Raw genomic sequence first — 144179 nt, 5'->3', positions numbered from 1 at the left:
ATCTCAATAATTAAACTGAATTCACAGGTTGTACCATTCCTTTGATATGCTTGAGATCTGAAACAAATAAATATGTATAATTATGTGACACATCAAAAAAACCTCGAGTATGGTTTATAGGAGGAAAAAATTAAAAGTTGATGCCGTTGAAGGGCTCTAAAATCTCAACAGAAATTGGCTATGAACTTTTTATCTTAGTCTTTAAGTTAACACAAGAATTATTTTTCATAAGAAATAATTATGGTGTTTATATGCCTTTAAAAAAAAAATAAGCAGGATTCAAAAACAATTGCTAACAAAGCAAATTTACATTTTTGAGTAGTATGCTCCACTTATTATATTTTTAATTCTTACCTAATTTGGTTGTAAACAACTGCCTGGGTTAAATTCTTAAAAGAGGTCTTACAAGAGACAGATATTATACCTCACTCACAAAACTGCATCATCTGCACTTTGGAAGATTCCTGATTTGGGTTATCTGATCCTTTCTCTAAAATGATAGATACAATTTAAAAATCTAAAACGATAATTTTAATAAATCAAATTCAGTTTGGATTCGTAATACATATTTAACATTTTTAATAAACTTTGGAATATCTAATAATTGAATCACTCTCTGCCAAATTAAAGTAGCCAGTGCCATAACTTGTTTATTTACAGCTCAATTAAAATATTTTTTGTTATAAAGTTGATAAGATATTTTTTTTTAAATAATGTTCATCTTCATTACTGAATATTTTACGACATTAATTTGGCCTACAGTGTAGGTACGTTCTTTATTTAACTAAATGCATATACTTACCCATATGAACTGGTGTATATAAAAACTTTAGAATTAACTTCTAAACCTCTTTTTATTCCATGTACGATCTTGATTACAAAAATGTAAATCACAAACTCTATAAATCTTTTAAATATCTTGCTGTGTTGTATTTTCCATTTTAAGGTTTCGCACTTGATATCAGTTTTGAAATAATGTAGGACCGTTCTTCGAGAATGTATGTCTTTTGGAAAAAGACATCGGAACAACATAATTATGAAAGGGTTTACGGCCTGATTCCATCATTGTTTTTAATAAAAAGTTTAAATAATCACTAAAATTCCAGTAAAACTTTTTTCGATTTTTGACGGTACATATTATTTGATTAGAACTGACTTGATTTGATTTGAACTGCCTAAATATTTTCGCCTTAAGCGCGACCGGTGGTTCGTCACAGAACTAATAAATTTGTATATAACTGGTTGCGGTAAAATTGTCCTTTCAAAGATCTCAATTTCAGTTTCCCATATATTTTAGTTTGTATATGATTAAAACACATATAACAAAATGACAACAAATTATAATTTGAAAAACGTTTTGATAATCATTTGATAATATTATGATTGGCGCTATGACAACGACACTATTTTTTGAGAATTTGACAATAGTATGACAATGGCCGTTGGTAACTATGGAAACTACAAAAAAATTCTGATTTAACGCCATCTGGCAATAACTAGTAGCAACTTCTTAACCTAAAAATTAATTGCACTACCACCTAGCGCCTGAGGCTGGAACTATTTTATTTGAAATTTCCGTGGAAACGGTGGAACCGCTTTTGCTATTTCACTTTCCCACCCCTGGGTTAGATTAAATTTGTCAAAAAAGTGCCAAAACGTCCGTTATCGTATGAACGGCATCGATGGCATTCCAACGGGCTGAAGTAAAATATTTACGGATGAAAAGTGGCGCGAAAACGCTATGAGCAATCAAAGAACCGTCGGACCAATGTATCAACGTATAACGGATGCATGAAAATCAAGCTTTATCCGAATTATTTCTGTATTTTTTCTGTTTAAAAATTAAATATTAATTTTTATTTCTAGAAAAAAAACAGATACAAAACAATGATTCCACCTAATGGACACGTTTTTTTTTGTAAAAGAACGCTTTAAACATTTGTTAAAACAATTTTTTCGTAACAACCTTTTTGAGATAAGACGGGTTTTGCCATTTGATGCCTCAAATACATTTATAGTTATTTTGGTTTTGTTCAAATGTTTGAAATTTTGATTTTAAATTATTAGAAAAATGAAGTTCTGAATAGAAATAGTTTCTAACTGCATTTTAAATGTGATTTTGTCAAAAAGAGATCTACATATCCAAATAAAGTGAAACATATTTTAATAGAATAACGCGCTCTTTTTTAAAAGTATAATTTTTAATTTTAAATATTATTCTAAAAGATGTAGTCTAGATAATTGTGCAATCTACTATGTTGCCTAACTTGTAATTATTAAGAGTAAAATTGAAGTTAAATTTGAATAACATCATCATCGTCATCATCATCAAGCAGCCCGCTTTCACGTCCATAGTTGAACATAGGCCTCCTCCAAACGTCTCCAATTCTCGCGGTTTTTAGCTGTTGCAAGCCAGTTAGTTGTTATTCGTTTCAGATCGTCGGTCCATCGGGTGGGAGGTCTGCCTTGGCTACGCTTGTCGGCTCTTGGTCTCCACTCTATAAGTCTCTTGGTCCATCTCCCGTCTGCCATTCTAGCAATGTGTCCAGCTCATCTCCACTTTTGTTTTGTGATTCGCTGGATAATGTCATCCACTTCCGTACGTCGGCGTATATCTTCATTTCTTACTCGATCTCTCAAAGTCAGGCCAATCATAGACCTCTCCATCCGCCTCTGTGTCACTCTCAATTTTTCTGCGGTTGCTTTTGTTAGAGCGAGTGTCTCTGCGCCATAGGTCAAAACCGGGCGGATATATTGGTTAAATGCCTTTCTTTTCAGGTGTATTGGGATATTTGCTCTAAAGATGTCCCTCATTTTTCCGTAAGGCGCCGATCCCAAGGTAATTCGTCTAGCCAGTTCACAGGTTTGGTTATCTCTGCTTATTTTGATCTCATGGCCCATGTATACATATTTGTGGACTAATTCTATTCTGTTGTTGTGAATTTGTATGTGTTCGCTGGGCACCATATTAGTCATTATCTTAGTCTTGTCAAAATTTATTGTTAGTCCAATCTCGTGTAATGCATCGTTAAGTTCTTGAAGCATGTCTTTGATCTCTCCCAGACTATATCGGACACTATAACGATATCATCTGCAAAGCGGAGGTGGTTGAGTTTCTTACCATCGATAACTATTCCTTTTTGTTGCCAAGCCAGCATTTTAAATGCATGCTGAAGAACAGTAATAAACAATTTTGGCGACATGGTATCGCCCTGCCTAACTCCCCTTTTTACTTTTATCTGCTTAGTTGTGGAATTAGTAGATTTACAGTTGTTGTAGCATTGTCATATATGTTTTTTATTATGTTACAATATCGATTGTCGATTCTACATTCTTGTAGCGCTGTTAGGATGGCCGGTAATTCTACCGTATCGAACGCTTTTTTAAAATCGACAAATATCAGTGCTAGGGGACGATTGTATTCGATGGTTTTTTCTATTAAGGTTTTTAAACACTGCAGATGATCGTTGGTACCAAATTCGGAACGGAAACCAGCTTGCTCTTTAGGTTGATAGAAGTCCAATTTTGCCTCTAGTCTATTTGTTATAATTCGGTTTATAAAGATGGTTAAGAAGGCTAATTGGTCTGTAATTTTCCAGGTCTGCTATGTCTCCTTTTTTATGTAAGAGGATAATTATTGAGTTATTCTACTTTGTAGGGATATTTTGATTTTCCAGACAGAGATTGAACAGCCGTTGAATATTGGTCATTAATACTGTTCCTCCCATCTTTATCGCTTCTGTGACGACACCATCGTCCCCCGGAGCTTTATTGTTCTTCATCTTTTTTAGAGCATTATAAATTTCACTTACAGCGATTTCCGGAACATCTTCAGAACCCTGATTCTGAACCTTTCCTTGTAGGTACTTCCTCGAGTCTAGAGTAGAATGCTTGGTGTATAGTGTTTCATAGAATGGTTCCATTATCTGTAATAAATGTTCTCTATTAGATGTTATATTACCATTTTTGTCCTTGAGTTTGACAATTTCTTTTTTTCCATTAGTGAGCTTGCGTCTCATTATTTTCATGCTCTTATTATCCTCGATAGTTTTAACTTAATGATGCTTAAAACTATTGAGGAAATTTGAATAACAGCATATCAATAAAAATCATCTTCAAAAAAGTCTCAATATTTATATATTATACCATTATCCAGAACCCATTTTTCTGCATGGTATTGTCGATAATGATATTGAAGATACAACATGCCCATGTCTATATTTCATTAGTATCCCCATTAGTGCCCCATGTCTATATTTCATTAGTATCTTCTAAATGAGTTGACTGATGCTATCTTTAACTTATTGGAATTTCTTTAGGGCTTGTAACAGATTGACGAAGAGATGCTTCTTGAACGTCTTCTGTTGAAAGTCCTGTGTTTTTTTAGGGTTGTCGATATTCAAAATAAAAAAATTGAGGAAAGGAAACGAAATAAAACGTTATTAAAATTTATAACATTCACGTTTAGTGCTACCTACAGCACATTTCAATAAAAAATAATGATATATGTATATTATAAAGATAATTATAAAAAACTTTAAAACTATGCATTTCCGCTCCCATGTTTATAGGAAATTTTTTTCATATTTTTTGATGAGGTACCAATGAGTATCTGTCGGCGCGGCGCGCGGCGTGTTAATGAGTGTCTGTTATTAGTGAATATGTCTTCAGTTTTTTAGCATTACAATATGTCCCACTTATAGTAACTTTTGCCTTCAAATTTTCATTCAAATCGCTAAAAGCACTTGGAAGAAAATTATAATAAATCTAAAAAATAAAGTTATAGCTACGAAACAAAGCAGAATCTGCCCTATGTTGATACAAAAGAAAAATCTTCTTTTTACGTGAGGAAATCTCCCCACGAAATATGGCATATGTTTTTTAAAACACCCTGTATATCTAATTATATACAATGCCATGCTATCGAAAAAAGCGTCATAGTTGGCTCGAAAATGAGGATTGATGTCAAGTTATATGTGTATGGTTTTTCCATTATACGGCATTTTTATATAATAATAATAATAATAATAATAATAGCTCCCGTATATAGTGTTTAACGCCTTGGGAGTAGCAAGGTACAGCTTGCCATACTAGAGCCGTTCGGTATACAAGGAAGGTAATGTGGCTAGCACTACGCTTCAACCGTCTATTATTACCTCAGGATTGTGAATCCCAAGTACTCATTTAAGGCTGAGTCGACCTACCTAGGTACCTACCCAAACTATTTTTATTTTAATAAAAATAGTCGGCTGATGAAATGCCGGGTGTGGGATTCGAACCCGCTACCTTGAGATTGGTAGACGAGAGCCTGTACCTCTACGCCACCGGGCACCCATATTATAATATACCATTACCATACACCATTTTTGTAATATTGGTATTATTTTACAGGTATATACTTATAGCTTGGCCACAACTATACTCCAAGATTTATACGAAAACGAAAGTAATATTATACATCGCCGCTATTTGGTTGTTTAGTTATGGTTTACAAGTACCTACTCTTATGGGCAAATGGGGCGAATATGGAATGGATGAAAAATTAGGAACGTGTTCAATTAAGCGGGATAAAAATGGTAAAGTAAAATTTTGTTAAATATCCTTATTGTTACTAATGCCTATAGTTTTCTTTGGTTAATATTTTCTATAGATATTTTTGGTCATTATTAGATGTTCTAAAGAACATGGCTCTAAACCAAAATAAATAATACTCTTTTAAGAAATATAAATAATGTGCAGTGATTTTTGAAATTGTATACAGATGATAAAAAAAATTGTACCAAATTTCAGTTAGGTGATAATACAGATAAAGATAAAAAAGTTCCTGTGAATAAATATGCCGTAAGATGCTTCCCGAGGACGTTACAAATCTTGAAATTTTTTAAGGTTTTTAATTAAAACGTATCTTTTTTTAGATCAGATCTGGACTGAAACTACCTTAATTCATCATCATTCAACGTTAATGTTTTTAATACAAATTGATGAAATATGGTACCTACTACTCGTATATCATTGATTCGTGAATTTTTCTCAGTGCTCTAACATTTGACTTTCACAAAATTAAAAAAAAGGACGGGAAGCGTGAAAACTACCCCCACCCCTACATACATTTTAGTATAAATATTTTCCAACTTCAATGACAACAGATTTTCTCTTCGTAAAATGGCCCCTCTAGTATTTACTACATTTTCTGTCTTTTGTAGAAAAGGGCTACATCGCATAGTTTTTGTGAAAAAAAATTTGAAGTATTTACTTTTCCAAAGTAGACCTACAAAATATACAGGGAGTTTCAATATTTCGTGGACATAGAACAACGTATTTTTTGGATCAAAATACCAACAAGTTAATTGCACATAATTTACCTTTATACAAAATTGCTTCGTTTGTCCGTTAGAGGGCATCAATCAAAGATATACCCGAACGTTAATTAATTAAAAATTATTATAGTTATTAATGATACAAGTTCGATACGAATATCATAATGAAACGCGTGGAACGTTAAGTTTCTCCTGGCATATTTGGAACATCTTTCAAAACATAGGAAGGCCTCATCACTTTGGGTATATTATTCCCTTATTATTCCATGCTACGTTCAGTTATATCAGTGAAGAAAAATACAGATATTAGTAAGTACGTCCATTTAATTGCATTTCTAAAAAGAAAATTTTAAGTAATTTAATTTTTTTAAGTAATTTCCCAATTTCGGTCAAAAAAATCGAGAATTTTAAGAAAAGAAGACATAACTCGTTTTTTGTTGGAAGCCGATGATAAAACTTATTTCCTGACAAAAGTTTCATTGATAGTGGGACTTGCGGGAGCCTGCCGGCGTATCGAGTTGACAAATCTGCAGCTGCAAAATGTTAAAGATGAAGGACAATGCTTTCATATCATTATTCCATTTACGAAAACAAAGATATCACGAGATTTTTTTATAACGAAAGGGAATGTTGAGGGAATAAATATGGTGGAAATGGTTCGAAGATATTTAGGTATGCGGCCAAGCAACACAGAGCATATTTGATTTTGGTGGGGTACAGAAATGGAAGATGTATTAAGCAACCCGTTGGCATTAATACTTTAGGGAAAATGTCGTATAAAATAGCATTGTTCCTAAGTCTTCCAAATTCACAACAATACACTGGACATTGTTCCCGTACATCGTCTGCGTCGTTACTTGCAGATTCAGGAGTGGATTTATTAACTGTTAAAAGACATGGTGGTTGGCGCTCTAACACAGTGGCAGAGAGCTATATAGCAAATTCCAAAGAAAATAAGAAAAAAGTGTCATGTAATATTTTGGGTAACATTTCTGGCAATGATGGGTCTTCAACAAGTTCAAGCAATCAGGAAATAAATTTACTTTCTAAAAATTCAACTCACCTGTCATCGTCTGGAATTAATTTAACCAATTGTACTGATATTATAATTAATGTTTACAATAAATAAACGTATTTAGGTACCTTTTTTCCCTTGTTTCTTATTTTAAAATTTGCGTGTTATTATGAATTCATAATAGCACTAGTATTCTCTGGCACTAGTGCTATTATGAAAGCCATAATGACATCCAAATGACAATGTTGCAATGTGTCATAATGACATTGTCGTATATTAATTTTTTTAAGCTTTTTATGAAGCTTATCGTCAAATATAATTTGCTATACTAACATAAGATTCCATATTTTCACCAACTAGATTATTATACCATAATAGATTTTATGCGCCTTCATAACTGAATGTGACAAAAACATTTTTGGAAGTTTATTTTGCAAGAGTCTTTGAAAAAATAAATGTTTTCCTCAAAAAGTATGCACAGCGACGATTTTTTACAAGAGACAAAAAATGTAGTAATTACTAGAGGGACCATTAAAATCGGCCGCCGGTGGAGTTGCTTGTACTTTTTATAGAATTTTATGAAAGTTAAATATCAGAGCACTTAGCAAAATATAGAGCTGCACCCAAAATCTCATTCAAATCTGAATAACGGTTCTTATAATATTTGAAAAAATGTGATTATTTTTTTAAAGTTTGATGCCCTCTGGCGGACAAACGATGCATTTTTGTATAGAGGTAAATTGTGCCCAATGAACTTATTTTGATTCCAAAAATACGTAGTAGTTATGTCCACAGAATATTGGGACACCGTGCATATCTTTGTACCTTTTTTGGCATTTGGCCATTGAAACGTGAGGCATTCTTTTCCGTTAGTAAAAATTGTTTTGGTAGTAAAAAAACACTGGCAGGCGGGTTTCCATTTGGATTAAACGCACTAGGTCTTTTTATTTTGTTTTTTTTTCTATTGGTGAAAAAATATAATTCTTTTTCACGATATTTTTTTATTAGTTCAAGAGCCTTTTGATTTGAAATTGGTCTGTATAATACTGTTCTTCATGAAATGTTAATTTTATATGAAATACATAATATATTAAAAGGATTATTTTACAATTGACTTTATACCACCTTTTTTACTTTAAGGAACCTCAAGTTGAATGTGGCTCAATTTATTTATCTAATACGTTTTCCAAGCTTCTAAAATTACTCTAAAGTTAGTAATTTATTTCCTAATAGTTTATTCATACTTTCACACTCAAAATTTATGGCGACATTTAGTCAAAATATTCCCAGTTTTTAATTAATTTTTAGTACTATAATAATGTATTATATGTAAATATAGGTATAGTTACTACTACATACATAATGTTACTATTGTTAATTTTTTTTGTAATCAAACGGCCATGAGAACGTAGGATAGTTTATATTATAATTCGGTTTACATTTAAAGAAATAAATTCAGATGATTAAAACATATCAATATGGTTTTGTGACGAAAATGGAACTATTTATATATCAGGAAATGTAAATGCGATAAGAGGATTTTAAAAAGCTTGTTTGGAAAAGGGGTTTTATTTTATTTTAATGTTAACTAATAAAACATTTAAAATAATTAAACTACTTATTTTATTTATTCATATTTGTGAAATGGCTAAATTACAATGGCTATAATTTTTAAACCAAAAAATCTCTCAGTTTTCGGATTCTCAACGCTCCAGTATTTGCAGTTCTGCTTATTCACATTTACGTTTAAAAAAAATGAGCACTCATCCCTAAAACAAATATTTTAGAACTGAATCCTTCTATCTGGATCGTCGTCGCCAAGTTCCTGCAGAATCTTCATTTTGTAGGGATGGAATTTGTGCATTTTCAATACTCTTTTGACAGATGTTTGAGGTATTTGAGGATTGATGCCAACTGGCGTGTTGATGTTTCTGGATTGACCAATACCTGACCAATAACTTCCATCTGCATTTCTTCATTCAGTACCCTGGGCCCTGTCCTTTTTTTACTTTTGACCGATCCAGTTTTTTGAAACTTTAGAATCAAATCTCTAACATAAACGTGACTTACGTTTTTCTCCGGATTTCCCTCATTGAAAGCACGGGTCGTTCTCAAATAGCACATACCTTCAGCACCATAAAGAAAAACTATTTGAATTCTTTCTGCCACAGTATAAACCATTTTTCTTTCAAAGAAGCGAATCAAATAAAGGTTTAAAATACCCCCAAATTTGCAAACGATTGAAAATCGATAGAAAACAGTACAAACACGCAAAGATATGCCGTTTTAAGATTCCTGTTTGTTGAAAGAAAATGTATTTTCAATACAAACTGTCGTTCTCCTTGGAGCCTCCGCGACGTATGGGAGGCGCCACCCTTTACAAGCCCTGAGAATAGTGGTACTAAAAACTGGAGTTTCTCACTTATTTAGAAAACACCCCCCTTTTTGTAAAATTAGTTTTACGAAATTTACAACGCTATATAACTTTTTTTTTGGTTTTAGGTAATTCCTCCAAAACAGCTCTCTTTATAATCGGCTTCGCCTTACCCTCTGTGATCATTGTTGTTTGTTACTCGAATATATTTTGGGTGGTGCGAAAGTCCCACAAGAGATTGGCTCAACACTGTACCAACGATGGAAAATTCAAGAGAAGCGAAATGAAGATAACCAAAATGGTCTTGGTTATATTTGTCTGTTTCGTCGTGTGTTACTTGCCTATAACCATCAGTAAAGTGTTTGACCCGGAAGTGAAACACGCACCTCTTCACGTTTTGGGATACCTGTTGATATACTTGGGTAGTTGCGTTAATCCAGTTGTTTATGTTACCATGAACAAACAGTATAGGTGAATATAATTTATGTTAAGTTTTTGTTAAAATACAGTTATACGGGACGAATAACATTAATTTAAATGTATTTAAATTAGTGATGAGCAAATGCAAGACCAAGACCAAGAGTCTTGCAAGTCTTGAACTTTTTAATGGATTTTTACTAAAGATATTTTCATTCTTCTAGAGTATGTCTCCGGATTGTCTTTACAAGAGGAAATACTTTTTTATTATCGTCATTTTTAGAAAAATGCATTCTTCATAAAAATGTTTGCTTGTTTTAAAATGGTTAATAATCCTGTTTATACTTTTCCAAATTTCGATACCGTTTTAGAGAAAATTAAAAAAGAACATAAAAACATAGTTGAATTTTTTCCTAAAAATCAAAAGGTATCTATGGTAATATCATTTCGATTTCATTTTTGACAGATTGTTATAAATAGAATTTTAATTAACGTCATATTTTTTACTGTTTTAAAATGTTAAAGAGGTACAAAATTGACTTAGTTCATTTCTACGGAAAGGGTGATAATTGTTATCGGAAAATGTGATACTTTAACAACAGTAAAAAATATGACGTACATAAATAGAAATTAATAATAACCATCTATCAAATCTAAGTGATTTTACCATAGAAAAAAATCAAATAATCAAATTTAAGTGATATTACCATAGAAACGCCTTAAGATTTTTAGGAAGAAAATCAACTATATTTTCATTTGCTTTAATTTTCTCTAAAACGGTATGGAAATTTGGAAAAGTATTTTTCAAAATGTCAATAATAAAAAGGTTTTTCCTATTGTAAAGACAATCCGAGGACATACTGTATATACAGGATGGTTTGAATGGTAATCAGGAAACTTCGGCAATATACAGTAATTCCATCCGTTCTGTATCTAGCTACGGAAATGTATATTTTTCTCGTAGTAGTGTAATGCTTGTATTACACACCTAAGAGAAATATACACTTCCGTCGTTTTTAGTAATAACTTTGTCGGACAAAAAGTTATTACTCTTCAAAATAATACAAAAACATGTAGGCGGCGCCTCCTACAAGTGGGAGTCTTATAATTTCTCATGTAAAAAATATTAAGGTACCAATTTTCATCCAAATATCGACATTGGTTACGACAAAAATAACAGGCTTACTAGGCTCGTGTATACGGTCGAGGAAGCGTAAGCCTGTTAGTAAGCCCGTTATTTTTGTCGATCTTTTGCATCTCGTAACTGGAGTCGCGTTTTGAGACTCGGCTATAAATACGGGCGTAAGTCTCGCTCATCACTAATTGAAATAATTGGAAATACTGTGTTAAAGGATTATAAGATTAGTGATTGGTGTTGTGATTAGGAAAAGAACTCGAAAGAGAGTTGAAATAAGGTTCCTATATAAACTTCAATTCGGATATCTTCGAACAGTAAAGTAGACATTTAAAATGTTTCGCGCTTTTATAATAGTATGGAAAAATCACATGAAATAAAGATGCCCCATTTTAACGCACATCCTGGTGCTTGTAATGCAAAACTAATTTTGGAAAATAATGTTAGTGTTAGCTGGTTTTAGTATGATAACGACCAGAAAGATGCATTTTTCGAAATCAAGATTTTTCTCAATCTTAAGTTTTGTTCTTTATATTTCAGGAATGCCTATTTAGAAACACTGAGATGTAAATACAACAGCAATTTAGATTCCCAGTCTCCAGGTAACACGCCTACGAAGACACAGGGCATGTCAGTGGCCTATCTTAAGAAGAACCCGAATCCTAACGTTTATTAAGAACGTTATTAACAAATCGTTACATTACCACAAAAGCCAAAGAATATGGAAATATGCATTTACCTAACGTTATTTTTTAAATGAAATCAGTCAGATTACTGTCTATTCAAGGTCATATCGTTATTGTTAATTTGTACAAGCTAGTTTTATAGTATCTTCGAAACATCTACTAGTTATAGAGAACCATGTGATATTATAATTTTGGTTTGGTTATATTTTGAAACTACATAGATGTTATTTTTTTGTCTTAAACTTTGAATCTACAATAATGATTTATTGTAGAATATGACCAAAGTAGTACTTTTAACAAAATATATTTCGTATTTTCCGAGTGCTAACTATTTCAAAAAATATATATTTTTCTCAACACAGGTTGCTATAAATTCGAGGTACGAGCACTGGTATCTCGGAAACCGTAATAGACACGAACATGGTTAAATTGGGTCAATTTTGCGCCTTGGGATGTTTGCAAATGTTATAAAAAAGTTTCAAAATGTTCAAGTATTGCAGAGTTTTTTGAAAACAACTTTTTTTTGGGAAATACATTTTAATTATTTTCTGTCGTTACATTCGAGAAAATCGAAAAACTAATTGCACATTCTCATAGTCGCTTTATCAGGGCTATCTGATCGTATTTTTGAATTTTCAGATGAGCTAATAGTTTTTGAGATATACAGACCAACTTATTTTGTTAAATACAGACCTGCGTTTTTTATTTCAGATTTTGAAAGAATTCAGTCTCTTGAGTACAACGATATATAGTGGCAGGTCGCAGTGTTTCCGACAGAGGACGGCCCCTTGATATTGGAAAAAAATAACGATATACATACATATAGTATATGCCACACTTAATATTTTTTTTCTTTTAAACTAATTTCAAGTCCGGCTCCAGTTTTTTAAATGATTTAACTTTATTATAATAATATAATAATCGTAACAATATTAGGGAGCGTTAATTAACATTGAATAAGCAAAATCGCGCGCGCGCGCGAGCCAAATGGAAGATTCAGATAAGTAATATCCAGGTCAGTATTTTAAAGAGATTATCTTTACCTTTTTGTATTATGAATTTGAAATCTGAATGTAACGATCTACAAACCAGTTTCTAATGTTATACATGTTCGAAAGGATTACCACCCTGCAGTGTACAAATTTATTTTTCGTTCAATTTTATGTATAGCCCTTTCAACAGAGTTTATACTTCCGAATGCATTTTGTACCGGTTTTTTAAATGTTAATGTGTATATATTTCACTTTTACAAATGATGTCAAGTAATGCCACCCAAAGGAAAATATCCTTCGGCGACAGGTCCCGGAACCTCGCTGTCCATTATACTGCTCCACCATTTCCAATCCAGGGAAATCTTCTAGGGAAATGATTTGATTGTTTATATTATATTTATATTATTTATTTCTTATTAGTTTTTATTATTTTACAGTATTTAATTTTCCGTATTCAATCTTTTACAACACATCATTCTTAAGTTTTAAAGTTTATCAGTATTGTTACGACGAATAGATTAAATATTTAAAAAAAACAGAGCCGGACTTAAAATTACTTTAAATTAATTGTGATAAATTGCCCGAAACAAAATGTTAAGTGTAGCATATCGTTGACTCAGGAGACCTAATTGTATGAAATAAAAAATGCAGGTCCGTATTTAAAAAAATTAAGTTGGATCTCAAAAATTATCAGCTTCAATTTAAAAATCCTATCAGGTAGCCTTGATAAAGTTTGGCCATGAGAAGGTGAGATTAGTTTTAGAATTATAATATATAAAAAATAGACAGAAAAAATAAAATTGATTTTCAAAAAATCGTTTTTTTTTAAATAACTCGGCAATCCTTGACATTTTTGAAACTTTTTTGATGGCATCTTGGTGAACATCTCAAGGCGAAACTTTGTCCCAATTTAATGATGTTCGTATCTATCAGGGTTTCCGGTTCTATCAGGGTTCAGGGTACCAATGTTCATCCCGAATTTGTAGCACCCTGTTTACTAAACCGCTCTGTCTGTGGTATTAATATAAACTTACGGGTTAAAATTATTATTTGATCTACTTATAAAAAATACACGATTATATTATATATTTATTTATATCATATCTATCATCATCAATATGGAATTAAATATAAAAAATTATTTTTAAATCCGAAAATAGATTGAAAATAATGTTCTTGTGTCAGCCTTTATCAGGTATAATGGTATTGTCTAAAATAGTATTGACAGATCTCTTTTAGGTGAATGAAATATACCTAATTTATGTATTAGTTGCCATTTTTGTGATATAGAAAATTTAATTTTAAGTGTACAGGATATGCATTTATTGTTTATAGAATTCATATTATCAGTGTAAATAATATAGTTTTTGTTGGAACCTATGGTGTTAACACTGTAAATTTAAAGTCGGAGATCGACTTGACCAGAGCGCTGTAATGGAATGTAATGTAACACGAGCATTCGCTAATTAATGCCGTAAAATAATGGGCGAACGGAGCGGCTCGCGAACACCAACGGATCCAGCGGTGCTCCACGCGACTTACGGTTTTTTAGCGCATCTCATTTATTATTATATTACATGTCAGTATAGATTCGGCGACTGTCCGAATTCCAATCATAAATGGTTTTCATTTAGGTTAGACGTGCTTCTGTTGATTGGCGGTCTAAGAAAATATAATTAATGGAGTTGCCTGAAAACAAAATTTTATTATTCACTGAGTAATATCATTAGTAACTTTACTCCTTGTCATATCCTTTGTTCTTTTTCTGCCACTTTATGACCTTGTTCTCGCGTCCTGTGACTACTGACGTAGCCATAGTTTCACAGAGATGTATTTAGGAAAATATTATGAGTTCACGCACGTATGATATTCACATACGTTTAACGAACCGGTATTTCCAGTTTTTTTTCAGTACTTCCGGTACTAGCAAATTTTTGTTTAATAATGGTAGAGTTCGTTAAACAGCAAGCCAGGGATGGTTGTCAAAAGTAAAATCGATAAAAAATTGAGGTTTAAATGAAAATAATATCAAATTATTAAGTAGTAATAAGTCATGAGAAAATTAACCTGAACAGAAACATGATGACAAATGACTCTCCAAAAAAAATCAAAGCACAATTGTTTGAATTATTATTACAACCAATAGCAGCACGCAGTAAGGCACTCATTTTTTGTCAGTCCGTCTCTGTGCTGGGACGCAACGCTCGAACCTCGCAGGTCGACGGACGAAACTCAACTGAAACGCTCTGCAATCTGCCGATATTCGACAGATTGTAAAAACTGGCAGAAAATATTTGGGAGAGTGCAACTACTCTTTTCTTTCTACTATGGTAATATGGCTGAAAAAACTGGAGTAATGCGAGCCAAGCATTCGTTACATTACAACGATCGGCTCAAAGTATTTTTAAGACTCTTTCCTCAACTCCCCTTAACTATATTATCATCAAATTAATATAATTAGAGTTTAATTATGTGCTAATTAATGCTAACATGGTTAGCAATTGTTTTCTACAGAGCTATAAAAAGTGTAATTTTTATTATTAATGTATTTTGTTTGTTTCTCTACCTGTGAGAATTAATGTAAAACCAGAAATCTGTAAAAAATATAGTAGTTTTACACTGCCATATTTCTTTTAAATTAGAACAATTTGACAATAATTATAAATGTTACCTAGAGATAGGCCATATCGTTTCATTATTGTAAATTGAAAGTATTTTATACATATAGATGTATTATAAGAGTACAAAAACTAATTATAATTCAATTTCACTAGCCGCTCAAATGCCTTACATTAAGGTTAGTTTGTAAATTTTTGTAAATATTTATTTGTTATACATTATAAATTGTTATACCTTTTTATACATATCAAATAAAAATATAAACTTTTTTGTAGTTTTCTCGTTTTTGTACAAAATATATAAGTATACCATATTTTTACTAGTAATACCACTAGAGGTCAAATTTTTTCGATTTTTGGTCGACTAGTTTCGGTAATGGCTTCTCAGCCTGCCCTATGAGATATTGATTTTTACTTTTCATAGTTACACGATAATGCAGTTTTTTAATGAAACATATTACATTCTTTGATTTTTTATTTACTCTGGGCTACTACAAGTGGTAGAAAATAAAAATTTTATTAGTTCTATAGATACATACATGAAACATGAACAGATTCAGATTCACCAATGGATTCTTAGCCTATAAACTGTTGATTTCTACTGATAGTAGTAGCTCAAAAGGGTCATTTTAGGACCTAAAATATTATATTCTTTCATTTTATAGTTACTTGGGCTTACTACAAGTGGTAGAAAATCATAATTTAAAATGTTTTTCGGAACGCTGCATGAACAGATTTACAGCGCGTCACAGTTTTGGCAGCAATTTAGACCTTTAAATTGTTGACTTCTACTCGTTGTAGTTGCACGAAAATACCATCTCAAGACACAACACAATATATTCTTTAATTTTACATAAGTTTTGAGTAATTACAAGTGGTAGAATATTGTTTTTTTGCATTTTTATTAACTTTTCATAAACGCTTTATTGGTATGGAATTCATAATCAGCGCGCAGCGTCAGCCAGCGTCAATCATAAAAGGCTGTGATCATCGTATTTTGACAGTTCAAAATATCAGAAACACTCGCCTTTTGTTGTAATAAAGAATATTGTGCAGCTTGAAAAACCAACAAAATTCTTTGTTTTAAAAATGAATCGGCTTGAAAATCATACTACATGCAAAATATGCGTGAAATTGTCTGATGTAATGATCAATCATCGTGCGATGACTTATTTACCCGCATTAATAGAGGATTGTGGCTTCTACTTGAAGAAAGAAAATTTGTTTCGAATTGTTTACGAATATTTGCATCTAAACTACTCAAAATTCAAAGTACTAAATGGAAAAAAGGTGAATAAAATAGTGTCTAAATATTATATATATTTCATTAGACAGAATATAGAAAACATCTCAGCTTTGTAATTGAAATGTATCAAAATTATCATGCAAACAAATAAAAACCAGACTCTCAAAATGATATTCGTCATTATAAACGTCAAAAAATTTCCAGTATAAACCACAAGGAAAAAAATTTCACTTATAATATCACAAGAGCTTAAATTATTTTCGGAAATTTTTTTGAGGGCACGAATATTTTGAAAATTATCCCGAGTCGAAGACGAGGGATAATTTTCCTAAAATATTCGTGCCCGAAAGAAAATTTCCAGGAATAATTTAAGCTTGCGTGGTATTCGGTAAGAAAATTTCACACCTAAATTTGAAAAAAAAAATATTAATCCAACATGACATTTTAAAATAATTTCAATTTGTTAAGTTCAACCTTTTCAACTGTCAAAAAATTTCCACTAAAGTTTCGTGGCGCCTCGAAAAAATTTCCGGAAATTTTTTCAGTTGCCATGGTAACTAGTCAACATTAAAGCATGTTATTGGTTGAAAAGTAGAGGTGTGAAATTTTCACTAAAATTTATCCGTTGCCATGGTGATTTGTCAAAAAACACGTTTTGATTGGTTAAAAATTACAGGTGTGGAATTTTCGAAAAAACACGGTACCAAAGTTGGTATGGAAATTAAGATTCGTCTCATTCAGAATATTATGGTGAACGTCACCAATCATCATTTCCAAATTAACTTGACGCTGTGTTTTCAATAATTTACAGCATTTGATTTAAACTATACTGTAGTGATGACAATATGATGACAAATCAAGTATCGTATATTTTAGTATTATTTGTATATTATATTTGTATATTTTGTTATATCAAGATATCTCATGATATTTGATATCAATCTCTATGTGATATCAAAAAATACTAAATATTGAGATTGATATTGATGTTTAATTTGGTGTAGGAATTGGTATCCACATTAACTGAAACACATGCATCCTTGTTAGGCGGATGCACAATTTCTAAAGCACAGGCAATCTAATTTAGAATGCGATACAAAGTCTCTCAGATTGACAATATGACCGAGCACTAGCACATACACGAAGAACCATCATGTTCCTGTTTACATCCCTTGCAAGTGTGTCATACTTATCTTTATTTTGGGAAGGTATTCCAAAAGTTGACGTTATCCTGTTAATATTCCGTACTAGGGTACGGTATTAGAACTACCTTCCATATAAGATCTTTATAAAACGTATTCTGATTCAGCACGCCAAAACTTGCTGCGTGTACCTTTACCCAATCTGCGTTCTTAGTACATCTTTAGCTCCCCATACACCAGAAGGCTCGGCCTGAGTGTCCGAACTTCGGACCCGGCCTTTGGACCCGGCCTGCTGACTTGATCATTCACTCGAAATACTAGAGTTTTGGGTAAAAGGCCGGGTCCGCGGACTTAGCCCGCCTATTAGATATTTCATCGTTTTATAGCAGTTGTAGCTTGGTTCGCGAATTTTTAAAATTTCTGAAAGTTTTTAATCACTCATACTTAATATATCCGGCGTTCGTCTGTGTTTTTTAAGAATGAACGACAAACCGAAAACACGTTATATCTTGTGCTATGTCGTATGTATTTGTTATCAATAAAGAAAAATATAAAAAAACGGCGCAAGTGGGTATAAAAAATATTAAATTAAATAATATAATATATTTTTATAGCATTTGTTGCTTTGTGGGACAAACTGTATATAAATAAGAGTTGATTTTATATTCATTGTTAATGATTAATATAATAATTATTTACTAAGTAGATAAATTATTAAATGTTTCGCGACTAGATACTATTTGTACTTTATAGATACTATTGTACTATTAGTACTTTATTAAATTTAATATAAATAATTAATGTTGGCGTAAATAGTTCAATATTTCTCCAAAATTGTTGTATTCCGTCTTGATATTTAAGTAAATAGTTCTTATACCGGGTGCGTCTCAAAAGTGGCTCACCCCTATAACTTTTTTTATTTTTTCAGACAAAGAAACGAGATTTGGTATGTCAGTATATGAAATAAATTGGGATTAATTGACGTATTCAATTGTTTTTGGTCACTTCCTGTTTCACCGGAAATGGCTACAACTTTTGATTTTTAAATGACACCCCCTTTAATTTTTTACTTTATTGGATATAAAATGACACATTGAATAGAATATAATAAAATTATATAAGAGTTTCTTGCCTTGAACTGCTAATATAGAAATTAATTCCACGTGTTCGACATAATGTGGATCAACCTGCTCTCACTACCGGTTTCGGGGCCCTACCCCATCATCAGGTGAGCTTGGGTCTTTCCACAATATGTCGAGCACAGCGCAGAGTATATACACACGACTTGTCGGAAAGTAGCAGTTCAAGGCAAGAAACTCTTATATAATTTTATTATATACCTAAAAACTGCAAGAAATTTATTTTCCATTATATAATTTGGGCTGGCCGAAAAAAGCCTTTATTTACTATCGATAGTTGTGCCTCGGTGGTACGAAAAGTACTACCATTGCACGCAGGCCGCTATCTCGCGATGCGGGACTTAATATCTTACCGCTACTTTGTAGCGTTTTATTTTTCTTTTTATAAAATTCCAAATTTTAATATTGCTGGCGCCATCTATTCGCTAGATGTTAAACTTCATTCAGTACAGGTAGCGGTTCCTTTCCATAAAAACAAATTTCATTCAGTATAGACGATAGAGTTCACTTAATTGCCTTTGGTCATATGACCTGTCTATTCTATTCAAAGTGTCATTTTCTATCGAATGAAGTAAAAAATTACCGAGAGTGCTAATTAAAAATCAAAAGTTGTAGTCATTTCCGGTAAAACAGGAAGTGACCAAAAACAATTGAATACGTCAATCAATCCTAATTTATGTCATTATACTAACATACCAAATCTCGTTTTTTTTTATCTGAAAAAAAAGTTATAGGGGTGAGCTACTTTTGAGACTCACTCGATATAGATAAATCTAATCTCACAGACCAAGTCCGCGGATTTGTCTTTGGACAGGCTTAGTTCGCCAAAGGCTTCACCTGCCAAAGACTTTTGGTCTGGCCCACAAACGGAAATATTTCATCCGAAGGCCGGATCCATAGGCCGGGCCTTCTGGTGTATGGGGAGCTATTTGCCAATTTTTTCATTCTGAATTGGGTTGTGTTTGGTTTGGTTCTTTGATCTTCTAGTGTTTTTTCACACGGTCGTACTGGCCGTGTTAATGTTGAGAGTTCTGTGTCGCGGCTTTAAAATGTCAACGTTTTCACAGTAACTTTCAACATGTCTATTATTTTTTACCAAACCAAACTCAATATCAATGTGCTCAAATCCATTCAATATTATCGAATCAATATTGATATACATAAAAATTATGTTATCTTTTAGTTTTAAAATTTCTATTTAATTGAATATTGATCTGAACTAAAGAAATATTTCTTATTATGCATGAATTGCCATCTAGGATATGGCAACTGCCCCACTTTGTTCCACTGTAGGGTGTCTTCCATATTTTTTTAAATGCCTCTGATAATGACAAGAACACTGAATTGTTGGACATAGGATTGGCCTACAAGGACATGAGGAAGTAAGTGCCTTGTTTCTTGATCTCAAAACGGCATGTGGATCTCAAAACAGTGGCTGTATTGTCATTAATCTAGGTTTATACCGCGGTTATATTATTATAAACGCGCCCATTTTAATGCAGTAACACAAGTTTATGTTAGTTGGAGCAGCATATTCAAATATAAAAAATATTGTGAATATTAGCAGGTTTATTGCAGTTTATTCTTATTATGCCACATGCCACTAAAACTACTTCCGTATGATCGAAAAAAAAACGGCGTGCAGTTGGCTTGGAAATGATGATCGATGACATTCCCGATATAATTTCACATTTAAAATGACAGCTATCTTCATTTCGTAGCCATCGCTGACGCCGTATTTGTTCGATAATATTGTATGAAAATAATGGCTTAGATAAAACAGGTTAATTAAATGTGCTTGTTTTTTTAAATACGCTGTTAAATATCTAATTAAATTAACTTCGGCGGTATTGGCACTAGTGGTCTCTCAAACACTTTAAACGTTGGGGGTGGCGCCCGAGGAACCGAACCAAGGCAACTCGGCGTCCGTGAGCTTTCTCAAAAACGGGGGAACCTCACACGATGCACATGTTTCTGCCCTCTAGTTATAATTATAATAATTCGCTGTATTTAAGATTCTCATTAAAAAATTATTTATTTTTAAATTGTGACAAAATGGTGTTAGATAGGAGAAAGTTGCAAGAGACCTTCTTTCTTGGAAATAAACCGAGTAAATAAAAAAACCCGAAATTTGTATTTTTATCAGTGGCGTACTATTTTTTTTTTAATTACCCGATGCGTATCACATCTACGCCACTGGTTGAAACTAAAACCTGTTCTTTTTACATTTAAAGTGTCTCTGTTAGGTAGATTCCTATAGTGAATAAATATAAAAGAATTAATAAAAAAAATAATTGAAAATAGTTCGTTCGTATTGGTCTTGGTCTTATGTTTTATGCGTTCGTATTGGTCTTGGTCTTATGTATTTGTATTGGTCTTATGTTTTATGCTAAGCTTTTATTTATTAGAAGCTTAAATAATACAAAAAATTATTTAACAAAAATACTTTTATTTAAACAGTCTTTTGAATATAGGATAAAAAAATGACTTATTCGAAAACAATCTTAAACCGATAGTACTTAAAATACAATTATTGAATTTCCTAAAACGTCATTAGTTGTGAATAGGAAATGAAACGGATGGCGCCGAGTTAGCGGGTACTGCTCCTTTCCTCCACAAGGACGTAATGGTTTTGGTTTCGGTGTAGAAGTTCAATCCCTGTTTGCCATAGAAGTGCAAATCACCGTGGAAACTGCCCCTGGATCCCGTAAAACTGAACATGGGTAGCGGAACAGGTATGGGAACGTTAACTCCTACTTGGCCAGCGTCTACTTCGTGTACGAATTGTCGCGCGTAGTTTCCACTCGTCGTAAAGATGGCGGTACCGTTACCGTACGGATTCGAGTTGATGATGGAGATAGCTTCCTCGAGAGTGTCGGCCGATATAACGGATAATACGGGGCCGAAGATTTCTTGTGTGTAGCAGTCGTACGAGGTTTTTACGTCGGTGAGGATGGTAGGTCCGACAAAATTTCCGTTAGGGTACTTTTCCACTTTTATGTTGCGTCCATCTAAGGGACATTTGGCACCCTAGAAAATAAGAAAATCTATTTTAGATATCGGTTTATATTAAGGTAGATATCCAAAAATAAAATAGAATTATACTCAGATACAAAAAAAAACGCAACGGAGATTTTTTTCGTCAAATTTAAGGTGTTATATTTTTTTTATTTTTAGTCATTTTTTTAGAAAACTGTATATAAATATATCAACTTTAATTCGTAAACTCGGTTTTTTTATAAACTTTAATATTTGGCATATTATACAGGGTTAATCAAGGGGTTTTTACCCTAACTTTAAAACACCCTTTGTAATAATTGTGTGTGTAAATTTTCCTAAAATACCGTGTGATAAAAAAAATGGCGTTAGCGTAGGGTTGCGAACTTTCAAAATAAAAAATAGAGTGTAAAAAAGAGGCATAATCGAAACATTTTCTGAAATCCTGTCCAAATGTCTAGGGTTTACTAAAATGTAATGTAAACGGTATGCGATGCGATTGATGGTCATTCTTACTTTCTTAAAAACAATTTTCAACAAAACTTTTTTCAAAGCATAAGCTAACAGTAAGTAAACATAAAATAGTTAAACATGTTTATCGCTTCCATAAATATTTCTTGTATGTAAATATTTCTTCTTTTTCTTTTCTGTACAAACGAGTGGGAGTAGCGAAAGACAGAGATTAAAATTTTTTTAAAGCATTGTGGCGATAGACAAATATTTTTTTAAATTCTGAGTTTGGTATGTAAAAAGAGGACCTTTTCAATGAGCGAGAGAAAAGAGGACAGTGAGATCAAAAAAATCCTCTGGAATAGCAACCTGGAATAGCAAACTGGTTGGCAACCCTACATTAGCGATGGCTATGAAATGAAGATCGCCCTCATTTTATATGTAAATTTATATGGGAAATGCCATCAATCGTCATTTTTCAGCCAACCGGACGACGTTTTTTTCGATCATACGGTAATATTTTTGTACGGCCAGAACTATAAATCCTGAGCATTTTATTTTTTGATTCATGTCAACACAAGCTTTGGTTAATTCTTAAAAGCGAAATGAAACTCCATCATATTCCTTAAAGAAAGTTATCAGATTTTGAGTCAACCAATAAAGGACCAAGGCGGGGCAAGTCAAAAATAGCGGACACAATTTTCTAGAATAGTAGAGACGCATAATGTAGTTTTTATATAAAGAAGCTAATGAACTTGGGTTAAACTTAAAAAATAACTTGTGTTAAATATTATGCCGGGACTACACATGCGGCATTTGATGATTTCCGAGCGCTCGTTAACGAAACTTCATCGTTTTCTCTGATCAGTGTGGACGGGGAAGTTGGAGTTCGGCGACTCTATCGGCGGCGAGAACGAGCGCTCGTCATTATGTCGTTATGGACTCTTTCTATCAGAGCTCGGCGATGCCCATATGTGTGGACGGAAAGGCGACGATGACGAGTGCGCGGAAATCGTCGACTGCCGCATGTGCTTTCGCGGCTTTACTTGAACTAAGCTTAACAAATATACCAATTTTTTTGAGTAAAAAAACAGAAACTTTAAAATACGTAATAGAAACTATAAAATATTCTTTCTGCCGAAAAGTACGCATTTTTAATGATTGTAAACCAATTTCTAATAATTGTAAAAAGGTTTTAGATCAAGCTGGTATATAACATTGAGTCTTTAATTAGATTTAATTTAATTTTCTTAATAACAGTATTGTAAAAAGAGTAACGAATTATTTATGATTTCCAACCTGTTTTATTCCAGCTTCAATTAAGGTATGTATTCTTTCTTTTGATTGAGGTGATATAACTGGTCCAACATCTGTACCAGGTTCGTGTCCTGCATTAACTCGCAATTTCTTGGCCTTTTCGACTAGATCAGGTATCCATTTTTGAGCTTCTCCAACTAGGATCGCAACACTTATTGCCATACATCTATAACAAAATATACTCAATAAGTATGGTTTATAATATATATTTTTTAATTTCACTATATACTATAAGACTGAATAATGATATTGGTTAAATTATTATTACTGTATTTTTTATTTATATTATTGCGATATATAGGCCCCTACAGATAGACGTTTTTGCACGCGTTTATGTACGTGCGTTCAAAAACGTGCATACAAAAACGTCAATGTGTATGCACAGAAACGTCACGTTTTTGAATGCACATTCGTTTGGAACGACGCTCATGATTTCTGTCGACGACAGAAATTTTGTACGTGCACGCAGGATTTTCTTGCAAGTCTCAACGTGTGGATGTGAACTGTACGTCGCACAACAGTAGCGTCGATTTGTCCCACAAGCTGCAGCGTTCTGTTGATTTGACTTTGCTAATAATTTCTTAGTAGAAATGTCTGATTGTAGAATACTATCTCGTGAATTCCTGCGGGAATTTATTGAATTGTACAGAGAAATGCCCTGCTTTGGCAAGTAAAATCCAAACAATATTTAGATAAAGCTAAAAAAACGAGGCTTACGCAAAGGTGGTTAGAAGCTACAAGTTGTTCAGCCAAAGGCTTCAGTTATAACTAAACTTAACAGTTTTCGGGGAAGATTTGGGAGGACTTGGAAGAAGGGAACATAAAATGGTTGTTGACTCCAAGAGATCTGGGTCGGGAGCGGATAAAGTGTATGTTCCTTCACTTTGGTACTATTACAAACCATTGGCGTTGATGAAGTCACTCTTTACACCACATACGGCGCGGTTAGGAAGTTTATTTATTTAGATTAGGTTATTTTTTTTAACTTTCGTTTGAAGCACAGCAGTGCACGCCACTGCTGCCAATACTAACTTAACCACTTCCTTGGACATCGCTCTAAAACACTGTGGATTTTCAGATTTTGTATGTGCATCTGTATGCAGTGCTAGTGCACGATTTTGTGTGCACGTTTTTGAACGCGCGTGCATAAACGCGTACAAAAACGTCCGTCTGTAGGGGCCTTATAAGTTTTATAAGTCACTAATATGTTTGCTTCAGGTTAGTAGAAACTTTTTCATTTGAATTAAATCCATTCATTTCATTAATTTAGAATATAATTATTACAATCACAGTTGGAACCTTTGGCGTTACAACCGCAAAATAAAACTAATTCACCACAATACACCAAAATATTTTACTTTTAAACACTAAACGTGCGTTTCACTAGCCATGTTAGCCATTATCAGCAGATGATTAGATCAGTTTTAATTATCTGCCGATGATGATAACTTCGCGAGTCCAGTGATGTTAACGCGCCTCCAGTATTTAAAAGTAAATTGTTTTGAATTGTGGTGAATTAGTCTTTTATTTTACTAGAATATAATTAGTGGAGCAATGGCAAAACGCCAAGAAGAACATATGAAATATCGTTGTAGATGGCATTCTTGCCTCTGAAATTTCCTTATGTAAATGCTATAAACAGCTTAGAAAACTTCTCCAAAGGAATCTAGAATGAGTGGGATTAATCACCGCGACCTTACAGGTCTATTGTGTCCCCCTTTCTTGAGTTATAAATCATCATACAGTCCCACGTCTTTGACAAAAGCCAGTATCTGAGACCAAAGAAAACCAATGCTAAATTCCTGTGGGACAATTTCAGTTAGTTTTTCACCGTTTAATATCTACTTGATAAAGGAGAAAAATCAGAAAATAGAGATACTTGAGGGACCTTCTTGAAAAACGGTGAAGAGAAAATGTGTTTCTATTATCGAGATCTACCAGCATTGAAAATATTATAGCTAAACATTTTTTTTATTGGGCGAATCCCTTGTAGTACTTTCGCTAGGTCTAAGGAGCATCTAGCTGTTTTGTCCCTGGTTGTAGTGTCGTGGCCAGGAAATAGCACCAAGACGTATAACGATGCCAGATGGGACTACCCCGAGGGGTGTCTCACTCGGGTAAAAAATGTACACGTACTGCCAAAATATCTTTCCACTGCTAAGCGACTGCCAATGACTATGAAGAAGACTGCCTGTGACTGCCATGTAATTATTAAAGGCGACTGCCATAAGACCGCCAATGACTGCCAGCAACTGCCAAGAAAATGTACATGTAATTCCAATAGTGAGACACCCCTCGGACTACCCTGTCCATCATACCAGGTACCCTCTATTGTCTGGTATCTCACGGGCAGAGGGCATAGGAGGAGGGTCTTGGTTTAATCGTTTGGAGTACCAGACGGAACTCCATTGTATCCGTTACTTCTACGTGCGGGCCTCAATCTTCCTCAAAGGAAACAAAAGCAGAAACACTTCTTGAAAAAAGTAATAACTCAAGCAAGGGGGACACAATAGATCTTTTAGATCGTGGTGATTTATCCATCTCGAATTTATTCTACATTCTACATTGGAAGAAATAGGATACTTTTATACAAAAACATGAGAATATTTTTAGCACATAAAGCATTGAAGTACCAACAGCTTAGAAAACTTTTTCAAAAGAAACTAATGCTGAATTCTTGTAGCACAATTTCAAATGTGATTGATTTTTCCTCCGTTGGGAATATCTACTTGATGACGGAGAAAAATCAGAAAACAGAGTTACCTGAAGTTAGAAACAATTCATAAAATTATTGTTACCTTTGTCCAGCTGCTCCACAAGAAGCTCCAATCAGAGCATCTAGAGCTGCATTTTTGTCAGCGTCTGGCAGAACAACCGCATGGTTCTTGGCACCCATGTTAGATTGAATTCGTTTTCCGTTTTTGGCGCCTCTTTCATAAATGTGCTTTCCTGCCCGATCGCCACCCACAAAACTGATTGCCTTAATGTCCGGATGATCACAGATAAAATTGACCGCGTCATGGGTACCGTGAATTACCTATAAGATATACAGATTATTTAGGCTGCTGCTTCAACCGTGGCACAGATAAAATCCGCATCATAAAGGAACTACTTCTTCGTTTTTCTTAGCAATAAATACTTATTCATTAAACTATTGTAGATCTTTTAAATAAAAGTAAGCTACTATAAACTTAAATAAAGTCCATAAACTAATTTCGATTTCGAAAATAGCTATTAACTGTCACTGGAAAATTGCCATGGCCACACCAGCTATCTTGATTGCCATTTTATTGAAAAATCGCCTTTTATTCAGAATCTGAGCCAGATAGGTATAAGAAACCATAATATAGTTTGAAAGAGCATTTAAATATGCTTCGAATTATTTTAAAAAATACAGAGAGTTGCATTTGATATAACAAAGTTTTTATGTAAAATAAATATTTAAAATAGACAAGCAGTTTTTGATACCTCTGTATACATTGAAGAAAGTAATCATTTTTTTAGTAAAGTTTATTTCTCTGGCTTAAAAGTTATCACAAGAATTAATTCTGAAAAGTAATGTACAGGGTCTTAACAACCTTTTTTTATTATAGCACGCATATTTAAATACAAGAAATATTAGCTGATTTAGTATCACCTAAAATATCTTGAGAAAGTTATCTGTGGATTCCGATAAAAAAACAAATAAAAAGTAAAATAATTTTATTTATACTTTCACACAGAGACATTGAGATCGATACATTTGTAATTTAAAAATAAGAATAATCGGTATTTTATTTAATTCCTCTAACCAATCTAAAAAAATGGCTACGGATGATTTTCTACTTCAAACTGAATAATAGAAAAACAGTTGACAAGATGTGATTAATCTGTTAAAGGACCTATAAATCAAATATCGGAGAAATGCAAAGGAAAGTGAAAGGAGTTAAACGTGCCCTAAATTCAAACAGTTTATTTTAAACTAGATGAGAAAGTTAAAATTCCGGTTCACACAAATTTCCACAATATGCAACATGTTTTAAATTTAATACTAAATTATTATCATCAATTTAAATGCAGGCAAATAGAAGATAATTTGAGAGATTGGGTATTATTAAATTAGTTAATATTAGACTCGTATTATGTCTGTTTATACATTAAATTAATGGAATTTCTCGGAATACCTATTATAATTATTCATCGATTATATCGATATAACTTCTAATATGCTTTAATTTTTTAGCTAGAATATTTATTTTGCCAAAAAGGAAGACAAACTATTAGGTATCCAAATCTTCAAAGGGCGTTATTAAAAGCAATGTGAGGAAACGAATGGATGTTTGTAGGATGCAATTTTTAACCCAAAATTTTATATTTAACACAATTTAGAGATTTTAGGGGGGGGGCGGCCCCCTCTGTATCTGCCACTGTTTTCAATATATAAACGCGGATTGTTCATCCAAAGATGTTTTCGTCAAAAAAAAAACGTATTATAGATATTACACATTTTAATATAGCAACACTGTCGCTTTTAGTTCCACACTGTTTTCGATATGCCTTCGCTGGCCGCGTTAGAGAAAATAAGTGTTTTATGCGTTGGCCGCAGAACGATTGGTGTTTCCACCGTACAGCACTTTAGACGCAAAGGGAAACCATATCAGCCTTGTCACGAATTCGCTCATTATAGGTTGCGTATCTTCCAAATTCTTTCAATCAATGTTATAAGTAGCGACGCATAGCGAGGCGAACCTGGCAACTACCGACTGCTCCACTATGTTTTTACCCCTCGTTTTTACCCTTAAGTAAGACAATTTATGAGCGGTACGTAAGAGAATCTATTACAAAATGCCAAAGTTAGACGAAATAACATTCTTTACTATTTAACCTTGATCTACTTCGGCTTACTTTGCGAGCAGTGCAGAGGTCGTTTCACAGAATTCAGAGGTTTCCGATGTTGTTATGGAACGCTTTGTGTATGCGGCATATCACGATTGTAAGGTTCTTAATCGATATTGGCCCTCCAGTCATGGCCTTCCGCTCTTAATGGTGGTTTGGTGCTGTATTTTTGTGATTAATACCTACAATAAGTCATAAATTCTTACATTAACTACGCCGGGTGGACATCCGACTTCATTTAGCAACTCCATTAATAGCATCGTAGCACCTGGGTCACGTTCCGATGGCTTCATTACCATTGTGTTACCGGCTATCAGAGCTAGAGGAAACATCCATAGAGGAACCATAGCAGGGAAGTTAAATGGACAAATTCCAGCAGTTACTCCTTGAAATGACGTAAAAATATTACTTGTTTCGGTTGAATCAACGTAAAATCGGATCAATAGACCTAAACTTAGTATAATATGGTAACACTAATAGAATAATAGAGGAAGAATTTTGAAAAAGTATAAATATCCGTGTCCGGCGTCTAAAAAAACTGATATTATTTTTTTTGTTCGACTAGAAATGTGACACTGACTAAAAAGAAATGGTTATACTTAATTTATTAGGATTTAGTTTTATATCCAGGTGACACATTATAGAATATTGAAAAAAATAAACGGATACATAGGAAAAAAATATTATAGGTAAAAAAACAGCAGTACCGCATTCGGATATAAAGAAGTAAAGTAGTGGAGTTAAAAATATAGAAATGTATTCAATTTTACTAATTGATCCTTACCTTTTTATAGATTATCAAATATATTAATAAATGGGAGTGTATTATAATGTATAACATGTATAAAATTTATTTCTATATGACTCACCTAATGGAACTTTGTACGAAGTAACGTCCATATCCTTTGAAATTCCTTGAAGGCTTTCCCCTTGGAGTAAGGTACCTGCTGCGCAAGCATGTTCTACCACCTCTAAAGATATTAAATTCATAAGCATATTCACTTTGTCAATTTTAAAACTTCCCACCCTTAATATCTTTCTTATTTTTATCTTTAGATATATTACTACAACCCCCTAGAGGGGGGTGGATGTCACCCTTACAATCTTAAATAGGAATGGGGGTCAAGTGGCACATCGTTTTAATGGGCGTTTAATTCTCTTTTCAGTAGTATATAACTTTGTTGCATTTTGTCCAGATGTTTCCGAATAATCGCGTTTCAAAGTTGCAGAAACAATTAAACATGCGGGCATTGAGATTTTGGGTTTCAGGATTATATTTGCTGCACATGCTTTTTTTGTTAAGGCAACTTATTTTTAGAATTTGTTGATAGAATAGCAAATCCTTTTGTGGAATTTCAGCGATAAGACATCGAATAAATGCATAGGTAGGTAGATACTGGTAATTTTTTTAGGATACTTTTTGATGTAAATTTTTGATGTTACTTTGCCAATCCCTAAACACATTTTCAAACGGTGCCACCCATGGCCGTAGCGAAGAAGAGGCAGGGGAGGGCCATGCCCCCCTGGAAGTTGCCTCTCATTCGAATTTGAGAAAAGAAACGTAAATGTTTCTGATGTTTTTTGTTTATTAGTATTTCGACCCCCTAGAAAAATGTAATGACTACGTCTATGTTGCCACCTAATCTTCTAATCATTTTACATGGAGACCAATAATTGCGATAATTTTTGTGTAAACACTAGCCTGAAAACCAAAATCTCAATGCGGGCATGTTTAATTATTTCTGCAACTTTGAAACGCGATTATTCGAAAACCTCTGGACAAAAAGCTACAAAGTAGGATACCACTGAAAAGAAGCTACGTCCTTTAAAACGATGAGCGACTTGACTCCTATTCCCATTTAAGATTGTAAGGGTGACATCTACCCCTTCTAGGGGGTTGAAAAAAAGGCTAAAAATATTCATTTAAAATGTCCCCCTTACAAATAAAATTGACGTGTCTTTCCGATTTTTCATATTTTTAACTGCAAGAAAGATATTAAAGGTGGGAATTTTAACATTGACACAGTGTAAAAATGGTTAGGTTAATGGTGTTGATCAAAATTTACCTCAAAATTTACAATATAAAATAAAAGTGAGTTATTAAGCTTTGTGTTGAAATTGATTTAAGGTTTAAGTCATTTTTATTTAATAAATGACTTAAGACCTAATATTTAAGTCTTTTTGAAACTGATTTGTTGCAGCTCTGATCCGGGGACACACTGTATACTTAATATACTTACGAATTCCTCGTAAAACATCACCGTCGGCATCAGGAAGCGTTTTGCCTTGTTCAAGAGTTATATTAGCCGCAATCTTCTTCATATCCCTTCTAAGTGCCGCTTGCAGTTTTAACATTATTTGTTGCCTAGTAAGAACTGACGTATTCTTCCAAGAGTCGTATGCGTTTTTACTAGATTCAACTGCTGCTTCCATTTCTAAAAATAATTGCGATATTTTTTAATTTTTCTTTATAGCAAGTGAATTAAATTTTGTTTTTAACCATCTACTTAAATTTATTCTAATATAGGTAATACACTCACCGGTACGAAAAACGGGTACCTTAAAGTTTTGATGTATTTTAAAGTTTAATATATTTTGTTCTAGTGGGTTCATGTTGATACTTTTTTAACCAATATGTAGCTAAATTAGGTGCCCGGTGGCGTAGAGGTACAGGCACTCGTCTACCAATCTCAAGGTAGTGTGTTCGAATCCCACACCCGGCATTTCATCAGCCGACTATTTTATTAAAATAAAAATAGTTTGGGTACCTATTTTTGGTCGACTCAGCCTTAAATGAGTATTTAGGATTCACAATCCTGAGGTAATAATAGGCAGTTGAAAGGTAGTGCTCGCCACATTACCTTCCTTGTATACCGAACGGCTCTAGTATGGCAAGCTGTACCTTGCTACTCCCAAGGCGTGAAACGCTATATACGGGAGCTATTATTATTATTATTATTATGTAGCTAAATTATTTATTTTTTTCGCAATCTTTTTCATGTCCCTTCTGGTTCATATCCCTTCTGAATCTCTTTCTAAATTAAAAATGAAAGTTCCCATCTGTCAATTATACCAGGGAAACCAAAATGTTGATATTTTGGTAAAAGTTTCACAACACCCTGTGACTGTGGAACATGTTAAGACAGTAAGGAATTTAAAAAAGCGATCGGTTCTACAGTCCAGATATGACATTCCATATCCGCTGACCCGGTTGTTCAGAGTACAGATATTACAGAGTACATAATAATCGGGACTGCGACATATCCGATATTTCTCTGCGGTAGTCCACTAACGTACAAATATTAATGAAAAGTAAAGATCACGGCGGAACAAATCTTTTAAAAATTTCTTGCGTGTATCGGCGGATAATGGCCTATCATTGCCTATTATCGAGAACCGCATATTTTTCAGGCTGTCGCGTCGCACCGACATAAAATATGTTCTGTCGTTTCTTATCAGATTGGATGATTTCTTATCATAGGGCTTCGTCCGTCAGTCCCATTAGCCTTAGATGCATATTCAACTTACAATAGCCGCCCATAAATGCAAGGAATTTTTAAGCGATAACTTCCGCAGTTCATATATGACATTCCATATCCGCTGACTCGGAAGTTTACCATCTATATGTACATCCTTTCTCGATAGTTTGTTTTTTGGTTCATCTCAATAGCTTTATTTTTCTTAGAGATATTCGCTCTTGAATAAGATACTAACATTTTTTCGTAATTTTTACATTAAAACCATGTGTTTGCTTTTGGCACGGCCTTAATGTAAAAATTACAAAAAATATTAGTGTCTTCTTCAAAAGCGAATATCTCAAAAAAAAAAAACTATTGAGATGAACCATAGATACCTCTTTGAGATGAACCATAAACTATCGAGAGAAGATGCACCCAGATGTTAACATTATTTTCTAATTCCTTGATTTTTAAGATATTGTACAGGGTTTTTAAACTTCCATCAAAATAACAACATTTTGTGTCCCCTCGTATAATTAGCACATGGGATCTTTCATTTTTAATTTAGAAAGAGATACTAAAAAGTAAAATAATTTACTTATAAATGGCTTAAAATATCATCAAAATTGGTTCATTACATCAGAATATCTAAAACTTCAAAATACATAAAAAATTTAAGGTGCTTGATTTTGGTACTTGTGAGTGTGATGCCTATAAATTTATAACAGTAATTTTTATGTTTCGTTGTTTTCTCTCTCTTTCCAATTGTTCCTCATAGCTGAGGGTCGTGATAAGTTCTTATATGAAAATACTTTTTGTTTTATAAGATCTTTCCAGGCAAATCTGTATTCAGCTCGAGTGTAGGGGTAGACCCGTTGTTTGTCTTATTTGATAGATCCATCTTGTTGGGGATCGACCTCTACATCCTTTTCCTTATCACCATTATTATCGACACACACATCACCAGTTATAATAATTATATTAGACATCACCAGTTATAATAATTTTTTTTCCATGTTGTTGGCAGGTCTTCGAGCAATGTGTCCAAAATACTCGAGGATGCGTTTCAGACAGATTGCAGACTGTCGGGTGGTATACAATAAGTGAGTATGCGACAAATGATGAGAGACTGGAAGCATTCAGGGGTCGCAGTAACTTCAAGCAATTTATTCCTTCAAAACCAAATAAATACGGAATTAAAATATTTGCTTTGGTAGATGCGAAAATGTATTATTCGTACAATTTGGAAGTTTATGTAGGTCGGCAACCAGAAGGTAGATTTCAAAAAAGTAATGACCCAAAAAGTGCTGTTTTACGTATGATTGAGCCAATAACAAAAACAAGCAGGAACATTACTGTAGACAACTGGTTTACATCTTACGAATTAATGAACGAACTCCTTCAAAATCACAAGCTAACTCTTGTTGGAACATTGCGAAAAAACAAAAGAGAGTTGCCCCCAGAATTTGTGAATACAAAACATCGTCCAGTCAACTCAAGTATGTTTGCTTTCCAAAAAGATAAGACTCTGGTATCATACGTCCCACGAAAAGGAAAAAACGTAATACTGTTATCCAGCATGCATTTCGATTACGAAATTGACCCTGGTACTGGCGACAGCTTTAAGCCTAGTATTATTACATTTTACAATAAAACGAAGGGTGGCGTTGATATTGTTGATGGGTTATCAGCAAATTATAATTGTGCCAGAAATACAAAATGTTGGCCAATGGTTGTTCTGTATTCATTACTAAATATAGCCGGGATAAATTCTCACATACTATTTACATCAAACAACCCTAATGTAGATTTGAAACGTAGAAGATACTTGATGAAGTTGGTCCGTGAACTGATAAGTGAATACCAAAAATATAGGGCAACCCCCACCAATTTACCACGTCAGGTTAGATATCGTAGACAAGAGGCTGCAGGAATGTCTCAGGAACAAAGACAGCGTCCAGAAGCTGGAAAACGTAAAAGATGTGAAGAATGTGTTAAAAAAGATAGTAAAACTAGTTACTATTGTAAAAAGTGTTACAAATATTTATGCCTAAGTCATGCTAATATCTATTGTAAGGTATGCGAAGAAGGTAATATTGATATTGATGATCAGAGTATTTAAATATTATTTTTATAATTACTAATAAAATATTTGCTAAGAAATAACTTTTTTGCTTTTAAACCTCAACTAATATAAATAAATGTGTACCCTAGATGTTCTATATATGTCCTGGATGTTATGTTTTATGTGTAAAATAAACAAGCGCGACTACCGCCGGGTTAATCCTTGGTCGACGCTTCCACATATCTATTGAGTTACTCAGGACTACATTTAAGTATTTAAAACCCTTCGTCAGGTTTCATAAAAGACAAAATAATTTTTTTATGGTTTTTCTTATTTCATTACCTAATGTAAGTAAATTTTCAATTTTGCAAAATGCACAATTCTGCATTGAATTTTTTGATTTTAATTTCCGTGCATTGTACAGGATAAATAATTTTAACAACGACAATCCGCTAAATAAAATCACGTTTTTCTGCAATATAATTTTAACGCGATTGTTTTAATTTACCTGCCTGTGTACTTTGTGGCACTCTGGTAATCAGGTTATTCGTAGCCGGGTCATGCAAGTCAACCCATTGTGTTGCTTTCGAGTCGACAAACTGACCGTTAATGAATAGTTTCGTCGTTGGAGCTACATTGGAGTAATTCCGTTTAAGTGCGTTGAATACTGGCGAAGTCTGAAACAACCACAAATTAAATTAATACATTGTATGAATACTAGGGTGCACCAAAAAATATATTTTTTTAATTCCCGTCAAAATATCGTTCACGACGATGAAAAGAAATTCTGGTAAAGTTTGAGATCTTAATATTAATTTTAATAGGAGTCTCATGGTGATTATTTCCCATTGAATAACACAGGATTTTTTTTAAATTTTATTTTGTTTTAACAAATAAGCGTATTGTAAAAATCAATACGTATTCTTGTAGGAAACTGAACGGTCTTCAAAAAAGGTCTGATATGATTTTTCATTTAATAGACTCGTTTGAAAGTTATTGAAGGTTAAATTTCAACTTCGTTTATGACAACTTCCACAATTTTTATATTTTATTGCGAAATAATGGCTCAAAAACACAAAATATCCCATTTTTCGTAAAGTTCGTCAGTGTTCTTCTGGTAAAACATTGAAATTACCATCATTATTAATTATCGTTAATTACAAAAGTTACGCATCTTCCTGATTCAATATAGTCATTTATTTTTAACTACGACTGTGTTTTTTTGTATCTTGCCTGGCGTCCAACATTTTTAGATTTAGCAGTTTTAGTGTAATTTGGTTTCCTCCAGTGAAATACAAACGAATCATGACTGCTCTATTGATGAAAAGCGCAAGGGGCAATATAACTTTTTATATAATAATTTTAAGGGGCAATACAGCCATCTCATCCGATAGTCAAACAACCTTAAGCGCGGCGATCAACTCAATAACCATTAATTCGAAGTTGGTCAAAGAATGTCTGGGGGAGCTGAACATATTAGGTAGAGAAAATAAAGTCCTCTAAAAAACCAAGAATCGTCCAACGGTCTAAGACTCTCGATGGAAATTCTCAAGAAAAATCAAAGATTTGTCTAACAATCTTCGATAGTTATACCAGTTCGATAACAATAACTAGTAAGAACAATCTTCGGATCGTCACGGGGTTTTTAGAGTCCGCTAAGACGACAACCATTGGTGCCATGAAATTTGATACGGCTGATATCGGAGATGGAGATTCAACCTCTGTAATTCCTAGATACTGAACTAGAGTAGATTCTGGCTTTTGTCACAGCGCTGAGACCATATGATGAGAGACTCAAGAAAGGGGGACAAACTAGATCTATAAGGTTGCGGTAACTTCCTCACTCCCATACCATCTACAAAAAAGCTACAGTGACATTGGATTTATGTAAAAAACTATTTGTCAACCACTTGTTTTAGCTACTCGTTGAAGGATAACAGAGATATGAGGAGTGTTCCGAAGTACAACCTTTTCATTCATTCCCTGTATTTAGACGAAATAAAATGGCTTTTGAAATAGGATCGTAATTTTCTCGAAGAAGTAGACAACTTCTTTAACAACAATACCCGATAGAAATACAGAGAAATGGAAGACTTTGTATACATCTACCAGTGTATATTCTCCAAGCTAAGGTCATCATAAAAACTGAGCTATATGCTCCTGCGTGTACTTGCTGATAGAACAGCATTGCACCAGAAAAATATTAAACATAATTTCGGATACTGGACAATCCGCTTTAAAAGAGTTTGAAGCAACGAAATGCACATCCATGATAATTATTTACTGTAAAAATTAATCAATTCACTAGGAGATAGGAACAATATGTCGTCGTTATGGATACCAGGACATGCCGGCTTAGAGGGAAACGAACTTTTCGAGAGAGTGAGACTGCAGGTAGTAGATAGTCACGGAATGAAACATGCTAGGAAAATATTGATGGAGTCGTTCAAAAGCAGAATCGGAGAACTCTTAAAAACTGACAGAAATAGCGCGCCTATGTTTCCTGCAGTATAGAAAAGTCACTGCAGGCCGAGAGTACATCTGCTGCAGAGGATGGATCTGGTGGAAGAAGGTGAATAACTCCTCTGCGTGAAAAGTGACGAAACTATGAAATACGTTATGTGTACCTGCTCAGCTGGATCTGGTGACCTAATCATGCATCAGGTTTGAGTTGTTTGTCAAATCAATGGAGACATACTCGTATAACTCTCCGATATGGGTAGGGGTGGATGGGGAAGTGGAAACCGGTCCGGGAAAAACAGGCAACCGGCTCAAATTCACAAAAACAAAATGACCATAACGAAGAAACATATTTCATTTATTAATATATAGGTAAGTAAAGGTGTTTTTCGCTCGTGCGAAAAAGCTCTTTTGCCTCCGGTTTAAAAAAAATAAAACTGTCTCGATCAAAATTTTCGTAAAGATCAATATTAGATCGGACATCTGAATTTTTACTACAAAATGGCTCAGTTTTACAGGGTCCTTATATACTGCTTTATTTCCATTATCGATAACGGTAATTTGATCTGAAATAGGCTACGATTTTGAGTCACGATTTTGAGAAACTTTAGACTTCCTGATTCATTCAGTTCAGCTGACCCAATCCTCTGTGAAATACATTACTTTTAGCTTTTCGGTTAGGTTTTACTTTTTTACACATTGTAGAAAGAAATTCTCTCTTTTCTGCTACAACAACAGCCTCTTCGTGTACACGTGTTTTTAACAGAATGATCTCGGCGGTCGCCATTAAAACTGCAGCATTTTTTAGGTTATTATATAGTTCTTATCACGAATTTTCCCCTATACTTTTCTACATTTGGCATCTTGTATGGTAATGCCATGACTCAAACGAAAAAAACCTAGGCAATACCTAGGCAGTGGATATAAATGTGTTTTGATGTAATGCTATGTTACAGTCCATAATAAGAATATTTGGATTTTCGAGACATCTTAATATTTTATTATCTAATCTAGTTTAAACCTTATTTAACTCTTCTCTACTGTCTCAGTAATTTTTAGCAAATTCATTTTAGCAACATTATAAACAACAATTTAGACTTGACTTTTAGTTCTCAGACTTGGCTATTAGTCCGTCCTCAATTCAAACCAAACATAGATATGTTTTCTCCATCAACCGCAGAGTTCGCGTCAAATTCGTCTACCTTTTTACAAAGGGGTGCTCGAAAAAGATTGCACCGAGGCCCCCAGTTGTCAATCTACGCTACCGTATTCTTAGTATACATTTAGATCGAGACTATTCAAATTTACCAAATGCTATTCATTCTTTTTTTCTGCTGCCTGTCAGTCATTTATTACTTATTAATAAAAGAATAGTGGGTAAAACTATACAGGGTGAGTCTTAAATAAGTGTAAATATTTTCAGGAGTGGTATATTTCGACCCCAGGAACAGGTCTATGAGTTTTTTTTGCAAAAAAGATGTTAAAAATCGAGCATTTTCTTTTAAATATTCCTGTATATTTTAGAAAACTTTTTAGAACTTCCTGTTCACCGCAAATTTTCCCACGGTATAGTTTCTTAATCTCTGATATTACGGCACTAAAAGAAATGCATATACCGAAAAATTGATGTAGCTCAATTTTTTTTTAAATAAATTTATTTTTTTTAATTTCCAAACTCGATTGGACTTATTTGAAACTCGGTAAAGAGAATATATTATATTTATTTTATTGAGATCTACCAGCCCTGAAAATATTTGCACTTATAGACTCACGTTGTATAATAAAAATTTCCAAACCGAACAAACAACAGATGATTATTAAAATTATAAGTGTCCCAGGTCCCAGAGAAAGACATTTTACATTTACATTTATTTTTTATTTTAGTTATTTTACAAATTGGTGTTTATGTTTAAAGGCAACTGACGATTATACTGATGCAAATTGATTAGTTAGTTATGGAGTTACTAAGGATCTTACGCCACTTTAGTTAGAAGATTAACCATTTAATTTTTGCTAATCCAATCTTTTTTTGAGCTCGGATCGGGACCGGCCCCTCGGCCCATCTTTCCACCGGCCCACCGGGAATTTTCCCATTTTCGCATATGGCCCATCCACCCCTGGATATGGGTAAAATTTAACTAATTTTATTGTAGTTCTTGGTCGCAATGTTGGCCAAGAGTCGATTCCATACTGGGGACCCAGTCTTGGTAAAACGCAATACAAATGCCAACGTAGTAGGTTTAAATATTTTTTAATTATTCGATAAGGTATCAGTTAAGATTCTGGAGGTTTGACACATAGAAATAATAGTAAAGAAAAAATATATAAAAGATATGAAATATATAATGTAAATTGTATATACTGCAGGACAATTATTTTATATAAATTAATATTTTGCCTATATTTTTAGAATTACAATTCTACAAATATGCAAATTTAATAGAGCTTTTGAACAATTTTTCGACCAACCTGGAGAAAGGCAGCATAGAATAATTGTTTCACAGGCCAGTTAATGATTTCAAAAAGAATGTCACTACTAATTGGAAATGTTTAGCTTAAGCTACATGAAAAGAGTAATTATAATTCAGGTTAACAACTTGTGACAGTTAAAAAATATCATGAGAAAATATATTATTTTAAGATGGTCAATTGTTGTAAAAAAACAGTACATCATATCGTCCTATTGCGGCCAAAAGTCACTAACTAACATTTTTCCGAACAACCAAATTCAATCACTAACTATGTTTTGAAGCGGAGAATCGATTGCAAAAGTCATTAACTACGATTTCTGGCTATTTATGTTTTATTTTAATACCGAATAGTTACTAACTATAACATCTTTATGCAATGCAATTCATCTTTAAACGCATTTTTCTCGGAAGTAATAAAAAGTAAGTTAGTGACTTTTGGCAGCAATGGGACGATATTATAGTTTATATGACTGTTGATTGATTTATAAAATGTGATTTATAAACATATTTACAGTTATTTTTTATTTAAAAGATAATTGTGATTTCTTAATTTTTGGTAAATATTTAGTTAATCATTAAGAAATTATTTGACTTCGTAATATCTTTATTATCGTACTGTTTACTACATTAAGCAAGATCCTAAATTAGCCAACGACAATAAGAATTAAGTTAACTTTTAAACGAAAAAAATATTTGTCTCTTATTTTCATTTTATTTTAAAACTACCTTTATTAGTTGGTCTAAAATATATGCGAAAAGAAACTATTTGAAGTTCTAAAATTTATGAGCATTTTAGAAAAATAGTCTAATCTTTTAAATAAAATTTGACCTATTGGCTAAAATTACAAAAATATATAATTATAGGTTTTTAACTTGTTGAATGAGTTTATGACTATCTTTACGAGTTAACAATATTATCATTTGACTGATTATTCATTTAATAATACAATCATAATAAAATAAGTCTGTTATTGTGTTCATAATAATAAAAGACCCGTTTGATAATTCAGCATTTTCTAAAGAAATTAAATTATGCCGCTATACTATACTGACTAGTCTCCTCTGATCCAGCTAACGATTTTTAAAACAGGAAATCTAAATAATTCATGCAATATCATTAACTTATGGGAAACAGAGTAAAAAAAACGGCGTCAGCGATGGCTATAAAATAAAGATCGCTGTCCTCAATCGTCATTTCCTAGCCATCTAGACGTCTTAACTTTCAGGCATACGGCACTTTAGATGTTTATTCATTTAATAATGCAAAACAATGACTGATAAAACTGTTGTAATTAAAAATATAGAGAACATTTAAGATATTTATTTAAGATTTAAGAAACAGAGTATCTATAGCAGAGACAACTACCTATAGGGAAATTAAAACAACTTTCGTTGCACGTCATCAATGACACCATGCGTCGTCTTATGGAGTTTGCTGGTGGTCGTATTATCACCGTACATAAAACGAGTTTTATGTACGGTGGTATTATGATGTGCAACGAAAATTATTTTAATATCCCTTTTATAGTTCAGTATTTTTCAGTAATATTGAAAAAAAGGGCGACGCAGTGGCCTGTCATTATAATACTAGATGCTAATTTTAGTGATAAAATTGAAACAAACTCATTTTAAAATATTAATATTTAATTTTAAATAATAATATTTTTTTTCAACCCTCACAAAAGTGTCAGTTTTTGCAACGTGATTGACAATATAAAAAAGTCATTATAACGCCTAGGCATAAAAGTAAAGCACTTTTACGCCTAAGCATAAAAGTACGAAAATTTATTATTAAACTGACATAAAGTGTCAAATTCAAGAAGCCCGTAACCATAGTTTCTCTTTCATATATAATTACATACAAAGTACCTATGACTTTTTTTTATTATTAATTATTACTTATATTATTTGCAACGTTTAAAAAAAATAATTACAGTAACAAACATATTCTCAAAACAGTTAACTCAGTACAGTTTTTAATTAGATTTTGTGTGAATGGTTGCTTTTTCAAAGATTTATGTTAGATATGTAGGTATAAACAGGCATATGACAAAGTTAAAAGGACGGAGGTGTTTAGAGCATTAACAGAATTAGGGGTTAGCAAGAAACTGACCAAGATGATAAAATTGACAAGAGACAGTAAATGAAGTCAAAGTAAACAAGAAAACAACGGAAAAATTTATAATCAGGGACGGATTAAGACAGTATCTCCAGTACTGTTTAGTGTAGTATTAGAAAAATTTACAAAATATGCGGGAATCAACAGAGAGGGCTATCTGTATACAAAAAGACACCAATATTTAGCCTTTGCCGATGATTTAGTTATCATAGCAAGAGATCGGAAAGAGCTGATATCGGTGACCAAAAGACTAGAAAATCAAGCGCAAAAGGCTTAATGAGAAGAAAGGTTTAATGAGAAGAAAACGGTTTAACGGTTAAAAAGGTTTAATGAGAAGAAAACGAAACTTATGGAGTGGTCAGATATGGATTTTGAGAAGGGAAGATGTCTACAAATGGATTCTGAGAGAGGTAAACGATACAAGTTTGAGGAAGTAGATTAAGAGTAAGAACATTTCTAGAAGTATCAGAATGTACCAAACAATGATACGACCGTTGATTGAAAGAACTTATTTCCTTCAATCAACGATACGACCAATAGTGCTGTATACATGTGAAGGCTAGCATGTTAGAGATTTGGGAAAGAAAAATACTGAGGAAGATTTTTGGAGGAAAGAAGATAGACAGCATATAGACCAGAAGAACAAATGAAGAATTAACGCAACTATATCGGGCACCGAGTATAACGGGAGTAGCAAGAGCACAAAGACTGAGAGGGCTGGGACACATTGAAAGAATGGCTGAAGTAAGAGTTCCTAGTATGAAACGTGAAATAGGTGGAAGGAGAACGAGAGGTAGACCGAGAATCAGATGGAAAAAGGATGTAGAAGAGGACTTGAGAAGGATAAGAGTGGATGGGTGCAGAATAAAGGCGAAAGACAGAAAGAAACGGAGAAAGGTAACCAATCAAGCCATGAGATTTTTAGGCTTTTAGAGCTATTATATGTATATATATGTATATATATAATATATATATATATATATATATATATATATATATATATATATATATATATATATATATATATATATATATATATATATATATATATATATATATATATATATATATATATATATATATATATATATATATATATATATATATGTAAGTATATCATATTTAAAACAGACGAATTAATAAAAATTATGTATTTTGCGGGCTTGAAGCTTTGAAGTGTCCACTGCTGGACGTAGGCCTCCCTCAAATCGTTCTACCCTTCTCGGTTCTGTGCCACTTGGATCGAGAAAAATACAATATGATCGAAAAAAAAACGGCGTCAGCGATGGCTATAAAATGAAGATAGCTGTCCTCAATCGTCATTTCCTAGCCATTTAGACGCCTTAATTTTCAGGCATACGGTAGTTTTGATGTTTATTCATTTAATAATGCAAAACAATGACTGATAAAACTGTTGGAATTGAAAATATGGAGAACATTTAAGATATTTCGCTAGAAGGGAGATATTATTTCTTGTGTTTCGGTATTTAGGCAAATTTGTATGTAAAATGTAAAAGCAGTGAAATGTTCATGAGAAGCTATTTCTGGTGAATTCTAACCCAGTAGCATTTTACAAAAACTAACTATTGTTTTTCTATAGATAGGTACATAGCAGGTAAGTAAGGAGCCCAAGTAAATGGGGATTTATCGTGGGGACCTGTTGTATTGGGAAAATTAGATGATAAAAAGAAGAAAAAAAATATATGCTGTATGCTCTGGTGAGGGAAGCGTGTACAGGTTTTCAAAAATGTAAAAAAGTCACAAAGAAATACCCGAGCTTTTCAGATATGCATGATAATGTGCTTCTGATAACGAAGGGATATTAATTTGCCGATTTGCATGGTGGGGTGGCCCTACGAAGGAGTAAAAAGTGAGAAAAGAAAGAAAGTATTTGACCGCGTCAGATATTCAGCAGGGATGTTAATGAAGCGTGAATCATATCAGTGAATTCTAAAAAAGCTCCTGTTGAAAAGACTGACTATTTGGATACGATCAAAACTTAGGACAGAGTTTTTAGAAATGAGGCGTGAAGTTGCAAAACCTATCTTTCGGGATATGCAAAAATTGTTTTAGCAAATGTTTGAAGCGTTATTTTACAAAAAAAACGTGCCCATTGAGTGGAATCATTGTTTTGTATGTGGATTTTCTAGATATAAAAATTAATATTTAATTTTTAAAGAGAAAAAACACAAAAATAATTAGGATAAGGCGGGTTTTCGTGCAGTATGATGCGTATTGCGGATTTATGACTATAGCTAAGATATTTGTATCCTAACTTGATTTATTACATATGTCATTTTATTAAAATTAGGTAAGGATTTGAAATGGATAAGACGTCTGTAGTAATATTATACTTATGTAAAAACTCGTAAAAAAATGCGGGTTTTGTAACAATAATGACAATAAAAAACAAATATCAGACGGATTTTGCAGCAGTAACGTAATTTGTAGTTAATTTAATATAAGAATATAGGCAACTTTTGCTGCAGTTATGTTTATGTAGATTTCAGGGCCCCACTATTAATATATCATTAGGACATTTTTTAAATGAATTAGGCGGGTTTTGCAACTTCAAACCTCAAATACATAGTTGTCAGAACAACTCTTTATTGATGATTTTACTTCAGTACGTGCAAATCGACAGATTATGTTTTTCCTGTGACTCTTGAATGAACATAAAAAAAACCGGTTCGATAATGTTCAGTTGACATATTTATTGGCAACTTTGCGACTCTCCTGCTATTTCGTTATGTCACGCTTAAATCGTCAGATTATTTAAATAGACAGGTTTCGGCATGCTCTGCATGTATGGGTGGGGGTACTTAACAGGGTGTAAGGTTTCTCCCCTTACGTTATTCTGCGCGCTTGAGTAAATCCCCAAATCTCTGCTTAGGCTCCCTTACTAATATATTTTGTTATACGCATTTTAGAACTTGAATTATTATTTATTTAGCAATGCAATCACCAGATAAAACGGTAGGAGAATTATAAACAAAAAAAATCGTAAAGAACATTAATTAGTCAACTTAGATATTAGTTGATATTAGTAAAATTAATATTTTATATATAATTTAAGAATTATTTCCTATGCTTTAAGCTACCTATTATAGAATATATAAACAAGGCTATTATTAAAACAGGTAATCTAAATATAACTTACTAATAATTAAACTAATAATAAATAACGAATAACTTACTAAATTAACATTAAATAATCGTAAACAAAATTCTACTGAAACGTTCGAAAATAGTAAATAAACGATACTTACAGCTGATCGGATCATTGGTGCTAGTGTTGACCCTGACGTGCGTGGAAGATAGGCAGACAACTGCTCGTTAAAAACTCGCTTTAGTAACAATAAAACGATAACGAAATTTTGAATTTCGTCAGTCCCTACTCCGATTTAAATTCGTTGTCTGGATTTACAGCGTCATTCAGCTGTCCTATATATTATGTTAGAAAGACATTCTTTCGTTTTTATTTAAGTGGTGCTCTTTTTTTTAGCTAATTATATCGTTTTTATATTAATAATGCTTAATGTGATTCCATGTCAGTCATTTTTTATTGTTTAATATTTTTAAGTCGCGCGTGCATCTTATAATAGTCATAATTTTACTTTTCATATCTAATTATGGCTTTAGTCACCGAATATTACTTATTTACAAGTTACAATTTAGTAAAATTTCTATGTTGGTGATATATAAAATCTGATAATCTCATATTAGTTCAAGAGATCAGTTCAGAGTTTTCCAGTCATTTTTCAGAAATAGTCGGATTACCTGTTTTCAGTTCGTATAATGGAACGATCTGAAGATTTCCAGTTTCCAATATAACGAGTTTGAAAGCGACTGATAAAATATTTGGCCGAAGCTTGGACGAAGCAAGGTGGCGTACATAGGGGGCAGATACAGAAGGCTCCAGTCGACCTGTTAAAAATTGAAGTATTGGGGCCAGGAGGCCAATGCCAAATATTTCGGGGGAGCCCAACATTTCTAGTTACGCCATTGATCCTATGTACCACAGTTTTTGGATGCTCTAATGACACAACTACAGGTGGTTCTGTTTGTATACTGTGCGACATAAAGATTGCAACACCCAGTTAATGTAAATACATTTTATTAATATTTTGTGAAGTAGTTGGGACAAATGAATAATAATATCATTTTTTTGAAATTAATTCTTAACAATTCAATAGTGAGTTGTACCTCCATGCAAGGTTTGACATTCTGTAACTTTTTGTGGCATGCTGCGAATCAGATGATCGATATTTTCCTCTGGTAGATTCTCCCAGGCTAATGTTACCCCGTGATGTAGACGTTGTATGTACATACAGTATAAGATGTCGCAGCAGACTTGGCCTTCTACCTATCACATCCCAGGTCGGACTAAGTTCAATAGGAGTTAATTATAGTGACCTGGCATGTCACAGCAGAAGGGTTACATTATCTTGTCGGAGAAAGTTTCTAGTAATAGATCTGACATTCCCTTAAATTAAAATTACATGTTGCAGTTGCTAAAGATAGGGCAAGATGATAGGTTGTAACTCTTAATGAAGGACTGGACGTCCATGTCCGTAAAAAAAACTAGAGGTGATCTGCTTCCAGCTGTTATGGCACCCAAATCATAACGCACCTGGTAAGTGCAGTCTTACGTTCCATGCAAAATTGAAGCTGAATTATTTATTCTCTATCTGCTACGAAAATTATGATCCAACAAATAAAAACTTGACTCTTCGCTGAAAACAACCGGATTCCACTCTTGATTTCAGTGAGCTCGAAGTTGACACCAGATCAGACGTAGCTGTCTATGTCTATTGATAATGGCAATACCAAGCTATAGTAATATATATATATATAATATAAGCTTTAATTCTTCGACAAATCGAACTCATGGATATCAATTGACCCGTAGCTACCTTCCATTCATGTCTAATCTTCGCGTTCAGTTATTCTTCAAAAGAGCACCATTGCGTCTATAAAGTCTTTGGTTACTACATACCACTCTGTCGAACATTGTATCACTGTTGCGGCATTTCGGCCATTCCTGTCTCCAATTTCCCGAAAGATATCTCAGCCTTTCGTAGACTAACCTTTTTGTTCTTTTTTTATAGACGGGAAACGCCTTTAGGACCGGAGTGTGGGGATCTCCCTCATGAGAGGGGGCCTACCAACTAAAAAACCATCTGTGCTCTAATCTCGCCAATATCGATATCGTAGAAGACGTTAATCGAGATTAGAGACTTATCTACTCTTCTATGGTTGGTCTTGTCTGTACCCAAATCTTGTCTTTTTTGTCCTTCTCCTTTTTCTTTATAATATTCCTTAACATCCCGCAAATCGCTTCGATATGTTCGTTCGATAATGTCAGAAGGTCTCCGTTTACTCTAGTGTTTTTCCTACCACATACTTTTCTACGTTTTCCCGTATATCTTCGTGCGCATGACACTCAAATAGTGTATGGATAGCCAAGTCTAATTGCTCGCAATACCAGTATGTAGGAGAGTCCGTCTTGCGGATCCTGTGCAGATACTCGCCAAAGACTCCATGGCCAGTCATGACCTTGCGTGATGTAGTAGTCCGTGTAGGCCAACTAACATACCTCGTTCAAATTCAATTGTATAATACAATTATATAATATTATATAACTGACAATACATGGTACCTCTTCATAGAGGAGGCATTGATAAACGATGTTTTCAATACCCCAAAGGCAACAAAACTGATTATCACCAAACAAATTCTCAAAATTAATACTAAAATAAAACCTGTTTTTTTAATTAAATAAAGTCTGGTTATTTGTTAACAGACTGGGATAAAAATGTTCTTGTTTACTACAATTCGTGAAGTCAATAAACTGACAAAACCATATACTTAAAATAAACATTATAAATATAGCTAGCATATACTGTGTGTTGCAATTTCTAAGTTACACAGTTAATTCGCCAAACGATTTACTCCGTATTTGTTTTTTTTAAAGATGTCAAAAGTTATGACTTTCTGAGAAGGCATGTGGTTTATTGTATGTGAAACCAGAAAAATACTTTAACTACAGTAAGAGCATATTAGTTATTAAAAAGATGAAGCTATTTTCCATCTAAATAAGAAGTATAAATACCTTTCATCAATTATTTTGGAAATTATAATGAACTATACTTTCACCTCAGGTTTCATTTGCTTACCAGTACACAGCCACCGAGAAGCTGATTCTGCGAATTCTAACCAGTGATAGTACAGTTAGAAAAACATGACTTCTTTTCAAGTTTTTAACTTTTTTAGTCTTTTTTTCCTGTTTCAGTAGTAAGATACCCAACCACTTAACCAGGAATGACAATCATTCATTTCAATCTTCTTACTCTCATAATTTCCACTGGCATTGCATGTTGATAACAAAAGGTCCTTCTCTTTATCCAAATGAATGATTAATAAAACATCTTGCTTTCTTCTTTCTTCTATGATGTTAATTTTGAAATTGCATTTATTTCAATTGTAATATACGCGTTGTAAACGTGGTCATCTTATCGACAAGGTAAGGTTATCAGAATCAGAATTACTAAATACACTTAGAAAATATACACATTATGTTATGGTTGACTAAAAATATTTACTTGTTCAATTAGATTAAACATTATTTTTGCACGCTAGAAACCATTAGAACTGATACATTCAGAGACGAAGATATACGTCCATTATGGCACTTCACTAGTATCAAAAGCGTTTTTTAGCTATTAGAAGTAGCCAATAAATTATGGGTTTTCTTGGGTTGTTGCTAAACGCTGGTATCTTTTATACAAATATTGCTAATGGCGGGCAGAAAACTTAAGTTTTTTTATTTAAATCATTTTAATGACTTAAGTAATTTGATTTTCAATCAGTCATTTCAAAAGTCATTAATTTTTTTAAGTCAAGTCATTCGAAAACTTACTTAAAACTGAAAATTTAAGTAATTTTTAAATTTAATAATTGTGATTTAAATCTTTATTCCGAAATAGGAAAAGAATTATAAGTCATCAAAAAAAGGCTTAAATCCTTTAAAATATTTAGGTCTTTTTAGAAATGGCTTAAGCCATTAAAAAGGTTTATATCTTTTAAGATTTAAGCCAGATTTTCATATATTTTTATGATAAATTTTTAACAGCAGTATTTCTTTTTTTCTGCTAAATTGTTAGCAGACACTACAACACCCAATAGTTTTTTCAAATTTACAGTGTGTTAAATTAAAAAAAAAAATAATAATTTCTTGCAATTTGCCAGAAACTGCTTCAGATATATCTTTAATTTTTGGTATGTGGTGTTCAGGTATACAAGTATTTTTCTTCCAATTAACTGTTTTTTTATTAGAACCAGTAGCGTTCATACGCGAACACCCCTGGATTATTTGATTAAATTTTTTTTTTTTTAATATAAGATGTTACTATTAAGTAGACTTCAACACTAACCTCGAACTGTTGAGTGCAACTATCATAAACTTCAAATATTCTATAACTATTTGTACTTAAGTAACTCTAACTTAACTATGAGACTAGACTGCAAATAATACTACTAAAAATGATTAAGCAATTTATTAAATATCAAAAAGTTAATTTAATCGATAACAATTAATTATTCAAAATGAAAATGATATAAGCTATATTAAATCTGAGACGTCATCCCCCTTAACTTAAACCAAGTATGCTCTAAGGGCGGAATACAAATAGCAAATCTAAACCTAGCTAATATCTAAACATTCTTACTCTACTCGATGTGATATATTTGAAAACTTCCTCCGGTTGAGCTACGGTGTATAGCTACAGGGTTGCTACGGCGGTGTATAGCAGCTCGGTGTCACTGGAGCCCACAATTGACAGCAGACGTGCATAGGAAAGGCAAGTTGTTGAGGTTTCAATCGGTGAACATAAAAAAACCCAAATAACATTGGTTGTCTTAGAAAAGAGCCTTAATTATAGAACAAGGACTAGCACAACGTGTAGGAGTTAATAAAGGTAAGGTTGTTTATATTAAATTGTGTTATTTTAAGAAATAATATTTTATTTGAATCTCTAATTGACTTTTCTTGACCGCATGTATAAAATGTCGTTTCCTAGACGATGCGGTTTGCATTGTTGATGATTATTTAGACTGACGTCGCCATTTATCAAAAAATATTAAATTCAGATTATAATTGTGTGGAAAATATTTCTGGGACTGAATAGAAGGAATGAAGTATTATACAGGTGAGTGTATTTTGTTCACTCACGGGCATTACTGGGATTTGTATGAGAGTAGTTTAATATTATTTAGTTAACAGTTATCACTGAGCTTTAGTAGTAGATAGAAAAGGGTATTTTAGTATTACTTTAGTGTGTGTGTGTTTTATAGTAGATAAGTATTTATCAAAGGGCATTTTAATATTGTTTAGTTGAAAGACAGATGTTTATCAAAGAGTGTTTTAGTGTTATTTATTATAGATACGTAATGGACAGCTATTTATCAAAGAGTAGTAATATTTATTGGGTGTGATTTATAATACCTGGCAAATTATCAAATGATATTTAGTATTATTATTTTGGAGTGTTTTATATTTTTACGTATGACCCAAATTGTTTAACAACAATATTATGCTATGTCGCTTTGTGGCCATCCCTTTTGAGCGTGGGAAAGACGCCTTGTCGCTTATCTGCGGAACAACAATAATAAGCTATGTCGCTTTGTGGCCATCCCTTTTGTGCGTGGGAAAGACGCCTTGTCGCTTAGCTGCGGAACAACAATAATAAGCTATGTCGCTTTGTGGCCATCCCTTTTGTGCGTGGGAAAGACGCCTTGTCGCTTAGCTGCGGAACAACAATAATAAGCTATGTCGCTTTGTGGCCATCCCTTTTGAGCGTGGGAAAGACGCCTTGTCGCTTAGCTGCGGAACAACAATAATAAGCTATGTCGCTTTGTGGCCATCCCTTTTGAGCGTGGGAAAGACGCCTTGTCGCTTAGCTGCGGAACAACAATAATAAGCTATGTCGCTTTGTGGCCATCCCTTTTGAGCGTGGGAAAGACGCCTTGTCGCTTAGCTGCGGAACAACAATAATAAGCTATGTCGCTTTGTGGCCATCCCTTTTGATTGTGGGAAAGACGCCTTGTCGCTTAGCTGCGGAACAACAATAATAAGCTATGTCGTTTTGTGGCCATCCCTTTTGAGCGTGGGAAAGACGCCTTGTCGCTTAGCTGCGGAACAACAATAATAAGCTATGTCGCTTTGTGGCCATCCCTTTTGTGCGTGGGAAAGACGCCTTGTCGCTTAGCTGCGGAACAACAATATTATGCTATGTCACTTTGTGGCCATCCCTTTTGAGCGTGGGAAAGACGCCTTGTCGCTTAGCTGCGGAACAACAATAATAAGCTATGTCGCTTTGTGGCCATCCCTTTTGTGCGTGGGACAGACGCCTTGACGCTTAGCTACGAAACAATATTAAAATATTTAACTATTTTATATACTCGATTATGGTGATGTGATCATGTGCGTTTTCCAGTGATGCTCAAGTATATTTTATTTTTATAGATTGCAAATTGCGTGATCATAGAGTGAGAGCATTACACAAGTGTCCCGGCATCTAAGGTGAGTTTAGCTTCTTTTGTTTATGTTGTTTGAATATTAAATTGATATTAACACCATTCACATATTATGCTATATAAACAAAAAAAAATATTATATTTTTCTTACTCGCTCTTACACAAAGAAGGACTAATCAAATCTGAACTTTACCTCAACGAGGGTTTTTGATGTCCAACGGGTACCTCTACACGGACAACAGGAACGGATGGAATTCTGGACTGTTCTGTGCACTACGGTCTGGATCGGTCTTCTTGCTCTACAATTACGAACAACCAAATAAGATTTAAGAAAGATAACACTCAACTAATCTTTCTGCACCGCGTGGGCGTGGAAAAGTCGAAAACCAGGCAACAATACGAATAAAAATCAGTTGAGCATTGACTTAGAATATGCAGAAGAATTATAGCATACCTTGGAACTCTCGGGGACTTCTTGGGCACGTGGAATCGGAATATCGGTAGGTCGGAAAAATAGGCTGTTTAATCCCTTACGGAAATTGGTCGGCCGTCCATTCAAATCAACAAAATACAACCACGTCTCTGACCAAATATGTTCCGGAAGACTTAGTCCTTCATTACGAAGACCTGCTAATCACCACAGGGAATGCTTCACGAAACGGCAGCCAGTTCTTCACGACGACATTCGGACGGTGGATACACAAGAAGTGATGCAAGGATTCGATTTCCTTCATAAAATCAGATTTCAACCGGAAATATCCCTCCAGGATATAGATAGAGAACTATATATCTCGACTAGTCCAACTCACAAAAAGGCATAAATAAAAAACGATGTTCTAGAATATTTTCCACAGCCATATTCCATATCCGGTCAATGAACGAACTTAACTCACAAATTCCCACAATTAAATGAACGAATTGCACACTGTAATCCACATCAAAAATAAACGATTTAACTACGAAATTTTATCTGATAATTATAAAATTTCAATAACCAAAACAAAGGATAAATAAATCCAAAAACATCTGATTTGATCTGACAGTGACAAGTGACGGACAGGTGATATCAAAGATAAAGAGAGCTCGACAAAAAGCCTACTACTGCTGGTGTGCCCGGTCCAGTAACAATGTTCTGTGGCTGTATAATATCGCGGTGTATATCGGGTTGCATAATCGTAAAATTTTAAATGAAATAATATTTAACAATAAAATTATAGTAAACATGATGCAAAAATAATAGTTATTTGCGATAATTTATGAGCTAGCACACAGAGGTCGTAGCGAGGAAATTTGACTGTTACATTATTTTGATTCCAAAAATACGTAGTAGTTCTATGTCCACAGAGTATTGGGCCATAATGTATAATTAAAACTTTTCACAGATTATAAAAGGAAAATTTTCTTTGTTTAGAATGTTTATCCGTAACATAATGTTTGGTTTGCTTTGTCATTACTTTTAATTCAGACTAAAATATTATCTACGAAGAAATAGATTTACCTAGAAATTTAAGAAGTGAAAAGTAACATTCTGAATAAATTTTTTGGATTAAAAAGAAATAAAGGAAACCAATTTAATTGTTTAAATTAATTTTACGGTATTAAAAGCAATTACAAAAAAGTGAAAACAGAAGGCAAAAAGTACATTACTAAGAATAGAATGAGATAGTACCAGTAGAAAATTGTATGAAATAAACTGGGTCATTAAGATTTTGTTTTCTTTTGAAAATATTGACGACGATTATAAGTAAGAGTAAAAGTGTAATTATGCTATATTACATTCTAAATACATGAATATTAAGTATATTAATTTTCGAGGTAATAAGTAATAATAATATATAAGATACAAAATATTATATGTAAGTTGGAATGCTGATTTGTAGAATTATTTATATGAATTAGTTTTAATAAAATATCATGAAAAAAAAAGGAAAATATCATGCTATAGATATCATTTGATCATCAATTTTGGAATAAAAAAAATCATCGACGTGATGAATTTCTTATTCCAGAAACATTAATTTATGAAACAGATAAAAATGTTACATCACAAAAAAATTATATGCCACGAACATAAAGAGATACCCCTTTGACCTTACACTCAGCATATACATATGTCATACCAATCACATAAAAGACCAATCACATGAAAGACATCTAATTCTAATATAATAAAGCGATCTCTTTAGGGAGATCTATATAACTTTTGTCTGTTTTCTACATTTAAAACTCCAGCTAAAACCTGATGCCATCAAACGAAGAGAAGACGATGTATAAATATTATGTGCATGAATACTACAGTATGTGCATTAACTCAAAAACTCGCAAAAAAAGTTTATTAACGGCGTTAAAATATAAGCTATATACCGGTCGGCAAGGGTGCCGATTTTCGTGTGTACGAAAAGTACAGGCAATACGCACAATTTGTTCAGTACAATAAGATGTACTGAACAAAGAAAGAAGATAAATCATTTTCCCTAACGCAATATGTATATACTATAGCGTCGGACTAAGTAGTGTGATAATGTAATAAGCAGTTTTTTCTCAAAGCTTTATTCCCTCTCCGATTAGAGAGTGCATTTCTTAGCAATTTGATACACCCTGTAGACAAAAATATTTTTAGTATACGCCCTTTTATGCCCCCCCCCCATGTAACATCTGAATAAAACTTGTTTTAATATTTAAAGCTGCGTCCACATTGCTCGCGAGCAGGCCGATTCTTTTTTTTTTACGTGAAACACGAAAAACATGGCAAACAGTCGGAGCGAGAGGTTTGCGGCGCTCGCTACGCTCGCGGTGCTCCATATGCTTGCGATCACATAAAATGCCTATTTCGACTGTTCAGCTCTGTCGTAGTCACATACATATCAAATATATACGGATTATCGCCTATCCCTGCAATGTGTTGGAGTTGAAGCCGAGTTAGAGACAACTAGATAATCGGTCCATGTAAATTTCCCATAAGTTCGTCTGTTAGGCAGATACTGGCGCAACAGCGCAACACCAAAATTCCGAATATCGATTAGCCCTTACTTTGAGGATTAGTCAATTGTCGAGCGGGAACCAGGGCCATGTAAGTGAAATATTAAAAATGGTTCCAACAAAAATTATGACGGGTGATGGCGCTGATCGTCAAAATTTTTGTACAGGGATTTTGCTTACCGACAATACGACGTGAGCTACGACCGGACCAGGACCAATCAGAATGATCAGTCTTTATTGGATATTTGCCGCGGAAGTGTGTGTTAATTTCTGTTGTGATAAGTGTGGTTGTGTTTGCAGTTTGATTTTTCGGTTTTGATATGTTAAAATTAATTTTGAAGTATTGTATCACCTGTTTTTATGTAATAATACTTTTTTTAGTTCCATGATCTGATATGTTATGATTTGTTAATGTTTGTTTAACAATGTTATACCAAAGAGGTTATACTTAATATATCAATTTGCATAGCCTAACTTTTTTATCAATAAACTTTGTAGATTTTCAGAATATTTAATTCGTTTTGTTTCCGTTTGTAATTTTATTTTTAAGACATATTATGTGATTGTTTCACATAATATGTTTTAAAAATAAAATTGCAAATAGCGAATAAAATTAATTAAAATAAAAAAGTGTATTTTACAATTACCCCCGGCCCCGCACCCCTTTAGCTAACCTGTAAATGTCAGCTATGTCGAGAGATGGCGTTACGAAAATGGAACTGATTTATTACAAGGAACTTGGGCTTCTTTTTCGTTAGTGGATATATTCTGTGGCGGGAACGCAAACGAAAGCCGTACGAAGTTGGCCGGAGCCGTACGAATCAACAGCTGGTGCTAGCTCTAGTCTCTTATTGGTCTGGTTATCCGATCGATAATTCGAAATCCAGGCTTGCGCACTACGCTTGAGCACAGCTAACTGAGCGACTTATGCAAATTCCTTAGAAGATTATGTACCCATTTCACCGGTTTGGCTTCACAGAATGCAGTTTGGAGTCGATATATATATATATATATATATATATATATATATATATATATATATATATATATATATATATATATATATATATATATATATATATATATATATATATATATATATATATATATATATATATATATATATATATATATATATATATATATATATATATATATATATATATATATATATATATATATATATATATATATATATATATATATATATATATATATATATATATATATATATAGATTTATTAAACCGCTTATACGAGCCCAAAAACTACGTTGCTTCATTGGGCTCAGACCCGATTTCGACATTTCAGGCCCGGGGTCGGGTCTGAGTACGATTTCAGTGGTTATCGTCTAGAACGGTTTCCCCACTTCCCCTGACCAAATTTGAGCTGGGCCTGAAAAAATGGTTTTACGTTTTTTATATACGATTGGGGGTACACCGGTATTGTCACGGGCGGCGCCACCTTCGACATTAGTATAAGTGTATAAGCCGATTTACGTTGAATCGATGTATTCAGACCCAAGAGCCGGCAACACGGTAAAGCAAACTATTAAAGGGAAACGAACATATAGCCGTTTTATATTTGGTAGAAAACAAAATGCTCATACTCTAATTAGAATATTAAGAAATTCAGACGAAAAAAATGAAAATAAGTATTCTTTTAAAATTATTCCACTAGTTTCATTTAAAAATATCAATAATTTACGGTCTAATCTTTTTTCTGAATTGCTGTCATCACCGGATTTGTAGAAGTAACTAAACTTTTATTGTCGAAACCAGTCGTTCGGCTAATAAATATTAGAAACAAAATTATTTCGTTCGGCTAGTCAAAAATTGTACGAGTACCTAAAAATTTATTTCGATGCTATGATTTCGTTGTAGAAGTACCTAATTTTTTTTTTGCTGATCGATTTAATCACCGATCGTCGCGTCGTGTCAAAGAATTGTAGGAGTAACTACAAATTTGTTTCGATGCTGTGATTTCGCTGTAGAAGTAGGTACCTAAAATTTTTTTGTCTAAATCGATCGTCGTGTCAAAAAATTATACGAGTACCTAGAAATTTATTTCGATACTATGACTTCATTGTAGAAGCATTTAAAAACTATTTTCATTTAAATCGATCGTTGTATACCGGGTGCGTCTCAAAGGTTCACCCCTACAACTTTTTTTATTTTGTCAGATAAAAAAACGAGTTTTGGTATGTTAGTATATAATATAAATTAGGATTGATTGGACATATTCAATTGTTTTTGGTCACTTCCTGTTTCACCGGAAATGACTACAACTTTTGATTTTTAAATGACACCCCCGGTATGTTTTTACATTATTCGATAGAAAATCACACTCTGAATAGAATGGCATATCATAAATATGTCAATTTTTGACATTTTCACATATTATTTATTTGTAACATGCGGTTCATAATGACAATTTGACTCGAGTACCAAATTGTGGAACTAAATTATTCGTAGAAAAATGCTTTTTCCAAATATGCTAACGAGCCACCTTTGTTCCGTTTGAAAAAATTGAGATATGATTAAAAATTCGATTTTGATATCTTATAACGGGCCCGGGCAAGACACGAAAATCATTAGACTATCAAATCTATTTTTCCAAGGCTCCTTGATTAAAAATTAGTGTTTTTAACACATCCATGGCACTCTATAATAGATAGAAATTTAAAATACTATTTTTTTAAGCGAAAATGTCAAAAGTTGACATATGATATGTTATTCTATTCAGAGTGTCATTTTCTATCGAATAATGTAAAAACATACCGGGGGTGTCATTTAATAATCAAAAGTTGTAGTCATTTCCGGTGAAACTGGAAGTGACCAAAAACAATTGAATACGTCAATCAATTCCAATTTATGTCATATACTAACATACCAAATCTCGTTTTTTTATCCAAAAAAAATAAATAAAAAAGATATAGCGGTGGACCACTTTTGAGACACATCCGCCAATAGAATTAGTGGAAATCTATTCAAGGTCGTTACGCCGTTACGCCGATACGCCGATACGCCGTTTTTAGGATAGTGTGGATGCACCCTCAATAGAATGACATATCATAATATGTCAATTTTTTTACATTTTCGCATATGGTTTATTTGAAATTGTAACATGCGGTTCATAATGAAAATTTGACTCGAAATACCATGTGTGTGGTACCAAATTATTCGTAAAAAATGCTTTTTCCAAATATGCTAACGAGCCTCCTTTGTTCGTTTGGAAAAATTGAGATATGATTAAAAATACGATTTGGGCATCTTATAAGAACCGGCCCGGACAAGACACGAAAATCATTAGATTATCAAATCTATTTTCCCAAGGCTCCTTGATTAAAAATTAGTGTTTTTAACACAGCCATGGCACTCTAGATTGAAATTAAAATACAATTTTTTTAAAGCGAGAATGTCAAAATGTGACATATGATATGTCATTCGATTCAGAGTGTCATTTTCTATCAAATAATGCAAAAACATACCGGGGTGTCATTTAAAAATCAAAAGTTGTAGTAATTTCCGGTGAAACAGGAAGTGACCAAAAACAATTGAATACGTCAATAATTCCTAATTTATGTCATATACCAAATCTCGTTTTTTTTTTATCTAAAAAAAATTAAAAAGTTATAGCGGTGAGCCACTTTTGAGACGCACCCGGTATAAAATGACAGCAATCTTCATTTCATGCCACCGCTGACGCCGTTTTTTTTTCGATTATATGGTAGTTAATCAGTACAATAATTAATTTTATTACATTACTACGTTATATATATATGGTAGTATAATATTATTAATATTAATATTCATTAATCGCAATATGAATGAGAATAGTGCTTTCTTTTAATCACAATTCTAATAAATTGATCTTGAAAGTATGTGTTTCCCAGAAAAGTAGGTGGTTCCCAGACTATACAAATAGGGAATTCCCAGAAGTTCATGCTTATAAACCTACACTTTTTTTACTACTTTACTGCTATACGAATTTTATTCAAATTTAAATGATTACATTACACTTTTAAACGTTTTGTTTACAGTTTCATCCAAACTCAACTCGCCAGATTAGACTTTAAATTATTTATATTTTGTGACGGGGATTCGTTATAATTATTTTGTTGTGTCGAACCATAAACTTTATGATAAAACTCGAAGAATTTCAACAAAACACTTTTATTAATAAACTTACGTTAACGTGACAAATCAAATCATATGTTTTTTCTACCTACTGTCCCTCGCTCTTTTATATAATGGACTCGTCCAAGCGGTCCGGAAGAAGCCCTATAATAATAATAGTTCTCTGTTACAATTTTTAAATAAAACTTGTAGAAACAATCTTAAAAAATACTTACTACCTATTTTGATTTTTTTCGTCTGAATCTCTTAATATTCTAAATGAATACACTTTACTTATTAGATAGGTATACACATGGCATATATATGATTCCAAAAAACGGCGTCAAATTACCTTTGAAATGACAATCGTCAGAATCGATCGTCGTGTTAAAAAATTGTACGAGTATCTAAAGTTTTTTTCATCTAAATTGATCACCGTGTCAAAAAATTGTACGAGTACCTAAAAATTTATTTCGTGCTATGATTTCGTTACAGAAGTACCTAAAGATTTTTTCCATCTAAATCGATCGATGGGTCAAAAATTGTACGAGTACTTAGAAATTTACGTAGAAGTACCTAAAAATGTTTTTCGCCTCAGTAAACAGATCGACGTATTAAAGAATTGTACGAGGTAAATTTATTTCGGTACTACGATTTCGTCGTAGTAGTACCTAAAGTTTTTTTTTATCTAAATCGATCGACGGGTCAAAGAATTGTACGAGTACCTAAAGATTGATTTCGGTGGTATGATTTCATTGTCGAAGTAATTACATCAAAGTAATTACGATCATCGTATATATGATAGTAACTGTACGATAAGGCCGTTTTGTATGATATTTCTCCCCACAGGAAAAAGTTTAAACAAAAAGGTACCGTATGATCGAAAAAAAAGCGGCGTCCAGTTGGACGCCTTGGAAATGACGATCGATGACATTCACCATATAATTTTACATATAAAATGACAGCAATTTTCATTTCATAGCCATCGCTGACGCCGTTTTTTTTCGATCATAAATATGATAGTATTCAGTTATTTCACAGTAATTCATTTTATTGCATTATTTCGTTCAGTGAGATCTAAAATAGTAATTTCAGTGAAACAAAAATTTTGACGGCTACACGTATTCTTTAAACTGTGGCTACACACTACAGTAATAGGTACGTTGTATATTCAGTTTACGGCTGGATGCTATCTACCAACACCATGTAAATATGACAAACACGTTTTATGGTTGCATCTCTATAATATGTTCTATCTTTTATGTTTACTTTGTATTCGAAAATTTAATTAGTGTAATATTTGATAATATAATATTCTTATTATTCATTGATTGCAATATGAATGAAAATAGTGATTTGTTTTAATCACAGTTCTAATAATTTAAACTTGAAAGTATGGGGTTCCCAGAAAAGTAGGTGGTTCCCAGCCTCTACAAATAGGGAATTTCCAGAAATTGATGATTTTAAACCTACACTTTTTTCCTACTTTACTGCTACATGAATTTTATCAGACGCAGAAAATTTAAATTATTACATTTATACTTTTAAAAATTTTGTTTACAGTCTCATCCAAACTGAACTCGCCAGATTAGACCTTATATTATTGATATTTTTAAAAAAAACTAGTAAAAATAATCTTTAAAGAATGCTTATTTTCATTTTTTTGTCTGAATTTCTTAATATTCTAAATGAGCATCTTTTTTCTACCCGTCTTGCCCACAGTTCAAATTTTTAAATTGCCGCCCTCATATCTGTATGTAATAAAAAAATAAGTTAAAATAATTCTTTATAACAAAATAGAAAAAAGGTTAATGATAAATACACACATATCCTATGATTCCAAAACACGGCGTCAAATTACCTTAGAAATGACAGTCGTCGGAATCGATCGTCGTGTCAAAAAATTGTACAAGTACCTACCTAAATATTTATATCGATGCTACGATATCATTGTAGAAGTAACTAAATTTTTTTTGTCGGAATCGATCGTCGTGTCAAAAAATTGCACGAGTATCTAAAAATTTATTTCGATGCTATGGTTTCGTTGTAGAAGCAGCTAAACTTTTTTTCTTTTAAAGTATAAAGATAATAAAAGGGGTTTCATCATCACTTAGTAAACACTTACAAAATCTACTAAACGAAATTGATAATGCATTGTAACTTGATTATGCTTATTACAAAGAAATTTCAGATAAAAACGCTTTCGTACAGATGCATTTATAAGACAGAATATATCTAATACTAACAATAAGTACAATAATATTCACTATAGCAGAAATTCACCGTTTTTACTTCTGCACTGTGATCAATTACCGCGTCAAAAGATCCGTTCGTCTAATTTCTAATATAAATATTTGAGAATTAAAAAGCGGCAACGTCGTGGGTCTGGCGAAAACGAATAAACCTCTATTTTTTATATAAATGGGACAAATTAAACGGTCCAGCATCAGGGCCTGAAGGCATCGCTTGAACATTTTTCGTCCGATATACCCCTGGGTCTGACGGCCTATCTTCAACGTACCGGGTCTAACTCTGTCGATTTAATAAATATATATATATATAGCAGTATATATATATATATGTTGTTATATATATATATATATATATATATATATATATATATATATATATATATATATATATATATATATATATATATATATATATATATATATATATATATATATATATATATATACGGTTAAGCCGCCAAATATAAGTTAGAACATTAGAATAATTAAGAGATGTTAGAAATTTTTAAATTAAAGAATTTTTTGCGTCTCAATCCGAAGCGTGGAGGCGCAAAACAATTTCTTGGCTTAACCGCCTTATAAGAGCCCTTGTGGTTGACTGGTCAGCGATGCTTTCACGGTGGAGTTATCAACACAAACCATGTTTAATGTAGTTTTTATGAAGGTATTTTCTGTACCACGTTAATGTCCTGAGGAAGGAATAAATAAATTCCGAAAGCTTGACAATTAACAAAGTGTATTAATTATAATACACAAAATATAATAAATATATATAAAATAAATATATATATATATATATATATATATATATATATATATATATATATATATATATATATATATATATATATATATATATATATATATATATATATATATATATATATAGAAAATGGTAGAGGATATTAGAAAAGAGCAAAAACAACCTTAAAAATTCTGCTAAAATTTGCCCAGTTAAATGTAAATCGAAGTAGGGCGGCACATGACCTGCTCTGGCAGGACACTATAGACGGCGATGTTCTCCTGATTACTGAGCCAAATAAATCGCTAGTCAGAGAAAAAGAGTATATCTGTGATCGTAACTTAAATACTGCTGTGATAATCCGAAATATATGTGATAGGACTGCTGTGATAAATATACAAACGGGGAATGACTTTGTGTGTGTTGAGTTTCAGACCTGTATTGTTATTGTGTGTTACGTGTCACCAAATGTAGAATTAAGTTACTTAGATAAGGTTTTATTAGATGTAGAAAAATACGTGTGTAGAAGTAAACCAACAATAGTTGTCGGCGATCTTAATTCTAAATCTCCTCTATGGGGATCTACAAAAGAAGACGCCAGAGGACGGCTCGTTGCAGATTGGCTGGCTCAAAATGACCTGTTAGTCGCAAATAATGGAGATGAACCAACTTTTGTGCGAAGAAACAGCAGATCACATCTTGATGTTACCTTTGGTACGACAAGAGCAATGGTACTGATGAGAAATTGGCGCGTTTTGACTGAGGAAAATCTTTCCGACCATCGAACAATAAAGTTCGAATTTGGGATTAATGATGGGAAGGAGAGAGGAGATATTCTGAAGACGCGCTGGAATTTTAAGCTAGACAAAGAGGAGAAGGTAAAGCTTTCAATAAGAAACAACATACCAACCTATAAAAATGTTGGAGGAGAGGAACTCATTAAATGTTTGCAAAAAGTATGTCGAGAAACTTTAGAAAATCAATCTTCAAAATATAATAGAAAACCAGCATACTGGTGGAATAGCGATATAGCGGACGCCCGAAAACAATGTCTGAGAGCTAGAAGAACTCTTACCAGATCGCACAGAAATGAATTATCCCAGACGAATTCAAATGAAGCCGAAACAGAGTACCGTATAGCGCGCAGTACCCTTAAGAAGAAGATTCTAAAATCAAAAGAGCAGTTATGGAGAGACATGTTAGACAATTTGGAAGAGGACATCTGGGGACAGGCATACAAGATCGTAACCAAGAAAATAAAGGTCAGACGTGCGATTCATAAAAAGACGCAGCTGCAAGAAGCGCAGAGGTTGTTTCCCAAAAGCGAGAGTATTAAATGGACCAAGGTACATTATGATCACTTCCCCCTAATTACTGATGAAGACATACAAAATTCAGCACGAAATCTTAAACGAGGCAAGGCACCGGGACCGGATGGCATACCGGTCGAGGTTGTCCAAATCTTGGCCGAGGAACAACCCAAAATTATCTCCAACCTCTTTAATGACCTCATCAAGGCTGCTAACTTCCCACAAATATGGAAATGTGCACAATTAGTACTTGTGGAAAAGCCAAAAAAGGAAGCTGATAAATCTTCATACCGACCTATATGCTTATTGGATTCTATGGGTAAACTTCTGGAAATGACCCTAAAGACAAAATTGGAAGAAGAAATAGAACAAAAAGGAGGTTTGAATAAGAGACAGTTTGGTTTTAGAAAAGGAATGAGTACAGTAGATCCACTTAGTAAGGTTACAAAAATGATTAAAAATCTGAAGGACATTAGCTTGACAAACAGGGACATGATGCTGCTTATAACATTAGATGTTAAAAATGCTTTCAACACAGCATCCTGGAAAGTAATAATAAATGAACTCACGTCATATTGGAATGTTAGTCAGTATTTAATTGAAGGCATCAAGAGTTATTTAAGTGATCGATCGATTCTGGTGGCAGACTGTGCCATGGAAATGACAAAAGGCGTGCCCCAGGGATCCATACTAGGTCCGCTTCTCTGGAATATTCTCTATGACGGACTTCTCAGGCTTCAATTCCCCTATGGAACTGAAGTACTGGCCTACGCTGATGACATTGCTTTAATTATTAGGACTAGAAGCGCGGAGGAAATAATTGCGATAGCAGAACAGGCAACGTCCCAGGTATGTTGCTGGATGGAGGAGGTGGGATTGGAAATTGCCCCTCAAAAAACAGAATGTGTTGCACTCGTAGGAGGCCGCAAATTGCCAGGCCGAGGCATTTTAATAAAGGACAAAGTCATTGTGCTTAAAAGCGCAGTAAAATACCTGGGAGTAACGTTTCAGGCTGGAGGTAACTTTACTCAGCACATACGCACGGTTGCAGCGAAGGCAGAGAGGCAATGTATACTGCTATCAAAACTTATGCCGAACTGGTCCATTATGGGGGAAACCAAGCGCAGAATGTTGGCCGCCGTGCAGACGTCTACCATTCTGTATGCTTCCGGAGGTCTGGGAAAGGGCCGTTGAAGTGAAGAAGAATAGGAAAGGTTAAGGGCAGTTCAAAGGCGATTGGCGCTGCGAATATGTCGAGGGTACCGCACTATATCAGCAGATGCGGCAGAAGTAATTAGATGCATGATACCGATAGATCTTCTAATACAAGAGAGGATGCAGAGAAAGGCGTGTCCGGATAGATCGAGAGTATAACCGGGAAAAATACTGAACACATGGAGCGACAGATGGAAACACAATGTAGACGGGAAAGCGCAGTGGACAAGACAACTTATACCACATATAAGAAACTGGATAGACCGGAGCCATGGAGAAGTTACCTACGCTATGACACAATGTTTATCAGACACGGATGCTTCAAGAATTACTTATATAAAATGAAACTTACCGATAGTCCAAAAAATGCATCTACGGTGACCACGATAACGACACAGCAGAGCACACAATCCTGGAATGCAAAAGGTGGACCTATGAAAGAAATAAATTAATGGAGAGTCTAAATACAGAGAAACTAACTTACACCAACTTGGTTCCAACGATGCTTAAGTCAAATGAGAGCTGGGAAAGCAGTCCGGGAATATATATGGAGGCGCTGATATCTGCAAAGGAAAACGAAGCCAAAAGGTTTGAAAGTTAAAAAAAGAAGAATAATTTGAGTGTACTTTACCATACTGCTCTAGTACTGCTTTGTACTTACCACACCTCGCTAGTGTCCAACTTTGAAATATATATATATATATATATATATATATATATATATATATATATATATATATATATATGTTATTAAGTGTTATATATATATATATATAGCATATATGTAGGCATAGCTTATATTAGTAGCCGTATATATATATATATATATAATATATATTATATATATATATATATATATATATATATATATATATATATAGTTATATATATATATATATATATATGATATATACATATGGTTTTCCTTATTTTTTTGTTCAGGAGTGACAAGAATTACGGCGCCGCCGGTTTGAAGCGCCCTCGAGCTGTTTGCGTTGTTTGTTTAGTTTTTTGGTTTGGTTTAATTCATAGGATCTTCGGTATTTACCGCAGTATGATGATACTACCATGGTTTTCCTTATTTTTTTTGTTCAGAATTACAAATTTGTGTTTAGTTCTTGGTATATTAAATACACCTTTAATAAAATATACGTTTAATAAAATATAACTCTATATTTATATTGCCTACTTATCTTAATCTGTTTGGTTTGGTTTGGTTTGGATAACTTTATTTATATTTACAGTTAGTTTGTTAGTTTATTTTAAAATCGACGATATACCAGGATACCATATAATAGATGCGCTTAATATCTGCGTAATAATTGGGCGGATATTAATAAGAGGAACAAGAAAGATCTTCTCAGTGAAGTCGGTTTGCTTTTTTAAGAGTTGAGTTGCCATATAGATAGTTTAAACGTCAAATTGTTATTAGATCAACATTTTGATAGTTTGCTAAGAATGCCTTTTTTTATTTAAAGCGAAGTTGAAGTTAAGTTGGTATTTTTGAAGTGCTAAATCAAAAGATAAAAAACGCTACTAAGATTATCAAAATGTTGATCTACTATCAATTTGGACGTTTATACTATTACGTCAAAAGCAACTTTTTTCCTTCCAAAAGCCTACCATGACTTCACCTGAATCATTGTTTTCTGTTCACTTGTTATTAATATTCCTTTACCTATTAGATATTAATCAAGCATGGGAAAAATGGTTCCAAACAAAAAAATCCAGTATTTATCTGAAGATTATGAAGCTATTATTTATAGTACCCATTACCTATAGGGGGTAAAATTTGTAAATTTCTATCACTTCATCGTTTTCCATAGCAGTCTGCGTCCTCTAGCGGCCGCTCCCATTAATCTTGAAAAATAATTTCCAGCAATTTCTCATAGCCCCTTTGGTTTTTGTGAGAATTTTTTCCCAGGCCCCTACGGCTAATTCTCGAGATACAGCCGAGAGCTATTCTTAGTGGGACATTTCGGTAATATTTTTGGCATTGCACAGTATTGAAGGCTGGCTTTCGATGAGCTCCGGGTTGAGCATTAAACCAGCCTTCCTAAATGGATAGTTATGAGATGGCGCTTTCGGAATAGCAGATTAATGTGCAATAGCAGATATGTATCAATGGCGAAAGAATCGTCCGATTTGATGGATCTTTGTAGCGTCGTAACTCGGGCCCTATGTAAACTAGGCTGAAACGCGGAATGTAGACGAGACTCGAAGAGTCACATCTCTTCATGATATTTTGACGACGTTTTGTTGCACTACGAAACCCCATCATCAACAATGAGATAAATCAAAAATTCGTCCCATTTAAATGAAATTTGGTATGTCGATACATTTGACCAAGCCAACTGGACCAAATGTATATACGACACGTGTCTTTGTGTCAATGTAGTTTGGATGTAAGAAAAAGTCAAAAGTTGATGTCGTCCGATCGGCATGACCATATTTGGAAGGGTAGGCAATAATGAGCGACAGAGGTCAGGGTCCCACCCTGCAAAGTTGGATATGACGCGACGTTTCATTTGACACCTTCATCAGGGTGGGACTAAAGAATTTGACATTGAAAAAAAATGTGGGACGATTTAGGCATATATTGGGAACGGGCAGGGTTGACGCCCTCGACGTTTCTCGAATTGATGCCTCTAAATGGAGAAAATCATTTTTTTTAATTTATTTTAAATAAATAAAAAATGATTTTGTCCATTTAAAGGATTTTCTTAATTATGAGTCGATTGGAACGGGATAGGATTGGAACCAACACGGCACGTGGATAGAGGTATCACAATGGAACCTTAGGATGGACAGACGGACAGACAGACAGGCGGAAATAAGATTAATTTTCACTTCAAATAGCACGTAGTGCACACACAATTTTTTTATGAACATCCGGTATAATAGTTAATATATTATCTATTAAAAAACTAGAGCGTAGATAGAGATAGAGCTTCTTTTGGATAGTCCCATTTATTGATAGGTGTAGAAAATATTTTTAAAAATTTTATAAAAAATACGAAAAATTAGTTGGTCCCTCGAAAAATTCTTTAGATTTCTATCTACTTAAATTCTGCTCTAAAAATTATTAAATGAACCGACTGCGTTAAAACCCCTGTATACAGTATTCCATCCTTAAAATCTATTTTTCAATTCTTTTGAAACATCAACTGCCAGTATGTTTCTCAATCGATAAAATTTACTTTCTCAAACAGAAAACGATAATTATAAAAATATAATGTATGAATTTAATAATACAATAAAATTTGTAAAAGTAAGCAATCTCAAGATGATTTGATATCTTAGGGGTATAGACCTTGCAACTGTATCCATTATCGATACATATTGAACAGGTTGAAAGCAAGATCGAATTCAAAATGGAAAGTATAAATAAAACAAATTAAAAACCATTAGTGAAACGCCCGCAAAATGCATGGCATCAGTTTAAACCATAAAAATTAATAATAGTTCTTGGCGCACAATTTACTCGGTGTCTCGTATAAATTAGTAATGTGGAAAAAATGGCCTAGAATAAAAAAGGTTCCACTCACTTTGGGTTTACTGATTTAAAAGTAACGAGATGTTCAATGTTTCACGACAGAATTGCGGATAGGTACGAAAATTTTTCGTTTCCGTATAAGTGCCTATTTCGGTAGTTATCAAGAAATGACGTTCAAAAATAGAATAAAGAGGTTCAGGTGTTGCTAAGATCATTGATTTCTAGCTCTTATTTACAGGGTGGCCCATTAGCGCGAGGAAGTCGAATATCGTCGTCACAGTCGTCGTCGTAGTCCAAAGCTGCGTCCCCATTGCTCATGATCCTGCCCGCGCTCTTGCTTCTGATTGTGCTTGCGTTGCTTGCGCTTCCTGTTTGTTGTGTTTCTCAAGATCTTCCGGTTCGCAAGCAACGGCGTCCACATTGTAATGTAGTGCTTGCGTTCGTGCTGTTCGGACATGGATGATACCGAAGTATTTTTAATAGCGGTTGCTAGTGCGATCATTATTGAAAAACGAAGGAGACAAAGAAAAAAAACGCGGTGTTGGATATCTATTAATTTCAAGAGTAAATCCCAGCACAGTGAAAGGAAACTTCTACGCGATTTACAAACAGAGAGAATGTTTTTTAATAATTTTTATCGCATGTCCGCTACTGATTTTGAAAGACTTATTAATTTAGTTGGCGCCCGTTAGAAAGATAAAATACAATTTTCAGGAAGTGTATTCCTGTTAAAGGAAACATTATAACATTAACCTTGCTTAATGTCATATAGTACATAGTCACATGCATTAACATAACATTAAGATTGCTTGCTATTGGAGACTCACATACCAGTTTGGCTTATTTATTCAGTGTTTTCAAGTAAAGCATTTCAAAAATAGTACCAGGCGTATGCCAAAATATAAATAAAGTTCTCAAAGAACAGATTAAGATAAGTAGGCAATATAAATATAGAGTTATATTTTATTAAACGTATATTTTATTAAAGGTGTATTTAATATACCAAGAACTAAACACAAATTTGTAATTCTGAACAAAAAAAATAAGGAAAACCATGGTAGTATCATCATACTGCAGTAAATACCGAATCCTATGAATTAAACCAAACCAAAAACTAAACAAACAACGCAAACAGCTCGAGCGCTTCAAACCGGCGGCGCCGTAAAGTATGCTCGCATATATATATATATATATATATATATATATATATATATATATATATATATATATATATATATATAGATATATATATATATATATATATATATATATATATAGCATACATATATATATATATATATATATATATATATATATATATATATATATATATATATATATATATATATATATATATATATATATATATATATATATATATATATATATATATATATATATATATATATATATATATATATATATATTATAATGTATTATATTATAATGTTTCCTTTAACAGGAATACACTTCCTGAAAATTGTATTTTATCTTTCTAACGGGCGCCAACTAAATTAATAAGTCTTTCAAAATCAGTAGCGGACATGCGATAAAAATTATTAAAAAACATTCTTTCTGTTTGTAAATCGCGTAGAAGTTTCCTTTCACTGTGCTGACTTTTTACTTGAAATTAATAGATAGATCAACACCGCGTTTTTTTTTTCTTTGTCTCCTTCGTTTTCAATAATGATCGCACTAGCAACCGCTATTAAAATACTTCGCGGTATCATCCATGTCCGAACAGCACGAACGCAAGCACTACATTACAATGTGGACGCCGTTGCTTGCGAACCTGAAGATCTTGAGAAACACAACAAACAGGAAGCGCAAGCAACGCAAGCACAATCAGAAGCAAGAGCGCGGGCAGGATCATGAGCAATGGGGACGCAGCTTTGGACTACGACGACGACTGTGACGACGATATTCGACTTCCTCGCGCTAATGGGCCACCCTGTAAATATTAGAAATCAATGATCTTAGCAACACCTGAACCTCTTTATTCTATTTTGAACGTCATTTCTTGATAACTACCGAAATAGGCACTTATACGGAAACGAAAATCTTTTCGTACCTATCCGCAATTCTGTCGTGAAACATTGAACATCTCGTTACTTTTAAATCAGTAAACCGTAGTGGAACCTTTTTTCGTATTCTAGGCCATTTTTTCCACATTACTAATTTATAAGAGACACCGAGTAAATTGTGCGCTAAGAACTATTATTAATTTTATGGTTTAAACTGATGCCATGCATTTTGCGGGCGTTTCACTAATGGTTTTTGAATTTGTTTTATTTATACTTTCCATTTTGAATTCGATCTTGCTTTCAACCTGTTCAATATGTATCGATAATGGATACAGTTGCAAGGTCTATACTTAAGATATCCGTCATCTTGAGATTGCTTACTTTTACAAATTTTATTGTATTATTAAATTCATATTATATTTTTTATAATTATCGTTTTCTGTTTGAGAAAGTAAATTTTATCGGTGAAACATACTGGCAGTTGATGTTTCAAAGAATTGAAAAATAGATTTTGGATGGAATACTGTATATACAGGGTTTTTAACGCAGTCGGTTCATTTAATAATTTTTTAGAGCAGAATTTAAGTAGATAGAAATCTAAAGAATTTTTCGGGGACCAACTAATTTTGTATTTTTTATAAAATTTTTAAATATTTTCTACACCTATCAATAAATGGGACTATCCAAAAGAACTTAGCTCTATCTCTTACGCTCTAGTTTTTTAATAGATAATATATTAACTATTATACCGGATGTTCATAAAAAAAATTGTGTGTGCACTACGTGCGCATATTTGAAGTGAAAATTAATCTTATTTCCGCCTGTCTGTCTGTCCGTCTGTCCATCTAAGGATTCCATTGTGATACCTCTATCCACGTGCCGTGTTGGTTCCAATCCTATCCCGTTCCAATCGACTCATAATTAAGAAAAATCCTTTAAATGGACAAAATCATTTTTTTTATTTATTTAAAATAAATTAAAAAAAAAATGATTTTCTCCATTTAGAGGCATCAATTCGAAACGTCGAGGGCGTCAACCTGTAGCCCGTTCCCAATTATGCCTAAATCGTCCCACATTTTTTTTTCAATGTCAAATTTTTAGTCCCACCCTGATGAAGGTGTAAATGAAACGTCGCGTCATATCCAACTTTGCAGGGTGGGACCGTGTGCACCGTCGCTTCACATTGCCTACCCTTCAAATATGGTCGCGATCGGACGACATCAACTTTTGACTTTTCTTACGTCAAAACTAATTGACACAAAGACACGTGTCGTATACGGTCAAGTTGGCCTTGGTCAAATATATCGACATACCAAATTTCATTTAAATGGGACAATTTTTTGATTTGATTCATTGATGATGTGGTTTCGTAGTGCACAAAACGTCGTCAAAATATCATGAAAAGATGTGACTCTTCGAGTCTCGTCTACATTCCGCGTTTCAGCCCCCTAGTTTACATAGGGCCCGAGTTACGACGCTACAAAGATCCATCAAATCGGACGATTCTTTCGCCATTGATACATATCTGCTATTGCACATATCTGCTATTCCCGAAAGGCCATCTCATAACTATCCATTTAGGAATGCGGAGCACGATCTTTATCTGCCAACCCCGAGCTCAGAACTAGTTAAAGGTTCAATACTGTACAATGCCAAAAAATGTACCGGGTGTCCCACTAAGAATAGCTCTCGGCTGTATCTCGGAAAGTATTAGCCGTAGGGCCTACGGAAAAAAATTTCACAAACTAAAGGGGCTATGAGAAATTGCTGGAAATTATTTTCAAGTTTGTAGAACGGCCGCTAGAGGACGCAACTGCTATGGAAAATAAGAAAATAGAATTTTTACAGAATTTTGCCTAGGTAATAGGTACTATAAATAATAGCTTCATAATCTTCAGTAAATTTTGGATTTTTTTTGTTGGAACCATTTTCCCATGTAATTAATATCTAATAATTAAGATATTAATAACAGTGAACAAGAAACGATGATTCAGTGAAGTCATGGTAGGCTTTGGAAAAAAGTTGCTTTTGACGTAATAGTATAAACGTCAAATTGATATTAGATCAACATTTTGATAATCTTAGTAGCGTTTTTTATCTTTTGATTGCTTTTTCAAAATACCAACAACTTCAACTACTTCAAATAATAAAGGCATTCTAGCAAACTATCAAAATGTTGATCTAATAACAATTTGACGTTTAAACTATTATGTCAAAAGCAACTCTTTTCCAAAGCCTACCATGACTTCACTGAGGAATCCTTTCTTGTTCACTCTTATTAATATCTTAATTATTAGATATTAATGCATCTGGTATTATGGTATCCTGGTATATTGTCGATTTTAAAATAAACTAACTGTTTCTATTTGATTTTTTTGTTAGAATGGGCATAATCAAGAGGGCTACTGATACCGTGTTGTAAAAATAAGGTAATTCAGCACTTATTTTTTGGTATTTATTATAATATCTTCGGTTTGAAAGAAGATATCAAGAAGCGGTTTGAAAGAAGATATCAAGAAGCGGTTTTCGCTAACTTTTCAAGCTTTTTCTACTCTTTACTATCAGCTAAAATTACATATACTATCGTATTTAATTTTTTCGAAAAAACGAGACGCTATGTTTGTTAAATTGTAAGAAAGCGCCCCCTAGCGTCTACGTTCAAAACCTTATTATTATTGTTTTATGGTATAATATAGAGTAAGAAACGCTTTTTAAACGAGCCCTCGTTTGTTGGATTCTGATCATCCAGTCCGGAGTTATTAATATTTAAATATAGACAGATCTAAACTTCCCCCACCACTTTATTTTAGCAAGGGGAAAATGGTTCAAACAAAAAAAATCCAAAATTTACTGAAGATTATGAAGCTATTATTTATAGTATCCATTATCTAGGCAAAATTCTGCAAAAATTCTATTTTCTTATTTTCCATAGCAGTTGCGTCCTCTAGCGGCCGTTTTACACACTTGAAAATAATTTCCAGCAATTTTAGCATATATGCAAGAAGAGGAGAAGACAATGAATATGTAAAACAATTCGTGAATTAAAACAGCAACCGGTCGGTTTTGAATATTTTAGGATGTCTCCATCAACATTAATATATCCCAAAAAAAATTCAACCTAGAATTCAAAAATATTCAAATTTTTCGGGAATGTATTGGGATCAGAGAAGAAAAATTTGAACGCTCGGACGTGCACGTATTAAAAAACAAACCAGTTTGTTTTCATCCGACCAACGGAAATTGACGTACGTGCACGGACGCGCAAACTCCGATGCAATGTAACCGCCTGCGTAGATAACATTTGTTTGTTTTTTGCTGCATGCACGTCCGTGCACGTACGACCAAAGAAACGCACGGACACGCATCCAATGTAACCACGGGCTTATTGTTTTAACGAACATCCCGCGATCCATAGAAATCCCGCAAACATTCGTCTAGTCGTTAATCATATCTCTATCGTCCGAGAAGAACTACGCAATTTTAATCATGAGTAGTGCGACTTCTTTAAACACTCCATTAATAAACAATATTCAAAGAAAAACACAAAAAAGGGAATTCAAAGAAAATACTAATAGTCACTGATAAATGCGCGCGGAATGCGCGCGGTGTCTTCACCGGCCGTCCTAATTGAACAAAGAACAAACAAAGCGGAGCGTCGAAAAACCGACTGGAGATGGTTCGCCGCTAGCTGTTTGCGCGCGGAGCGCGCGCAACTTGGAAACACGTACCGATAGAAGCGAATCCGTGCGTTCGCGGCGCAGCGCGCCAATGTGTACGTACCACTATATGCGGTAAACGACTTTTTTGTTGATGTTTAATCAATCACAACAATCATTTTTGTGACGCTTAGCGACCTTTGCGTGAGGCTTCGCGTAACGCTAGCTCGTGTGTCGCGGCCTTGAATTTTTACTCCCATCGCGCATAAAGAAGTTTCACTTCAGCGTGTTAGAAAGTTTCTTCAAATAATTACAGATGTTATTTTTAAATGCCTAATTATTGTATTAATAGTCAAAATACAAACTAAAGCTATTAGATATATAGGTATGTTTAACATTTCAAAATACATCCACAATAAATATATTGTGTGACATATTATAACAAATGTGTGATAATAATGTAATAATAATAATTACATAATGTGTAAATAATAATTACAGATGTTATTTTTAAATGCCTAATTATTGTATTAATAGTCAAAATACAAACTAAAGCTATTAGATATATAGGTATGTTTAACATTTCAAAATACATCCACAATAAATATATTGTGTGACATATTATAACAAATGGTAAATGTAAATATATTTTGTTAATCTTTTACAAACTAGTGAGGATAAAAATGAATAATAAAATCGATGATATTTCCAAACAAATTTATTAGAAGGTATTCTTAACAATTCAATTGTGAGTTGTACCTCCATGTAACTTTTGATATTCCCTAACTCTTCGAGGCATGGTTAGGTTGTGATAGCATGGTTAGGTCGAATTCTTCTACAACCATCACTACAACGCCCACGTGAACCCATAAACAAAAACGTCACTGAAAAGCCACCAGATTCTACTTCTGATTCCAGTGAGCCCGCTCTTGACGTAGCTCTCTGTGTCTATTGGTTAATAGTAATACCATTCGTAGATGACATCGGTATAGCCCATAGGATCTAATTCTTGAATAAATCGATCTTGTGGATATCAGTTGACCCGTAGTTACCCCCGACTCATGTCCGTTTACGCTGCATGGTCTGAAGCAATTTAGTCTTAGGAGCTTTTCTTCGCGATCACTGCTTCTTCTTAAAGCCCCAGTTCTCCTGCGACGTGTATGGGACGATATACAGATGACCCTGTCCAACATCGCATCACTATTGTAGCATTCCTGCCAATCCTTTTTCCAACTTCCGAAAATAATATTCCAGGCTCTTACAGACCTAATATCTTAACTCAAATTCTCTTAATTGATGATACGCGGCACGTCTTTTTACAGGAGACATTATTACAAAATGGTATTTTATAGGTATATGACCAAAGAACCAGTGTTAAAAAATTCTGACGACCAGTGTCAAAAATCTCAGCGGTAAGTAGGATATCATTTATCAATAATAATTGTGAATAATTATGCTAGACTAATTAAATTCTTCAAACGATAATTTTTTTCAGTTAAGATCTGGAGTCTGGAAACGGAAATTTTGTAGTGGGAAAGTTTTTTTTATCTTACTATTTATGTGATTACAAATGTTTGAACAAAACAATCCGTATATACTAAAACAGGTATAAAAAGCTGAAAGTTATAAAATTCTATATAAATAGGTTGATTTTAATACATATTTCTACGGTTAAGGTCATAAGGCGCTATTGAATGTAAAAATATCACTATAACTTATTGTTTTCGATTTTTTATTGAAAAATGAGTCAGTAGAGTTTAAAGATATTCATTATTTGATAATATCCTTTATTGATCGCGCGTAACTTTTTGTAAATTAATTTAATGTCTTGAAGGGTTTTTGACAAATCTATACTAATATATAAAATCCTTAAGTGACTGACATACTGATTAATCACGATCCTGCTCAAACCACTCAACGTAAGAAGCTCAATTTTGGCATACAGGTTGATTCTAGGGTGTAGAGGTTCGATAAGAAAGGATTTTTCGAAATTCCAGTTCCAAGAGCACAAACCACCCCTCAAATATTACAATATTTTTTATTTAAAAAACGGTCAAGTTTCCGAAAAAACGCTTAAACACGTATATTTTATTTTATTTTTTTTACATATTTTAAGATTTTTTAAAAATGTATACAGGGTGTTTCGAAAAATCTGGTCATTGATTAATCACGATCCTGCTTAAAGCGCTTGACGTAAAAAGTTGATTTTTGGAAAACAGATTGACTTTAGGGTGTAGAGGTTCGATAAGAAGGCATTTTTCGAAACTCAAATTCTAAGGGGGTGAAACTATCCCTCAAATATTAAAATATTTTTTATTTAAAATCCTGTGAGTTTTTCAGGAAAACTCTTAAACACGTATATTTTATTTTGTTGCTTTACATATTTTAAGACTTTTTATAAATTTATACAGGGTGTTTCATAAAATATGACCATTGATTAATCACGATTCTGCTTAAACTGCTTGACGTTTAAAGCTGATTTTTGGTAAACGGATTGACTGTGGGGTGTAGAGGTTCGATAAGGAGTGGTTTCTCGAATCTCAAATTCCAAGAGGGTGAAAACGCCCCTCAAATACCGTATAATCAAAAAAAAAACGGCGTCCAGTTGGCTGGGAAATGAACATCAATGACATTTCCCAAATAAATTACATGTAAAATGACAGCGATCTTCATTCCATAGCCATCGCTGACGCCGTTTTTTCTCGACCATACGGTATTACAATATTTGTTATTTAAGAAACGGTTAGTCTTTCGGGAAAACGCTTGGACAAGCATAATTTATTTGGTTTTTTTACATATTTTGAAATTTTTTAAAAAATCATACAGGGTGTTCCAAAAAGTTGGGTAATTTCTTAACCACGATTCTGCTTAAACTGCTTGACGTAAAAAGCTTATTTTTAGCAAACGGATTTTTCGAAAGTCAAATTCCAGCGAGATGAATCCAGCCCTCAAATATTACCAAGTTATATAATAATATCATAATAATGACATAAATGTGAGAAAATTTTATCCAGTTTGTATGTTAATGGAAATTCTTGCTTTGCTTTATTATCACCATTACAAATGATTAATTCGACACGAACGAAGTCGCTGGTACACGCTAGTAGTAGATATATGCAATTGTGAAACGGTTCAGAATTTACCTTTAATAAAATTTTATTCTATTCTAAAATCACAGTGTTGTAGAATTTAGAATGAGCGGAAGGGGGGTTAATCACAGCGACCATAAATATATATTGTCTCCTCTCTTTCTTGAGTTATAACTCATGATACATAATTCCTAACTCTATACATATTACTTCTTTCTTCAAAAATTTTAATTTGCATGGAGTTACTTAAAATACTATTTATTTAAAGATTTTCTATGTAAAAGTGCCTTTAGTAAAAATCTATAAAAAAATGCAAGATCTGCAAGGGTCTTGCAGCAAGACCAAGACCAAGACTGGACCCTGCAAGACCAAGACCAAGACCAAGCGAGTCTTGTTCTTCGTCTTGCATATGCTCATCACTAGAATCGGTTAATAAATATACGTGGTTTAGAAACTTTGTCGAAGAATTGATTAATTTTTGGAAGTCTTGGCATTTTTTAATAGTTGCACACAGTAATACATCTTTAAAATGCGACTTGATAATGTTTTGTCATGTCAACAATTTATTTTGTTATTGAGCATACTGTATCCATAATCCACATATTTTTATTCGATAAGTCAATAGTAAGAAAAATCCGATTTGTTGCAAAAAAAGTCTACATCGGGTTTTGTAGTGTCTTAATTCTTATACATACATTTTTCCAAATTTTTAAAAGTTAATTTTAATTTGAAATGAACTGATACAAAATTCAAAGTTAATAAGTCATTAGATAAATTGATGCGATATTAAATTGTGTATGTAATTGCTAATATTAGCGGATACCATAGTTCAATCTGTACACATAACGCATTACTTCCTCTTGCAAAGGAAAGGAATCGATAAATTTAAGGTTTCTTCTGCTCGCCAACAAAAATGGATTATTTCAATTAGAGTACAGTTAGGCTTTTCAGGATTTGTGACTGCGATCTCCTGTAATAGCCGATTACTATCTGCATGTATTAAATTGTCGATGAAATTTATTATTAACCTTAAGCATACTTCCCTATGCCTTGGAATGTTTAATTGCGATCGTAAATCAGGTCCATCTATCTCTTGTCAAGATCGAGATATATACATCTTATAATAATAATGGGAACGCTTTCGATAATGCTTTAGATACCGCCAAGGATACATTTATTGTTAGCGTAAGTTGTTTCAAAGTTTACATAATAGGACGGCACTATTAAATACGTTACGTCTATAAACACTTCCTTGTTTACAGTTGAAAAATAATGCAACAATAAAAAGGGAATAGAAAATCGAACATCCTCTAAAAGTAAGTTAATTTTATTTTGCCTTTTACTCATATGTAGGTTACAAAAAAACGTAAATAATCAAAATTTAAGATGAAATTGATTTTACATTCATTGTGCCCCTCGGTATGAAACTAATAATGAGTTAATTTATGTCTGCTTGTGGATCAGTCTCATCTGCCTTGGATCAGTCATCTAAAAAAAAGGCGAATTCTGTGGGGAGAATATGGAAACACCAGAACACCTCATCACTGAATGCGCTGATACGACAACCATTCGTGCCATGAAATTGGTATGACTGATATCGGAGATTTTATTTCTAATAACAAAGGGCCGACCTCATCCGAAAACACTGCGACCTGTGAGGCCTATTGTGTTTGTCCCCTTTCTATATCTGCATCCGTTCTCCTATCCCTGTGCCCTGCACTAACTTGTGCAGGTCCTTGATAGAACGGGAGTATAGTTCCTCCAGTTCTAGCCTAGCTTTTCCAAATAAAAAGTGTCGTTTGCGATCCAGAGCCTCGCAGTGACATATTATGTGCTCGCTGTTTCAGGATCTTTATCGCAGAATTTGCAGCAAAGACTTCCTTGATACAGGTTGAGCTTGTTCAGAACACTTGACAGCTATGTGTCCTGTCCTATGAGGCATGTCGTAATCCGCACTTTATTCCCGCTTAGCATTAGCAGTTCTTTTGCTGTTTTAAAGCTAGGTCCTTTGATAAAGGCCTTGCAGTGCCTGTGCCCCTGTCTGTTTCTCCAGTGGATCTTCTGCTTTTCACTGATTCAGAGTTTTAGTGCACTACGGGCCATACATTTGGGTATTTCCAGTACTGGCACTGGACATAGGATGCCGATAATCTTTGCCTAGCTTATTGGCTTTTTCGTTGCCTGTGGCCGTGCCGGGCTAGGATAATTTAATTATGTTCCTTTGTGCCAGAGCTCCCAGTTCACCTAGGCATTCCCAGACGAGACTCGACGATACTTTTGGGCCCATAAGCACCCAAAGTGGCGCCTGACTGTCTGAGCATTGATGAGCTTACCTGAATAAGCTTTTCTATAACGCCTAAATACTAGCTTCTACATCCCACGAGTCAACTCGCATACCCAACAATGTTGCCGCTTGTTGTCCCTTAAATTTGCAGTTCTGCACGTGCATAAGCGATACTGGTCGGGTATTTCGCGTGTAATCTTAACAAAAAAAGACTTACCCCAAAGACTAACCAACGCAATTAAAACACGCCTACGGCTTATTTTCATTGCTATTGCCGACAACTGTAAATAAATAAAAAAAATTGGAGCCGGGAGGCACGTATAGCCGCCCATATTAAAATATGTTAATAAAAAGTTGGTAGGCAGTTCTTTTAATTTAAAAGTAAAGGCATTTTTTTTTATTTCAAAAACTGCGACTTTTGATGTTATTACAAATTTTGTTGCAAATATTATTCCTAATTTTAAATTGAAAACCGCGTTTCGATAGCTACTGTAATTTTGGAGTTACGATTTTTTAAAAATTTTAACCCCCTCCGATACCCCCTTACCAACCCCCCACCCCCACCAAAAACTAATGGCTAGATTCTAAAGTGTCACAGTATTTTTGTGCCAAATTTGGTTAAAATCGGTTTAGCGGTTTTTTGAGTTATCGTGTTACAGACAGACGGACAGACACCATTAAAATATTTTGTATTTAGGTCATTTGTGACCCAAATAACTCATTTTGAGTGAAATTAATTTTTTTTTACCGATCTTAATAGCCTACCATACCTATTGGTATGGTCGGCTAAAAATAAAAAGTTTGGTTTGGGTTCGGACACGATCCTGAGATCTCTCATTCCTTATCAAGGGATATCTTATAATCCTTACAAGGCCTTACCAATGGATCCACAGCTGCTCTTGCAAATTTGGCCTATAGCTATCTAGGCCTTGAGATATCTAGGCTTTATTTTCCGCCGTTCTTAAAACCGTTCATAAAATAAGGTGACAGCAAACGGCAACGTTGTTGGGTATGCGACTTGTCTAGTGGGACGTAGAAGCTTCTTGCCTAAATTGCTATCTGCATGAGACGGAATTTCTAATAAACACTGCATTATTTTTGGAGTAATAATATAGTAACATAGTGTACTTTTTACTAAAATTAAAAAAAAAACTTAAAATAGTAACATAGTTACTATTTTCGAATGGCTTTCAAATCTATATCTCAATATATCGACGTATACCAAAATATATTATGTTATTAGGAATATATTAATACTTAACGTAAACGTTACAAGATTTTAAAATTGAATTAAGTCATATAAAGCACTAGTAACTAGTAACGGTAGTTTCTAGGATTTATTGATCTGTAACTTACACAACAATACCTATATCGTTTATCCATCTATATTTACTTTCTAAAAGAAATAATCCATAACTGTAAGGCGTTGTACCGTGACCGAATAAAAGGAAATTTTCAATATCATTGTTAATGTCGCGGTCGCTGTATTATTGAATGCTGGCAAATAAAAGAGTATCGTTTTAAAAATACGATTATTTGAAATTTGTGAATTAGTTTTGAATGTAAATAAGTTTTTTAAATTGCTGATTTTGTATGAAAAATGTAATTATTTTAACCATTCCCTTAATCTGCCATATCTTCCTTCCTTCAGGTATTCTTCTTACAAATTCGAAAATTTTAGAACACATTTATTAAAAAAAATGTCTGAAGTTAGACATTTTGCATAATTGCTGAATGTCCAGCAAATTTCATTTGGTCGATCCACTGCGTCGGCGCTATTTGAGAGTTTTTCAAGTTTGTAATAAATTGCACCTAAGAAAAAAAACATTAAACGAAGCAAATCTTTTATCAAGAAGGCCTGCTTCGGGACCACAACTTACTAGTTCTGTTGCCTAGGACAAAAAGCGAAGGCATACTTTTACTGTAAAAATTACGAAAAAATCTTAGTGTCTTCATCAAAAGCGAATATATCCAATAAAAATAAAGCTATTGAGGTAAACCATAAAACAAACCATCGCGAAAGAATTTACCTAGAATTTTAGAATTTAGAATGAGTGGGAGGGGGGGGGGGGGGGGGTTAATCACTACGATCTTACAGATCTATCGTGCCCCCCTTTCTTGAGTTATAACTCATCATACAGTCCCATGGCTTTGACAAAAGCCAGTATCTGGGACGGTTTCACAGAGGGTAGTTCTCCATCTCCAATATAAGTCGTACCAAAGATCATGATACGAATGGTTGTCGTCTGGGCGCACTCAGTTATGAGGTGTTCTGGTTTTTCCCCCATTTTCCCCACAGAATCTGCATTCGCCGTTTCTTCTTAGTTTCAATCTACTGAGATGTTCATTGAGGAGACAGTGTCCTGTTAAAAACCCCGTGACAATCCGAAGATTGTTCCTACTTAAATCCAGGAAGATCTTTGATTTTTCTTGGTCGTAGGCCCTCAGAAACTTCTACGAAGAATTTACCTAACTGATAAAATGGTTTTTAAATTCCTTGATGTCTTATATATTCCATAGGGTGTTTCAAACTTTCACCAAAATATTAACATTTTTTTTAGTCTTAGTTTTACCTTCGTTTAATTTAGAAGGATATACTAAAAAGTCAAATAATTTAGCAAAATACTGCTTAAAAATTAATCAAAATCGGTCCACTAGAAAAAAATATATTAAACTGTAAAATACATCATTTTAAAATGCCAATTTTGAGTTAGGGCGTTGCCGGTGAGTGTAAATTAATATAATTCCTATAATATATTAAGTTAAAAAATTGGCGTCGGGAAGCACGTATGTGCAAAATATGTTAATAAATGCTAATCTCTGCTAAATATGTTAATAAAAATGCCCCGTCCATGCTAAAATATGTTAATAAAAAGTTGGAAGACAGTTCTTTTAGTTTCAAAGTAAAGGCATTTTTCCAATTTTTTTTATCTCAAAAACTGCGACTTTGACTGATTTTGATGTTATTACAAATTTTGTAGCAAATATTATTCCTAATCTTAAATTGAAAACCGCCTTTCGCTAGCTACTGTAATTTTGGAGTTACGATTTTTTTAAATTTTTAACCCCCTCTCATACCCCCTTACCGGCCCCCCAACCCTACCAAAAGCTAATGCCCAGATTCTGGGATGCCACAGTATTTTTATGCCAAATTTGCTTAAAATCGGTTCAGCGGTTTTTGAGTTATAGTGTTACAGACAGACGGATAGACGGACAGAGGGACAGACAGACAGGCAGACAGACACCATGAAATATTTTGTATTCAGGTCATTTATGACCCAAATAACTCATTTTGAGTGAAATTAAAAAAACTTTTTTTTTGCCGATCTTAAAAGCCTAATATACCTGTTGGTATGGTCGGCTAAAAATAACCTACTAGAAGGTGAGCCATCAGCTGAATGAAATGTAAAAACATATCGTCATAATAACCATATTGATATTAAAAGAATTTCGGAATTATAAATAATTATCTTTGTGGTTTATTTTTTTGCCGATGGAAAAACTTCCCCTGCGAGAAAAAAAAACAAACTGATTATGTTTGCTGCAGTTTGTCCAAACTATTTCTTTTTTCGTGTACAGCAAGGGTATACCGAATATGCTCAAAATATGCAATTTTAACACCCGGCAAAAGAAAAACTACAAGTTCATTGCTAATGTCGTCGCAGTTGACTTGAAAAGAAGACCGCAAGCCAAATTGGATTCGGACCAGCTAGGAAGGGAGAGAGCGTTACACATTTAAACTCACGATCTTCGTTTTGTTCGGATTCATTTCACCGAGAAACTTAACTTTCTTTACTTCTTCGCCATCTCTTGCCGCTCACGAAATCATTACACTATCTTAATGTCATCGGCGAGCAAAATATTTTGAAAATTAAATAATTCTTCCTTTACACTTTTTTCGGTGGTGATAGCTCGGTTGTGACCTTAGCGCCTCATAAATAATGAATTATTTAATAGTGTTGATCGTTATCGGTTTATTGAATAACTTAAGTGCAGTGAAGGGCGACCCAGATGACGGAGATATTTCGAGAATTAAAGGTTCAGATGAAAGGGACGATTCGTTGGGAAGAAATGAAGAAGGATCGTTGTGGGAGAAGCTAAATTCTGGCAGGTTAGTTAACAGTACAGTGCGTTGAAGATATTTAGCTTTATATTACAAAAAGGATGATTTTAAGTTTTTCAGAATTTTTTATGGTTTATACAATTCTCGGTATGTGGACAATCCTCCAAAAAACTAGTCAAAATTTATTTTGTTTGGTATTCACAGAAGCTGTAGAAATAAAAAAAGAATAACAGAAACATATAGTTTCTCTTTAATGTTTTTCAAATAAGTCCAAAATAATCCAGTAATATTTATTTATACTTTAAAAATTTCCAAAAATAATATTTTTCGTTTAATTTTTGAGAACTACTCGATCTTTTTTGGATTTTCTTTCTTGTAAATATAATCTACCACCTATGTTGCCATACTATCAATAAATTATGCTTTTTAACTAAAACTAAAAAAAATCATAAATATCTTAAATATGAAAAAAAAAAATTAAATATGGAAAATACAATAACTATTAGAATTTCAAAATTTTGTTTTTTACCTGGACATTTTACTTTTAGAAAATACCAAACATTGTACTACTTTATTGTTGAACTAAAATTAGAGGTAATTTGATGGGTAATAAGAAAAAAACGACGATGTCCATTTAATGAAATTTTTGGCTAATCATCTTAATTTGTTCAGAATGTTGAGAATATCAAGTCCCAAACACATGTTAAATTGTAATTGAATATAACAAACGATGTCCAAATAATAATGCATAGAGTAACAAACTCTTATATCTTTAACATTGGTATTTGGCAATATTAAATCATCGTTTCCTCAGTAAGTCGTTTTTGTGACTTCGTCAGTTTTTTCTCTTACCCTTAATTTACCTATTTTTATTAAATTCAAAAATGCTCCTGTATTTGATATGAATAAGTAAATACTTGTTAAAATTGTTAATAAACTATAGAAAACTTATTAAACTTTTTTCAACGAGCACCAAAATTAAACTATTTTAGCTTTATTATTAATCCATTTAGTTTTTGACTGATATACAATAATTATAAAATATATAAAAATAATTATCTAATAACACTTCTACATTTCTTTCTGATGAATTCATGATTTGCCTCTTACATATTAATCTTTACTTTTTAAAGCTCTACGCTCTGAGTTTTCAGAAAAAAGTTCGTTAAGTATATTTTTTAGAGATGCTTTCTACTTTTTTGAATAACTTTCTGACGTATTTTCAGAAATAGATAACTTACTCTTAGCACTTAGATATCGCCATTGGTTTCCATACAACGTATGTACTGAATTTTTGACAAATTTATTAGCAGCTTTCTGACGCAGCATTTTTTTTTATTAAGGATCAATAATTTTTACATTAGAACTTTATTGCTTACGTATAAAATATTTTGAACAAACTGTAAGTGAGAGATTAATGCTATTACGAATTATTAACTATCATTGAAATTTATAATTTTAAAATAGGTACTTAATTATAACAATTATTATTAATAGATTTAAATTTTCGCCAAATATTTAATGGATTTTTGATTTCAAAAATTAAAATTTTGTGACGATTGTTATAGAGGAATAAGTAGTATAAAAATAAATAAAAAGTGATAAATCGTATAAAGAATAAGTAAGAATTGTTAAGTATTTAAATAACACAATAAAATCAAAGAAATATAATAAAGATAACAAAACCCTTTATTAGATAATATTTTTATGTATTAAATAAACGTATACCGTAATAAATAAACGTAATAAAAATAAGCCTAAACAGTAAATAGCATAATATACGAGTATTTAACCTCATCCAAACGGCGCGAATGAACAGTGAGTATGAATTTGAGATTTTATTTACAAAAATTTAGGACGTGACGATTAAATTATTCAAAGGAATATTTTGGTGATACTGGTTCCTCTTCTTCTTCTTTCTCAGCCTGGTTCCATCCAGTGTTGGATATAGGCCTTTTCTAGGTTTTTCCATGCTTCGCGATCTCTAGCCAATCTTATCCATTGTCTTCCCGCCACTGCCCTGATGTCATCGACCCATCTCTTTTTTGGTCGGCCCACACTTCTTGCTGTTCCCCTAGGTCTCCATAGGATGACTTTTTGGGGCCATCGGTCTGGATCCTGTCTTGCCACATGTCCTATCCATTGCCACTTCAGACTTGCGTCTCTTTTAACAACATCTATTAATCTTGTTTTTTGACGTATGTGGGTGTTAGGTTAGGTTAGGTTAGGTAACCGTATTTTTTCCCTAATGGTGACTCCCAACATGATTCTTTCCATGGCTCTTTGTGCTACTCGTAGTTGTTCTGCTGTTTTTCGGGTAATTGCCATAGTCTATAAGCCATACGTAAGCACAGATAGAATGTAGCTGTCGTAAGCCTTTTTCTTTAGGTTGATGGCACCTTTTTATCCTTGAAAATATTGCTCATATTTCCAAATGAGCCATGCCAAATGGATTTTGCGTTTGATCTCCGTATTCTGGTTCTCCTTACCCAGCTTGAAAATCAAGCTGGGTGATACTGGTTTCCATGGCTATATACAGGGTGCTACAAATTCGAGGTACAAGCATTGGTATCTGTAATACGTAATCGGTAACCGTAATAGATACGAATATGGTTAAATTGGGGCAAAGTTGCCGTTTTGGGATGTTCATCAAGATGCCATCCAAAAAGATTTAAAAATTTAGAGTTTCCATAAATTTTACTAACAAGTTTATCTCCTCCATTTTAGGATTTTCTCCTTCATTACTTTGATATCCTTGAGATAACAGTTAAAAAGAAGTTGGTTGCAGTAAAAGCAAGAAATAAGTGAAAATAGTATTAGAAGCAAACATTCATTGATTGAACATCAGGGTTGTACGCCAGGAAAAGTTCAACTAATTAGTAAACAACTAATTTTGAAACAAATTTTATGAATGCTGAACAACTTATACAGGGTGCTACAAATTCGTGGGACGAGTATTGGCATCTCGGTAACCGTAATAGATATGAACATGGTTAAATTCGGGCAAAGTTGCGCTTTGGGATGTTCACCAAGATGCCATCAAAAAAGTTTCAAAATCTTCAAGGATAACTGAGTTTTCTGGAAAAACGAATTTTTTGGAAAATCAATTTTATTTTTTCCTGTCGTTAATTTTTAGAAAATCCAAAAACTAATTACACATTTTTATAGCCACTTTATGAAGGCTACCTGATAGTTACTATTGATCTGATTTTAAAATTAGCTGAAAATTTGTGAGATACAGAGGCCAACTTATTTTTTTTTAAAATACGGACCTGTATTTTTATTTCAGGTTTTGAAAGAACTCAGTCTCCTGAGTACAATGATGTGCCACACTTAATTTTTTTTTTCGGACATTTAAACACAATTTATTTTTTTAACACTAATTTCAAGTCCGACCCTTCGACTGTTTTTTTAAATTATTTATTCTGATTATATTCATCGCAACAATATTTATCAGCGGTAATTAATATTGAATAAATCGATTACAGTTGAGGGTTGGAACCTTGAATTTGTACTTTTTATTGTAAATATTGAGATGTATTAATTTTACTTTTTACAAGTGACGTCAAGTAATATCCCCCCGCCCCTTGGCGTCCAGGAACCTCGCTGGCCATTATACTGCTCTACCATTTCCAATCCATCTTCCGGGGAAATGCTTTGATTGTTTATATTATATCATATTTATATTAGTTTTAATTATTTTATTGCATTATTTGATTTTCCTTATTCAATGTTTTTCCCCAAGTCAAAATCAATAAAATTGATTTTCAAAAAATACGTTTTTTTCCAAAAAACTCAGCAATCCTTGACATTTTTAAAACTTTTTTGATGGCATCTTGGTGAACATTCCAAAGGACAACTTTGCCCAAATTTAACCATCTTCGTATCTATTACGGTTACCGAGATACCAATGCTCGTACCTCGAATTTGTAGCACCCTGTATAGTCTGTAAATTACACCTCCTTTAAAGAAAAATCTTTTTTTAGTAATAATGAACATTAATATAACTATAATATTTTTTTTATAATAATGTGTCCCACAAAAGAATATATTACAGTGACAGTGTAGTGTGTCATTTTAATTCACATGAATATAATTTATTTTCTGTCACTTGTTGGATGTTGTACGATGATGTTTGTAAATAATTATATTCTCTGGCTGGACAAACTATAAACTTTACACACTTTTACCGCTAACCCTGTTCTCTAAACCTATATTTTTATAGTAGAAGGAATATAAAAAGGAATTTTGAGGGAAAATAGAAACTTACAATTAATTGACTATAGTGTTTTCTAAGTAGTTTCATTCAGATATTTTGATTAGCTTTCCTTTTTTGTTATTTGCTTCTGACGAAGGGGGAACATATATCTTTTGAAACTTTAACATTTATTGTTGGTTAGGGAAATTTGTTTGCAACTGAAACGCCACTACCAAACCGATGTCCGTTTGGTTTGTTTTTTAATTTTGGGTGTTGGTATTTACAAAATATATCTGTTCTCCGTTTGGACTCAGCTGTGTTTACGAAAAATTGTTTTTTTTCACCCTTTAGATTTTTGTTTCAGTGGCGAAATACCCATACTATTTTCGAAGACGTATTTCAATTTTATTTTCAATTTTTGCCATTCAATTTATAATTTATGAATATGAATATTTATTTTCTAATATATGTTCTGTGTATATACAGTTCATATCAATTAAACTTTTAGTCGCGTGATTAAGCTTAACCGGCACAGCGTTGCCCACTTTTATATATTTTCTTTTAATCAAAATATTTTACGAAACCAAAACAAATTAATAATAAATATGTAAACAGTTACTAATTACATCAACAAAACTTACTTACTTAACAGCACTTAAGAGACATAAAGGGCCATTACTACCGCTTTCCTGTTCAAAATATTCAAATAAAGTTGCGCGATGAGTTTTTCGCAGCTGTTAAACTCATCATGTACACTTCGCACTAAAAGTGGTTTTAAAAAGAACAATGTTCGACTGCAAGGTCTTCTAGTAAACATTTTTAAGCGTAAAGTATCACAACACTTTATTTAAACCAAAAACTCGTAATACAAAACTAAGGTGTCAAAAAGAATGACAATGTCAAGAAATAAATAAATAAATGCGGCAACTTGACACATTTTTACAGCAGAGCTACCACCTGAATCCCCAGTGCCAAATTTAAATTCCAGTTGGTTAACCCTGTGCCGAATATCTCCATGATTGTCAGCAATGAATTTAAAAATCGCGCAATCGATTACGTAACTAAAATTTTAATAGATATCAAATATACAGGGTGTCCCAGAAATAAGTGCAAGTATTTTCGTTTTTCAAATAAGTCCAAAATAACGGAGTTATTTAACTTCTGGAAGTTAAATAACCGCTTTAACTGGAAAATTTCCAAAAAAAAATATTTTTTTGTAAAATTTTGAGAACCACTGGATCTTTTCTGGATTTTCTTTCTTGTAAAATTAATCTTATACCTATGTTGCCATATTATCAAGAAATTATGTTTTTTAACTAAAAACTAAATAAAAATTCAAAAAATTGCGAACTTTCAAAAATGTTTTTTCGCGAAGAAAACCTCATAGGCGTGTTTCTGGGGTTGAACTTTACTACCAGTTAAAATACTTGCACTTATTTCTGGGACACCCTGTATACAGGGTGCTCCGTACTGTATTCCGGAAACTTCGGCAGCATATTCTGCAGATAAAAATAAGTAAAAACGTTAGTATAAATGTATGTCCTAAAATGCTTAGTTTCAGAGATAGAGGGTGTAGTTTTATTTTTATTTAGATTTTTTCCTTGGATGGAAATTGGTGTCAAGGAATTTTTTGACATGATAAATTTGATTTTGATGTCAATATGACTCCTATTGGTAGAGGGCACCACCTACATGTGTTATAACTGTTTTGAAGCGTAATAACTTTTTGTCCGTACCTGTATAAAACTACCGAGGAAAAAAATATACATCTCTGTGACTTATGTAAAAAATATCTCTTTATAAATATCGCTACGAGAGCAACTGTTCTCAAGATACTTAGAATGGCAATAGTCAATACATGTCATTATTGCCTAAAAATAAACACCGTTGAGTAGATAGTTATTTCACTGAAGTAATAAATTTGGGAAATTTTTATTTTTTTAAAGTAATCATAATTTTTTTTGAAAAAAAATGATGATAAAACAGTTATTGGGGTCTGTGTGGCACCACACCAAGAATGTTTCATTATTAGGATTGTCGGTAGTTCAAAGAGAAAATATTAACCGAGTGGTTTAATGAACGTGGAGAAGAGACCTTAAGTAATATGAAGATCATCGACAATGATTTTTCTCTGAAAAGTAACCATAACTCCGATTCTGAATCTTTTATCTGTAGAAGAAAGAAAATTGAATAATCCTTTGAATAAGAAGACGAAGGAAGGAACATAATGCTATCCATGTATTCATGCATGGTGGGCAGAAAAAAGACTCTAGGGTGGGGATCCTTAAAAAGTTCTGTTTGACGATTCATTTGACACATTTGAATTTGATTTGAAATTTTGTGGATTTGTCAATCTTTACGGAGCTTATTTTATGTTATTTATTATTTATTCTACTACTGATAGTTGTATAAAGGTAGTAAATCTAGATGGAAATTGTGGCAGAACTTAAATTAACAGTGACACTATCGCGATTTATCGAAAAAGACTCTAAAATAGTTGATTGTGTAGCGTGCGGTAGATCTCGGCAAAAATCGAGTGAAATAATGGAACAACTTTTCGCTAGTAAGTGATTATACCTATAATATGCATACGTGTAGTAAACCGATCATTTATGAAATTCACTTAAATTAACTAATTATATATTTTTTCTTGCATTTTTGCTTTTATTTACTACTTGTCAAAGATTAGATGTCAAAGAATTTAGATACGTTAATTTGACTTACCTGCTTCAGTAGCGTATCGGATGTTTATGCTTATAAATAATTATTTTATCTTATCTATTTTTATTAGAATTTTATATTTTTATAACAATTTTAATAACTACCAACATTTAGTCACAACCTAAAATAAAAAAAAAATATTGAGTCTACCCCACGTCTACCCTACATCATAGTTTTACATTTTTTAAATAAAATTGGAACGGCACTGATAAACCGGAATTTAAGTCGGCCATATTTGAGGCTCATCTCGGTGGACCTAAGATTTTTGATATGCTCCTTCCTTAGTCTTCTTATTCAAAGGAATAATCAGAAATGGAAAAGATGTGGTATATGCCAACGGAGAAATGATAAGAAACAAAAATCTTATAGATCATATGCGCACTATCCATGGGGCCACTGTAGATCGTATGTTAGCTAGAACTATATTTGATAACGTTATATAAATTCATTACTTGCAGTTTTGATGAAAATAATGTATGTTTATTTCTTTAGCTTCACATTTCAACTGTTTGTACTTTCAATAACACAAGAAAGTCATAAAATATATTATTACAATTTAAAATTGTTCAGTTGTCAAATATTCCTAAAAATAAGTTTTACTTTATTTTATATAAGCGGTACAAAAATTCACCATGCCAGTTGAGTGTTAATTTGAATTTGGTTAATTAAAAAAAAATCAATTTCTAAACATAACCTAGTCATTTGCATCTGAAATATGCATTGCTGGCAGCTCATTGTTCTGTTGATCGAAGAAAGTGTACGTAGGACGTAGGAGCGCGTTTATATTTCTTTAAATAATTTCTGTTTACTTTCACCAACCTGAACAATGCGTAATTATTTGTTAATGTTATTCTGATTTGATCTGTTTTATTGTTGTTGTTTTTTTCTTGGTTACGGAAAGGGAGCGTAAAACCATTAAATTTAGAAGAGAAATTATTATCTGACTGTATCAGAAAAATAACGGAACAAAATGTTATTTGATTTTTTCCCTCTAATAAGTATATAGTTAAGTAATTGAAGAACTATAAGCAAAAGTGCTAACTATAATTCGATAAGGATTTCTTAGAAGATGTAGTTGGATTGGTGCTACTCCTTGCGACTTCTACCCTATAACAGATTTTTTTTCTAAAAATTATGGCTATATTTTTGTTCACTGGGTCAAAGTCGCATAAGGTTGATTTATGGGATAAAAATGTAGAGTGAAATTTGGAAAAATCAGTTTTTCTAATAACTCGCTTGGAAAAAATCGTATAATTTTGGGTCTAATAGCAGAATTATAGCACCTGAAAAACACGTAGTCTGATGGGTAGAACGTAGAATATAGAATGTTTAGGAGGGGAGTTAATCACCGCGACCTTACAGATCTATTGTGTGTTCCCCTTTCTTGAGTTATAACGAGTTATAACTCATCATACAGTCTCAGGGCTTTAACAAAAGCTAGTATCTGAGACGGGTCCACAGAGGCCAGCTCTCCATCCTCGACATCAGCCTTACCAAAGTTCATGGCATGTCGTCTCGGCGCACTTAGTAATAAGGTGTTTTGGTGTTTCCCTCGGTGTTTCCCCATTTTCCCCACAGAATCTGCACTCGCCGTTGTTTCTCAGCTTCAGCCTACTGAGGTGTTCGTTGAGGAGACAGTGTCCTGTTAGAAATCCCGTGACAATCCGAAGATTGTTTTCACATAAATCAAGGAAAGCCTTTGATTTTTCTCGGTCGTAAGTTCTGAAGAACTTTCTTCTGAAGAGTGTGTACTACCCATTCCAAGTTACGGATGTAGTCTTCCAGATTATTCAGTTCCACTTTCAGTTGGTTCCCGTTTGGAAAACAGAACGGTTCTGGTTCAGTTAGTGGAGTGTTCGCTCCTTTTTGAGCTAGATCATTTGCTTTTTCATTGCCTTCTATCCCTTGGTGAGCAAGCACTCAGGCATCTTTGCAGGCATACCTCTAAGCATACTTTGACCAACTTCGAATTGATGGTTACTGAGTTGATCGCGTTTAGTGCTGCTTGACTATCGGATTGGATGGCAATTTCCTATTTTCGATAGTTCCTATCTAAGATAAATTGTACGCATCTTTCGATAGCGTAAATTTCTGCCTCAAGAATACTGGGGTAGGTGCCCAGTGGTTCGGAGTATTTAGGTTTCGTCTGATGTGAATATTCGTTCTTTAAAAAAAAATGACGAAAAACAAGGTCGAAACCAAGGCAATTAAAACTGATTTGTGCAACTTTGTGTCAACGGGATAGTCACTGTTAGACACTTGAAATACTTGAAGTAGGCTCAAAATAAACAACATTATGTTTCTTTTAATTCATATCAGGACTGCCCATATTAGAACAGATCTGATGAGGAGCAGATTTTCTAATTGCATTTTGTCCATTTTCTAAGATTTTGAACCAAAGATGGAAATGCAAACTACACACGCCCACTGTTGCTGCCTATATCAGAAACAGATCTCTCAAATCAGAGTCAAATCCTTCAAATGGCAATGGGCTGGAAAGAAGAACAGACAACAGATGAACCACAAAAATTACAGCATGGTACTTATCTACCCACGAGGAATTAGGAGACCCAGAAGTAGACCGAACCTGACATAGGACCATGATATTAGGAAATTAGCAGGGATAATTTGAGCCAACAATAGACAACGTATGTATGTGAGGGAAACTACACCAAAATTGGAAATTTTTAAATAAGCTGTAACGTTTTTAGTTCGTTACATGTCTTTTTTACATATGATATATGATGTCTGGCCTATCATCACCGGATTCCCTCTCGTTCAAGCCGGATAGTTTATTTGACGCGCAATTTTTACGTTCCCAGCTATAAGCCTAGTCAGTAGCTACGGCTGTAAGGATTTATGGTATCGCTCTGTGGGGAGCGCGCGCTGTCAACATCGCTTCTGTCAATTCTCTGTGATCTAACTTCACTTTTGGTTGGACCGTTCGGCCTCTTAGACGCCATTAGTCCCAGTGTAGAGAAATGGTGGTCATTTAAATCTGGCTGTATTATCTGAATCAGCTGCCATTCGAAGCTACAGGTAAAGCTGAGTTATTTTCCTTTTAGATTCGATATTATTAGTGAATATTTTTAGGGTAGAGTTACGGATGTCCCAACTTGTATTTGTATTTGGCTGGCACGTTGGCGTCCCTTTGCTTTTGTCCTCCAGAATGTCATTTGGAAGAAAGGACAGATTGTTTATTATTTATTGAGCCCTCGGAAGTATTTCGAGGTAGGTTCATTTTGTTTATTAGACGGTGTTTGATTTTAAACAAGAGTTTCGTGTTCTTAGGGTCTTACGGACGGACATTGTCTTACGGACAAGTGTCCAAGGTATGGACTATTTTTCAAGGTCCTAGTAGTGTTCTCTTGTGCCACTATCTTATGGACGGATGTCCCATGGACAAGTGTCCCCAGTAGGATTGATTTGTCTTACACATAGAGTGCCCCAGCGTGGATGTGGCTTGAGCCCCGTGCTGCTTCACCCCCATTTCTAAGCCTGGATCGCCGACAGACAGTACAGAGATGCTAGACCTCCTCGCGCTGCTACTGTTTGAAGCAGGGTTACATAAAATAACAGCTAAGTGTATATTTAAGTTCTAGTTTTGCATTTAACATCTAAAATGTTTTCAGTCTTAAACAGTAACGTACATTTTAAATAATATCGTATAGACTATGTTGAGTGGTTAGATTGTTAAGAACATTCATGTCGATTTAGTAGTTAAAATATAATTTAGATCTTAGGTTTCATTGCATTGTGTCTTGTAATAGTATTACTTTTTTATAGATATTATTATTGCACTCTAACATCATATAAAATATATCAAATTAATTAAAGTAATGCTACATTTCATACATTCTCTCAACTTTACATTTCTTGTATTTTATCATAGTCGTTTTCATAGATATTTAGTACAACTCTTACCACCACTTTCTTTGACATATAACCACTACATATTCACTAGAACTCTACATTGTCATGTATCAGCAACGAACATCATGAATGAATATAGTCATTAGTTTTAAGTAATATACAACTGTGTTTTCTTTCTCTGTACATGCCTGGCGCCCAATATCTATATATCTTTTGTTTATTATTATTGATTAATTTTCTCTCTAGTGAAATACCTTATCCACGACTGCTCTCCGATGAAAAGCTGCCGTTCGCAGTGGTAGTTGTTTAAAAAACGCTACAAAGCTGAAAATAATGATGATGATAATGATCATCAGAAAAAGCGTTCTATAAATGCATTTTATCTCATTCAAATTAAATGGCGAAAATACCCTTAGACCTTCTTTTATGTGCTGTATTTCCATTGGCGGTAAACGAACAAATAAGTACATATGTTCTTGTGCTGCGAACGTACTGCTGTTTGTTTGTCATTGCGCTAATTGTCAGATAAAGTTCTTATTGTGGACTACAATTTTAGTATATTTTGAATAATACTACTTAAAGTAATAAATTATATAATGAATGAAACTATGATTGGGGATCATGTAGTGGGGGATACGTTGTAGTAAAAAAAAGAAAGAGAAATCTCACGTCTCAAGGAAAGTCAAGAGATTTTTTTCCATTTTTTCAGATACCACCAAAAACATATTTTTCGCCTGCAGGTGTTCTATTTTCATTATTTTTTTATCCATTTTTCAAGTATACCTTCTAGTTTTTGGTTTTTGCAAAAAGCGTAGCTAAAATTCTAAGAAATGGACAAAATGCATCTAGATAGTCTGCTAGGTTGAAAGTCATTAAATCGATAGTTTTTTCTGCAGCTTATCAATATTGTCCAAATTTTTTGGATTTTTACGTTAATGGTCGATCAGTAACAATAATATCCAACCTAAGTGGGCGTATACGATATCGATCACTCAATACTTTTTAGATATAGGTAACACATTACAATTACTACGATGTACTTCATAGTTAATTATATTTTTTAGAGAAACGAACCGGGCAAAAAAAATGAGAAATACTTTAATTACTTAAGCTTAGAATGTAGAATGTGTGGGAGGAGGGATTAATCACTGCGATTTTAAAAATCTATTATGTCCCCCTTCCTTGAGTTATTATAGAGTATATAACTCATCATACATGTTGTAGGTGGAACAGATTATTTCCCATCCTCCTCTGACAACAGCTGTTCCTCCTCCGAGGGTATACACCCTTTCATGGTTGGATTTTCCCTCCGTGGAAAACCCTCCGTGCCCTTCACAATCGAGGAGCTTGTTTTCGGCTGAGGTGGAGACTGGAGGGTCTGTCTCCAATTTTCTCCCCCTTTTTAACTTGGTCTCTCCTTATACCTGATACCTGTGTTGTCCCGAATCTATAATGGAGGATATATCCCTCTTTCTCTATTGCCTCCTTGGATTTGAGGTCAATTCCTGTTGTGAGGACCATGACCCTCCTGCCTCAAAATGATGACTCGCCAACTCGATGTCCTTGCAATGGAGTTCTGAGTCTGGATAAAGCTCAGCAGGTATAGGTGGTGGCAGAAAGACCGTGATAGTCGCCTCTTTTGGTTTGGTTTGGTTGTGTTTTCTCCCTTCACTGCAATCAGTCCCGGCACCAGCCAATTCTTAAGTTTAGGTGCCGTTTCCGCCAATTAATCCGCCGATTCTTGAGATACACAATCTATGAGCAGCATGTTTGCCCGACAGGGTATATATATAAAAAGCACTATAAAAAGGCAACTCTAGACATATCACAGAAATACTCCACTTGGTTCAACGGTTGAAATTTTAATACTAATACGCATATTATGTATCAGGCATCAGGCACGTATATTTTTAAGTTCAGCGTTTTATTTGTCGCCGTGAAAGAACCAAAACCCATTTTTTTTCAGTCTGTAAAAGTCGTACTTGTTAGATATCAATTTATTACGGTTTTATTAACCTCTCTAACTGTTGTAAATCAATTTGTAAAATGCGTCTTCGGAAACGCGATACAATTAACTGGTTCAAAAGTCTCTTGCTTCACAAAAACTAGAACTTATCTGAAACGACACAAGAAGTAATATAGTAAAAAAAGTTTATTAGCTTGAACGTAAAATCAAATGAACCGTTATTAGAAATGGACCCGATTTTTCTATATGAATTCCTTATTTAATTAACAGAGAATCATTTAAATCTCTGTTTGATGCAATTTAAATAAGAGGGCCGTGATACTTGAATAACAAGTAGACAAACTGATCATTTTTTGTATTAATTTATAATGCATAATATAATTAAAATAAAATAGCTTGTGGATACTGGCGAACTAGTTGAGATAAAAATAAATATGCCATAGATTTCCTTTTAATCTATACAGTCTTAGGTTAGGTTAGGTTAGTTTGCTGGGGTTTGGGATCATGTTTGATCCCTCACTCGGAGGCTTTGGGCCCATTACGATACTTCTGTATTATTATACCAAACCTTCCTCTCATTCTTTCTTCGCCTTAAAGCACTTCCAGCTCTTTGCAATGTTCCCGAAGTCGCTGATTTTGGCTTCTGCTGCTTCCTCTATAGTGTGACCAACGGATCTGTAGCTACGGGGTATCGGCAGGGGAACGCAGTTGTAAACAAAACACGCCCAATTTAATTCATAAAATAGTCATGGGCGTACGGTGTTTTATGAAAATAATGTGTATCATAAATATAATATTCAGATTAATAATTTTTTTCAAAAAACTTTATCCTATTTGAATCGTTACTGTTGAGTTAGCAGATAAACACTAAAAGCTTTTATTAAAGCTCCCTTAAATATTTTGAATAATTTTATTATTATGTGTTGTTAATATAATTGAAGAAATAATTACAGCTGGGGGTTGGAACCTTTCGTGTTACACATCAAAATAAAACACTAAATCAGCACAATACACCAAAACACTTTTACTTTTACGCTGGACGCACGTTTCGCTAACCATGTTAACATCATCAGCAGATGATCAAGACTGAGTCTTGAGGTATATTTATTTATATATCTGTACTAACTATATTTTTTTCTATAATACATTATTTTAGATATAACTATTTCCAGCAAAAAAAAATCTTGAAAATAGTTAACTTTGGAAGCGGAAACAAAACATAATTTTACACACCAGTAGATCCAATATTGCCTATTACACCAGATATGGTATCGCTCCGCCAGCACTTTTTAAAGGTTAGGTCATTGTCTACCCATGTTTCATCCAAATAGATAATACCTACTTAGCGATATATTCGAATTTTGCGTATATATTTATATCTCTCTCTGCAATATAATGGGCCGCTCCTTTAATATTTATCTGTTATTTTGACATTTACGCCAAAAAAATTGATTTTAATAACCCCCCTAAGCGTTTCCCTGCCAAAGGAAAATTCAATTCTTCCTGCAATTTTTGCAAAAGCTTTCTAATTGTGGAGACGACTTTGAATTCGAGATAAAATATATTTATCAAATTCCTGACCACTTGGAAATCAAAGTCGAGCTTTTCAACAGCAGTCTCACGTGGCCGTTTCTTTCCAGGGCTGGATATCATTTTATCGGGGTTAGTTTCCAGTCTTTTTTTATCTTCTGTGTGAATTTTTTTATAGCCGATACGCTGACTCCGGTATAAAGAGATATCCGCTTAAGTTTACGTTTAAGCGGCAACTTAAGCAAAGTCTCTGTAGCTTCTTCGTCGCAAACCCTATTATGAACACAACGAAATAAATCAAATGAGTTTTCATCCACGTTTATTTACATTTATTTTAGTTTAGCTAAAATATTTAGGTAAAATGTGTGCTTTTCATTTTAGCCAAATTTAATTTTAATATTCTAATAATTATATTATTATTATTCTACTTACCTATATAAATTAGCTATTATTTCTCTTATTCTGGCTATGTAGCGTCTTACCCTTAACAAATTTATTCATTTTAAAACACAAATATACGATCAAACTTATAATTAAAAACTACGAACGAAAAACATTACAACAAGATAACAAAACAATAAAACACAACTTAACTATTAAATATAAGAAAAATATAGGAATAAAGTTTAGGATAACCGGTATAAAATAACGAAAGAAAGTAATAATGATCAAAAGAATGACACCGCCACTGGATATTTCAATAGTATTCAATATTTCCACTCTTTTCAGAAGCGACCGTGAAGTTGGGGATAAGGCTAGCGAATAGGAAAGGCGTAAAAGCCATAGCAACCGCGTGGTAACAAATCCTGTGACGTACTCACGCCAATTATGTTCGATGAATAGGCGGCCATGCGCGGCGATGCCGGTTTGTCAATGATGTCCTTGATATATCTTCACCTTTCGTAGTAAGCAGATTATACAGAATGAAAGAAATAAGTTATTAAATAAAACATATCCAACAATATGAACTACGTTAAAATTCCTTAGTAATATACGTCAGAATATATGTTAAACACATTATATATAATAAAAATATATTAAATTTATAGTTCATGTCTGGCAATTTTGTAATTTTATAGATAAACGTGGCAATATCGATTTTTTTTTCTCGCATTCCTTCCATAGCTTCAGATCCGCTGGTCAAACAGTAGTCCCTCCAAAAAACCTTATCCTAAAGTTTTAAAGCGTCGGTACCAGGGCCATGTAAGTGAAATATTAAAAATGGTTCCAGCAAAAGTTTCCCAATTATGACGGATGATGGCGCTGATCGTTAAAATTTTTGGACAGGGATTTTGCTTACCGACAATACGACGTGAGCTACGACCGGACCAGGACCAATCAGAATGATCAGTCTTTCTTGGACATTTGCCGCGGAAGTGTGTGTTAATTTCTGTTGTGATAAGTGTGGTTGTGTTTGCTGTTTGATTTTTCGGTTTTGATATTATGTTAAAATTAATTTTGAAGTATTGTATCACCTGTTTTTATGTAATAGTACTTTTTTTAGTTCTATGATCTGATATGTTATGATTTGTTAATGTTTGTTTAACAATGTTATACCAAAGAGGTTATACTTAATATACTTATCAATTTGCATAGCCTAACTTTTTTATCAATAAACTTTGTAGATTTTCAGATTATTTAATTACTTTTGTTTCCGTTTGTAATTTTATTTTTAAGACATATTATGTGATTCTTTCACATAATATGTTTCAAAAATAAAATTGCAAATAGCGAATAAAAATAATTAAAATAAAAAAGTGTATTTTATAATTCCCCCCGGCCCCGCACCCCTTTGGCTAACCTATAATGTCAGCTATGTTGAGAGATGGCGTTACGAAAATGGAACCGATTTATTACAAGGAACTTGGGCTTCTTTTTCGTTAGTATATTCTGTGGTCGGTACTCCATTGCTGGACAGTGGCACGGCAGGTGCTCTATGGTTTTCTTCTTCCTCTCCGCAGTTTCTGCAGTAGTCGTCGTTGGAAATCTTCCATCTCACGAGTTTTACCCCCGTGGGACAGTTTCCAGTGATGATACCTACTATTATGCGTACTACGTTCTCTTTGTGCTCTAGTAGTTGTTTTGTCTTTTTGTTATCTACCAAACAAGTACAAACCAATTAAGGCCACAGTCTTCCAGCTGTAGCGCAGTTCTCACGGTGTTGCCACGTCTCTTACTGCTTGGCCTTGATGATAGTTCCTATAGTTTCCTTCAGTGTATTGATCGTCACAAGGGGTGGGTCATCTGTCACGGCCACTCCCCTGGCCTCCTCTTTGGCGAGTCTGTCTGCTTCTTGATTGCCCGCCACATTGCTGTGGCCGATGATACAATAAACAAGAGATTAGATTCTTAGCGGTCGCAAATCGGTCCTCCGCGTGCATGATTTAGGGCTCGAACTCACTGACGACCTGGCCGGATGTATTGCGTTTTTAGCTGCGACCAGATGAACGACCAGTTTCAACAGAGTTGTCAAATCTAACGATTTTTTACGTTTTACCAATTAGAAAATATTGTTTCAGAAATGTTAAAATATCCGAGTTAACTAAAAAGCGAAGTTGCTATTCACAACAAACAAAAAGCATTGTGTACGCGCGACCGATAAAAAGGGAGATATTCTGTTTCTTTTTTCTACTGATATGGCGCCCTTATCGACTTTAGAAGTAAACATATTAGGGCCATCGTAAAAAAAGATCGTCAGATACTAGCTCTAAATATAAGCAGGTAGAAAGTTTAGCTTTCAGTTATTTCAATGTTTACAATATAACGAAGAATCTACAACAGTAATTACTTCTATTTTTATGAATTTTTAAGTTACTTTCTTAATTCTTTTTTCAAAATAATGTACCTAGTAGAAATATAGTCTAATGAACCCTGGTTGAAAAACGTTAAATTAAATATCATATTTAAAATACAGTTGTCTTCCTTGTACATGACTACAATACAACTAAAAAAACTAATTTAATAAAAAAAACAAGTCGTTGTAGAAAAACTTTAAATATTATTTTTTTTTATTTTTTAAATATTGAAACTCAAAGGTATAATAACAGGTATCATACCAACCATAAATAGAGTAGGTATGTCATATAAAAATGTTTTGAGTTTTTACTAGAATCGACCCTTGATAAAAAAAAGGGATTAGATTTAAGTTTACCTTTGATCCAGTCTGTATACTATTTCTTTGGATTTTCTGCACGTGTGCAAAAACTACACTAAAACACTATATCTTATAGAAAATAAAATATTGTGCCTTGAATTTGAGGGATTTCATCGGAAAAATTATTAATTTGGAAGAAAACAAGCGGCAAGGCAACAAGCGGCAGAGAATAATAATATTTCCGTGCAGTCTTCTGGTCGCAACGACCAACGGATGGCCAGGACGTTAGTGTGCGCTATATCATTTGATTTAGGGCTCAAACACACTGACGACCAGGTCGATTCTAGTAAAAATTCAAAACATTTTTATATGATATACCTACTCTATTTATGGTTGGTATGATACCTGTAACAACAGGTATCAAGCAGTTCGATGTTAAAAAATAAAAAAAATAATATTTAAAGTTTTTCTACAACCACTTGTTTTTTTTATTAAATTAGTTTTTTTAGTTGTATTGTAGTCATGTACAAGGAGGACAACTGTATTTTAAATATTATATTTAATTTAACGTTTTTCAAACAGGGTTCATTAGACTATATTTCTACTAGGTACACTATTTTGAAAAAAGAATTAAGAAAGTAACTTAAAAATTCATAAAAATAGAAGTAATTACTGTTGTAGATTCTTCGTTATATTGTAAACATTGAAATAACTGAAAGCTAAACTTTCTACCTGCTTATATTTAGAGCTAGTATCTGACGATCTTTTTTTACGATGGCCCTAATATGTTTACTTCTAAAGTCGATAAGGGCGCCATATCAGTAGAAAAAAGAAACAGAATATCTCCCTTTTTGTCGGTCGCGCGTACACAATGCTTTTTGTTTGTTGTGAATAGCAACTTCGCTTTTTAGTTAACTCGGATATTTTAACATTTCTGAAACAATATTTTCTAATTGGTAAAACGTAAAAAATCGTTAGATCTGACAACTCTGTTGACACTGGTTGTTCATCTGGCCGCAGCTAAAAACGCAATGCATCCGGCCAGCCGACGGCCAGGTAGTTGCGACCTGGTCGTCAATGAGTTTGAGCCCTTAGAGGTAGCTGCGGCCTGACCGGTGCGACCTGGTCGTCAGTGTGTTCGAGCTCTTAAAAAAGCAAGATCCTTGGCGCCCAGCGCGGAGTAGCTCCGCCTTGACGCAGCCAGGACAGTGCTTCTCGGCAGTCCATCACAGTTTTCGATCTCACTCATTGCATGGTGATGCTTCTTAAAGTGCCCAAGCTGTCAGAGTATATCACGATATCTCCTATTTGTCTATTAGCGACTTTCTCTTGTATATAACTCACAGCTTTCTTGATAGCGTAGAACATTACATATGTAATCTCAGCTAGTAGAACATTATAGCCATCCGATAAGCCTTTTATCCAAAATCATGTTTGGTGAGCATACAGTCTGTTTTCTGGTATAGCAGATGTGGACTCGTGTTATTTTCCCTATCTCTGGCAATATCCTCGAGTTCGTAGATGGTCTGCTTCCACAGATTGGATTCCCTTAATCTTAGGGCACCCTTAACAGCTAGATCCCGAGGCAGTCGATTGATTGCAAGTTCAGAATTACTTCTAGCGCAGCTTGCCCTGTGTTGTTCCTTACTCCAGTTGTTAGACAGCGCTGCTAATCGCTATACTTTTGTGAGGCTTTTTCTAGTAGAAAAAGGGTGAGTCTTAAGTAAGTGCAAATATTTTTAGGGGTAGAATATTTCGACCCCAGAAACACGATTATGAGTTTTTTTCAAGAATTTTTTTAGTATTGAAAATACTTCTGGCCGCGTTTATATGGCACCCGTCTTTGAAAAAACGACATGCTAGAGGCGACATGGTACGATGCGAGTTCAAGAACCTGCCTAATCAACTTGTCAATACTTAAGTCAATAGTTTAGCCGGCGTTGATCATCGAATAGAGCAAGGACGTTCGAGGGCCGAAATGAGGTCTTATCAGTGTGGGCCAACAATTTTATGGAGATGGATGTTTAGGGGCCGGCGGATAAAGAAAGCCGATGTTATTATAAAATGTATATTATATTATTGTAAAATGTAGTTAATAAATATATTAACTACATTTTACAGTTTTTTTTATTATTATTTATTTAAATAATAATTTAAAATTATATATGCGTCAAGGCATGGGTTGTTAGGGACAGTTGGGCTATTTTAATCTAACTCTTTCCGTATGAGAAGCAAAGGGCAAACTATACGTGAAAGAGCGGAATAACATAAATAATAAATTTAGACTAATGCAATATTTTTTCTTGGCGCGTAGGATAATGCGCACAATCGATGCATTAAAGGGAATAATTAATTAAATCATTAAGTTCCAAAACATATAATAACTCCGGTCTCATCGGATCTGCTGATACATTTTGATAAAATCCTTGTATACCTATATATTTTTAAAACAAGGATAAAATTTAGGCTATTAGGACCAATATTTTTTTATATGATTATTATTTTTTTAATTAACAACTTAGGACAAAGAAAAAGCTTGCATGGTTTTCACCGCCAACAGGCGTAAAAACAAATTAATCCAAGACGGTGCCAAATATTTATTGGGATAAGTTTTTATCGTTTGAATATTGTTTTAAATAATAATTATCATTTAATTAGTGCTAACTCATTTAATTAGTGCTAACTTATCATTTAATTAGTGCTATCAAAGTTCACAACACGGCAAAATTTCAACAAAATCGGCGAACGGATCTTTGAGATATTAATAAAAAAGGTCTATTAGAAAACACCTTGACACCCCTGTATCTTTAAAATTATACATTTCCGGTTAGGTTGTCACCTCCTGAAGTTTGGCCAGATGCTTAATTAACACCCTGTATTTAAAAATTGCTAGCTAGTGATTTAGTAAGCTATGTTTATTTTAATAGGAAAAAAAGACATTTCATAAAAAATAAACAAATCCATAATACAAATAGGTAGTATACACCAATTAATTAATTTTAAATGTATCTAAATAGGCACTTTAATCATTGAAAAATGGACAGGAGCACTTAAATTCACTTCATAGAGTATACCAAATATGCTAAAAATAATAATTCCAATAAAAAAACACAAATGGCACATTAAAATCTGCATTATCTGAAATCAAACTATAGCTAAACGGCTAATAAAATAATAAAGAGAAGACGCCGACATCTATTATAACGCCATGAACAGTTTTTAATCATTATTACGAGTTATTATTATATACTTGTTTTACAATTTATTGTAATACAGTAGCATTCCTTCAAATAAATTTTGATTTAAATATTGTTAATATAGTCATATTAATGATTATAGCCCGTATGATTTCTAAAATAAATAATCAAGCGTGTTTTTATCAGAATTATTAAATGATTAAGTGGAAATAGTTAATATTTAGTAACTTCGTCAGTGTTATATTTTAATATAATCATGGATTTAATAATTAAATAAGTTTAAATTGCGGTAAATTTGTATGAGTTTCAATCATTTATATTTAAAATCTTAGGGAAGACAATATAGATTTTAGGCAGGAGAACTCAAGGGAAGGACTGTGTAATTAGTAATTAAGACTTTACATTTTTTTTTACTTGCCATTTTTCTTGTCGTTCACGTTGCACGTTGACTCTTCGTTGTGTCCCACACAATCTGAATTTCGGATATGATGCAGAACTGATAAATTGGACCAAATATATTAATTGCAAGGTATTCAAAGAAATATTTTTGTTAACTTTGCAAACGTTTAAGGCATGCAATAATTTTAAAAAATTTTGACGTGAGATTACTTTATAATTCTTGGAAGTCTTGGATGATAAAGATTTGAATTATTATGGGTCTGTTTTGTTTAAGAAGCTAACAAATAATTTCAAAAACTCAACTATCAAAATATAATGGTAGCAAATTTTTAAAATCATGCATAGGTATAATGTTCTATATTAATTGGACATACTGAATGTAAACTAGGTATAGTTGCTGCAATCGATAATATATTTTGTTGCTTTTTCATATCACGCAAAATTTTTATCATAACAAAAAACCGTCAATACCGCTACTCATATTATGGGCACCTATGTATACTTAAATCTCATAATGATGTTTAAAAATACATAGGTATACATACTATGAGTAGTGGTTGTGACGGTTTTTTATTAGGTATGACGAAAAGAAGTTGCAAACTAAATTATCGTGGAACTATATTTTAATTTTCTTTTATCTACAGTAACTATTACTTATTTTTTGTACGGCGATTTTAAATTTGGAGTTTTTTTTTTTTGGATTTTTTTAGTTTTTAGTTAAAAAACATATTTCTTTTAATATACAAGAAAGAAAAGCCAGAAAAAATCCAGTGGTTAAAGAATATTTTAATACCCTAAAAATCTCGTCTCACATCAAAATTCGACCTGTCCCAAAAGCTATATGCTATATGTCCGCTATTTAGTTCAGAATCGAACGAATAAAGCGCTCGGCGTTGCTTTATTTTGTGTGTATTTTCTTGAATAGTGCACACACACTTTTTTTGCGATAGGTACCTAGTTCTGAAGATTTCATTTTTTTTTAAATAAATCGGAAACTAATCAAGATATCGGGATTTTCTTATGTTCTTTACAGGCGTTTATCAAACTTCTAATAACGCAACTTTTGTCTTATTTAACCGAATTCGTATCTTTTGTAGTTTTCGAAATACCAATTTTGAGCATCGAAATTTTTATCACCCTCTAATATATTATATTACTTATAATTATTTTCAATTTATAAAACATATATTGTTTTAGATCGCCTTCGGATCGCCGCAGTATTTATTCCAGTCCGGACATAAATCTGGAAAGCGATGAAAACGAAAAAGCAAAATTCACTCTGAAAGAGTTCTTGGAATATTTCTCCAGGAAACATACCAAAACGCCAGTAGTGTATGATAGCGTGGATGTTCTACCTCACACTTTAGATAAGCTAGCTGATGATGAAGGGAAGCGAGTGAATGATGAGGACAAGTCTAAAAGTTGGTCCCTGATGGATATTCAAAAGCACAAACACCCGTTTGAAGACAAAAAAGGGTAAATTATTTTCATTTAACTTTTATTCCATATAATAACTAAGTATATTGTTAATCTAATGATAAGAAACATTTTATATGCCTGTTTTTATAAATATGATTGTTAATTGATACACCCTGTTCTATCAACGTCTCTTTTTCGTGTATTTATGCGGTTTCATATTTATGATATAATGATGTGGTTGTCACATCTTAATAGAAGATTATTTTCTTTTATCTATGGTCACATCACTGTACTACTTTTTTATAAGACTAAAGATGTTTTTCAGAAAAACGGAGTCCCGTAGAGAAAAAAAATATGTAAAAACCAATGGCGTAACTAATTTTTCGTTGGTAGATGGACGAAGAGAAAAAAGAACATATACGTAAAAATTAAAAATAAATTAAAAAATAATCATACAGAAAGTTTGAAGCTTTTTGGTTTTGCCTTATTAAGTAATTGTTAAGGTACGCGCACACTGACCAGCGCCGCACTCGCCGCACTAATCACACTTTTTTTTCTTGTCGCGCACACTAACCCATACCGAACGCGCCGCACGCGCCGCGCGCCGCATTGTTTGCTATTTAGTTTCTTTTTGCCCCTACTACACCAGTATTTGTCAATCGAATTTTTCATCATTCGCGAGTCCTGTCTGCGGTGATAAGCGTATTTTTTAATATTTCTCGACAATGAATGACAACGAACAAGAAATAATTATGAGCTCCTTGCTAATAGAAGAAGAAGAAATCACGAGAAAGAATCGAAAGTGATAGGTTCACAATATTTGCAAAAATCCACATTATTTTCATATTTAATTGAAAATGAACTAAACATTTTTCAATATTTCCATATGAGCCATGAAAAATTTGCGAACTTTCTTAGCATATTGAATTTCTAATCTCCTCTTCGGTTACCTACGTAGAGTGGAAGGAATTGAGTGTGACGTCAGCAGCACTAGCCGAACTTACCGAAAATCATTCTGGTCCAACAATGCTGGCCGCACTTTTGATGCGATTCTTGCGGCTCTGGCTAGTACTCTCGCACCTTCATTGAAAGTAATACAAACAATATTTTTCTTCGGTCGATGCGGCGCGTGCGGCTCTGGTCAGTGTGCGCTTACCTTTATCAGGTAGTAATTATTAATTTTGAAGTTTAACTGGATATAATGTCATTTTAACAGAACGCCAACGGTATTTATAGACGTATCTGTTTTAAAAAAAACTAAAGTGTTTTCGAATAGTTTTTAGATATTTTAAATAGCTTTTTCTTTGTTCTTTGTTTTTATTGTGTGCGGACAACCGACGTCGGGAAGAAATAATACTTCCCGAAGTATTTTTTGTCCGTTAGGCAAATTTGCTTATTAATAAACCACTGCTGACAATTAGTTTCTGTTGGATTAAAGCTTGATTTTTATCATGTAATAATATTATCATATAATGATCCGTTATCCAACGATACGATGATACTATCAGAGCTACAAGCTCACAGAAAACTTAAGTCTTTTTTCGATTTAAATCATTTTAATGACTTAAGTCATTTGATTTTAAGTCATTTTTCGAAATCTGACTTAGACTTAAAATTTAAGTCTTTGTGAAAATGATTTGTGATTTAAATCTTTATTCCGAAATAGAAAAAGATTTAAGTCTTTTTAGAAAAGATTTAAGTCTTTTTATATAAAAGTCGTTTTTTATATATTTTTATGATACATTTTTGACAGCAGCATTTCTTTTTAAACTTTTAGGCGGCAGAATAAAAAAAGAAATGCTCAGTAACACTAGTAAATAAAGTGTTAGTTTTTCGGAACCTGTTTTGATTATTTGTCGTGTTACGCATGCGTAGTGAGTCTGTTGTCTTTCAAGTGAATCCCCGACTCCATGATGTAGCCTGGAAGACAATCGAATGAAATTTATCTCGAATATATTGAAGAATTACATAGTGATCAAAACACATCACCATTTTTTAATAGTCTGTCTGTAGTTGTTCTGAAAATTAACCGTTTTATTTTATATGATTTTGGTCTCATCTGTATCTATAATAAATTAATAGTATGATACTTGGTAAGAAAATCGCTAATTGGTAATAAGAGAAAATTTATATTAACATTTAAAAAATACTTAAATTGAATTCTAGTTGTCTTCACTTGAGGGTAATTGTTTTAATTTAAGTCATTTTACTTACTTAACTTGCAGGTTATCATGATTTAAGTCAAAAATATAGATTTAAGTCATAAAACGACTTAAATAACGTTATATTGATTTAAATCTTTACAAAAATAACTTCACTTGAACTAAAATGACTTAAGTCGAAGACTTAAGACTTAAATTATTTGAACTTTATGTTGAATTTGACTTAAGACTTAATTCATTTTGATTTTCGAAATGACTTAAATTGACTAAAATGACTTAAGAGTTGTCTTTTTAAAACTGACTTGTTGCAGCTTTGGATAACGATATTAATTTTATTGGTTGAATTTAAAGACTTCGGTTGGTTAGTTTAGTCTAATCTCTAGCCGTGTTTCCGTTCATCGGATATACGATTTACTTGTGATTGGTGTCATTTTATATTTTCATTTCCATAAAGATTTCGCTGTTTTACTTATAGTCTAAGAGCTAGCAACGTTTTCGAGAGAGAATTTTAAAAAAGCTGGTTCTTTAATATATCTTTAGCTCTTCTGAACAGAGTGCTGAACGTCTGGCTGCCCGTACACGTGGAATTGGCCCGTAGAATTCGCCCTGTATTTCAGGAACTAAGGAGGCTAGGACAAACATATGTGTAGCATATTTAGATTAAAAAAACGTAGCAAAGTAATGTGAAAATCGCATCATTGTATCTCTACGCATAAACGAGGAATCACATAAAACACACGAAAAAGGGATACCCTGTATAGATGAGATGTGCAGTAGTGAGCCGTAGTAGTCTACCGGCGGCCCGCACGTTGGTTAGGAGAGCATAGCAAGAGATATATTAAGGAATCAGCTTTCTTAAAATTCTCGTTTTCCCAACGTTGCTAGCTCTTGTACTATTATATTTTTATTAACGTTAGACTAAACTTCAAAACCTGAAACGTCAAATAAGTATCAAAACGTCCGTTATCGTACGGATCGTACGACCATTCTCTGTTGATGAGATGGAGTAAAAAAATTACGGATAAAATCAGAGCGCCGCGCCGCACGGTGGGGTATTAGCATGAAAAAGGTGATCGAAATTCGAAAAAGCAAAAGTGTTTAAGATTTCCCAAAAAAAGATAAATGATAAGTTAAATCATGTCTGCAATGAATGGCGTTGCTATGGGTGTGTTTAGTTGCATTCATTTATTTCAACGAAACGTCAAAGTTGTTACTTCTCACAGATAAGAGGAAAATGGCTAAATTTTATGTCTAAAATTATAAATTGTTTTTGTTCTTGGGCTCTTTTTACGTTTATATTATTGTTTTGATTGAAAATGGCTCAGCAAGCTGCAGGTATGTATTCTACAAAAACGTATTATTAATTTTGATATTCTCTATACTAACGATTTTTTTTTGCAACTAAATGTTGGGCGTTCAGAAAATATGATTAAATTTGTGACATTTTTATTATACTTAGAGATTTAGTTGCGCATTTCGAAGAATTCAGCATATTGTCTATATACGTTTTACTTAGTAAACATTGGATTTTCATACAGTAAAATAAAATACTGCGACTTTTTGCGACTTTGCTGATAAAATGAGAAAAAACATTCTTGGTTTGGCATTAGTAGCGACTTTAGTGATATGGGCATTGCTCGCGGATCAGTCGTAGCATTAGTAGTATTAGTTGCGATATTACTACTGGTATTAGTGGCATTGTCCGTGGAAACACTGGAACAGTGATTTTTCTTTCTTTTTTTAGAATCGACGAATTATTCTTTATTTTGTTCATATTATTTCCTCTTTAATTGAAATTAGCAATAATTTATATAAGGTCTACATAAAAAAAATTCGATCAACTATCTGTGTCAAATACCCCACTGTGCACCGCGCCGTTGGACCATCGTATTAACGGATAACGGACGCATGAAAATCAAGCTTAACGCAGCAGTGTTTACAAAAAATAACTATTCTATTTTGTAGATTTTCTTATAGTGGGCAATTACCCATAGAATTTTTTGGAGGCTTAGTTATTGTTTGTTTAAATTTTATTTGCCCTGTCTGCTTTTGTTTGCTTTCTAAAAATATAATATATTTATGTATACCTATTATATTTTTATTTTTATAAACAAGAAAAATCACTATAAAAACTTGGAAGAAAATTTTAATAAATCCAAAAAATGAAGGATTTAAACCCCTGTTGTTTGCAACGAAGCAGAATCGGACCTATGTTGATATAATAAAAAAATACATCTTATTTTTACGCGAGGAATCTGCCCACGAGATATGGAACATAATTTTTGAAACACCCTGTAAATTGTGCAGTAAAATATTCGAAGTGGGGTAGTTATTACCGTGTATTTAAATATGACATATCCAATAATATGACATATTCAAACAACGCGACTGGAATAGTCTCACCTACACAACACAATTAATATAATTTTTCTAGAGTAATTATTTTTCGAAAAAATCGATAATTATTGTGATATTTTCGCCCTATATAAAAATTAGTTTTGTAAGAAAATGTCAAATCGAAAAAGTTTATACATTTTATACGAAATGAACTTAACTTTATTTTTTAAAAATCAAGCACATCCTGTTGTTTTTGTTTTTTTATTCATTTACACTCTTTATATTAAAAAATATAGAATATAAAAATATATATAATAATGTTATTAATATTTTTAGCTGGGTGAGTTTAGAACCAATACCATGGTCCGTATCGAAAATATCCAAGTGGCAAAGTAAGTATAAACCTTCAAGCGAACGCCCCTGGGACGATTACGATTCAGGAACAAGCTCCAGACCTCATCTACATAATGATGATTTTAAACATAAACGGTAAAATATAAGTGTTTGTAACTATTTATTAGCTGTTTAGTAAATAGATATTTAAAATAAGTCTACTTATACTTATTCTTTGTAGAATGTAGAATGAATGAGAGGGGGTTAATCACCGCGACCTTACAGATTGACGAGTGACTGTGTTCCGCTTTATTGAGTTATAACGAGTTATAACTCATCATACAGTCTTAAGGCTTTGAAAAAAGCCAGTATCTCAGAAGGTTTTGCAGCGTTTAGTTCTCCATCTCCGATATCAGTCGTACCAAACTACATGGCACGAATGGTTGTAGTCTCGGTGCACTCAGTGATAAGGTGTTCTGGTGTTTTCCCATTTTCCCCACAGAATCTTCATTTGCCGTTGTTTCTTAGTTTCAATCTACTGAGGTGTTCGTTGAGGAGACAGTATCCTGTTAGAAGTCCCTATGACAATCCTAAGATTGTTTTTACTTAAACCAACAAAAATCTTTGATTTCTCTCGGTCGTCTTTCTATCTCGTCTTAGACCGTTGAAGGATTATGTATGGAGTCTTCCAGTTTCTTGAGTTTCGCTTTAAGTTGGTTTCCACTTGGAAAAAAGAACGGTTCTGATCCAGTTAGTGGAGTGTTCGCTCTTTTTCTAGCTAGATCGTTTGTTCGTTTATTTCCGTCTATCCCTTGGTGGGATGGTACCTAGAGTAGGAGGACTTTATTATCTTTTTCTAATTTGTTCAGCTTCTCTAAACATTCTTTGGAATTCGAATTGATGGTTACTCAGTTGATTGTTTTTAATGCAACTTGACTATCGAATAAGATGGTTGTTTCTTATTTCCGATAATTCCTATTTAAGATAAGTTGTACGCATCTTTCTATAGCGTAAATTTCTACCTCAAGGATGATGGGGTAGGTGTCCATTGGTTTGGAGTATATAGTTTTTTGCCTATCCATGTCCCTGTTCTGCTTTTAGAAGCATTAGTACGTTTTAATCCTTTCTATTGCTCAATACTAGAGTCGGCGTTTCCGAAAGTAGTAAATTCCTCATAGTTATTTCACTGGGAGTTAGAGGAGTGGGAGGTTGGGAGGTTGTTGCTTTGTACTTGCAGTACTGTTTTCGTAAATGACCATTCTAATTAATGCATGCATTTAATGCCTCTAAACGTAGAAGATTGTATGCATTGCTTAAAATTCATATAAGCTAAAGGAATCAATCTAACTAATAAATATATTAACTAATAAATATATTAAATATTTCTTTTTAGGCCTGTTTCTATTACACCACCAAGTCCTTATGTATACCATCCTCCTACAGAAACTTCTGACCGATTCGACAACTATTACGAAGACTCAGTAAAACCTGGATCGTATCTAACGTCACTAAATGTGTATTCTAGACCCACAGCAACTTACGGGCATAAAGTTCATGTCGAGACTCATTTCCCGTCTAGTCCTTACAGTAGCACAACGAGGCCATATTATCATAATGGTGAGTAAATAGTGTATAATAATTATAGTTTCATTAGTTTTTTTCGTGCGGATAAAATTAAAGTCTACAAGGTGATTCACGGCAATGGCACGTTAGATGTTTATGGAGAACCGGTGATAGGATTTTATTGAAAATTTATATTTGTGAATAAACGCACCTGCTCCATTTGTCGAAATTATTTTCAGCTTTACAGTGTATAATATTATATTTTTCGAAACTACTTTCACATAAAACTAAATAAAGCTTCATTCAGAACTTCGAAATTTGTGGAATAAATTACTGGCTTCAATTAGAGTGGAAGTTTGTTTCTCTAATTTTAATGTAAGCATTCAGAACGCCAAATTAGTGGTTCTAATTTTCAATTAGTAGAAAAAGTTAACAAACTTTTAACGTTTGCCACTAATTATACTTAAAAATTAGCGAGCAATGTCATTGCGGCCTTTGATTATTATCCCTAAAGGTAATCAAGAAGTATAAATCAAGGTATCTAAAAAATAATAACAAAAATAATTTTTGATTCTGAAAAAGATGAGTTGGTGGTGCACACGAATAAAAAAATGTTTAAAATTGTTTTAAATAATACAAAAGTGTTTCTAATAGGACCTAAGTCAATTCACTGAAATTTGATGTGAGCCTGATGTCCAGACCCAAAGACATAATAAATTGAAATTCTACCAGCCGCGACTGCTTGTAGTTGAAACTTGAACACTGCTTAAAATACCTGGTGCGTCTCAAAAGTGGCTAACCTCTATAATTCTTATTTTTCCAGATAAAAAAAAACGAGATTTGGAATGTTAGTAAGTTAGGATTGATTGACGTATTCAATTGTTTTCGGTCACTTTCTGTTTTACCGGAAATTACTACAACTTTTAATTTTTAAATGGCACCCTCGGTATTTTTTTTACTTTATTTGATAGAAAATGACACTCTGGATACAATGACATATCATATGTGAACTTTTGACATATTGGCTTAAAAAACCATCGTATTTTAAATTTCAATCTAGAGTGCCATGGCTGTTCTTAAAAAACAATTTTTAATCAAGGAATCTTGGAAAAATAAATTTGAACCTCTAATGCTTTTAGTGTCTTGTCCTGGCCGGTTAAAAGATGTGCAAATCGTATTTTTAATCATATCACACGAGGGGGCAACCGCGGCCAAAATTTTGTACACCATTGCCAAATTAATGCCAAAAATTGCCAAATAATGTCAAATAATAGTAACTATTGTCAAATAATGCAATCTATTTCGAAATAATGCCAACTACTGCCAATTAATTTCCGTAATTTCCATATTAATGCCAATGATGCCACTAATTCCTATGACAATGCCAAACCATACCGTGTAATTTCTGATGTAACAGTAGTAGTAGTAACAGTAGTGTGGTGTCCCTCAGGGTTCAGTACTTGGCCCTATTTTGTTTCTAGTGTTTATCAACGACATTGCAAATCTGGACATTAGCGGTAAAATCTGCCTCTTTGCGGACGATACTAGTTTCACTTGGAGCGGCCCAGATGTTGCGGCGCTATATGATACTATATCCAATGACTTACGCACCATTAAGTCTTGGTGCGATTCTAATCTCCTATGCCTCAACCTATCAAAAACTAAAGTTTTGTCATATAAAAGTACTATACAACCTTTTGTACTTAATAACACTACTATTGACGTCGTGGACTCTGTGAAATTCTTAGGACTTCTTGTAGACAACTCGTTAAAATGGGACTCTCACATTGAAGCTCTATCAAAGAAACTAAGCGCTGCCTGTTTTGCGCTAAGATCAGTTTCTAAGGAACTTAACTTCTCAACCTCTAGAATAGCCTATTATGCCCTTTTTGAGTCACATCTTCGTTATGCCCTTCCATTCTGGGGTACTTGCTGCGCAACAAAATTTGATTGTGTTTTCATACTTCAAAAGAGAGCAGTTCGATATTTATTGGGACTGAACAGTAGAACTCACTGCCAGAATTTCTTTAAAAATTTGAAAATACTGACTCTTCCTTCTTTATTCATTTTTGAATCCGTTTGCTTAATCCGCAAGCACATATCTGCTATTCCCGAAAGGCCATCTCATAACTATCCACTTAGGAATGCAGTGCACGATCTTTATCTGCCAACCCCGAGCTCAGAACTAGTTAAGGGTTCAATACTGTACAATGCCAAAAAAATGTACAATCATCTGCCTTTGAATATCAAATCGCTTTCATTCTTTCCCGCATTTCGCAAGGCTCTAAAATCATACCTACTGGAGAGAGCCCTATATGCGGTAAACGAATTTTTTGTTGATGTTTGATTATGAACAATTTTGAATTTTAAAATTTTGACCATCTCACACACTGGTCAAAGGTCAAGTATTTAATATTCTATCACTTTAAAATTATATCTATTTACTGCGTACTGTTCTAAAATTGTCCATGTATATTCTTTTTGTAATTTTAAAGACTTAAATTTTTTTGAATTGTATTATTTGTATTGTGTATTTTTTGTTGTTTGTATTTTTTTGTGATTTTGTTGTTTGTGAGTGCTTTGTCGATGAAGGTTTTCGCTTTTTGCACAATAAAGCGTTGTTTGTTTGTTTGTTTGTTTAGTCGCCATTTCGTTAGTTTTCTAGGTATGTACTTAAAATTGATATTTGCTTATAAGGTACTATGCATATTTTGATGTTTACATTAACTAATCACTTCCACCAATGAGAAAGTACTATATGATGAAAAAACGGTGTTAGCGATGGCTATGGAATAAAGATCGCTGTCATTTTATATGTAAAATTATATGGGGAATGTCAATAATGAACGTCAGCAACTTTCTTATTTTAAATGGGTGACTCCATTTTTTATTACATACTTAATTTGTAAAATTATATAAATACTGATGTTAAACACTCTATACCTAACATTAACCGTTTTTGACAAAAAAAGATTTAAAATTTTGTACGAAAAAAACTATCTGTCAAAAAAATTTGTATATATAGTCTAAAAGTCAAATTAAGTGACTACCACAGCCACTGTGACATAAAGAGAAGACATATGGCTATCTATTTCAAAAATTAAATTTTTCAAATGTCATATAATAATGGCGGTAGCTGTCATAGAATTGAGCGATTAAAAATTTATCATAAATCATTTTTTTCAAACGGAAACTACTTCTTTTCAAATGGAAACTTTCTACTTCTACTTTTTTTATTTCACTAGTGAAAAGGATTTTCAATTTGTTACTTTTTAACAGTACCTACATGTTCCTATATCTAAAATAAATCGTTTTTAGGTTATTTAAGATTTAGTTTGAAAACGTACATTTTTCTTGATTTTATCTAGCTTACTTTGACATTATAAGTGTCAAACAGTCAGATAATTTATTTCCATCTGTCAGAAAACAAATTATTTGAACTTTCTATTTTATAAATACTGCTGCTTAAGAGTTTAGAAAGTGTATTTATAAAAATATATCTCGTATTTTCGCTCTTTAGTAATATCTTATAGTTCATATTATTAATAATATACCGTATGATCGAAAAAAAAAAACAGTGCAAAATTGGCCTGGAAATGATAATCGATAATCACATTATGACATGGCCTAATCTATTGATTTACATCAGTTGACGTTTACAGTCATAGGCTACTGGTTAAAATCAAGAAAAATATACGCTTTAAAACTAAATCTTAAATAACTTAAAAACGATTTATTTTAGGTATAAGAACACGTAAACGAATTGAAAAAAGTAACGAATTGAAAAGCCTTTTCACTAGTGAAATAAAAAATGTGGGTTTCCATTTGAAAAAAAATGATTTATGATAATTTTTTAATTGCTCAATTCCATGACAGCTGCAAGGCCATTATTATATGACATTCAAACAATTTAATTCTTGAAATAAATAGCCACATGTCTTCTCTTTATGGGACAGTGGCTGTGGTAATCACTAAATTTGACGTTTAGGCTATACACATAATTTTGACAGGCAGTTTTTTCGTCTAAAAATTTTAAATATTTTTTTTTCTCAAAAACGGTTAATGCTAGGTATAATGTTTAATACCAAAATTCATAAAATTTTGTATAGTATTTAAGTATGTAATAGAAATGGGGGCACCCATTTAAAATAAGAAAGTTGCTGTCAACTTCCGGTACTTCCGGAAGTGCCGCAATATTGAAAATATTTTTAATCGATAGATCTTGTTGTGAAACAAAGATGTGCAAAAAATCTCCGATCTAGATATTTTAGCTCTCTAGAAACTTCTAATGTACACTCTGCCAGGGACACCCTGTATACACACCTACTTATTACAACGACTTACCTTTACCAAAGTTTCTTTTACTCTTGCCTTAACTTTGATTATGTTTCACTTAATACTTATCTAATTAAAAAAACAATAACATCAGATTACATAAATCTGCAGTGCATGTAAATCACATTGAATAATGCGCCGTTGTCAGATTTTCATTATATTAAATTATAAGGGTGCACACGATTATTAATTTTATTTTTGACTAACCTTTCACCTTACACAAGTATATTTAATATATTATTATAGAATCTGTTAATTATATATTAGAATCTGTTTTTACAAACGAACTTATCTGAAAATTGATTTTTAAGGCAGCAAATATACTTAACTAATTTCAAACTAATGTCAACCTAATTCCAAACTAATGCCAAAATTAATGCCATAAAATACACACGAATAAATGGGACTAATGCCAAATATTGCCAATTAGTACCAAAACTAATGCCAAAAGTGCCATAGTACTGCCAATACTAATGCCTAAAATACACGTAAATATGTAAAAGTAATGCCAAATATTGCCAGTATTGCTACTAGTACCACGGATTTGTACACCATATTGCCATCGCTTTTGCCTCGATATCATATTTTTTTCAAATGGAACGAGGATAGCTTATTAGTATATTTTGAAAAAGCACTGTTTTACGAATAATTTGGTACCACACACTTGGTATTTCGAGTCAAATTGTCGTTATGAACCGTGTCTTACAATCTCAATAAACCATAAATATGGGAAAATGTCAATAGTTGACATATGATATGTCATTCTATTTAGAGCGTCATTTTCTATCGAATAAAGTAAAAAAATACCGAGGGTGCCATTTAAAAATTAAAATTTGTACTCATTTCAGGTGAAACAAGAACTAAGGAAAATAATTGAATACGTCAATCAATCCTAATTTATGTCATATACTAACATACCAAACCCTGCTTTTTATCAGAAAAAAATATAGAAGTTATAGGGGTGAGCCACTTTTGAGAGGCACCCGGTATATGCTGATATATTCTAAATTTAAAAAATCAGATTAGTATCTAAATCAGATTCTAAAAACTTAGCATAAACGGATTATGTACAAAAATCAATATACGTTTGTTTTAGACAAAGATTGCAGACATCCAAACCATCCATATGACGACATAATAACTGACGGTATGCCCTCGAACTTTCCCCAGTCATCTTCTTATGAGGCTATGAGACGCAAAGGATCCGAAATGGAAATTCATCCTGAAACTCATCCTTTCGCCGGTGACGGTGACTGGATACTTTTGTCAACAACTAAAGGATACAAACCTCCAAGAAGCGGTAGACAGAGGTCTCTCAATTTGGGGACGACCAGTGAATCATCTCAGGCCTTAACTACTACTAAGTAAGTAAAATAAATTTACTCATAGTTTTCTTTTCACATTACTGCGCTACACTTTTATGAAACTAAAAATGCTACACAGAGATTTGTCCTAGCCCTCATAGTTTCTGAAATACAGGCCGAATTTAAAATTTTAGCATTTTTTGGCAACTTATCAAAAGGGCAAACTGTGTCTCATAGAGTTTTTCACATAGAATTTAGTGGTTTAACTAGTTTTGGCTGGGAGCTGTCATTCTTAAAATATAACTCAATTAAAAGTATACTGATATCTTGTTTTATTTTGGGAGCTACTAATAAATCCGGAGTTTAACCATAGTTTTTTTATTGCAAAGAATTAATCTTCATACAATTTTATGACACCCGTATTTTTTATTTTACTTCAATTTCATCCCATTTAAAAAAAAAAAATAATCAATATTAAGAATTTCGAATTTACACTTTTGCAATCTCTGACGTCACCTCTCAAAAGTGTCACGGTTTGTCACCAGGTACAAAGGTAAATAAAAGCCATTTTTCTAAATGTATTTTAAAGTAGATATAAAATTAATTGTAAAATAAAACTTAAGGAACCTACGTTAACTTAAAATGATCTTCACAGCAAAATCTCGTACTTTCGCTGATATATTGTTGTCTTGCCGCTTCAAACCAGGCTCTTCGACGGCTTTCATCCAAAGAAACAGTTATAAAAACCTTTTCTGGAGAGCCTTCAGAGTTATTTAGACAGCCCTTCACAAAACAAACTTTAACACCCTTCATTACATAAATAATAAAGAGTGTACAATAAAACAAAATTGAAAACTCAAAGTATTTAACACCAAACGCAAAATCCACAAAATACAAATCTAACCTCGAATCCTCGAACGCCTCGAACGCGAACATCCGAACAACTTTGGTAGTGTTTAGTGCCTCGATAAAAATGGCAGTAACCTGTTAATTATAAAAATTTAATATTTAATTTCTAGTAGTAAAAAATATAAAAGTAAATTTAATATAGGGGTAATAAAGAAGAATCCCACATAAAAACGTATTTTTTAACGATCTTAATAAAAACAGAAAAATCTAACGTGATTTTAATATATATGGTGTAAATACGGTAGCAGAGAACTAGACACGCCATAATATTATCCTTCAGAGGCTCACGCCCTCTGTCAACTATTCAGTCAAACGCTGATAGGTGACGTCACAATTTTCTACGCGTCATTTCAAACCAGTGAAATTAGCATTGAATTTGATTTATTATTTATTCCTTAACTTCCTTGTAACTTCGTTGCATTTCTTTTTGTATTGAGGGAGTACTTTTTAATCACTTCAATTGATTTTTATATTAAAAGTAACAAAAATTTACCATGGTTAAATACCGGATTCATTATATGTCAGGAAAACTTAACTCTCTAACTATCTGTAAGTATTGGAAGTGATAGTACCGAAACTTTTAGATATTCATTTAGATAATTTACTTAAAATATACTTTCAGCAAGATGGGGGTCCCCCTCACAACTTATATTATAATTTTGTTGAATGACCATTTCCCAAAAAATCAATGAATTTGGACCAATGCTGCAATGGACCCATTCGATAGCTTCCCTGATCCGCGTGTTTGTCCGTTCTCGATTACTGTATTTAGGGATTTTTAAAATATGAAATATATCGTGGCAACTACAACAATGGTCGAAGACCTGGAAAATGCTATTAAGCAAGCTTTTAGATATCTGCAAACCCATCCCATTATAATAAATCCCGTTATAAAAAAAGAAGAAAAACATATCCAGAAATTCAGTGTAAAAGTAAAATATTTCAGTCACAAATAAAATTTTAATATGTGTATGACTATTTTAGTAAATACCATTTTAATTTCTTTGTTAAAAAAACAGTAAAAAGAGAAAATATATATAGAATGGTATGTATTTTTGTGAAGCTCATAGCAAACCGGATCATAAAGGTGGGTATTCACTTGCAACAAAACACTCGGAACGAACGAAACGCGCCGCGCACTCCAAACAATCTGCAACAAAACATTTTCCGGGCGCGCTCTGAACGACCTGCAACAAAACATTTTGCGCGGAGCAGTCTGCCTGTTTGCGGTGTTCGCTGCGTTCCCACCAGTAATCAGTAATCAGTGTTAGTGTCTGTGTCGACATGGATGCATCTGATATTACCATAGCAGCTGGTGGTTTTTAATTATAGAGGCATTAGCGGGTAACAAAAAAGAGAAAAAAGGAAAGAACGAAAAATGTGGGCAAGACGTCTCTTTTTGCGCCGTCAAAATATGGCCATCCTTAGTGACCTAGATTATATGCATATGAAAATTTTTACAAGGATGGCTGCAGAAGATTTTGAGAATCTAATATGCTTAGTAGGTCCTAGTTGCGGTGCACCCTATATTATTAGCAATTGCCACCCAAGCATCATGCTTCTTTACTTTGTTATATGTCCCATTTGTCGGGTCCCATAAAATAGGCTGCTTCTCAAACTCATCAATTAACTCTAAACACTTTTCTCTGTTCCACTCCATATATAGCTAGGCACAGTTTAAAATTTTAAAAACACGCATCACAAACACAACGAACGTTCAAAACTGCCGTATCCACTGAACACCGGCCAACGAACAAATTCTTTTGAGCAAATCTCGTTTACCGACAAGCTGCGGAAAATGTTTGGCACGTTCGGTTCGGTTCGGCGCAACGTACTGGCTACACAAATTTGTTACAGCGCGCTCGGCGCGTTTGGTTCGTTCGAAATGTTTTGTTGCAAGTGAATACCCACCTTAAGATTTATAAAAATAAACATATGTAACTAGTTCATATTTTCAAAAATATTTTTTCGTAGGAAAACTGACAATGTCACTGTATTCTACATAAAAAGTTCTACAATAAACAATTTTCACCTTCCTTCATATATAGAGATAACTTTCACAATAACAGAGATACGGGGGTTGTTCCAAATTGCAAAATTTTCAAAAAGACCCTGTAAATCAGAAACAATGAGGGCTATGAAAATTTTGTTGACTAACAGTCGGTAACCAAAATGTGTTTCTACTGTTTCATCTCATTTGATATCCAATTTGATCATTATATTATAATGTAAGTGTATATGTATTATATTTTAATATTTTATGGTAACTAAAAAGGTACATTAAAAATCTACACAAATTTATTTTCATTCAAATTCATCAGTTTTTTTTATTTTTTAACATGCCAATTTAACATGCTTGTGATTTATTAATTTACTAATACTTTACGGTTTGGGAAATTTAAATATTGAAGCACGACATTTTTAACGTGTTTCATTACAATATTATTTTCACATGCTATTATGAGAGTGTTTGATTCTATCCAACTTTGTTATTTATTATAAATGTGTATATACTGCTTTGTTATATTTCTTTTTAAATTAGCTTTTCATATACATTTTAGGGGAGTAAAATTAACAGTACTACCTCCGCTCAAAGGTTCCAAAGTGAATATGACCACATCACACGGAGGCCTTCTTCAAGTCGAATCTACATTTGATAGTGTTGAGCAAGCGAAACAAAAGTTTGACCAAAAACAGAATTCTATTAAAATAAAAACCAAGAAAAGAAGAAAGGTTGCGAAAAAGAAGATACCACAACTGCTCGATCAAAGTCAAACGACAATAGCGACAGTGCCAAGGGTGAATGCTGATCCTAGTGCAATAATGGCAGCAGTAGGTAATTATAATTATTATAGACAGGGTATCGCGACAATAAGTCAAACCTCTATAGATAGTATAATAAAAAAGTTGAGAATTTAGAATTCCAGAGTTTTAGAATATACAGAGTGTATCAGAAAAGTGTGTGTGGAAATGAGACCCTGTCTATAATATTAACAATATACCTTTTAGGAGTTTTTGAATACAGATACTTTATATTTTTTCCTCTTTTGTAAATGAAGCTCTAATGAATGCAAGCATTCACTAGTAAAATTTTGTTTCGAAATAAGTCATAAACCTTTTATTGGCATAGTGTTGTGAAATTTTACTAGTAATTGTGAACATCACTAATTTCCAATATTAACTGTTAAACCTGTGATACATTCCGGGGTTAGCTCTGGACTTCTGAAATGAAAACTTAAACATTTTTTTTATTATACAGAGAGCTGCAAAAAAAACGCAACGGAAAAAGATTTAGTCAAGTTTAAAATGTTATATGTTTTTTATTTTTAGCCGTATTTTCTTGATTTTTTTAGCAACCTCTATATTCAGTGGCGGACTAAGCCTGTCGGGGGCCCGGGCGGTGAAGCTAAATGTGGCCCCTGGTCTGTTTAGATAATGATATACTTTTAATGCACATTTTGTAAAAATTGAATGACGTATGTGTAATGGTTGACAAAATTCAAGTATTTATACAGGGTGTCCCAGGCTGAGCCTGCGTTAGAAGTTTCTAGAGAACTACAATATCTAGATGTCAGATTTTGTGTATATCATTGTTTCATAATGAGATCTATCGATTAAAAATATTTTCAATATTGCGGCACTTTCGGGAGTACCGGAAGTTGACAGCAACTTTCTTATTTTAAATGGGTGACCCCATTTTTTATTACATACTACTTAAATTATCTGTAAAATTTTATGAATTTTGATATTAAACACTCTACGAGTATACCTAACGTTAACCGTTTTTGAGAAAGAAAAAATTAAATTAAGAGTTAAAAAACTGCCTGTCAAAAATATGTATATAGCCTAAACGTCAAATTTAGTGATTGCCACAGCCACTGTCCCATAACGAGAAGACATGAATGTGGCTATCTATGTCAAAAATTAAATTGTCCAAATGTCATATAATAATGGCCGCAGCTGTCATAGAATTGAGAGATTAAGAAATTATCATAAATAATTTTTTTTCAAATGGAAATCCACTTTTTTTATTTCACTCGTAAAAAGGCTTTCATTACTTTCGTTTTTAAAATTTGTTACTTTTTGACTATACATGTTCCTGTACCTAAAATAAATCGTTTTTAAGTTACCTATTTAAGATTTAGCTTTAAAACGTATATTTTTCTTGATTTTAACCAGTAGCCTATGACAGTATATTATGGATCATCATTTCCAAGCTAACTTTGCGCTGTTTTTTTTTTCGATCGTACGGTATATTATTAGAATATCAACTATTACATATCACTAAAGAACAAAAATATTTATATAAATACACTTATTAAACTTTTAAGGAGGCAGCAGTAGATAGAATATAGGAAATTCAAATAATTCATTTTCTGACAGATGGAAATAAATTGTCTGACTGACACTTAATGTCAAAGGAAGCTAGATAAAATCAGGAAAAATATACGTTTTCAAATTAAATCTTAAATAACTTAAAAACGATTTATTTTAGGTATAGGAATATGTCTAGTTAAAACATAACGAATTGAACACCCTTTTCACTAGTGAAATAAAAAAAGTGGGTTTCCATTTGAAAAAAAAAATATTTATGATAATTTTTTAATCGCTCAATTCCATGACAGCTACCGACGTTATTATATGACATTTGAACAATTTAATTTTTGAAATAGATAGCCACATATCTTTTCTTTATGTCACAGGGGCTGTGATAATCACCAAATTTGACTTTTAGGCTGTACAAATTTTTTTGGCAGGTAGTTTGTGCCGTCCAAAAATTTTAAATATTTTTTTCTTAAAAATGCTTCCAGGGAAATACCGCGACAAAATATCGCGATTTTGTAAGTCCTCCAAGATCCGAGGGGCCCCTTCGCTGTCTCAGGCCCGTGGCCCTCGTTATACTAAAGACTTCACTGCTCATCATCAGTAATGAAGCTAGAATACAAGTTATGCTGTGCATTGGTTGTAATTTAAAATGTTTATTCAGTAAAAATAAATAATGAAACCATTGAAAAATAACTTAAAAGATAAAATAAATTAATTCAGTCTTAAAATATATAAAAAATAATAATTATTCGATATTTTAAATAAAGGAAATTACCCCTTAATTTAATTTCCTAAATAGAAAATGCCATTGACAATTACTGGGGCCTGATAATTGATAATTAAGTAAATATCTGCTTCCATTTTTACTGTTTATAGTTGGCGTATACGTATGGTTTGCATATACTCCACCTTCAAACTGCTTTATAACTACTGATACTAACTAACACATATATTGGCCTTGTTTGCCAGTTGAATAAAACATTACTTATTAAGATTCGGAGGCCCCCTAAAAGACGGGGCCCGGGGCGGACCGCCCCTTACGCCCCCCTCACCGTTAGTCCGCCACTGTCTATATTATTAATTTATCAACTTTAATTCGTAAACTCAGTTTATTATAACATTGTATTTGACTTATTATACAGGGTTAATCGAAGAGTCGTTTTTTACCTTATCTGTAAAACACCCTGTGCAATAACTTCGTGAGGAAATTTTACTAAAACATTATTTTTCGTTTAGAGCCATGTCTCCTGAATATTTTGTTTTTTGACTCATGAAAACACATGCGTTGTTTAATTTTTAAGAGGAAAATGAACTTGCCACAAACATTTTGCAAATTTTTTAATTATCGTAATTTTTTTATGTTATTCTTCCTAATGCGAGGTGGCTTTGATGACTAGTGTTGTGTACGATTAAATATGATTCTTAATGTCGAAGGTTGTGCAAAATTCTTTGATCTTGTTGAAGTATGACGAAGTAATGAATATTCTCTTGGTTCTTGAAGAATGGGAAAACTTAACACAATATATTTGCCGCCTCATTGACAGTACGGCGACATCTACAGTCAGTTATAGCAGCCGGGGGAGGCAATACAAAGTATTGAGTATTTTTGCAAGTTTTTTGTTTGTTTGTGCACCTAGTTATTACAGTTATATATTTTTTAATATCCTTCTCTTAGTATTACTAATATTTATTAAAACTAAGCCTGTATCGTTATTTTTAACGTTTCTCCATTTTTAATATAGAGTTCTAATGCGACACATAAAATATAGAACATTTCAAACTTGACGAAAAAATTTTCCGTTGCGTGTTTCCGTTTTTTTTTTTGGATCTCAGTGTAGATTTTATATATGCCCGACGCATAATTATTATTGTAGGACTTTGTGTATTTTAGTAGAGTAGTATAGTCTCAGTAGTCTCTTAGGAAGTACCTAGTACTCAGTAGTCACTTAGGAAGTTATATTCTCTGTCTTATTTTATTTAATATACCAGAGATTCTAGGTACTTAAAAATACTAAAAAATATTTGAAGCCAAAATTTGTTTGTAGTATCTTTTAAGCGTTGAATTTTTATATTTTTAGAATTAGCAATATTTGTTTAATATATCTATGTTATTTTTAATTCAAGGCGCTGGCATAATTCCCGCAACAATGGCTATGATGGTGCCCATTGCAATGAGTGGTAGCTAATTTTTTTTGCTGGATTTTTTTTAATGATAATATATTACTGTAAATTACATATTAATAATTTCAATATTTATCTTATAGATAAAGAAGTTCATATTATTTTTTTAATTTATATAAAATATTTATATAGTACGGATAGAATTTAAGACTGTTTGAAAATACTGTATTATGTACACATATACCTAGTTGTAAGTTTTGAAGTTGTGATACAAGCTGTATTATCTGAAAGGTAATAAGAAAACAATTAATGTAAATTTGAAAAAGATGAAGGAACAGTAAAGTGTTTCTGTGTATTAAAATTTCAGATAAATAATTACTAAAATATTTATTTTTATATGTTAATATAAATAAATATACTTAAATAAATAAATAAATAATGTCTTAACTTATTAATTGTTTAATTATTTATTTCCGTTGAATTGATGGGTTTACGTCTCATCATATCCTGTTTTTCTAGCCGTTCTCTGTAGTGCTCGTCTATTTTGGATTGAACTGCAGTAACGTAATGATGGACGTGATCAAGAATGTTATCTCTTACTCTTTCGACAAGATTTCTTGTCATATTTAGTTTAATATTTAAAATATCGAGAAACAGTTTAAAGAAAGACACATCGTTCGATGAACTGACATCAGATGGAGTTGTTGTTTCCGTGATATTTTCAGTAGTGGTCGAATGGCTAAAATTTGCAGTGCTATTATCAATGTTTTCTTCTGATGTTATCTCATTTTCTATGTTGCTTGGCACATTTGTTGATTGACTTGTTGATGTAGACAATAGAGGTGCCTCTGTTATAACTTTTTGTTTCGACTCCTCATTGTATTTTTTCAGCTTCTGAGCATAATATATCTTACTTTTCTTCAATGGCTCTTGTTTTAAAACAAAATCTTCCGTTTCGTTTGTGTTTTTTTCAGGTTTTATAACAGCCGATGATGCCAGAACAACAAGTAGACTGATTTGAAGAAATATCTGTAGACGTTTAGCCATTATATCTGCAAAGAAATTCATTAAATTATTTTCAAATATTAAATTGCAATTCAAATATTAAATTGCATATAAAAAACGTTTACACAATAGATTAGATATTTATTTTTTTTGGTTTTTAATTAATAGAATCTTTTAAAATATTGCAATAGCAACAAACTGAAGAAGTCACATGTCCATCCCATTACTGAAGATAAATGATGGCGGTAAGGTGGGTTACTGTATCGTGAAACATTCGATCTCTTAATCAAAATGCCATACTTCCTTTATGAGATACAGAGTGAAATTGAAAATATTCTTTTTTGACTTCTCTTGGTATGTCGGTTAACCTTCAACATATATCGAATAGCTAAAAGGTTCTTATATAGTTTTTTTACATAAAATAATTGGCCTAAAACATACGCAGTTACGTGCCGTACAGGGGGCACGGGGGGGGGGGTGGTAGAATTTTCATATATTTCTTTATAAACTTGTGACTGAGTTCAAGTAGAAGCAGTAGGAATAGTAAAGTAAGAAAAAAAAAAGAAACTAATTAAAACCGTTAATAAACAAGAAAGAAAAACAGGTGTAAACAAAAAATAAACCACAGAAAAAAAACTAAAAATCAAATCATCAAAGCTAAAAACCTAAAATAGTGCAAAAATAAGAATAGTGCGAGCGATTATTTTTACTTTTAGCGGTTGTTTGTTTCTAGCTGTTTTTTTATGAGAGACGCCACCCTGTGACAGAGTGACGCAATATTCCGTCGACATAGGATTACTATATACAGGGTGCTACAAATTCGAGGTACGAGCATTGGTATCTCGGAAACCGTAAGAGATACGAAGATGGTTAAATTGGGGCAAAGTTGTTCCTTGGGATGTTCACCAAGATGCCATCAAAAAAGTTTTAAAAATTTCAAGGATTGCTGAGTATTTTGGAAAAAACCGATTTTGTTGAAAATCAATTTTATTTTTTCCTGTCGTTACTTTTCATAGCCACTTTATTAGGGCTATCTGATAGTATTTATAAATTTTCAAATTAGCTAATAATTTGTGAGATACAAAGGCCAACTTATTTTTTTTAAATACGGACCTGCATTTTTTATATCAAGTTTGAAAGAACTCGGTCTTCTGAGTAAAATAATATGCCACACTTGATACTTTTCTTTTGTTTTTGGTACCTTAACAATAACAAAACTATTTAATTATTATTTCAAATAATTTCAAGTCCGACTCTGGTTTTTTAAATTATTTAATCTGATTATATTCATCGCAATAATATTGATCAGCGATAATTAAAATTGAATAAGGAAAATCGAGAAAAATTGAAGGGTATATCCAGGTCAACAATTTTTAGATATTATTTTTGACTTTTCTTATTATGAATTTGAAGTAATAATATGCATAATATTAAACGTAGTTATTATAAATAAATCAACTTCTACAAACAGGGGCGGATACAGGAATTTATTTTAGGGGGGGGGGGCAAATAAAAAATAATGTAGAATATGCTTTTTAGGTTGCCATTTTTAACCCAAAAGCCTAATATTTAACCCAATTTATGGATTTTAGGGGGGGCCTGGGCCCCATGGGCCCCCCCTCTGTATCCGCCACTGTCTACAAACTAGTTTATAATGCTCTACATGTTCGAAAGGGTTACAACCCTCCCTAATGCACAAATTTATTTTTCGTTCAATCTTATTTATAGCTCTTTGAACATATCTTCTTCTTATGGACGATTCTGGGAAAATTATTTGATTGTTTATATTATATTTATTTTATATCATTTTTTATTATTTTAGTGCATTTGATTTTCCGTATTTAATGTTTTACCCCAAGTCATTGTTAAGTTTGAAAGCTTATCAATATTGTAACGATGAATAGATTAAATATTAAAAAAAAACAGAGCCGGACTCGAAATTAGTTTAAATAAACTGTGTTCAAATGTACGAAACAAAAAAAAATATTAAGTGTGATATATCATTGTACTCATGAGACCGAGTTATTTCAAAACCTCAAATAAAAAATGCAGGTCCGTATTTAAAAAAAATAATTTGGCCTCTGTATCTCACAAATTATCAGCTAAATTGAAAATCTAAAAATACTATCATATAGCCCTAATAAAGTGGCTATGAGAATGTTCAGTTAGTTTTTTTTATTTTCTAAAAAGTAACGACAGGAGAAAATAAAATTGATTTTCAAAAAAATCCGTTTTTTTCCAAAAAACTCAGCAATCCTTGAAATGTTTAAAACTTTTTTGATGGCGTCTTGGTGAACATCCCAAAGAGCAACTTCGCCACAATTTAACCATCTTCGTATCTATTACGGTTTCCGATATAGCAATGCTCGTACCTCGAATTTGAAGTTCATTGGACAAATTTACCTCTATACAAAACTGCTTGGTTTGTCAGTTAGAGGGCATCAAACTTTAAAAAAATAAACACATTTTTTGCAGATATTTTAAGAACCGTTATTCCGATTTGAGATCTTGGGTTTCTATGTTTTGCTAAGTGCTTTAACATTTGACTTTCACAAAAACCAAGAAAAACCCCTACAGAAGTTTTATTATAAATATTTTCCAACCCTATCGACAACCCTTCTTTTTGTAAAATCGTCCCTCTAGCATTCACTACATTTTTTGTCTCTTGTAAAAAATCGCCACAGTGCATACTTTTTGAGGAAAAACATATTTTTCCAAAGCTCACTTCCAAAAAATACTTTTTGTCACATTATTGTTAAATGCCGATCGATGACATTTCCCATTATAAATTTACATATAAAATGACAGCTGTCTTCATTTCATAGCCATTGCTGACGCCGTTTTTTTTCGATCATACGGTATAAAAATTTAGATGGCGAAAATATGGAATTCTATGTTAGTATCACAAATTAAATTTGACGGTAAGCTTCATAAAAAGCTTAAAAAAAGAATAATTTTTAAATTAATTAACGTTCGGGTTTTTTTTTATTGATGTCCCTCAATAACCCTGTAACGGACAAACGAAACACTGTTTTATAAAGGTAAATTTTGTCCAATGAACTTCTTTTGATTCCAAAAATACGTAGTAGTTCTATGTTCACGGAATATTGGGACACCCTGTATATTGATTATGTCCGCTAATATTTTGTGTTTTTTTTTATTTCAAAAATTATCAGCTATAATTTTACATATAAAATGACAAGGATCTTCACTTCATCACTAGCACCGTTTTTTTTTCGATCATAATTGTATCTCTGTGAATGTGCTGTTGTGCAGTATTCAAAAAATAAGAAAGAATATATATGTTATGAGATCTGGATCAGATTTCGGCGGTACCAGATCGGAAAATGGTTGGAAAATACAATCTAAGGAAAATACGGCTACACACAATGTAAGAAAGATTTAAACTCCAACGAGTCAGAAAAAATGATTTCGACAGACCACCTACAGAAAAATTACAGAAAAAAAATCACCTGCGAATTAAAATGAAATATACAGGGTGGTCCGAACTGTATTCCGGAAACTTCAACAAATATTCTGCAGATAAAAATATGTAAAAAAGTTCGTATAAATGTATGTCCTAAAATGCTTAGTTTCGTAGATACAGGGTGTAGAAGTTTCATTTTTATTTCGATTGTTTCCAAATAATTTCAGAAGTAACGTAAATATTTGGATGAAAATAGGTGTCTGGGAGTTTTTTGACATGAAAAATTTGATTTTCATGTCAATATGACTCCTACTTGCAGAGGGCGCCACCTACATATTTTTAACTGTTTTGAAGAGTAATAACTTTTCGTCCGTACCTGTATAAAACAACTGAGTAAAAAAATATGCATTTACAACGTTTTTTATGTAAAAAATGTCTCTAGTAAAAATCGCTACGAGTAATAGTTCTCGAGATATTTGGAATCAAAATTATCAAAACCTGTCATCTTTGTCATAAATTAAGCATGTTGACTAATAGTTATTAGGCTGAAATCATAAATTTGAAATGTTTTTGTGCTAGAAGTTCTTTATCGTCATTTTTTCTCAGAAAAATTTAAGATTAATTTAAAAAAAATTAAAAAGTTCCCAAATTTATCATTTCAGTCAAATATCTGTATACTCAACATGCTTATTTTTTGTCAATAATGACATGTATTGACTATTTCTATTCTAAATATCTTGAAAACGGTTGTTCGTAGCGACTTTTTCCAAGAGACATTTTTGACGTAAAAAATCACGGAATCATGTATATTTTTTCACTAAATAGTTTTATACAGGTACGGACGAAAAGTTATTATTCTCCAAAACAGTTAAAATACATGTAGGTGGCGCCCTCTACAAATAGGACTCATAATAACATCAAAATCAAATTTCTCATGCCAAAAAACTCCCAGACACCAATTTTCATCCAAATATTGATGTTACTTCAGAAATTATTTGGAAAAAATCGAAATAAAAATGAAACTTCACCACCCTGTATCTCCGAAACTAAGCATTTTAGGGCATACATTTACACGAACTTTCTTACATATTTTTATCTGCAGAATATGCTGCCGAAGTTTCCGGAATACAGTTCGGACCACCCTGTATACGCAACAGCCATTCTAATGGATCATCTCGCTAGACAGACTTCAAGAAGTGTGGAAATATCAAACTACAGAAATGCGGTGAAAAATAGGGCTAATTAGGTAAAAAGGAAATGAATATGCATAGCAAAATAAAACACTAAATCACCACAACACCAAAACACATTTAGTTTTACACTGGACGCGTGTTTCGCTAACCATGTTAGCATCATCAGCAGATGATTAAGACTACTTAATTTGTGATGACTTAGTGTTTTATTTTGCTGTGTAACACCAAAGGTTCCAACGCCCAACTGTAATCTGAATATGCATATACAGGGTGGTCCAAACTGTATTCCGGAAACTTCGGCAGCATATTCTGCAGATAAAAATAGGTAAAAAAGTTCGAATAAATGTAAGCCCTAAAATGATTTGTTTCGGAGATACAGGGTGTAGAAGTTTCATTTTTATTTCGATTTTTTTAAAAATAATTTCTGAAGTAACGTAAATATTTGGATGAAAATTAGTGTCTGGGAGTTTTTTGAACTGAGAAATTTGATTTTGATGTCAATAGTGCTCCTATTTGTAGGGGGAGCCACCTACATGTATTTTAATTGTTTTGAAAAGTAATAACTTTTCGTCCATACCTGTATAAAACTACTGAGTAAAAAAATATACATTTTCGTGATTTTTTACGTAAAAAACGTCTCTTGGTAAAAATCGCTGCAAACAACCGTTCTCAAGATATATAGAATGGAAACGGTCAAAAATGTCAGTATTGACAAAAAATTAATGTGTTGAGTAGATAGTTATTTGACTGAAATGATAAATTTGGGAACTTTTTATTTTTTAAATTAATCATAATTTTTTCTTAGAAAAATGATGATAGTTCCTGTTAAACTTTTAGCACAAAAAGATTTCAAATGTATGATTTCAGTCTAATATCTATTTAGTCAACATACGTATAATTTATGCTAATGATGGCAGGTATTGGTAATTTCGATTCCAAATATCTCGAAAACCATTACTCGTAGCGATTTTTACCAAAAGACCTTTTTTTACGTAAAAAACATCGTAAATGTATATTTTAACATTGAAAATGCCCCCCCCCCGGTTGCATCTTTGTAAAGGACTGTGAATTTTTTATTCAGTAATTTTAAACAGGTACGGACGAAAATTTATTACTTTTCAAACCAGTTAAAAATATGTAGGTGGCGCCCTTTACAAGTAGGATTCATCTTAACATCAAAATCAAATTTTTCATGTCAAAAAACTCCCAGACACCAATTTACATCCAAATATTGACGTTAATTCAGAAATTATTTGGAAAAACTGGAAATAAAAGTGAAACTTCTACAGTACAGTACGTTTGTCCGTTCTATAGCTCCGGGGTATCCGTGAGAGGGGAAACGATATTTTCTCCATGTTTTTCGTAAAAAATTAGACGACGCGTCCCATCAATAAAAATTCGACAAATTTGCAAGTAGCCAATAAAATGAGTGGGCGGAGCGATTTGCGGTGACGCAGTCGTCAAATCGACGTATAAAATATATTGCTCTTTATTTAAATGTTTTTTGTCCGCATTCCTTTCATAGACACAGATCCAGCAGATGTACAGTACGTCTGCTGGATCTGTGTCTATGAAAGGAATGCTGTGTCTATAAACAACAATATATTTTATACGTCGACTTGACGAGTACGTCACCGCAAATCGCTCCGCCCACTCATTTTATTGGCTACTTGCAAATTTGTAAAATTTTTATTGATGGGACGAATCGTCTAGTTTTTTACGAAAAACATCGAGAGAATATCGTTTCCCCTCTCACGGATTCCCCGTAGCTACAGAACGGACGGACGTACTGTACACCCTGTATCTCCGAAACTAACCATTTTAGGACATACATTTATACGAACTTTTTCACTTATTTTTATCTGAAGAATATGCTGCCGAAGTTTCCGGAATACAATTCGGACCACCCTGTATAATATTTAATTTTTAATAAAGGGTTGGAAATTGATACTACCCATTTGTTCTAATTGTGTCCACAGACTGTAGAATTCATACATTCAAAATTTATTCTTTTTTTTAGATTAACCATATTTATTGATTTGTACTTTCTATTTGCCTAGGCAATTGCAAAGTAACACTTGTAAATAAATAAAACCCCGTTATTAAAATAAATTTAAATTAACTGGTTTTGAAAAGGTTCAATATACTAAACATAAACAAAGAAAGATTCAGATTCTTCGGTTCAGTACAGTTAAATTTTGAAATATACATATTATAGCTATTTTGGCCTCATTATTCACATTGTGTCAAGAAATGTAAATAGGTCGTAGATTTACATATTAAATCTAAGAAAAAGAGTATTTACATTTAGATATTTTATAATTAGATGGGTTATCTAAATATGTTTGTATTATTTCTTTTTGCCACAGTAGTGGTTGTAACATGTATGACTTTATAATTTGTTCAACAATAGCTAAGCTGTAAATCAGTAGAAAATTCTAAAAGGAACTGACCAAACTAGCTGATTTTCCTGTTGTCAAATTAGAACTGTGACGCAGGAGTAGTACTTTAAGAGAATTAATAATAAGATATTATACTTTAAAATTAAATATATTGCGTCTGTACAACTCAATAACTAATTATATAAAAGCAGCATATAATTAAAATTAAAACTATTATAGAGAAAGAATTAAAAAAAAATGAAATAATTAATATATCAGAGACTATATTGATAATGTACCTATCAGAGATTTGCTGAACTGATATAAAAAATACGATTTTATAAAAATATTTACAAGATTAGCATCCTTAATTTCCTTCAGTAAAAATGACATCATTTTAAATATTGCAGTATTACTAGCAGACCACGCGTGGCTCTGTCTAAGGTCAGAGATGGGCTTATAATGAAATTTGGGTAAATACTCATCAAGTTTTTCCACTCTTTTTCATCACTATTTTTTCAGATAAATAAACGAGATTTGGTATGTTAGTACATGACAGAAATTTAGTATGTTAGTATATGACATAAATTAGAATTTATTGACATATTCAATTGTTTTCTGTCACTTCCGGTTTCACCGGAATTATTTTATGTTAAAAGTTGACATATGATGTGTCATTAGATCAGAGTGTCATTTTCTATCGAATACAGTAAAAAATACCGAGGGTGCCATTTGAAAATCAAAAGTTGTAGTCATTTCCGGTGAAACACGAAGTGACCAAAAACAATTTTAAATACGTCAATCATTTCTAATTTATGTCATATACTAACATACCAAACCTCGTTTTTTTACCTGAAAAAATAAAAAAGTTATAGGGGTGAGTCACTTTTGAGACGCACCCGGTATACCCAAAGGGTCAATAAATGGTATATTCAATTTGGGTAAATACCACTATACCCTGTATATACCCAATCATACCCACGTTTTTAATTTAAGATATTCTAATAATTTTTAAAAACAAATTGTTTTTAAATTAAAATTATTGAATTACGAATATCGCTATTAAAAAAATGGGTTGATGGTAAAAGGGTGAAAATTTAGGGTTATATGTATTTTTAATGCCACATCATAAAAAAATAAAAATTGGGGTGGAACACTTTATCATTTAGAGGTATAAAAATAGATATATAACAACCTATTCTCAGACCTACTGAATACACATATAAAATTTCATCAAAATCGGTTAAGCCGTTTCGGAGGAGTAAATTAACAAAACATTTTAAAAAAACTATTAACAATAAGGGTTAATGGTAGAAGGGTGACAATTTAAGGTTGTATATATTTTTAATGCCAAATCATAAAAAAAATAAAAAAATTGTCCTAAAAATAAAAAAAATTGGGGTGTCTTTTAGAAAAAGTCTCTTTAGAAAAGGCTTAAGTCATTAAAATTATTTAAGTCTTTTTATAATAGACTTAAGTCATTAAAAAGATTCAAGTCTATTTATAAAAGGCTTTAGTCAGATTTTTATAAATTTTTACGATAAATTTTTAACAGCAGCATTTCTTTTTAAAATGTTAGGCGGCAGCCAAGAAGCAGAAAAATGTTAGTTTTTCGGAACAGATTTTGATTATATATTGTTACGCGTGCGTAGTTTGTCTGTTGTCTTTCAAGTGAATCCCCGACTCCGTCATGTAGCCCGAAAGACGAACGAATGAAATTTATCTCGAATATATATATATATATATATATATATATATATATATATATATATATATATATATATATAATATATCTCGAAGAGTACCTTAAAATCCTCCAGCTCTTAGTTTATGCCATCGATATATTACATAGTGATCAAGACACATCACCACTTTTTAATATACATGCATTCGATGACATCTAAACCTGTAATACAAATAAATAAAGTACCACAAAATCGGTTAAATTTTATAAAAAAAAACATATTTTTATGTTGGGTTTGCTTATAGCGACCGACTAAAACCCTTTCCCTGTTTTCCCTTTCAAATGCGGTTGGAAGTCAAAATACTTAAGGCTTAAATCATTTGAATCGTATGTTGAATTTGACTTAAAAATAAGAAAATGCAGAAAGTGCAGAAAGAAACATTAATACAAAACTACATAATAAATAAACATATATAATAAATACGATGAAAGAAAATTAAAAAAATATATTAGTAAGTGATGTTTTACAAGCTTGTAACTCAAATGGCAGTGGGACAGGTCCCACCTTCCGCTCGTTGAAGGAATAAAAACGTCTCATCAAATTTATAGTTGATCTAGAAGATCGAGAACGAGAGCTTTTAAAGCCGGGCGGGCGCGGACGGGTAGAATGAACGAACCGAAAAAACAATTCACAATTTGATTTGACGAACGAACAGAAAAGACGGGAGACGGGCCGAGCGGACTTGTCCATCCGATATGTCATCGTGGCAATCACACCCCAAGCGCCAATCACTCTCGCACGCTTTAAAATTGAGAAAAAAAATTATGAAAAGGGCAAAGCTGCCTGACTTCTTTTTGCGAGTATATTACTTCTACTACTTATGCAGCTAGACTACACAAAGCTATGGACAAGTGTGGGCCCCCCAACATAGCCCTCATAGCCCTTAAGAACCCTGACGGAAGTTACACGGAAAAACTTGAAAAGAGAGATAACTTCCAACTTGATACACACTTTGCAGGTATAGTCTATAAAATGAATAACTTTGAATTTTGACCGTTATTTTTTACCAACATGGCAAATATAAAATCCCTCTGTCAAAAAAGTTACTGATATTCTTTAAATTGAGTGCCTGAACGAATCAGATAGGTAAATAGAAAAGGAAAATAATAAAATAAGTGACAGTTCTTCCTCTTCTTGCAAAAATTTTATAATTGTCAAAAGTAAAATGTCATCAGCTTTTGACATTTCTAAATATCAGACCAATGCCATCTCTAATAGCTTATCTAATAGCATCTCTAATAGCTCTCGTCTTGGAGCGAGATTTCTGATGTCACGCTAGTTAGATACTACGGATTAATAAATATGTTGTAGAATACATGGAAAACATAATTATTCCTCGTATTTTTGGTTTGTATTTTAAAAATGATATAGTTTACATGAAATATACATAATATACAGTTAATAAATACAATATATACATTACTTATTTTTATTATTATTATACCTATTTATAGTAATAAATACTTTGGCAAATAAAACTATGAACCATACAAATGCAGCAAATGTTTTACAATATACAAATAATGAATAGGTACATAAGATAATGGGTAAAATGTAAAATATATTTTAAATTTTGGGGTTGTCAATCTAATCTAACAAAAAATATTTAATATCTACTAATAGTGATGTATTATTTGCATTCACAAAATTTATATGTATATTTTGCAAGTATCAATGTTCGAAACATTATATTTGCAAATAATACAATATAATAGAAAAAAAGGCGTCAGCGATGAAATAAAGATCGCTGTCATTTGATATGTAAAATTATTCTAAATTTTTTTATTTTCTTGGGATAAATTTTGTAAATGCAAATAATAATACATCATGACTTAAATCGTCCCAACCCTGTAGGGAACATTCCGTCTTACTATCATTGAATGTTTTTTGTTAAATTAGATCGATTTTCAAACCCCAAAATTTAAAATATATTTTACATTTTACCCATTATCTTATGTACCTATTTATTATTTGTATATCGTAAAACATTTGCTGCATTTGTATGGTTCATAGTTTATTTGCCAATGTATTTATTACTATAAATAGGTATATATTGTATTTATTAATTGTATATTATGTATATTTCATATAAACTATATCATTTTTAAAATACAAACCAAAAATACGAGGAATAATTATCTTTTCCATGTATTCTACAACATATTTATTAATCCGTAGTATCTAACTAGCATGACGTCAAAAATCTCGCTCCGAGGCTGTTCTATTAGAGACGGCATCGCGTCAGCATGGCCGCAAGTTGCTAACCTAATAAAATTAACACTAGAAAAGCCCACGGGAACTGTCAAATTCAAAGTTATTTGTTTCACAGACTATAGCATATTTATTGACACACATGTAGCTCCGACCGCACCTTACAATCCTTGCAGGGAAGAGTGGGAGGTGGCCAAGCTAGTAATAACACAACAAAACGTGAAATGGGCTATTAACATCTTTCAGCCTTATAAAGCAGCAGGAGTAAATATGTTTTTCCTGCCCTTCTAAAGAACGGTTATAACTCACCATCTATTAAACATTAACCTAATTATTTAAACTCACCATATATTAAACATTACAAGAAGCAGCTTAGCAAGGGAATGTCAACTGGAAAAACCAAACCATCTGGAGAAGAGCGAAAGTAATCTTTATGCCCAAAATAAGCAAAACTGACTGGGCTAAATCATTTAGGCCTATTAATAAATTAAATGTTAAACCACTGCACAAAAGTGAGCATGCATATAGGGCATATACACAGAAAATGCGCTGTACCAATTAACCCAGTTTAATACAGGCAAGCATTTGAAACAATGGAAATAAAATCGGTCACAAAGAGTCAAAGCCGAAGAAACGCCCTTGGTGGAACAAAGAACACAAGATACTCGTAGACCAGAAAAAGCAAGCGTATCAGAAGTGGCTGCAAACTAAGACCTAAAGAAGATCGAACTGGGTATCAAGCTAAGAGGCGCTTAGTGACACAATAAATAAAAAAAGCACAAAATGAGTACTGGTGCAATGGTGTGAAAACATAGATGGAAAGCATGGGAAATACAAGAGCGAACAAAGCTTGGAAGTGTATAAAATCTCTTAGATCCAATAATATTGATAAAGGTGGTATGAGTATACTCAGCATGCCCCAATGGGTACAGCACTATAAGAACCTCCGCACTAAAGACAGACCAGAGTATGCCAAAACCAATACAGAAGACACCACTGACAATTCCAGTGATGTATCAAATATAACGAATAAAGAAGTGTTAGATGCGGTAGAACAAGTCAAAAATGGCAAAGCACCCTGGCCTGGCGGTATCAATATTGAACTTATTAAGACAGGTCGTTCAATTCTCATTGAATTGCTAAAAATTATTTTTGATAAGTGCCTCCAGGGTGCTGATCCTCCGTCTAATAATCGACCGTTTCCATACATAAAGTATAATGTCATATTTCAAAAAAAATCTAGAAAGTTATTAGTTCAGGTTCATTGAGCAAAACGGTACAATATTTTGTTTAAAAATATGTAGGTAGCTCCCCTCACAAGTAGGAGTCATATTGCAATCGCAATCAAATTTCTTATATAAAAAAAAACATTCTGATACATGCTGATACCAATTTTTATTCAAATATAGGCTTGCTGCATTTCAACTAATTCCAACAAATTCCGATCGCAGCGCTTCAACGGCAGAAATTAGAAATTATCAGTACTTATTTCACGCGGCCGCCGCGGCCGCCGTCATTTTGATCGCATTAAAATAATACTGAAATCGTGGTTTTGTCATAGTATTTTAGTTTTTTTCTAGTGCATTTATTAAGACTATCACACCGGCGGAAAATCCACCAAGCCTATTGACATTGGTTCACAAATTATTTGGAAAAAATCGAAATAAAAATGATGAAATGATCTACACTCTGTATCTCCAAAATGACGCATTTTAATACATAAATTTATACGGACTTTTTTTACTTATTTTTAGCTGCAGAATATGTTGCTAAAATTTCCTGAATGCAACTCGGCCCAACCTGTATACTAATCGATAGAAAAAAATCGGCGTCAGAGGTGGCTTGGACACCAATATAACCGTCTCATTTTTATCTATTTGTACAGGGTGGACCATTTTGGTTGTTTCTATAGGGTATCGAGGAAACCGTAAGAAATATTCAAATTTTGATACTGAAGTTTTGGGTTCTTTTTTTGAAAAAATCACAATGCCGACGCAAACGGATCGTGGCTATCTTGATCGGTTTCGAAGCTACAGGGGGATTCTCAAATTTTGTACTTTTTGAAGATGTTCGATAGTTTGTTTATTTCAGCAACTACGCAAAAGTGAATTATACATTCTAAACGCACTTTTCTGTGTGGAATGCAGTGGCGTAGTCAGACTTTTTTCGAAAAAAATATTTTTTTAGATATTAACTATACTTCTGTTTTTTTTAAATAGAACCCCTGTATATTTTTAAATTTCCTGATTCAGCTTGGCATGGGCTTCTCGAAAATATATAACATTCTATATTTATTTTGACTATTAACCTCAACATTTCAAATTTTTCTTAAAATATCCAGTTAGTAGTAGACCGCGCCGAGTAACAAAGTAAACGGTTGTCATGGTGATAGGGACATACCTTTGATGGATGCGTGACATTTCATTTCAACAGATTGAAGTGTGTGTATTTTAAATAATAAAAGAATGAGTAAATTTGAAAATTTTGAGAAATATAATATGTTAGAATGTTATATTGAGTCTAACAATCATAAGCAAATGGCAGCTGTTTTATATTTTGAGCGGTATTTTGAGCGCGAGCAACCAAAGCCAGCCATTTTTAGAAGGTCAGAAAATAGTTTAATCCTAGCCATCTAGGTCTCCTGATATCACTCCCTTGGACTTCTTTCTCTGGAGATTTAAAAAAAAACGAAATTTATCGAAATGCAAATAGAACATTAGAAGAGTTACAAGATAGTTTTGTTGTGGCTTTTCAAAGTGTAACCAACATACACATTCGAAATGCTGTTAGCGCCGGCGTGCAGGGACGGTGCCAACTCCGTCTAGATAATAATGGGCAGCAGTTTGAACATTTAATGTAGTCTTTGTGTTTTTATTTTTTATATTAACTGAGAAACCTAATTGAAGTAACCTGCTGAGTTTGTATTAAAATATGATCTTTTGTTTCTGTCACACTTATTTTTTATTTGCTTCGTATTGTTCGAATTTATTTAATTGCTAATACATGGATTAATTTGAAAGTAGATATTCACTTGCATGACTTACCAAGAGGAAAGTCGATATCTTTAAATAAATTGGAATTTTAAAGTTAATAGTGAAAATAATTATAAGTGTTACATATTTTCGAGAAGCTCATGTCAAACTAAATCAGGAAATTTAAAAATATACAGGGGGTTCTATTTCAAAAAAAAAATAAGTATAATTAATAGATATCTAAAAAAATATTTTTTTTGAAAAAAGTCAGACTACTCCACTGCATTCTACTCAGAAAAGTGCCTTCAGAATGTTTAATTCATTTTTGCGTAGTTGTTGAAATAAACAAACTATCGAACATCTTCAAAAAGTACAAAATTTGAGAATCCCTGTAGCTTCGAAATCGATCAAGATAGCCACGATCCGGTTGCGCCATTGTGATTTTTTCAAAATAATCCGAGACTGCACTATCAAATTTTGAATATTTCTCACGGTTTCCGAGATACCCTATAAAAACAACCATAATGGTCCACCCTGTACATTTTTTTGATCCTTCTATTTTACCGTTTCGGTTTATATTATTTGCTCTTATGTACCTACTGATCAAATATTTAATAATCTGTTATTTAATAATTTTTTTAATCTGTAATTTTATAATTTAAAACGTTAAATTTTCAACGCAAAGCAATTTGGAATTGGAATTATAGTTGTAGTATGAGATTTTAGTGTTAGTGTGGCAATATTATGATAATGTTTTACTTACTGTACTTTATATAACTCGCACAGGGTACTTATAACACGTTCCGCTGTAACCTGAAAACTTACTGCTGGTGTCAAGGCACTATGGCCAGAATCATCTTAAGCTAACGGTACAACAGCTGACGACAACCACAAAACAAATAAAAGATGATACCTATATATGAGTTGATATATTGCTATTGTTTAAAGACATGGTTAGAATATATAATAAGAAATAATATATTTTGTTCGGTATAATTTGTCATAAAAATATTAACAAATCATAAATATATAGAGCTAAACATTGCGCGACAAACTTAAATTGGTGTCCTAAACTAATATAACTCCAAATTCAAGGGTGGCACTTTAAGAATTGAGTGCCAGAGAGCATAAAAAACATAAAAGGGTAAAATAATTATAATTTGTATTCATAACTTATTTAATTGACCTAACTAAGCGAAACAAAAACATTTATTATAGAATATTTACATAATACATGTATAACTGAACCTCGTATTACTGATTTTAGAATGCTATATAGAATCAAAATGAAGTTTTTTTTTTACTTTTAATATCATGTTTCTATATGTTACCGTGACCTGTATACTCATAGATGGAAGCAATGGGAGCGCTTATTAAAAATATTCTCATAAATATACAGAGTGATAATAATGAAATATTTTACAAATTGAATGCAGTATCTTTTTGTTACGACGGACGTTAGTTTGATTTTTTTTAATTTTTTATTATAATTTATTAACAATCAGAATAAAATTACAAAGAAATTCTATAGGCTATATAATTTGATGACTTGAGAGCAATGACGTTCCAGTTAACGTGATAAAGTCTTTTCCAGCGAAAAATCCTTCTTAATATTCTTGCAAATCAGATGGCCATTGTCTTTTAAGTCTTTTTGTAGATACTGGTTCAAGTAGAGGCTAAAGTAAGGTATTAGTGTGATCATGTAGTCTATTGAAATATTTTTTGCTCCGAGTTTGGATGATTTATTTGACGTACGGGAATTTGTAATTCTTCATGTAGAGTATGTTTGGAGATATACCATGGTGCGTCTGTTATATCATCCGTCGAATTTTGGATTGGCTCCTTTGTATTAAGGCTCTATTTGATTTACTAGTGCATCTCCAGAGTTCTGCTCCGTTTGTCCAAATAGGTGTTATTATGGTTTTGCATAAAAGAAGTTTATTCTCTAGCGAAAGTTTAGATCTTCTTCCTATTAACCAAGTGTTTTATTTTAAAATCTATTTTCTTACGTTTCTTTATTATGTGCTCTTTCTAGGTAAGCTTAGTATCCAAGTGCATACCTAAGTACTTGGTGAAGAAAAACTGCGGAATTAGATTTTTTTTAAGTATACTGGAGAGCACAGGTCTCTATTTAAAGTAAAAGTTACTTGGGCCGATTTTGATGGATTAATTTTCATTTTCCAATCACGTAACCATGCCTCTATTACATTTAGTGTCTTTGTAATATCAAGGAAGCTGTTTCCGGCATTTTGTTGAGAGCCATAATTACTGTGTGATCTGCAAAAGTAGCCGTTGTTGTTTCATTGTTTATGGGAAAGTATGCTGTATAAACGACATAAAGTAATGGTCTTAGGACATTACCTTGTGGAACACCTGCATTTATGCTATAATTTGAAATACATCCTCACTTATTCTAAAGACTCTAAACTATCTACCATTTAAATAGGATTTCAATAGTGGAAAATAAAACATGGGAAGATCATTTTTAATTTAGTGAAGTATGCCATATTTTGTCGAAAGCCTGACTTACATCAAGAAACACTGATTTGCAATACTTTTTGTCCTCTAGACTTTGAGTTATATTGCGGGTCTAATCCGATGTATCTTCTGAATAGTGGAATATCTTTCTCGAAACCCAAACTGGTGGTTACTTTGAATGTGGTAGACAATGATTCAGTATTGATATGATGTGTTGACGAATCATCTTAATTCACGAAGTAACTCAATCAGATTCAAGATTACGCAAGAGAAAAACTCCTGTTTACCGTTTCTGAATCTCCTTGTCAGTAGAATTTAAGATTTTGATTTGTGAATTTTATTTCAAGTTTTTTACGTAATATGGGGGCAATGGTACACATTGTGAAAGTCATACTCAATCAACATATTCAGTGATTCATACATATTTCCAAACCAAAGTTGCATATTTTTATATAGAATATTATTGGTATATTTTTATCTCAGTGGATTTCCATTCCAAAAATATGATATCATAATAATGCTATACTGAGTGGTTTTTGAAATATAACCGTTTTTAAACTAAATTTACTGCGCATTTAAAGTCGTTTTAAAATTCTAAAATTGAAAAATTTAAAATTTTTAACACAAAACACTGTAAAATATAGTATGTATAATACTGTTTGACCAGCGGATCTGAAGCTACGGAAGGAATGCGAGAAAAAAAAAAATCGACATTGCCACGTTTATCTATAAAATTGCAAAATTGCCAGACATGAACTATAAATTTAATATATTTTTATTATATATAATGTGTTTAGCATATATTCTGACGTATATTACTAAGGAATTTTAACGTAGATCATATTGTTCGATATGTTTTATTTAATAACTTATTTTTTTCATTCTGTATAATCTGCTTATTATGAAAGTTGAAGATTTTTCAACGATATCATTGGCAAACCGGCATCGCCGCGCATGGCCGCCTATTCATCGAACAAGATTGGCGAGAACACGTCACAGGATTTGTTACCACGCGGTTGCCATGGCTTTTACGCCTTTCCTATTCGCTTGCTTTATCCCCAACTTCAGGGTCTCTTCTGAAAAGAGTAGGAATATTGAATACTATTGAAATATCCAGTGGCGGTGTCATTTTTTGATCATTATTACTTTATTTCATTATTTTATACCGGTTATCCTAAACTTTATTCCTATATTTTTCGTATATTTGATAGTTAAGTTGTGTTTTATTGTTTTGTTATCTTGTTATAATGTTTATCGTTCATAGTTTTTAATTATTAATATCAAGTTTGATCGTATATTTGTATTTTAAAATGAATAAATTTGTTAAGGGTAAGACGCTACATAGTCAGACAAGAGAAATAATAGCTAATTTATATAGGTAAGTTAATAATAACGTGGATGAAATCTCATTTGGTTTATTTCCTTGTGTTCATAATAAGGTTTGCGATGAAGAAACTACAGAAAGGAGAGTTCGCTTAAGTTGCCGCTTAAACGTAAACTTGAGCGGATATTTTTTTTATACCGGAGTTAGCGTATCGGCTATAAAAAAATCACACAGAAGATAAAAAAAAGGCTGAAAACTAACCCCGATAAAATGATATCCAGCTCTGGAAAGAAACGACCACGTGAGACTGCTGTCGAAAAGCTCGACGACTTTTTCGAAGTGGTCAGGAATTTTATAAATAGATTTTATCTCGAATTCAAACTCGTCCCCGCAATTAGAAAGCTTTTTGCAAAATTGCAGGAAGAATCGAATTTTCGTTTTGCAGGGAAACGCTTAGGGGTTATTAAAATCAAATTATTCTTTTGGCGTAAATGTCAAAATAACAGATAAATATTAATGGAGCGGCCCATTATATTGCAGAGAGATATAAATATATACGCGAAATTCGAAAATATAGCCAAGTATTATCTATTTGGATGAAACATATGGGTAGACAATGACCTAATCTTTAAAAACTACTGGTGGAGCGATACCATATCTGGTGTAATAGGCAATATTGGATCTACTGGTGAGTAAAATTATGTTTTGTTTGCGTTTCCAAAGTTAACTATTTTCAAGATTTTTTTTTGCTGGAAATAGTTATATCTAAAATTATGTATTATAGAAAAAAATATAGTTAGTACAGATATATAAATAAATATACCTCAAGACTCTTGAGGGAGTTTTGATCATCTGCTGATGGCAGACATGGTTAGCGAAACGTGCGTCCAGTGTAAAATTAAAAGTGTTTTGGCGTATTGTACTGATTTAGTGTTTTATTTTGCTGTGTAACACCAAAGGTTCCAACCCCCAGCTGTAATTATTTCTTCTATTATATTAATAACACAATAATAAGATGATTCAAAATATTTAAGGGAGCTTTAATAAAAGCTTTTAGTGTTTATCTGGTAACTCAACAGTAACGATTCAAACAGCATAAAGTTTTTTGAAAAAAATTATTAATCTGAGTATTATATTTATGATACACATTATTTTCATGTAACACCGTACGCCCATGCCTATTTTATGAATGAAATTGGGCGTGTTTTGTTTACAACTGCGTTCCCCTGCCGATACCCCGTAGCTACAGATCCGTTGGTCACACTATAGTGTCTTCTTCATAATTCTTCTGTATAATAGTGTCTTCTTCATAATTCGGTCGACCATAATTTGCAATCTTGTTTGATATATACAGGCCAATACAGGGCCAGTCAAAACTAAAATTTCTGTATTTTTCTCCATTATTTTAAATCAAACAGCCTGTATTTTGTATCATAATCAAACAAGTTTTTGTTTTATTAAGCACTTTCTATACCTATAATCGATAATTAATGCGAAAAGTGTGATGGAAACAGGCAGAATGGTGAGAGGTTGGATCAAACTCATCCCCTTAGAAAACTTTTACAAGGACGCAGGTTTTACGAGCCCCGATTTACGCAG

At 32.9% G+C, this 144179-nt stretch overlaps 4 protein-coding genes and 1 long non-coding RNA gene across 9 annotated transcripts in view; 3 read left to right on the top strand and 2 right to left on the bottom strand.

Moving 5' to 3' along the window:
* Nucleotides 1–12356, top strand: part of LOC115878201 (G-protein coupled receptor moody-like) — a 79842-nt gene extending 67486 nt beyond the window's left edge. For 3 of the 4 annotated variants that reach the window (XM_030894632.1, XM_030894626.1, XM_030894639.1), the window contains exons 4-6: nucleotides 5392–5576; nucleotides 9835–10177; nucleotides 11799–12108. In XM_030894632.1, coding sequence (XP_030750492.1) covers nucleotides 5392–5576; nucleotides 9835–10177; nucleotides 11799–11934 — 664 coding nt within the window. In that variant the 3' untranslated portion in view covers nucleotides 11935–12108. Of the gene's footprint in view, nucleotides 1–5391; nucleotides 5577–9834; nucleotides 10178–11798 lie in introns of all 4 variants that reach the window. The other variant, XM_030894618.1, reaches the window with a different exon arrangement.
* Nucleotides 12357–21510: 9154 nt separating this feature from the next.
* Nucleotides 21511–44720, bottom strand: LOC115878127 (probable methylmalonate-semialdehyde dehydrogenase [acylating], mitochondrial). The gene is made up of 8 exons (XM_030894501.1): nucleotides 44563–44720; nucleotides 34752–34920; nucleotides 30961–31155; nucleotides 29590–29691; nucleotides 28927–29105; nucleotides 26644–26882; nucleotides 23828–24011; nucleotides 21511–22111 (listed from the first exon to the last, which is right to left on the bottom strand). The coding sequence occupies exons 1-8, from the start codon at nucleotides 44575–44577 to the stop codon at nucleotides 21635–21637; spliced, it is 1560 nt and encodes a 519-aa protein (XP_030750361.1). The 5' UTR covers nucleotides 44578–44720; the 3' UTR covers nucleotides 21511–21634.
* Nucleotides 44721–49302: 4582 nt separating this feature from the next.
* On the top strand, nucleotides 49303–50876 carry LOC115878122. The gene is made up of 2 exons (XR_004049467.1): nucleotides 49303–49503; nucleotides 50820–50876. It is a non-coding gene; the product is annotated as an uncharacterized LOC115878122 (long non-coding RNA).
* A 30876-nt stretch (nucleotides 50877–81752) lies between these two features.
* LOC115878099 lies at nucleotides 81753–124507 on the top strand. 2 transcript variants are annotated; one of them, XM_030894473.1, is made up of 7 exons: nucleotides 81753–82105; nucleotides 104233–104511; nucleotides 109290–109442; nucleotides 110680–110903; nucleotides 116281–116548; nucleotides 119959–120229; nucleotides 123848–124507. In XM_030894473.1, the coding sequence occupies exons 1-7, from the start codon at nucleotides 81936–81938 to the stop codon at nucleotides 123857–123859; spliced, it is 1377 nt and encodes a 458-aa protein (XP_030750333.1). In that variant the 5' UTR covers nucleotides 81753–81935; the 3' UTR covers nucleotides 123860–124507. The 2 variants fall into 2 exon arrangements, with proteins under 2 accessions (XP_030750333.1, XP_030750324.1); XM_030894464.1 differs by having other exon boundaries at nucleotides 119959–120233.
* LOC115878111 lies at nucleotides 124280–139653 on the bottom strand. The gene is made up of 2 exons (XM_030894483.1): nucleotides 139542–139653; nucleotides 124280–124896 (listed from the first exon to the last, which is right to left on the bottom strand). The coding sequence occupies exon 2, from the start codon at nucleotides 124889–124891 to the stop codon at nucleotides 124304–124306; it is 588 nt and encodes a 195-aa protein (XP_030750343.1). The 5' UTR covers nucleotides 124892–124896; nucleotides 139542–139653; the 3' UTR covers nucleotides 124280–124303.
* Between the last annotated feature and the right edge of the window lie 4526 nt (nucleotides 139654–144179).

Source organism: Sitophilus oryzae, unplaced genomic scaffold, assembly GCF_002938485.1.
Source record: "Sitophilus oryzae breed Bouriz unplaced genomic scaffold, Soryzae_2.0 scaffold_1062_pilon_pilon, whole genome shotgun sequence".
NCBI lineage: Eukaryota > Metazoa > Arthropoda > Insecta > Coleoptera > Curculionidae > Sitophilus > Sitophilus oryzae.
The sequence above is the reverse complement of the archived record's forward strand: the minus strand, read 5'-3'. Positions and strand labels throughout refer to the sequence as shown.

Bases quoted from the DNA above. Each gene is read 5' to 3' on its own strand.
- LOC115878127 (XM_030894501.1), bottom strand. The intron at 31,156-34,751 runs GTAAATTAAAAC...AATTATTTTTAG, and splicing joins GCCACAAAGTACACAGGCAG to AAATGGAAGCAGCAGTTGAA. The intron at 29,692-30,960 runs GTAAGTATATTA...TAATATCTTTAG, and splicing joins TGATGTTTTACGAGGAATTC to AGGTGGTAGAACATGCTTGC.
- LOC115878099 (XM_030894464.1), top strand. From the start codon at position 81,936: ATGAATTATTTAATAGTGTTGATCGTTATCGGTTTATTGAATAACTTA. The intron at 82,106-104,232 runs GTTAGTTAACAG...ATATTGTTTTAG, and splicing joins GAGAAGCTAAATTCTGGCAG to ATCGCCTTCGGATCGCCGCA. The intron at 109,443-110,679 runs GTAAAATATAAG...ATTTCTTTTTAG, and splicing joins GATGATTTTAAACATAAACG to GCCTGTTTCTATTACACCAC.
- LOC115878111 (XM_030894483.1), bottom strand. From the start codon at position 124,891: ATGGCTAAACGTCTACAGATATTTCTTCAAATCAGTCTACTTGTTGTT.